The sequence below is a fragment of the Myotis nattereri genome (genome assembly GCF_964212035.1).
Source record: "Myotis nattereri genome assembly, chromosome: 2".
NCBI classification, from domain to species: domain Eukaryota; kingdom Metazoa; phylum Chordata; class Mammalia; order Chiroptera; family Vespertilionidae; genus Myotis; species Myotis nattereri.
In genome coordinates this window covers 192,784,233-192,896,508 of record NC_138076.1, presented here as the reverse complement: position 1 = coordinate 192,896,508, position 112,276 = coordinate 192,784,233, and the positions used below count along the sequence as shown (strand labels likewise).

Sequence of the window (112,276 nt, the reverse complement as noted above, 5' to 3'; positions counted from 1 at the left end):
TTTATGGGATCATGAGGAAAGAATTCCAAGGATCTACATATGGGAGATCTACACATGGCAAGATTTATTTGGGGCACCCCTATGTTCATAGCAGTGAAATTTACAATAACTAAGACATGGAAGTAGCCTAAGTGCCCATCAGATTAGTGGATAAAAAAACTATGGCACATTTACACAATGGAATACTATGTGGCAATAAAAAAGAAAGAACTCTTACCATTTGCAACAGCGTGGATGGACCTGGAGAGCATCATTGCTGAGCAAAATAAGCCAGTCAGAGAAAGATAAATATCATGTGATTTCACTTATACGTGGAATCTAATGAACCAAATAAACTGATAATCAAAAATAGACCCAGAGTTATAGAAGCATGAACAGATTGTTGAAACTCAGAGGGAAGGCAGGGGAGGTGGGTGGGATGAGATCAACCAATGAACTTGTATGCATATATGCAGAACCTGTGGACACAGACAATGGGGTGGTGAGGGCCTGCGCGGGGAGGACAAGACCTGCCTGGAAGAGGTTAGTGGGGGAAAAAGAAGGACCTATGTAATACTTTCAACAATAAAGATTTTTTTAAAAATAAAAAAGAAAAGAAAAGGGAAAAAAATTATTTGGGGAGTCTGCCCATGCCCCTGGGTTTCCAATGTCCCATCTCCCTCTGTCCCACCTTGGAAAAATTCCAACTGTGTCTGCAGCAGAGCCAAACAAGAGCCAGTGTCCAGACTTCCTGCTTCATATTAAAACTTAGCCTTTTGCCATCTTCCATGGGCCCCAGGTGGCCGCTAGACAAGCATGGTCACATGCTCCCAGGGAAAGCGAAAGCAATTGAACAGTGAGAGCAGGTCTGAGAGAGAAAGAGAGAGAGAGAGAGAGAGAGAGAGAGAGAGAGAGAGAGAGAGAGAGAGAGAGACTTTTTCAAAACAACCAATCAATTCTTAAACTTTCATGGGCTTCCAGTGGGGTCCCTGACGAATGATCCCTTTTCCAGGTTAGACTGCCTAGCCCTAGTCTCTATGGTCAGCACCACTCCCCGCTTCTCCTGCCCCCTTCCCCTGCCCCCACCCCTGAACCATTTTGACTTTATTGTGCATGTGCTTATTTCCCCCTGCTCCCCCTTCAACAATCCAGGATGGGAATGGAGGGGTATTAATCCCTGGCAGGGCAATGCTCTGATCCCCTGGAGTATGTGTGAAGTTGTAGCTTCCTGGTGTAGCAAACAGGCCTCTGTCTCCCAGCTGAATATGCTCAACGATGTCTACTCCCCTGCTCTTTTCCCATTAATATCTAGCTATCTATAGTACAAGAGCATATAGATCCATCTTTTATCTCTTTTTTTAAAAATATATTTTATTGATTTTTTACAGAGAGGAAAGGAGAGAGATAGAGAGTTAAAAACATCGATGAGAGAGGAACATTGATCAGTTTCCTGCCACACATCTCCCACTGAGGATGTGCCTTCAACCAAGGTACATGCCCTTGACCGGAATCAAACCTGGAACCTTTCAGTCCGCAGGCTGACGCTCTATCCACTGAGCCAAACCAGTTTCCACTCCATCTTTTATTTCATCAGCAGCTTTATCTGTCCATATTTAAAGTAATCATTATAACCAGGGCTACGGTAGAGTCTGGTTGACAATCTCCCAAGACCATAGTAAGTGAGCAGATGATTTTTCCAAAGAAATAGGAAGACAGATACAGATGCTGGGAAGACACAATTTGTAATTATGATTATCATGGCTGATTATATAAATATACTAGAGGGCCGGTGCACAAAAATTTGGAGGGTCCCTCAGCCCGGCCTGTGCCCTCTCGCAGTCTGGGACCCCTCGGGGAATGACCACCTGCTGGTTTAGGCCGGCTCCCCGGGAGATTGGGCCTAAGCTGGCAGTCAGACATCCTTCTGGCAGCCCGGCTGCCCTCAGGGGATGTCCACTTGCCAGCGGGGAGCAGGCCTAGCTGCAGTCAGACATCCGAAGCACTGCTGAGGAGGCGGGAGAGACTCTCACCACCAGCGCTGTACTGGCAGTCATCAGCCTGGCTTGTGGCTGAGCAGAGGTGCCCTTGTGGGAGCACACTGACCACCAGGGGGCAGCTCCTGCATTGAGCGGCTGAACCCTGGTGGTCAGTGTGTGTCATAGTGACCAGTGATTCCCAGTCGCTCTGCTATTAGGGTCAATTTGCATATTACCCTTTTATTATATAGGATAGAGACCTGGTGCATGGGTGGGGGCCAGCTGGTTTTCCCTGAAGGGTGTCCCAGATCAGGGTGGAGATGTCCGCTGGGGTGCCTGGACAGCCTGGGTGAGGGACTAAGGGTCGTTTTCAGGCTGGCCACACCCCCTTCAGGATGGGGGAACCTGCTGGGGGGCCTGGCCAGTCTGGGTGAAGAGCTGATGGCTTTTTGCAGCCTGGCCACAGCCCCTTCAGGGTGGGGGTCCCTGCTGGGGTGCCTGGCCAGCCTGGGTGAGGGGCTGATGGCTGTTTTCAGGCTGGCCACAGACCCTTACCCTATGATGGTGTGGTCAGCCTGGGTGAGGGGCTGATGGCCGCTTGCAGGCTGGCCACAGACCCTTCAGCGTGGGGGTCCCCACTGGGGTGCCTGGCCAGCCTGGGTGAGGGTCTGAGGGCCATTTTCAGGCTGGCCACACCTCCTTCAGGCTGTGGTGTCCTGCTGGGGTGCCTGGCCAGTCTGGTTGAGGGGCTGATGGCTGTTTTCAGGCTGGCCAAGGCCCCCAGTGGGACCCTCACCCCATGAGGGTGTGGCAATCCTAGGTGAGGGGCTGATGGCTGTTTGCAAGCTGGCCACAGCCTCTTCAGGGTGGAGGTCCCTGCTGGGGTGCCTGGCCAGGCTGGGTAAGGGGCTGAGGGCCTTTTTCAGGATGGCCACACCCCCTTCAGGGAGGAGGGTCCTGCTGGGGTCCCTGGCAAGTCTGGGTTTGGGGCTGATGGCTATTTGAAGGCTGGCCAAGCCCCCCAGCAGGGACCCTCACCCTATGAGGGTGTGGCCATCCTGGGTGAGGGGCTGATGGCTGTTTGCAGGCTGGTCACAGCCCCTTCTGTGTAGGGGTCCCCACTGGGGTGCCTGGCCAGCCTCGGTGAGGGGCTGATGGCTGTTTGTAGGCTGGCCACAACCCCCAGCCACCCAAGCTCCCAGTAGAGGCTGGCTGGAAGCAGGTATCTGGGATTTATTTAGCTTCTATAATTGAAACTTTGTTGCCTTTTGTGGAGGCCACAGCCGGCCAGAACAGGCAGGAAGCTTGGCTTCCTCCATCACCGGGGCAACCAAGCCTCCTGCTTGCTCCAGCTCGTGGCTGCTCGCCGCCATCTTGGTTGGGTTAATTTGCATATAGCCGCTCTGATTGGCTGGTGGGCGTGGCTTGGGTGTAGCAAAGGTATGGTCAATTAGCACCTTTGTCTTTTATTAGTGTAGATTGCCGGGAGCGGTCCATCCTTGCTGTTTCAAGGGACCTAGCATATATGGCATACTGTTCTTAATATGTTTGCTCACCTTCTTGGCACTATGTGTTTTAACCAAGGTCACCTCTATGAGAAAGGTTGTTTCCCCAGGTAGGGATTTTCCCCTGAAGTTAGGGAGGGAATAAAACCCCTTAACTAGTGCCAGGCGGGTAATTAATCACTTTAACTACGAACAATCATGCTTAAGCTGCATAATCTTTACTCCCTGGAATGGAGATAAGAAACGCCCTAACCTTTGTAATAGAGATTGATAGGATTGAATCAACTGGTACAAATACAGATGTAACAAGACAGCAAGACACAGAACTTAGAAGACAGAACCAAGAGGCACAGAACCTAGACACAGAACCTAGAGAAGAACCTAGAGAGAGAACATGGCAAAAGATCCTGGACTGAACCTGACTACAGAAATTGGCAAGAGAACCTGACTAGAACCTGGTGACTGAACCTGGCTGGAGAACCTGGACAGAACCTGGCTGGAGAACCTAGCGAGGGAACATGGCTACAGAACCTGGCTGGAGAACCTGGAGAACCTAGCAAGAGAACATGGACACAGAACCTGGCCGGAGGTCTGAACCAGAACCTCTCTGGAGATCCAGACCAGAACTTGGCTGGAGATCCTGGCTGGAGATCCTGGCTAGGCTGCTGATCAACTGAACACTGTCTCCGTGTCCTTCCTTCTTTGCCGACTCCTTCCACACCTTTGGGGACCCCTGGACCTGCTGGGGTTGGACCCCGGCAGTAGATATGTATATAATTTTTTTTCATTGACTAAATAATGGGCTCAAATGGTAGGTGTACTGAATTGAATAGGATGAAAAGATAAAATCAATGAACATTTAGTATCCAGAAGTATAACAGCATATCCAGTATTAAATTGATGAATAAAATAAAAATGCCTTTATACAGACTTTCAACTTGCAAAACACTAGTGTCCCATGCTTCTCAATGAATATCAGAAAAGTAAGAACCATGAGAGGTGAAAAGATCAATGCAATGATCTCTGCTCTGGAGTTCTACAGTCTAAGTTTATATGTAAGAATTACAAATAAATCATTTTACCTGCAAAAATGTAACTGCAAAATTACATAAGTACATAATTATACATAGTAATAAGGAGAGATTTAGTCATAAGCCTTAACTGTATGATAAACCAGTTGAAGAGAATATACTGCAAAATCTTGCTTTTTTCTTTAATATGTTTTTATTAATATTTTTTAGAGATAGAGGAAGGGAGAGGGATAGAGAGATAGAAAAATCAATGAGAGAGAAACATTGATCAGTTGCCTCCTGCATGGGGAACTGAGCCTGCAACCCAGGCATATGCCCTGACCATGAATTGAACCAGCAGCCTCTTAGTTCATGGGTCAACACTCAACCACTGAGCCATACTGGCCTGGCTTGCTTTCTATTTTGAAACAATTTTTCAAGTGGCCAGGTTTCGGGAAAATTGACTTTTAATTTTTCATGAAAGTCTCAGAATTCATTTGCAACCAAATAAGCATGGAACTCCTATACATCTATTTCCTTTTCACGTTTCTCTTGATTTGACCACAAAAGCTACGTAATTTATAGGAAGTCAGTTTAACCTCTTTACTTAGAAACAAGAAGTTACAAATTTCAAAGGTATTTTTAGGGGTACTGAAAGTTCACAATTTCATTTAAGTTTTAAGAAAAAGAATTACTTAATTGGGTCATGGTTTGTAACTTTGATTACTATTTTTAAAAACCTAATACAAAATATAGTCTAAACTAGGAAATAACAGAAATACTTTCTAAAAAGATAAAATTAGAATGATTATGAGTATAAATGTAGAAGGCAATGTATCTTAAAATCCAGTGAAGCCAAAAAGTTATTTTCCTTAAAATATATGTGTCTATATAAGCAACAAGTGGGCTAAAATTATAAAATTCTTTTAGTAACAGCAGAATCACTTTTGCTTTATAATGATAGTGTCTCTTGTCACAGCTATGTGACTTGACTAATATAATATGGTTATTTCTCTGCAAATAAATCTACTTTTCTGCCTATATGATACCTGCACCTTAATAGATTTATGTAGTTGGGGAATAACACAGAACCATTTGAAATGTTGGAAACATTTCGGACTGTGAGAGTTTATTTAAGACTAAAGGACAGTAGTCTGTCTCCATTCTTGTTCTTTGGGATTTTTTTCATCATCGGATAAAAGGATATGTACATTGGGGCAATCCTCTTGAGATATAATATTCCAGTTGCACCCATGTGATGACGACAGCGCCCCTCAGAGGGAGGGAGCCGACAGATGGGGAGCAGGGAATTCTGAAAACTACAGCAATGATAGAGATGCTAAGCCTTTCCTTCACGTGTCTGACACCCCTCTTCAGGCGGCCTGCAGGCCAGGCGTCGGCTGGACCTTTACTACTTGATGTCCTGGCAGGATGACCTGGGCCCTGCTAGGCAGTGTGCAAAGCCACCTGGACCCGGGGTGGGAGTAGCCCCCCCCCCCCCCAGCCACTCCTGGTACAGCTCCTGCACATGGGCGCTGGTCTCCGGGGGCCACACCAGGAGGGCAGCATACATGCCTTCCGTCTGCCACACACCTGTCCTCTGCCTGGGCCTGGCCCCTGCCGCTTAGGCATGCCCGGCACAGGCCGAGACTCCATGAAGTGGCAGAGCCCCTCTACAGCTTCAGGACCACTTCTGGATGTTCCGAAAGCCGTAGCAGCCTCAAACCGTAGCAGAACCTCTCCGTCCCTTTCAAGGGTGACCTCCTGGAAGTCTTTGTTCCTCAGAGTGCAGTAGGTGAGCACCCCCACATCCTCATTGAGCAGCTCCTTGGCCATGTGCCCAAAGATGTGCTCCAGGTACCCGTCGGAGCTGGCACCCCCGTGGAGCCTCACCTCCTCCTTCATGTCTCTAAACAGTGTCCACAGCGGCGTCATTCGAGGTGAGGTCACTTTGCTCCATTATCTGGACAATTTCACCCGAGGTTAACACGCAGTCAGCACCCTGGGAACTATGTAAAGCTATGGGAACATCCTGTTTCTTGTCATAACACTGGGCCATAATGACGTGGAAACCTTGTCTGGGGACAGGTTCTGCCATCTGGTGAAGTAATCCATCACCAGAGAGCCCATGATCTGCCGGAGAGACTTGGCCGTGCAGAGGTGGGGGGTGATGAGGTGACCCAGCACGTGCTCTGCATATCGGACCCAGCCAGGGCAGGCGGAGGTCAGCATGGGTGGCCGGGGCTCTTCCTCACGGTGCTGGCAGTACTGACACACAAATTCCTCCTGACTCTCCAGGATGCTGAAGTCAGCAGCTATCTTCATGTCAAAGACAGGGCGCCCCAAGGCTTTTGAGGAAGCCACAGAGCCTTCTGGATGCATCAGTGACACTGAGGCTGAATTTAGCAGCAAAATAAGGCAGAGACTGAGGACACACGGACACTGCCAGCACCTTGTGCTGTGAGGTATCACATTTCTTATTAAGGTTTAGAACACGGAAGAAGTCCTTGGCGTTCTGCTGAGAAACTTGGACTCCTTCCTCTGCGGTCACACAACTGTCACACGCGAGGCAGTCACCCAGAAATATCTTGGCATCGGCCAACTTATGGAATTCTCCCTTCTCTCCGTTCTCCTGAGCTGGACTCCAGATGTTGACTGCGGCATTCTCTTGGTCGTCGGTTTTTTTTTTTTTTTTTTTTTTTTACTACATTCCTTCCGTGTGCAGTGATCACACTGCATCTGGAGCGGGGCAGGCGGGCCGGCTCGAGTGACTGGAGGAAGCACAGGGAGAGCAGTCAGTCACCGCTGGTCGCCCCTGGCGCTGCTGGCGGTATCCTTTCTTCCTTGTGGAGCATCTAGGGAGGGGAAATGGCCGCAGTGCCCGAGGTCAAGTTCCAGGAGGCCGGCAGCGCTGTGAGGATCATGCCAGTGGCACTGGTCCATTGGTGCCTGGCCTGTCCTCTGGAGATTGAACCTACAGGACTGCTAAGGAAGCCAGTCCCCAGTTCTGCTCCTCCTCCAGCACCAATTGATACCAAGAGGCCTGCCTTCCAGCTGCCTGCCAGTTCCCTGTTAACCATCCCCTGATCAATGGGAGCCTGCAGGCTGCGGGAGGGACCAAGTGGTCTGGCTTCTGCCCACGCAATCAAAATGTCACTGCTGCATGGATTCATTGGAGCCTGAGGGACCCTGGTTCCCCCATTAGTCATCCCCTGATCAATGGAGCCTGAGAGCCGGGGGATGGATCCGTGGTCCCTGGGTTTTTATATATTAGGATTTTTTACTCTGACCTCTTTCCTACATTCCATACCTGTCTATCAACTCCTTACCCACACTCTCTACTTCAATATCAAATAGGCATCATAACCTTAAAATGCTCAAAACTAATCTAACCTCAACTCTTGCCTTCTATTGCAGCAGCGTTTTGTGGTCTTTCTGCTTCTGTCCTTGCAGAAATTGCAAAGCAACCCCCATTTTCATGCTTTGACTTTACTTATCTTCAAGCCACTTCCTTACCAACTGAATTGTTATAGTTTTGTTTGTTTGTTTTGTTTTTGCATATCTTCCTCTATTTCAATCCGCATGAAAGATCAGTTTTGTTGTATTCACTGCTATATCCCCAGTGCCCAGAACATTGCCAGGCAGATAATAACTTTTTTTGTTGAATTAATGAATCAATTAATGTGTGTATATGACAGTGAGTGACAAAGGGAGTAGGTCCAAGTGTTAGAAAAGGTAGTCAGAAAGGACTTTTCTGGATAATTCAGATTTCTCCTAGGCTTTGCATTAGTAGCTACAATAGTGCCCAGGAAAGAATCAGGCATTGCAGAAATGACGTGCAAATATCAATTCCAAAAAATAAGACAAGAGGCCTTATTACTTTGGGATACCATGCACCTTTCTTAGCCGTACTCCTGCTCTGAAAGATGCTATGACTCTGTAGCTCTCAAAAAACTTTACTACCAGTGGTCCATTAGATACCCAGCTTGACTTTGCTGAAAAAATGTTGTGTGTATTTTTCTGGGCAGATGATATTAGTGGTATTGTGGTCGGGAGTCTAGTGTAAACAATAAAAACAATTTTCTATAGTTTGTACTGCATTGACTCCTTTTCTTGGTCCAGTTAACCACTAAATATTTAAGTCTATATCCTCAAGACTCTTCCTATCTTTGCCATGGGAGAATGATGGGAGCTCAAAGAGCAGTGGTATGTGGACTGCTGCCACCTGTGAGGGTGAGCATGTTGGCTTTTGCTTGGGTTTTAGGTAGATCCACTTGATCCATAATGTTAGTCTTCACCCCCAGAGGAACTATTCAAGAATTTGTAATTGAGCTGAGACCTAGATGGCGATTGATTTTTAGTTTGGGAAGACAATATTATTATTGTTGTTATTTCATATCAGATAGTTGAAGATACCACAATATTTTTTTTCTTTAGGGGGAAAGGAACCTTGGTTTTTCTGCTGTATTTTTTCTGGATAAACCTTAAAATCATTTTTCCCAATATTCTCAAGGTCATTATTAACGTATTGCTCTATTCTCTATTCAGTACTCAATTTTCTTTTTAATGGACTTTTAAAAAGAATTTGACACAATTGATATCTCCCTTTCCATTATAAACATTCTTTTTTTGGCTGTTAGAGAAATAGTACTAGTAATATCATTAATATTGGAATTACCATCTTCACTACTTCTAGCACTTCCACTGACTCCACCACTATCAGTCTTCTCCAGTGAAATCTACACAAAGATGTTCTTTGTCTCAAATTAACTCTCTTGGGTGTTTTCTTTAAATTAGCCATATTTGTAACTATAACATGTAGCTTCCTATGTGACCTGATTTGACAGTGGAGAATTTATGTAGAATGTTATTTCATGAGCCCGTATTAAAATTTCATGCTCACTGGTGAAATTTCTGTTGTTAATTTCATCCCATCTATAATAATAAAAGTGTGATATGCAAATCAACCAAACGGCCGAACAGCAGAACGACTATCTGGACGACCACGCTATGACACACACTGATGCCAGGCCAGCCAAGGCGGGTGCGATGCGATTGGTTGAGGGCCCTGCCATCATCCAACGATCGCCCTGCCAAGGGAGGGCCAGGCCAGCCAAGTGATCACACCCCACACTTGTTGCCTGCAGAGGGAGGCGACTGGTGGCAGGGGGTGTGGGGGCAGTGCCACACAGATGGCAAGCAGTGGCAGTGGTGGGGGTGGGGCCAGCTGCCAGCAGCAGAGGATGGAAAGCCCCGATAGGCCCTGATCACCAGCCAGGCCTAGGGACCCTACCTGATGGGTCTCGGATTGTGAGCGGGTGCAGGCTGGGCTGGGGGACCCCCCCCCCCCAGTGCATGAAATTCATGCACTGAGCCTCTAGTAAGTAAATATATTTAGTCTGTTGTCAGAATTATGTATTTGTTCACTGGGATAGTCCTAACTGTTTATTTCTTTTTAAACAAAGATGAAAATGTCAAATTCTAGGATACTGAATAAATTAGAACTAGACATAAATTCTATTTTTTCACTGTTTCTTTTATCTCAATTTACAGCAATATAAAATGTTCAGATATTATCTGGGCTGGCTAACATTACACTTTGTTTTCTCAGTGGAGTATGAAATAAGAAGTCAACATAATTTAGGACAATTCTCAGAAAAAAAAAAGAAAATATCACTTTTTTATTTTTTGCAATTTTGAAATGTAACTTTTAACAAAGCTCTACACAGATCTTAGTGTGTCTTCGACATAATACCTAACAACATAACTCATTAATTCCATTTTTACACCTTAAAAAATTAATTAATTTTACAGTAATATTACAGTTTTCAGGCTATTAAGAGCTATTTGACATAGGGTTTTCCAGATTGGCACTAAATATTTCAACTTAAACTTTTGTAAGTTATTTTTACTTAGCATTCTTAATAGGAAATCTTATATAATAAAGAGGTAATATGCAAATTGACTGTCACTCCTTTAGAAAATGGCTGCCTATGACCAGGCTGGCAGGGGGGTTAGTGAGGGATGACCAAACAATTGAACAGCAGGCATGGGGTGACCAGGCCAGTGGGGGAGCCATGAAGGATTACCAGGCCAGCGGGGGGGGAGGGTGGGGGGGGCAATTGGTGGTGACCAGGCTGGCAGAGGGGGGCAATTAGGGGCAACCAGGAAGGCAGGGGGGCGATTAGGCTGGCAGAGGGGGAAGTGAAGGGTGACTAGGCCAGCAGGGGGTGCAGTTGGGGGCAACTAGACTGGCAGAAGGGAGCAGTAGGGGGTGACCAGGCTGGCAAAAAGGGCAGTAAGGGGTGACCAGCCCAGTGTGAGGGAGGTTCAGTTCGGAGAGACCTGGCTGGCACAGAGGCCAGTTAGGGGTGACCAGGCAGGTAGGCAGGTGAGCAATTAGTAGCCAGCGTTCTAGGATTGTGAGAGGGATGTCTGATTGCTGGTTTAGGCCTGATTCCCAGGATCAGGCCTATACTGGCAGTCGGACATCCCCTGAGGGGTCCCAGATTGGAGATGGTGCAGGCTGGGCTGAGGGGATCCCCTCATGTGCACGAATTTCATGCACTGGGCCTCTAATCTTCACTAATAAAAGAGAAGCATGGTAATTGGCGTACGACCGCTACCCTTCCCATTGGCTAATCAGGGCAATATGCAAATTAACTGTCAGCCAAGATGGCAGCCGGCAGCCAGGCAGCTTGAAACTAACATGAGGCTTGCTTGCCTCAGTGACGGAGGACTCCAACGTTCCCCGCAGGCTGCTGCAGGCCTCTGAGCCTGCAGTTTCAAACATTGTAACAAATATAGACGCTAAACAAAACCTCAGCCACCTGGGATCTCAGAGCTGAGTTGATACAGAATTTTGAGAACTGAAATAAACCAGATACCTGCTTTAAGGAGTGGAGGCCTAAGAGCTGGAGCCTCAGAGCTAAAGCTGGCCCAGAATAAAAAAGAAAAAAAAAGAAAAAAAGGAGCAGTTGGGAGCTTCAGACCCAGCCTGAAAACAGCCCTCAGCCCCTCACCCAGACTGGCCAGGCACCCCAGTGGGGACCCCCACCCTAAGGGTGTGTGACCAGCTGCAAACAGCCATCATCCCCTCATCCAGGCTGGCCAGGCAACCCAGTGGGGACCCCAACCCTGAAGGGTGTGTGACCAGCTGCAAACAGCCATCATCCCCTCATCCAGGCTGGCCAGGCACCCCAGTGGGGACACCCACCCTGATCCGGGACACCCTTCAGGGCAAACCAGCAGGCCCCCACCCATGCACCAGGGCTCTATTCTATATAGTAAAAGGGTAATATGCCTCCCAGCACCAGGATCAGTGTGACAGGGGGCAGAGCCCAAACCCCCTTATTGCCCTGCGGCTCTGTGTGTGACAGGGGGCAGGGCCACAACCTCCCTATTGGCCTTGCTCTGTTCGTGACAGGTGAAGGCGCCCCAACCCTCTGATCCGCCCTGCTCTGTGCATGACAGGGCGCGGTGCCCCAACTCCCCAATCGGCCCTGCTCTGAGCCCAACCAGGGGCTGCACCTAGGGATTGGGCCTGCCCTCTGCCACCCGGGAGCAGGCCTAAGCCAGCAGGTCGTTATCTCCCAAGGGGTCCCAGACTGCGAGAGGGCACAGGCCGGGCTGAGGGACCCCCTTCCCCTCCTGAGTGCACAAATTTTTGTGCACCGGGCCTCTAGTGTGTTTATAAAGCAGTAAAGTTTGTCATATCACTTTGTCATATGTATGTTTCATATTATAAAATTGAAAAACATAACTAGATTGATTGCTTTTGCATGCTTCACAAAAATAATTAGTTTAATAAAAGCCAAAGAGTCTGTGAGTTAAAGCACATTACTTGATGATTTTTGTGTTCCGAATACAGCCTAGTGTAAATGAAATTCGCTGGTTGATTTCTAACACAAGGCTGCTTTTCAGCCTTCTTTTTCTGTATTCCAGCAACTCCCATGGGCAAACCTTCAGTTCCTCTTGTGAAATGGCTCTCTCTATGGTTCTGTGAGGTCTTAAAAAAAGAACTAGCTACTATATGACTGAGTTGGACAAATCTCTGTGAAGAATGAAATCAGAGACTCTCATGCTGCTCTCCCTGCAAACATCTTCATTTCCCAACTGAATACCTTCACCAGATGCTACCCTCTTACTCAGTTGTTAGGCCAAACACCAGTGAAGTCTCATGGCCATAGCCTTTGGCTTTCCATTCTGGATTTGCCACAATTGCCGAAGATTTGAGATCTAGATACCTAAATTTTAAACTACTTCATCTCAATGAATAAAGCAGGCGTGGGCAAACTACGGCCCGCAGGCCGGATCCGGCCCGTTTGAAATGAATAAAACTCTTGAAAAAAAGACCGTACCCTTTTATGTAATGATGTTTACTTTGAATTTATATTAGTTCACACAAACACTCCATCCATGCTTTTGTTCCGGCCCTCCGGTCCAGTTTAAGAACCCATTGTGGCCCTCGAGTCAAAAAGTTTGCCCACTCCTGGAATAAAGTTATCATTTCTTTTTAAAAAAATATGTTTTTACTGATTTCAGAGAAGAAAGGGAGGGAGAAAGAGATAGAAACATCAATGATGAAAGAGAACCATTGATCAGCTGCCTCTGGACCCCTGCCCCCCACTGGAGACTGAGTTCGCAACCTGGGCATGTGCCCTGACCAGAATCAAACCCGGGACCCTTCAGTCCACAGGCCAATGCCCTACCCACTGAGCCAAACTGACTAGGGCAAAGTTATCATTTCTAGAACTGTGTTACTCTTTTTGGTTTGGGCCTAAGGAAACTTTTTATAGTGAGAAAAAGTTCTAAACTAGATTTAGTGATGATTACAAACATCTATATATTTACAAAAATCCATCCATTCATATGCATGGATGGGAACAACATGGTTTGTAAATTAGACTTAAAGCTAAGAGAAAAAATGCACACATTTCTGCTCTGCATCATGAATATTGGGCATTATCTTCAAATATCAGAAAAGATCATTGGAAAATACGGTTTCTTCTCTGAATTTACCCTGATTTTTCAAATATTATGTTTAGGGTATCGTTAGCACGCCAAAAATTGTCAGTATGTTTTTATTCTAATTATATAATTATATCATTAGTATAATTTGAAAAGTTTTAGGATCAAAAAATTATTTAACTGTTAGGTAATTGCAAGCTAAGTATTAGGGCGTGTAACTGAAAATTTACATATTAAGGCTAAACAAGGCAGCTATAGATATCATTTAACTGAACTCTTAAAAGGATATAATTTCTATTCCCCTGACTTTATGGAGTTATGAGAAGAAAGTTTTTAAAGAACCGTTATGATATTAAACATGTGGTAGAAAGTTGAGAAATCTTGGTATCTAGGTCATGAGTAAAAGAAAAGAAAACATTTCCTCTGAGGTTATCACCAACAATGAAGCTGTGAAGCCTTGGATGTGCCCTGAGTGGACACTCTGAAAACAAATTAGTAGTTTGAGGACAACCCCCTGGTTAGCATCAGGTTTATTACTTTCTTAGTACATATCATACTTAAAACAAAACAAAACACACACATATACACACACATATTTACTCACTTTAAAGATGCAAGATGAAGAAAGATATATGACATTGAATGTGCAGTTGAAAAAACGGCGTCCTAGCCAAACATCCCAACTTAAATTTAAAGGTATGGAATTAAGTTTTTTTTTTCAAGTGGTGTGGATTAATATGGGCATGGATTTGATATGGGTTAATATTAACTTGAATATTAATGTAGATAGTAATTTCTAATATTCTGTTCTTGAACTATTTTGCTTTTTGGTGCTTCTGTCTTCCGTCTCTCTCTCCAGCTCGTCTCTCTACCCGTTTCTCTCATTTACCAATGTGAGACTAACAGTTATCTATTTTTCAAATAATATTTTTTCTCATATAATTTATTAGGATACTCTCGACAAATATATACGTTAAATTAAAATTAATAGTTAAAAATGAATATGAGTTGTCAGTCATGCACCTCACTATTCATAAAATATGGCATTTTAAATACCAAGTTTTAATTTAGCTTGTCAATAACTTTAAAATATGGTTTCCTCCAGGTGAAAATTTTTGTTTTGGAAAATATAGATATTAGCCTGAAAGATCACAAAATGTGGTGGTTCCTATGTGCAAACCTTTTTCACACTCACTTTGTAGATTTTGCATGAAAACCAAAATGGGTTTTGGTTTCGAAAAAAGGAGCTCAGGGCGCTACAAATAAGAAATTTGCAACTTTTAGTTAATTAAATAGTACATTCTAATATTAATACTTTACTATAGTGTATCCTTTGCTAAAATTTAGTAAAGTTTGGGGTAAAACATTACATTTGCGTCTAGTTGACAATTCAAGCCTTGCAATTGTATGTTTGTATAACTTTACTCAGATCTTGGCACTAATAATAAGAAGAAATTATATTTTTGCCATATGTATAAAATTGTAGAATTACTATAGATAACATTTCTAATATTACTTACAACAGATTAAAATGTTTTAGTGGTTTTTGTTCTTACTATATACTCTATTGGACTTGCACAGTCCAAGTATGTTTTCAAATTACTTGAAATAAGTTTGTAAACCTCTTCAACTATCTCTCCATAGCATTGTACCATTTCACATTTCTATATTTTTAATTGTTTACTTGGTTAGCTCACTTGTTTGTTCTTCCAAATAATTTTATAATGAAGTTTTCAGAAATTCATCACAAACAACCCAAACCATAGCAAACTGATGTAGTTCAGTATACTAAATCACTTCTTAATTCATCGATTAACTTAGGGAAAGTTTATCTCTTTGACACAGCCTCCAGACCAAAAGTGGTTGAATTTCTATTTGTTCAAGTCTACATTTATGCTTTTCGGTTCTTTATGTGCTTGTTTAATTCTCCTTATGTTGGCTGTGGCACTGTTTGTTTGGGGTACTTTTTAAGTTTATTTCCAATTTTCTTCTTGTTTGTTTTATGTTTTGTTAGCTAGCCGTGATAATTTCTCTTTATTATATTTTTAAATGATATTTGACATATAAAGGCCAATTGATTTCAATGTGTAAATTTTATTTCTAATTGTTTCATGTATCAATAGTTTATTTCTTTATATTGCTGAGTTATATTACAGGTATGGGTCTAAAGTTTTCTTAACCATTCACTGAAGGACTTTTGAGTTATTTCCAGTTTATGGTTATTATAACAAAATTGCTATGAACATTATAAAAAAGCAAATGATTAATTAGAAAGGTTTAATTTGTGTGAATATATGTGTCTGCAAGTGCCATGCATACACACCTGAGAGTGTATGTGTATGGGGGGAGATTATTAATGTGTAGATTAACATTCTTTTTTCCAATGGTAAATTATGCTGAGTAGTAGCAATATTTTAAGATTTAATATAATACATATCACAGTTTCCGACCATCCAGAGTGTTATAACTATACAATAGAGTAAAAATTTTCCCATGTACTTAGGTTTGATGCTTTTGATTTCCTATTAGCTTTTGAAATTCAAAACCAATATTATATATAATTCTATTGTTATAATTGCTATTACTCCTTAGAAATGTGATTAATGTGATTACTCCTAACTTATGTGATTAATCTCTCAGATTTTTCTGTGATGTTACACTGGTACAAAATCTTATTGGGAATATCTGGAATAGTAAATGGTCTTCTGGTTTTGACTTTTATCTCCCTGATTCTTTTGGGTAAGTTAAAATATCTTTAATTAAATAAATATATGAAAATGTGTACTTTTTATGTTTCTTTTTATATTATATCTCATTTCATATTTATAGTTCCTTACATTAAGATTTAATAAAGAGCTCCTATGTATCAAGCAATATATTATACTTCATTGTAATGTACTTAGTAGGTAGTCAAATCAGTTAAGTATTTGTTCTCAAGTGGCATACAGTTTGATAGAAGGAAAGTGTGTGTGTGTGTGTGTGTGTGTATGCATGTATCCGTATTTTTGAGGTGAATATTTAAAAGCAATATTTCTTTATTAGTCAGCTTCTTGTAAATAGATAGAATTCTATAATTTTTAATACAATTTATGTAAGATTGTATTTAATTTACTCTTATTTTTTTCCCAACAAATATTTTACTGAGCAACAAGTATACTACAAACATTACTACAAACTCCCAAACTGAAGAAAGGAATAATCATGTGGAGGAAGCTCATATTCTACTGGAAGAAATAGATTTTCGGTTAACAATTTTTGTGGGATGGGCTAAACACAGTATTGTAAGTCTCGGTAAAACATTAAGAAAGCATGACAGGAGCATGTGTACTTCCTAGAGCAAGAACTTTGTTTTATTTACTGTACCACCAATTCTTAGGACTATGCCAGGCACAGAATAGATCCTCAACAAATATATGTTATTCAAATGAATGAATTGTATGATATTTGAAATAATTTCTCATTAGACATGAAAATGAAAAAGAAACTTTCTAGTTATCCCTTCAGTGATTTCTGGTTCCAATCATCAGAATCATGTTAAGAATTTGTCTCTGAGGCATTGAGCAGGGAAGGTATTTACCCAAACTTACAATAATCCTGTTTTCAAGTTTCTCAAGGAGTGTTGCTCAAATGCCCAGAAGGAAATAATTCAAATATCACCCAGCATGATGATATTAGAAACCTGAAAATGAAGAGTGACACAAGAGGAAATATAAGTACTAAAGATGCGGACCACTGTGCTTCAAGTGCTACAGACCATGGAGGTATTTTTCAAGGCTTTGGCCTATTTTCGTTTTAATCTTTTAGACCTTCCAAATTTGAAAAATCTCATTGAACATATATGTAACAAATTAAGTAAACACATACCTTTTATAAATCTACTTGACACTCAAAACTTGATTCACATACTAGTATATATTTACAGCTGGGGGGGGGGGTGGAGCTGTAAAACATAATGTAAAGATTTAAAATAAAGTTGAGACATATAATTATGAAAACTTAATTGTGATGATAAGGCAATATGTAATTAACTATTTTTGTTTCTTAATTATATTTTTTTTGAAATACAAATAGGTAAAAGCAGTTATAACTCGTAAATTGTTATTGTAATAATAAGCTTTGGACTTCCAATCATGTAGAATTTTCGAAAACTCTTCTACTTTCAAATTTTTTAATTAAACATTTTAACAACTCTTTGAACCTTGGACATTTATTTTATAATATATGTGATGAAGCTGCAGATTAACTTATTTTATAACTATTTATCAAAGTATTTTCTCTATTCCCCTAATTTATATAGTCCTCTTTATTATATATGAATTATTATTATATCACATATCACACATAAAATATTATGGTCACCCTAGCCATTTTGGCTCAGTGGATAGAGCGTTGGCCCTTGGACTGAAGAAGGGCCCTGGGTTCAATGCCAGCCAAGGCTATGTATCTCGGTTGCAGGCTTGATCTCCAGCTCTGGTCGGAGCCTGTGCAGGATGTGTCTCTTTCACATCGATGTTTCTCTCTGTCTGTCTCTCTCCCTCCTTTCCATTCTCTCTAAAAATCAATGGAAAAATATCCTCTGGTGAGGATTAACCAAAAAAGGGGGGAAAAAAGAGATTATAATGGCCACACTTGGGTAGTTATTTTGGCCTACACTTATATTTTATATATAGTTCACTTTCCCTCATTATTATTTCAAAAGCCTCAGATCTTTTTACTTGGAGACTTCAATTTAATTTAAGAAAAATTAAAGGACTTAATGAAGTTGAAATTACAAAGAGATTGAAAAAAATGAATCTCAGTGTTACTTAATATCAAAAGGAAGACATTAAGAGGAATTACACAGATAAAACAAAGATAGAGATTCTAAAACTTTATATGGATAAATTCTAAGCAAGTGGTATAAATAATCTTTTATTTACTCTCTCAAATAGCTTTAATGCAATATATGTATTAATCGGTTTACGTTTATGATATTGGATCATAGCATGAAAAAAGAAAACCCTTTATGTCTAGGGTTTGCTTTGTCTCACTAAATTAATTTTCTTAAGTCCCCAGAATTATATTCGTATTTTGGACACTGTGAGTCTGAACACCTTGTGATGAGTGCTTTTATTATAGTTCCACTCTTACTTATATAACAGAAGTACTCTCACTGTCAATTTTCAGAGATACACATGTAATTTAATTTTTCTTTGTTTTTCCTATTTTTCTACAGTATTGTGCCCATCAGAATGGCTCAAATATCAAGAAAAGTGTTATTGGTTCTCTAATGATTTAAAAAGTTGGAGTGACAGTTATGGGTATTGTTTGGGGAGAAACTCTCATCTAGTAATAATTCAGGACCAATTTGAAATGGTATGTGGTTTAGTGTCATCGCATTAGCCTCTTTACAGTTCAAAATGGCTTTCCTCAAATTTCTTCTGACCCTTCATTTATCTTGCTTACTGAGTTTTGGGGACCTTCTTAAATTGTGTGCTTGAAGGCAATGCCTCACTTTGATTCATGCTAGTCCTGATCTGAATACTTGTATTCAGTTTGCAAGTAGACTGTGTGTATACATATAATATATCAAATAACATGGATAAATAAGATATGAATTAATTAGTATAAGAATCCTCATGTGGAGTGCGAGAAGCCTAATAAAATTCTAAAATTGTAGTTAGTATGTCTAAATTATTAAAATACTAGAGGCCTAGTGCACAAAATTTGTGCATGGGGGGGGGGTGTCCCTCAGCCCAGCCTGCACCCTCTCCAATCTGCGACCCCTGGGAGGATGTCTGACTGCCCTGTGGGATCAGGCCTAAATCAGTTGGACATTCCTCTCACAATCTGAGACTGCTGGCTCCCAACCATTTGCCTGCCTACCTGCCTGATTGCCCCTAACCGTTTCTGCCTGCCAGCCTGTTCACCTCCTAACCACTCCCCTGCCAGCCTGATCGACTTCTAACTGCTCCCCTAACAGCCCGATCACCCCCAATTGCCCTCCCCTGCCGGCCTGGTCACCCCTAACTGCCTCCCTTGCTGGTCTGGTTGCCCCCAACTGCCCTTTCTCCCCTGCAGACCTGGTTGCCCCCAACTGACCTCCCCTGCAGGCCTGGTTGCCCCTAACTGCCCTCCCCTGCTGGCCTGGTCCCCCCTAACTGCTGTCCCCTGTTGGCTTGGTCGCCCCTAACTGCCCTCCACTGCTGGCCTGATCGCCCCTAACTGCCCTCCCCTACAGGCCTGATCTCCCCCAACTGCCCTCCCCTGCTGGCCTGGTTCCCCCTAACTGCCCTCCCCTGTTGGCCTGATCACCCACAACTGTCCTCCCCTGCCAGCCATCTTGTGCCCACATGGGGGTGGCCATCTTGTGTAAGTGCATAACAATCAATTTGCATATTACCTCTTTATTATATAGGATTCTGTTCATCTAGTTACCCATTACTCACTTTTTAGGCTTTTATACAGAAAAACCTAAAACAATCAAATTATGTGTGGATTGGGCTTAACGTTACCTCCCAGAAGAGGACATGGAACTGGGTAGATGGTTCTCCATTAGCTTCAAAAATGTGAGTCTTTACTAAAAGGCAATCTGATTTATTGTTTATTGTAAGACTTACTAGTATCTTCATAAAACATCTCTGTGTCCACCAAAACCAACTTATTGGTAACTAAAGAATTTTAAAGGATGACAAATAATTTAATGTTCACTGGAGTAAATAACAAATATTGTGGTTTGGTTTACAAACTAAAAAAACTCAAAAACAATAATGGTGGCACATTTATTGTTTAAAGACTACTCATGATTTGTATGAAAAGGTGACTGAACCAACATGCTCTTGTATTTTCAAAATTCTCAATGTTTACCTCAATGTTTACGATCTTTAGTAACTGAAAAACAACTTTTGTATAATTTTTGTATTTTATGATTGATTATCATAACATTAAAAGACAAATGAGAAATATAAGATGGAACAAAAGAATATAAAAATTTTTGCAGCAATTGCATGAGGTTATTGAAGATTTTAAAATTTTCATCAATATTTTTGTGTGCTTATGTTTATTGTGTAATAAAATATTTAGAGCTATAAATAGTTAAACCAGTAAATTCAAATTTTATCCTGATGTTGGTAGACAAAATAATGGTCCCAAAGATGCCCATATCCAAGTACCAAGATCCTTAGACTGTATTACTTTGAAATGGTATGTGGTTTAGCATCACAGCTATGGCATTAGCCTCTTTACAGTTCAAAATGGCTTTCCTCAAATTTCCTCTGACACTTCATTAAATTATCATTTATCTTGCTTACTGAGTTTTGGGGACCCTCTTAAATTGTGTGCTCAAAGCCAGTGCCTCACTTTGACTCATGCTAGTCCTGATCTGAATACTTGTATTCAACTTGCAAGTAGACTATGTGTATGCACATAACATTAAAAGATAAATGATAGATATAAGATCGATCAAAGGAATACAAAATTTTCTCAGCAATTGCATGAGATTATTGAGGATTTTAAAATTTTGGCAAAAAAGATTTCAAGGCTGTGGTTAAATTAATCATCTTGAGATAAGAACATTATGTTGGATTATCCAGGCGGTCACAATGTAAACACGGGCCCTTACAAGAAAGAAATAAGGGCATGTGGTCCAAGTGATACAGCCATGGCCCACGCAGGGCATCAGCCTCTAAAAGCTGCAAAGGGCAATGAACAAAATTCCCCCTAGTGCCTGTGGAAGGCAGCACTGTACACACTTGACTTACTCCCGTAAAACTAGATTTAGAATTCTGACAGCTAGAACTGCAAGATAACAAATTTGTGTTTTTTTTAAGCCACTAAATTAGTGGCAATTCATTAGAGCAGTGATAAGAAATTAATACACTATGTAACCAACTAATTAATGATATTGTTGTGTTATTTCCACTCCATTACTTTGTCATTAAATATTACTTATTTTCCATCTAACTGGACTAAATGAATCAATCTAAGCAAGTCAATCAAAGACACTGGAATGGAGAATAAAATTATGAGATGGTATCATTTGAGGGTAGGGTTGTAATACTGAACATTCTCTGATTGATCACCAATGAAGGTCCTTAGTTTACCTCTGCTAAACCCACTCAACACTACCTATAAGATTTATTTTTATTTTTTTTATTTTTTTTAAAATATATTTTATTGATTTTTTACAGAGAGGAAGGGAGAGAGATAGAGAGTTAGAAACAACGATGAGAGAGAAACATCGATCAGCTGCCTCCTGCACATCTCCCACTGGGGATGTGCCCGCAACCCCAGGTACATGCCCTTGACCGGAATCGAACCTGTGACCTTTCAGTCCGCAGGCCGACGCTCTATCCACTGAGCCAAACCGGTTTCGGCAAGATTTAGTTTTAACTTTAGACCATGCCTGGAGATTTTTGTTCAAAATACATTCAATGTAAAATTCAAACATAAACTTGGGAACAGTGTATTTTCCAATATGGAAATCCAGCACTTATTTGCTCCTTATTAATTTGGAAGTTTTCTTGACCCTGTACATCTTGTCCATGATTCTTAAAACTTTTTCCTAAGTTTAAATAAATTCCTAACAGAATAAAATCCCTAACATTATAGTATTTTATAGATAATTTTATAATTGTATTTATCATACTTCTTTATGGATAAACTAGAGGCCTGGTGCACAGATTCATGTAGTGGTGAGGTCCCTCAGCCTGGCCTGTGGGGATTGGGCTGAAATCAGCAGTCCAACATCTCCTAAGGCGTCCTGGATTGTGAGAGGGCACAGGCCAGGCCGAGGGACCCCACCGGTGCACGAATTCATATCCTGGGCCTCTAGTATGCACATAAGATCTTTGTTTAAGCTCTTCCTGCCCTCCCCATTACCCCCTTCCCTCTGAGATTCACCAGTCTGTTCCATGTTTCCATGCCTGTGGTTTCTGCTCCTGCGTTGAGCGTCTGCCCCCTGGTGGTCAGTGCATGTCATAGATAATACAATAAATGTATAATTTAGTTAGAGCTTAGATAGGTCAGTTTGTGTAGAAAGTTCTATGAGCATTGGTTAATTTAACCTCATAATAGTATCATGAGGCAAATATTATTAATACATTGTACAATTTGATATGAGAAGCCAGCCACAAAAGTTAAGTGAGTTGTTCATGTGACTTAACCTTTTTTTTTTTTTTTTTAACCTAAAGACCACATGTAAAAAAATACTCAAATGGGAATATGGGCACACATTTATTCTTAGCTCTATCATTTGCAAACAAACCCTCTGAGAACTTTCTGCCAATCAGATAGTAATACTAAGTTACAGATATACTGTAATGTTTAGTCAGTCAAAGTATTTGCAAATGTCTTGATATTTTGAATTACCTTTTAATTAAGGGAGGACATTAGCTGCAAATACAAATGGATCTCTTCATCAACAATGATTAACCATATATTTATCATCTCTTCTGCAGATTCTTCATAAAAGGACCAGCTACTGAAAACAGCTGTGCTGCCATCAAGGGAAACAAAATTTACTCTGAAACCTGCAGCAGTGTTTTCAAGTGGATTTGTCAATGTTCATATTTTAAAATATAAGTTATAGTGGAATAATCAGTTATCAAAGATTTTTGACTATTAGGTTCTAATATTAATCTTCAAGAGCAAGAATTTAAAACCGAAATTAAACACCAAAATCTTTTCTCCATTTTCCCTTCATCACCCATATTGATGCTAGTCTCAAAATAACTGCTGCTTATAATCTACAATATAACCTTTCTAGTTTTTAATGTGATAATATAATCTAGTGTAAATCCATGCATTTATATTCAGGATTTTTATTCATTTTTTTTCATTTACAGCAAATGTTATTATGTCTGCTTTCCTGTATTTTGCCTTTTTATTATTAATAATATTCTATGCAAATTTCATGTAGTCCTGAGTTGTATTATGGTGTGGATTTATAGATTCTATACTCCTTTATTGATGAACATTAACTTTGTTTCTAGGATTTTGCTACTATAAACTGTGTTTCAATAAATATTCTAAATATTTTCTTAAATAATAGCACCTTTTTTCGATGATATAAACTTTAAAATTGGAAATTCTGGGTAAAAGTGTTAAACATGTTGTCTGTTTACTTTAGATTTTATAAAAGTTTTATCTAAGCTTGGAAACTATTAAAAACTTTCAAGAAGATTGTGGGTACAGAATAAAGATCTAAATCTTTTTCTTGAACCTCTTTAGAATTAGTTGTCAAACTGATGTATTTAATTATGAAATTTCAGGTATCATTGAATAATACTGTGTATATTTCCTACAAAAATATTCTACCTAATCACAATACAATGACCCAAATCCACATTAACATTGCCACAGTGCTACCAACTAATTCTCTGGCTACCTTCAGTGTTTGCCAATTATCAAAAATAATGTTCTTTAGAGTAAACAGCCAGTTCAGATGTTTATTTAAATTTCCTGCCATCTAGAAGAGTTCCTTAGCCTTCTTTGCTATTCATGACCTTGACCTCTTGAATACCAGAAGCTGGTGATTCTGTAAAATGTACTTCAATTTGAATCTGTCTGATTATTTCTCATGGTTATATTCAAGTTATGCCTCCTTGGCAGGAATAGCAGAGAAGTGATGTAGTGAAATTGCCTTCTTCTCAATGGTTCATAATTTTCTATTCTGATGTTCAAATTGTTCCAAACTGAATCACAAGAGCTGCCCTTCAAGGTGACATCTGTCCCTGATCTCCACAATTCTTTGCTTGTTTGTAGTTTTTTCTGTTTGTTTTTAATGGTAATAGCCTCAGTAGAATACCAATGATCATCTTTGCCAATATCTGAACTGGCCTTTATGTTCTAGCCCAGAGGTTTTCAATTGGTGTGCTACAGACATTTTAAAACATGCAACACCTGACTATTTAGTCAGCACTGACCCCTTTCTTTTTTTTTTTTCTCTTCAATTACTTTGCATGTTGTCAGCTGTTCCTCCCATCTGAGACTGAAATGCCATATTCAACTTTGAGTTTATGCCTGACACCTCCAGAGTGGTAGAAATCCACAGCTTTTCTCCTGTCTTGCAACTCCCTTTAAAGAGGCAGCCGGGTTCTCTTTTCTCCCTTGAGACTTTCTTCTCCTCTCTGAAGGTGCCATCCCCAAGCCTCCAGGGCCAGGGGCACTGACCTTCCCCCCCCCCCCCCCCACCGAGTGTCAAATAAAAAATGACAACAGCCAACACAACAATAGATTTCCTGTGTGAATGAATCAAAATTATACCTATTTTTTTTCAGATTGTCAGAATAATGTTGGAGTACTTACTCCTTGACCCTGCTCACCGTGCCAACTGTGGGAGCCCAGGTCTTTCTCTGCCAGAGGCTAAACCCTTGTAGATGCCGGTTATGAGATGGAAAAGATATGGGAAGTCGTGGGCATATAAGAGAGCCTTTATTGTAGCCGAAGTTGCCATTGCTAACAAGGAGCCATTAGGCAAAAGAGTTCTTCAAAGTAGCCTCACAAAGTAGCTGCAGAAAGCAGCCTTTGCAAATACAGTAGAAACACAGGAACCCTTGTAAACATGGCAGCCATTGCTAACAAAACGGCTTGACCGGTAGCCAGCCTTACATAAAAGCAGCCTCCTACTGGCTGCTCAGTAACACACTTTATACCAATTTAGACAAAAGAGACTTCTTGCCAAATAGTGGCATCAGTATTTGGGTTATAGTGCTGGGGTCCAACCCCAGCGGGTCCAGGGGTCCCCAAAGGCGTAGACGGAGTCAGCGAAGAAGGAATGACACGGAGACAGCACTCAGTTGATCAGCAGCCTAGCCAAGATCTCCAGCCAGGATCTCCAGCCAGGTTCTGTGTCCATGTTCTCTTGCTAGGTTCTCCAGGTTCTCCAGTCAGGTTCTGTAGCCATGTTCCCTCGCTAGGTTCTCCAGCCAGGTTCTGTCCAGGTTCTCCAGCCAGGTTCAGTCACCAGGTTCTAGTCAGGTTCTCTTGCCAATTTCTGTAGTCAGGTTCAGTCCAGGATCTTTTGCCATGTTCTCTCCAGGGAAGTTCTTCTATCTGTAGGTTCTGTGTAGGTTCTGTCTTCTTAGTTCTGTCTTGTTAGTTCTGTTTTTATACCAGTTGATTCAATCCTATCAGTCTCTATTACAAAGGTTAGGGCGTTTCTTATCTCCATTCCAGGGAGTAAAGATTATGTAGCTTAAGCATGATTGTTCATAGTTAAAGTGATTAATTACCCGCCTGGCACTTAGTTAAGAGGTTTTATTCCCTCCCTAACTTCAGGGGAAAATCCCTACCTGGGGATTGAACCTTTCTCATAGAGGTGACCTTGGTTAAAACACAGTGCCAAGAAGGTGAGCAAACATATTAAGAACAGTATGCCATATATGCCAGGTCCCTTGAAACAGCAAGGATGGACCGGCTCCCGGCATTATAGAAAAGACACCTGTGTAGTGTATACAATACAATCGCTGTGCCCTTGCTCTGATTGGCCTTGAACATCCAGCATACTTTGATTAGGGTGCCCACACTCTACCCCTTACACCGGATGATCATCTAGGGATACCCTGGCCCATTTGCCAGCTCCTTGAACATGGAGCCTATAACAACAATACAAACTATAGTATGCTATGGCCAGTACTCTGGCCCCAGTAGTAAACTTACAAATGCCTAACTTCATGTCTCTGGCAGTCTATCCCACCAATCTTGGGGGTGGTCATGGGAGAGGGCTTGTATGGCTTGTACTAAACTATCTCTTGCAGGGTACTGGTTACATTGCCAGGACTGGATCAAGGAATGCGACTGTAACTTATAGTTGTACCTGCTTCCCAAAGGGATAGGAGGGCCACCCATGGCCCCTCCCTAGTAACAGACTATGGCCAGGTCCACACTCCCTGAGCCCCCTCTGTCAAGGGGGAAGGCCTTGGGTCACACAGTTCATCTGTTGCTTTTACCTGTACATGCAGTGTCTGAGGATACCTCCGGGTATATTTGTCTAGCCCCGTGGTCAGCAAACTGTGGCTCGCCAGCCACATGCGGCTCTTTGGCCCCTTGAGTGTGGCTCTTCCACAAAATACCACAAGAGGGCATGCACATACAGAGCGATTGAAACTTCGTGGCCCATGCGCAGAAGTCGGTATTTTGTGGAAGAGCCATACTCAAGGGGCCAAAGAGCCGCATGTGGCTCGCGAGCCGCAGTTTGCCAAGCTGCAGTTTGCCGACCACTGGTCTAGCCTAATCTTTAAGGCTAGGTGGGTCCACCCCGAGGTGGAGCTCACATTTCCTGTCCCTATGTGGGGTGATGGCCTACTAGCCACTATTGCTTGTGTCATCATGGCAACTATAAAGTTAAGCCTGTGAAGATAGTCCGGCTTCTGTTCTAATGGCCAAAGGGCTACTTTGCTCAGTATCTGAATCAAACTACATAGTTCATTAGTATCCAAACGGACAGTCACAGCTGTCCATGTAATAGGATTCTTCCCTACGAGACCCATCTTTACATCACATGTTCTTCGGGAAGGGTGGCATACCCTTTCGGAATGGACTAGGGAGTAGCTCATCCATAGAAATTTTATCCCTCGACAGGGTCTCATGTCACAGGACCCAACAGGGTTTAAAATTCCTGTGACAGAGGGCTGGAACTCACCGCTTTCTTTTGTTCTAAATAGGCCCCCCACTTTGCTAAAGTTGGGATTTGTGCCACTCCCAACATAGGCATGGTCACACAGGCGTGCAAGGCAGCACACACGGCTGCCGACTGTCTCTCAACAAGAGAACATTGGCTCCCAGTTTTCTTCCATAACTGGGACTAAAACCTGATGGGTACCCTTCTCTGCCCTCTTGGGCAACTGCCCTCTTGGCAGCTAGGTGCCCTTTATTTCTGGGGTTCAACCCCACATCGCCCCCTTCTGGGACAACTGACACATGGCCGTAACAGTGGAGCCAGGTGGGGACTGGACACTTGCTAACACCCCAAAAGACCAACATAGGACTGTAACAACTGCTGGCAGCTGCATTCAAATCTGCAAGAGATTCAGAGGTTAACACATTATTAACACAGTGAAATGTTGTCCCTATGGGAGGCTTGCCCCACGTAGCTAAATCTCATGCTATCAAACTATGACAAATGGAAGGGCTATGCAAACATTCCTGAGGGAAGGCAACCGAAGTCCACTGTCAACCCTCCTATGCAAAGGCCACTGTCCTTGACTCTCTGCAGCCATGTCCATGGAGAAGAAGGCACCAACGAAGGCCATCACAAAGAGCATTGCTCCAACGCCAGGGCAAGCCGATCGCTGCAATCCTCTGCAGCCAGCACCGTGAAGTGTAGCAGCGGAGTCAATCTGGTACCAGAGAGAGTTGCCTACATTACAGGGACAGCTCTACTCTGCACCCTTCTATATGAGCAACTGGGCCACACGTCTATCCAGGCAACTACAGAGCAAACTGTAGTCCACATCAGCGAGTTCAACATGCGGCCTCCTGGCCCCCCAACCGGGTGCCTCAACCATCCCTTATAGTGGTTCTCAATCTTCCTAATGCCGTGGTCCTTTAATACAGTTCCTCATGTTGTAGTGACCCCCAATTTCATTGTTACAAATTGAACATAATTAAAGCATAGTGATTAATCACAAAAACAATATGTAATTATATATGTGTTTTCCGATGGTCTTAGGTGACCCCCGTGAAAGAGTCGTTAGACGCCCAAAGGGGTCGCGACCCACAGGTTGAGAACCACTGGTCTAGGAGATCAGACTCCTCGCTCTGGTCCAGGGGTAGTGCCTTCTTACCAGATTGGCCTTGAACATCTGGTGTACGCTGGATGCTTTTGTTTTCATCTTTCAAAATATTATATTTTAATTTTCTCCTCTAGAATTTAAGCTCTATGTGAGCAAGGTTTTTTGCCTTGTTTGGATATCTGTTGTATCCTTATTTTCAAAGCAATGCTTGACACATAATAGATGCTCAATAAATATTAATTGAATCAATTTTGATAGGTACTATAAATTAAAAATTGCATGATACTTATGAAAATATAAAGCAGGGTATCGGATATATCCAACAGAAATATCTCTCAATAATGAAAGGGGAGAATACTTTTTCAGACTAACAAAAGCTGAGATAATTTATTACCAGCAGGTCTGCATTTTTAACAATATTAAATGGAGTTCATATGTGGACTCTAATGAACAAAATAAACTGATGAACCAAAAATAGATCCAGAGACATATTAGCAAGGAACAGATTGCTAACAACAGAGGGAAGGCAGGAGAGGGCGGGTGGGTGGGTGGGCAGAGATCCACCAATGAACATGTATGCATACATGCATAACTCATGGATACATTATGTAGTGAAGGCCTGGGGTGAGGGGCGAGAGTGGGCTAGAAGAGGTCAATGGGGGACAAAAGGGGACATATATAATATTTTCAACAATAAATATTAAAAAAATATAAATAATAAAGGAGTCTTGCCCATGGGTGTTCTCAGTGGTTGAGCGTCGACCTACGAACAGGAGGTCACAGTTTAATTCTCAGTCAGGGCACATGCCCAGGTCATGGGCTTGATCCTCAGTATGGGGCATGCAGAAGGCAGCCAATCAGTGATTCTCTCTCTTTATTGATGTTTCTATCTCTCCCTGCCCCTTCCTCTCTGAAATCAATAAAAAATACTATATTTTTTTAAAAAAACACCTCCAAAACAAAAACCAATAAATATTAAAAAAAAAATAATAATAAAGGGAGTTCTTGCCCCACCAGTGTGGCTCTGTGGTTGAGCATCGACCCATGAACCAGGGGGTCAGTGTTCAATTCCTGGTCAGGGCACACGCCCAGGTTGTGGGCTTGACCCCTAATAGGGGGCGTGCAGGAGGCAGCTGATCAGTGATTCTCTCTCATTATTGATGTTTCTATCTTTCCCTTTTCCTTCCTTTCTCTGCAATCAGTAAAAACATAATAAATAAAAATAAAAATAATGCTTCAATAAATATAGGGATGCATGCATTCTTTCAAACTGTTATCTCTGGTTTCTTCAGATATATTCCCAGAAGTGGGATCATTATGTCAAAGGAAACTCCATATTGTTTTCCAAAGTGGTGGGAATACAGACCTTCGAAGCTTCTCTTTCCTCCACATCTTGTTTGTTGATTCATTGATGGTAGTAATAGCGTCAATGATAAAAAGAAAGACAAAAGGAAAAGAAAAAAAAATTCACTTTAAAATTATATTTTTAAAAACTAGATAAAACACCACTAATGTTGAAATATTTGAAACATTTCCCTTAAAATGTCAAACAAGTCAACACTATTTACCATCAGTAACTCTCTGGCAGTCTTTCCCTTTTTCATTAGACAAGAAATAAGTAATAGCTATAACACAGAAAAAAATAAAGCTTATTATTAAATGCTATATTTTGTAGCATTTAAAATAACCCACAGATTATTTGAAATTGTGAGAGCTTTCAGCATGGATGTTGAACAGAAAAATAACCAAAAGCAGTTGTATTTTATTACAGAGACAACTATTTTAAAAGACAATAAATTATGTAACTCCAATAGGAGAAACATTTTACATATAAAATAAGGATGCACGTAATAAATAATTTTCAGTAACTGTTTAGAAAAATTGTAAGTTATATAAGAAGACAAAAATCAATAGAAGATACATATTGGCCAGTGTGTTCAGTAGTTAGACTGTTAGCCCGTGCACCAAAAAGTCGAGGGTTCAATTCCCAGTTAAGGGCTCATGCCTGGGTTTCAGGTTCATTCCCTGGCCCCAATAGAGGCACATGTGGGAGGCAAGGTGTGTTTCTCACATTGATGTCTCTCTCTCTCTCTCTCTCTCTCTCTCTCTCTCTCTCTCTCTCTGTCTCTCTCTGACGCCCTTCATCCCTCCCTTCCACTCTCTAAAAATCAATGGAAAAATGCCCTTGGGTGAGGATTAACAAAAAAAGATACATATTATAAATTAATAAGAAGATAATTTTATAAATATAATACTGCCAACACTGACCTATAGATTCTGTAAAATTACAAGGTTCTTCTAAAATTGATATAGAAAAGCAAAGATCCAGGACATATGAAAAGTTAAAACGTAAGTTGAAGAAATTTAACAAAAGTGAAGTTATACAGAGGGAAAGAAAAAAAGATATTAAAACTTTATTACCTATGGTTATAAATCATAATCAGAAATGTTTATGTAGTACTTTTTTTTCTCCTGCAAATCCATTTTCTTTCTGTGTAGCATCTGGCTGTTGCTACACCATCATCACTGAGGTAAGCACATTTTTCATTTCCTCTCACATCAAACCTATAATAGAGAGAGTACATTAAACACTATGTACTAGGGAGTCCTATAATTTCTCCCTTGTCCAATAACACTTTTAAAAAAAATATCTGCCCTGAATCCTAAAAATGTGTACTGTGATATACCAGTAGTACTCTCTTGCTAAGGTTAAGATATCTGCACCAAACTGGACCATAAGAGTCTGCCTTCCAAGCATTTATATTTATTAAACTACATTAAGTGAGTTATATGTAATCAGGGGAACTACCAGTTCATATAAATCAATGGTTCTAAATGGGGCAATTTTGCCTTCCCCCCAACCTCCACAGGGACACTTGGCAGTAACTGGAGACATTTTTGGTTGTCACAAATGGAGTGGGGAAAAATCAGAGATGCTGCTAACTCCCTACAATGCACAGGAAAGTGCCCCCCTACCCACAACAAAGAATTATTCAGTCCAATGTGTCCGTTGCGTTGCTACTGAGAACCTCGACTAAAAACTAAAGTGGTAAAGTGGCTGGCTGTCATCATTTGGGTTGGTTACACCGAGATCATGTGTGCAGTGAGTTCAGGTCTTCCAATCCAATTTTTCTTATTGTAAAATGAAAGATACAAAGCTCAGGGAAAATTATGTTATCAATGCAAATAAAATCAGCTTAAAATAAACAACAAATTGATCATGAACTGTAAAATATGTCAGCAAACAGGTAGCACAAAGCTTGAAAAATAGATGTAGAATTGGAAAAGATAATTTAGAATCAGGCACAAGTTTAAATTCTTTTGGACTGTGTTTGTGAATTTTAGGTCTTTATTTTCAAAATAACCAAGTACACGATCTTCCCCTTATATATATATTTTAAAGCAAATTAACAACAGTGAATATTTATTAATTGCTAGGATCCAGGTTCTCTTTTTTAAATTTATCTTTGTTGTTGAAAGTATGTCCCCTTTCCTCCCCTTGCCTCATGTCTTCCCCACTCCCATGTCCTCCCCCTGCCACAGGCTGAGGATTCCCCTTATGTCTCGATTCCCAGCCTCTCTGGTTGACTCCTGGAGTTAATCTCAATACATGATACAATCTTCCCATTTCATCTTTTTAATATGTGCTCAAATCTTGGGCTCTAGAGAAATGTAGCTAACCCATGTCTGAATTTAAATAATCTGAGAAAGAAAGAAACTCACCATTTGTTAAATATTCCTCCATTTACCCAAGTTCCTGTTTGATTTTCTGTCATCTCCAACCCAATCCAGAGATCAAACATACATCTGTGTTGTCTTAAAAAATCCTTTAGAGACAAAATCAATTTCATAATTTTACTTCTCAGTTTTTAATACAGCCTATTGTGAGGAGCAAGGTGACAAATGTCAAACACCAAGCTGTACCAGAAAATAAAAAATATTTTACTCTCTGCCCCTCACTTTTCTTATTTATGAAACAAAGATGTGAGACACATTTTCTTTCAGATACTTTCTGATTCCAAATTAATAATTTTCAATATGAAAATCTATTCCTTCAGTATTTTTAAACAAAAAAATCTATGGAAATCCAGTTTGTTATGAAGCTCATTTTAATCATCACATATTTACTATAATGGTTTTCCTGTTCCTAGCAATTACTAGTATATTGAGTTCCATGTTGTATTTTACTTCAACTTCTCTCCCAAAATTATTCTCTCTCTCTCTCTCTCTCTCTCTCTCTCTCTCTCTCTCTCTCTCTCATGCCCCTCAGATAACTAGTTCTTTTATAATCTAGTTATCAGATTGTATTTTTTGCAGATATTCTAATTTTTAAAGGTATCATTCAGGGAAATTATAATTTTTCCTGATATTTCTTCTTTTCTCCTTATTCCTTCAGTGTTACAATTGAGCTCATTTTCAAGTCATGGAGTCTTCTCTGCTACTGAGTAAGTACCTGGGAAACCTTCAGCCTTACGCTATATAACTCCATGTTTCCAGTTGTTGATAAATATAAAGGAATCATGAAAACTCACAATACTCATGGTATTTCTATCTAATACTAGTAGCAGTGACACAGTAGCTTTTGTCACTTTAATATGCCATCCTCTGCAGCATTTTATAAATTTGTTTTTTAAAAGTTCATTTCATTGAGCTAAACTTTGGGATTACAAAGAAACAGATTAATAAAGTATTCCCCCTGGATTGAAAGGTTTAATTTAGTGAGAAAAATTATGTAAATATAGAGTTGGAAAATATCCTACTAGTTAAGGGGAAGATAATGAATATAATAAACACAAATTAAAATTAAAGTTTACACCAAAGAAGTATCTGGTTTTTATGGGAGGCTTTCACATAGAATGTGCTTTAAGAGGTAAAGCTGGAAGAGAAGATTTCATGATACATATAGAGGGTGAGGGAGAAATAGACATTCATAGTCTAGACTTAGCAAAGAGCTTGTCTGAAGGCAGAAAAAATATGTAAGGATAAACATATTGGAAACCAGCAGGGGAGATCTATGCCTATGCCTATGCGTATATATTCATATGAAAAATAATACAATGATTAATAAACAGTAATGCAAAAATAAACTGTTTTGTGTACTTGCAACTGTAAATCTATTTTTGCCCATCCTGTATGTGTATATATAAATTATTGAATGATGGGAAAATTGGGTGATGTTCAAGTAGCTGTGGTCTTGGTGACAGGCAACTGGGAGGTGCATTTTCTAGAACCCGTCCAATGAAAAAATATTAATCGTTAATTGTTTAACACAGGGGTGCCCATATAGTTTATTGTTAAAAATGCAAGATAATTTTAAGTAGATGAAAATAAACAAAACAATATTTCATGAAACAAGTTTTATCTCATTTTAACTTATACATATTTTGTATATATATATGTATGAATATATATATATGTGTGTGTGTATATATATATATATATATATATATAATATTTTAAATTATTTTACATAAAGTCTTAAAATTCTTGTATACATTGCCCTGGCTGATGTGGTTCAGTTGGTTGAGGGTCATCCCATGCACCCAAGGTTACAGGCTAGATTTTCAGTCAGGGTGCATGCTGGGGTTGCAGGCTCTAGCCCTAGCAGGAGACGTGCAAGAGACAGCTGATCAATGTGATGTTTTATCTGCTGGAAGCAAATTCCAGCAGGTCATAATTATGCAAGAAGTTCATCAGAAGGATGATCTTGGGACTTCAGCAGGGCTGAAAATATACATATATTATTACCTACTGCTGAACAGCTGCAGGCATTTCCCCTAAACTGATAATCTTTTCCTGTTTACCTGCTGCTGGAGGAATGGCTGAAGGAATTTCCCTTAACCTGATAATCAATTATTGCTTACTAGACCTTACCTTTGATATGTATATCTGCTTTGCTAAAGGGCAAAATCTATATTAATAAAAGGGTAATATGCTAATTAGACTGGGAGACCTTCCAGATGTCCTTTCAAAGCCATGGTGATGGGGCTGAGGCAGAGGTGGTTAGGGGCAATCAGGCCAGGAGGGGAGGGCAGTTGGGGCGATCAGGCTGGTGGGGGTGGGGCAGGAGAGGGCAAGAAGGTCAGCAGGGGAGGCAGTTGAGGGCAAGCAGGCTGGCAAGGGGAGCAATTGGGGGCAAGCAGGCTGGAGGGGGGGGCAGTTGGAAGCAAGCAGGCTGACAGAGGGGCAGTTGGGGACAATGAAGCTGGCTGGGGCAGTTGGGGGTGAGCAGGCTGGCAGGCAGAGTGGTCAGAGGTGATCAGGCTGGCAGACAGGTGAGCAGTTAGGAACCAGTGATCCCAGATTGCAAGAAGAATGTTTGACTGACGGTTTGGGCCTGATCCCTGTGGATATCTGGCAGTCAGACATCCTCCAAGGGGTCCCAGATTGGAGAGGGTGCAGGCCGGGCTGAGGGACACCTCCCCACCCTTGTGCACGAATTTCGTGCACCAGGCCAGTAGTGTGTTAATAAAAAGCATGGGTCCAGAGATTTGGAGATCTTAGTCACTAGAGCTAAGACTCCCCTGGCTCCCCCAAAATGCCTTCCAAATTTAAATGTCTTGTCTATTTATCCATTTATTCCCAGCCCCTTCTCCAGATTCCTGAACCCGTGCTGTGAAAAGACTGCGGCATTTATCAATGTTTCTCTCTCTCCCCCTCCCTTCCTCTCTCTCTAAAATCAATAAAAATATCAAAATTATTGTATATGTTACTTTTTTTCACTCCTTCACAGACAGGTTTACCTCATTCTGTCGGTCACTTACATTTTGCTCAGAAAATGTAGTATATAACAGGCATCAACAATCTTCAAACTATATCAGGATATTTTATGATCAGGCTTTTTTTAATCCAAATAGTACAATCATTCTTATTTGCTATGTTTAATGATTTCCCTTAAGCTCAAAACTATTGTTGTGTAGTTCTGTTCTTGGTGTTCCATCATATTCACTATTTTTCAGTCTTTGCCAACATGATTCCTGTAAGTGAAGAGTTTAAACAGTATGCCTTGTTCTTTCTTTATCCCTCAAGAATTTTATTAACATTCATTATTTTTCCATTTTGCTGGTAATTTAGTCTCTTTTTCCTTAAGAAGAACCGTAAAAGGCAGTACAAATAGTTCTCAGAATGTTCATTATAAAAGTCTTGCAAAATTCATGAGTGAGATTATTTATAGAAGCTCTTTCATTTAAGCATATTTTATTTTCTGTGTCTGCCCTTAACATATCTAGTTTTTCACATTTTATTCAGATTTCCATATCTGTTCTTGCTTCCAAAATAGTTTAGTTTCCTTGCACTGATCTGTAAATTGTTCCAGTCTGGTTCACCTTCATTTAAATTTGTACCAATCATTAGGCAGATTATATAAATAGACTGTTCACCACGTAAATAACATACAATTCTAACAATGTTGACTGCTGTGCTGTACTCTTTACATTTTAAACGCTTCTTAATTGTACATTATTCACAAAAATATTTAAACCAAATTACATTATCTCTTATATTGACCCTTTTAAAGAGATTAGACAAAAGCAAAACCATATGTTTACTATAAACTTGATTTAGGAAAATAACAGATTTCACAAGTGCAGAGTTACAGAGTTTCTCAATCTCTTATTCTTGGAGATTCTCTTTACTAAAAAAAAAAAAATAAATAAATAAAAATAAAAAATTGTCAGAGGGAAGGCAGGGAGGGGAATGGGAGGGGAGTGATTAACTGGGGAATTTATATGCATAAATTCATAACCCATGGACACAGAATATAGAGTGGTGAAGGCCTGGGAGGGGCAGGTTCATGGTGGAGGGGGTCAATGTGGAGGAGAAACAGAAACAAAGAGGATATTTGTAATACTTTCAACAGTAAAGATAATTTTTTAAAAAATTTGTCATGGAAAATAATATTTATTCAACAAATATTCATTAAACTTTTATTTGTATCTGTCTTTATGCTACAGCAAAAGATATAATTTCAAATAAAGCATAATATTTATTTACTGGAAGCTCATCCTCTGGTCTAGGGGGAAACTTTCAATTACACACCTATTGCATTACCAGTAATGAGTGCTATGATGGAGGCTGCCATGGGACCTCAGAGGCAGACAGCAAAGCAATAGTGAGTAGTCAGAGGAAGGTGGAATGAAGAATCCCATCCACCATGAAGCAGTTCTCTGTTTGTGGACTAAAAGTTTTCCAAATATTATCAAACTCTTCTATTTATACTCCTTAAAATATAAAGATAACTACCAAGTCTACTAACTTGATGTGTTACACTATCCAAACAAAATATAATCAGGTATCTTCCATGGCCTGCTATGAACATCTTTAATATTCCATATACAAAAATAGGCATGTGTAAGAAGTTTTAAAAATCATAATGGAATTTGAATATTTCCAATGCCCTTACACACAAAAAATTCATAAGTTATATGTATTAGATTACTTACCATTTCTTCTCTAGAGTCAATCACAGTTAGGTCAGCATGTTGAGTAGAACAGTTGTGTCTACTTGAATTCCAATCCCCTTCTTGTTTAGAGAAATAATAGCAATTCTTTTGAAAACCAATCCAACCATCTGGGCAAAAATACTGAGTAGAAGGACTGGATTTACCTAGAAATGAGACAAATGCATAGTCTAAGAACCAGATGAAATAATATACCTCTGTATTTGAGATTATTGGGGAAAGACAGGATTGTGATGTAAAAGTTTATAATCATGATTAGAATTGCATATCTACCACATAACATGTTTTTTTAAAAATTCCTGTTACATTAAATGACAGCAGCTCAGAATTTGACAGGACACTCATATTCCTTTTGAAGCATAATAGTAATCCCTCCTTTGGAAAAACTGCTGTTTGAAACTAATGTTTTGGAATTCTCTATTGTTTTGAAATTCTCTGCTATATTTTTGCTAGTCCCTCTGTTATTTTTAGACTGTAAAATAACATTGTTTTTTAGCTTGAATAATAGAAAAGATAAACTTAATTGTCTGACCTTGCAAGCTTGCCATCTAACATAAGGAACTGATATGCTGATACTGATGCCAGGTGTCTATATAGATATGTACTCAAGGTTACAGGTGTCTGTATAGATATGATATGTACTCAAGGTTTCAAGTTGTCTGTATATATGTGACAGGTGTTTGCTAGATATGATATATACAGATATGATATATACTCAAGGTTACAAGCTGATGCAAAAATAACTTATACAAAGACCTAGAAGGATATAAAAAGGGAATACTCTTTCCTATGTCAGTTCAGAATTTGACAGAGGTATTCTGCTCTGAACCAGCACACAATAAAGATGGCTTCTAACTAACTGGTTCATTAAGGCATCTTATCTAGCTCACTGATTTGCGATACACTTTTACCTCTAACCTCAATGATACATAGGCATTTCAGAGTAACCATTGTTATTTGTGTCAATTTCACTTGTGTTAAGTCACCTTTGTCATTTATGGGTAAATGAAATATAAGAAAATCCTAGCATTATCAGCACGTAATAAAAATACTAATTTAAACTAGACTGTAAAAATGCAGGAAGCATGTTAAATGCTAAGGAAGTAATGGAAAGAATAAAACAGAATATGTAGCTAACAAGGCATGTGTTAGATTGCCTATTGTCAAGAAGGTAACCCATTAGTTCTGGGTTAACCAATGAAAAGAACCCACACGGGAAGTGAAGCAGAAGTCATTATTCTTAAAGATGTGGGCATTGGCAGTTCATAGGTTTCTTCATGAGTAGCTTTGGCAGCTAGACTTGTTAGCTTCTTAGACTTTCTTCTAATCTCTGGATTCTCCTAAAACATTAGTGGTTTAAGCCAAAGTTATGAGTGACTATTTCTCCTCCAGCAATAGAGCTTTCCAGACCATAACTCCACAGCTCCTCTCATAATAATGTTATTCCTAATTCTTGTGTTAAAGTCCTAGTCTTGAAACATTTGTAGTGTCTATTTTTCTGAACACAGGGAGACTTGAGTCTATTTTTGGTTCCAAAAATAGTTCTAAAGCAACAGAACCTTAAGGATGAGATATCATCATATTGATTTTTCAATGTCATTTGCTTTAAATGCATTAATCTAATCACCAGTTATAAGTGGGATGCTAGTGATTAAGGGTGTACAGAGAGAAAACAATTGGTTGAATTATTATCTACACTCATTTCCACAATGAGTCAATGAAATTTTGCTTCATGTTATGAGATGGAAGAATAACACCGCATAATGTGGAACAACAGAAATAAGATGCAAAGGATACATGCAAATTGCATGATTTTATTTATGTAGAAATGTTTTAAATGGGGAAAACTAACCTATGCAACAGAAATCAAAATAGTGATTATCATTATCAGGGTGAACAATTTTGTCTTAATTTTTGCATCTCCCAATGCCTTACATAGGTCGCATATTTCATAATAACTCATTCATTGATACCATTAAATATATCGTGACTAAAGGGAAGGGAATGAAAATAATAAGAAAAGATCATGATGAAACAAAAAGAAAAAGAATCATTTAATAATGAAGTGGAATTTTTGGAGTGGAACCCAGATTCTTTCTCCGCCAGAATCGAAGAATGAATCCACGGACAGAAAGTGGTATAGCAAAGGTGGAAATTTATTGAAGGGCAAGTACAGACTCCCAGGTGAGGAGAGGAAAAGAGTCCCACAGAATGGACTCCCACGTGGGGAGGGGGAAAAGGGTCCCGCTGAGTTTTTTTCCCCTATGGCTTATAAAGGCTGCATATCCTGGTGCCTTGATATCCCCTTTGATTGGCCACTATTCCCTTAGTCTGGTTACTAGGGTAACTCCTAGGCTCGAAGGTGGCACCTCATATGGGACATGTGATGCCCCAGTCCTTCACTGTTCTTTTCTTTCTGGGTTTTCTTCCTTTCTCTTTATTTTGTAAATATAGACCTTTTTGGCTACTTCCAGCTCCCTTGTCTTATGTAAATGCAACTGTTGCTGCTCCCTGCACCTGGTTTCCTGGTGTTATGGAGATATACCTGTTGCTGCTTCCTTGTCTTATGGAAATGTGACTGCACCTGGCTTCCTTGTGCTATGAAGATGTACCTTCTCCCAAACTGTAGCCCTGTGTTTTCCCATGGACCCCAATTCTAAAAACTCCCTAAGCCTGCATCTATTCCCCTAAAATTCCTGTTTCAATAGGAAGACCTGAACAGGGGGAAAGAAAAAAAAGATGAAGAAATAAAGTATGAAATTTACTCACCATATATAATTAAGGCAACAAGAATGGAAACAATTACAAGTAATCCAATAATTGACACCTTATATTTGTTAACACCTGAAAAACAGCAAAAAAATATTTTTAGATTAAGAAACAGCTACAAGAAAAACTAAAGTTTGTACTCATAACTGTTTCTAAAAACCTCTTTAGGCAATTTTATTCTGCTACTTCACAAGGAAATGACACAAAACATTTTTTTTCCTGTTTGTCACATGAGAAAAAAATTCTGATTTTTATTTTTTTTTGCTTGAAATTTCTCAGGACATCCTTATATCTAATTCAAGTTTTACCATGGATTTTACTGTAATAGTCCAAGGAATCAAAGATGTATGTGTCTTTAGGCCAGAATTTCCTCAGGCCTGGAGCCACTCCCAGACCTTCACTACATTTCCTCTATGGCAGTGATTTTTCAACCTTTTTCATCTCATGGCACATATAAACTAACTACTAAAATTCTGCGGCACACTAGAAAATATATTTTTTGCTGATCTGACAAAAATAGGTATAATTTTGATTCATTTATAGCAGATGGATATTGTTGATTGTTGTCATTTTTTTTTATATGACAATTTAAGGAAAAAGAGGTCAGTGACCCTGGCTAAATAGTCAGGTATTACATATTTTAGAGATACTTGTAGCACACCAGTGTGCCATGGCACACTATTTGAAAATCACTGCTTTAAAGTATCAGGACATCCTAACATTTTTTTAATGTTTCTAAGAAAATCTACTTTCCAAATAATGAAAAGTTTATTTTAAACTGTAGACTGGAATAGCATATTTGAAAAGTCATAGAATAATCAATCAAAAGATTTGGAATTATAATTTTTACCACAAGCAAGCAATGGGAACTTGGATAAGTCATTATTTTTTTCTGGCTGTATATATTTCCTCATTGGCAAAATCAGTAGAACACAACTCATCTCTGACCAGAAATTGTTTTTCTTTTTTATTAGTGCCCATTTTGGGAGAAAAATGGTACATAACTTTTAAAAAATGAAATATTTTTATTTTACATGATTATAAACTATTTATCCTTATTACAAATTTTAAAAATTTATAAATGTTACCTTAAGATAGACTATAAACACTGAGAGTATTTATCATTCCTCTTATTCACCTAGTAAAGAACTATTCTTTTGTTGAATACTTTTTTCCATAGTATATGTGTTAAAAATAGTATTTACTAGTAAAATGCATCCATAGGTACACTACTTAGACAAAATTAGCATTCTCATTTGAGTTAACATCCTTCCATCTATGTATCTCTCTAATTCTATTTTCACACATATAACCTCTCTCCAAAATACACATAATCTTAAATGAGTACAATTATCATGTGCCCATTGTCGTGTAATTTAATATTTTCAGTTAATGTGTTCTTACTACTGTGGCACACTGTTTAAAATGGCGCCCAATGAATCATTCCTCTTGTGTCTACCATCCCTTGCACACATGATCTTGCTACTTCTCCCATCAAGAAGTACACTGTATTTCCTGACACTTGAGTATGAATTGGCTTTGTGCCTTGCTTTGCCCAATAAGTTATGGAAGAAATGACAGTCTAGCACAGTGGTTCTCAACCTGTGTGTCGTGATCTTTTTGGCAGTCGAACAACCCTTTCACAGGGGTCGCCTAAGACCATCCTGCATATCAGATATTTACATTATGATTCATAACAGTAGCAACATTAAAGTTATGAAGTAGCAACGAAAATAATTTTATGGTTGGGTCACAACATGAGTAACTGTATTTAAAGAGCCAGAAGGTTGAGAACCACTGGTCTAGCACATTAGAGCCCGTGCCTGAAAAGATATTGCAATTTCTATTTTCAGTAGTCTAGAGCCCAGTCACTGTCTTAAAAAATGAGACAGAGAGAAAGAGAGAGAGAGAAAGAGGATATAGTGGATAAACAGCTGAATCCAATCACTAAGGCTTAAATTTGTGAGTGATGACTTAAATCTGTGAATGAAGACATTTGGATCCTCCGTCCCTTCCCAAATATAGCAGTTGGGATAACATGGAGATGAGCCATTTCACAGAATCTTGTCCACATTCCTAACCCATAGAGCCACCAGCACTAATGAGAAGGCTAAAAGGCTAATTCCAATGTAACCCTGATATTTGGGGGGCTAGCAATCTGAATCTGTGCCAGCAGTCTAATGTGCATCACTGATAACCTGTAATTAAGTCATTACCCCTTTCTCCACAAACTGGTCTTGCAAGACCTGCTACCTAAACGCTCACATTTTACAGAGACCATAAGCCATGAACAGCACACAGCCCCCAGAGGGGGTTATCAGCACCGGTGACAGGCCAGGCTCTCAGGTATGGTCTCAAGACCCCCAACACCTGGGGCTTTTGCACAGCCTGTGAAAGGCCTGGAAGTATAATCCATATTTGGAGGACAAAGACACCAAAAGGAGATAAAAGCAGGGCTCCCACCATATTGGTTGGCTCAGAATTTGAGAGGCAACCTCCTCTGAGTCCGCCAGCATAATAAAGCTGTATAACTCTATTTCTCTAAAGGTTGCTTGGTTTTTCTCTGGTCTTCTACAACACTATCATGATTATTGTTTTCAGCCACGAAAACTTTGGGGTGGTTGTTCATTCAGAGAAACAGATTAATGTATCCACCATGCAAAAGTGTAATTTTACATCACAATTTTAATGTCTGATAAAACTCTTTTATATGGCTATGCCATTAGAATAAACATTAACCCTCTTCTTATGGATCTTAAAGTTGGGTCATTCCTTTTTTTTTTCAACCAGAACTAAATAAATATAGGTTAAATGTATTTTTGCATACTTATCTAATTATCTTTTTAAGATAAAAATTTAAAAATAAATAAGTTGATATATATTGGTTAAATATTCTTCCAAAAGTATGGTACTAATCTAAATTATCATGAGCAATACATGAAAATACTAGTACTGATAAAAATTCAAAATAAAATAATTTTTAAAGAGTACCATAAGGAGGGGGAAAAAAATGCAGCAAAAGAATATCAGCATTGTTTCTGAGCCACCCAACTTTTATTTAACTATTTGAGAAATATAATTATGGAGTAGGGGCTAATCTTATAGGTTTCTTCCAAATTTCTGAAATGCCTGTCATTAGCTGTGCATTTCTTCTTCCTACCCAGAATTTCAAAGTTACACAATAAGCATGAACTATAGTATCTGCAATGCTTCACCTTTGAACCAGCATTGTTTATTTATTCTTTCATCCTTTAACAAATGTTAAGTCACTTACTATGTGCTAGTTTCCATTAATGCAATAGTAATCAAGAAAGATCTAATGCATGCTCTCCTGGAAGATACATTTGGAAAAGACTGACAAATTGATAAAAACGAATTTAAAAATTACAATTTGCAACAAGAGTGAGAAAGGCAATAAACAGGGTCCTCTGAATTGATAACGGGGGAGAGCCTAAAAAGCATAGGTAGGAGGTCACTCTGGGGAAATGATGTTAACACCAAGACCTAAAATATGAGCAGTGGCCAGGTACACCAAATCTTGCAAGGCATTTGGCCCTGTCTAAATCTCCACAATGCCCTGGCCAGTGTGCCTCAGTGTTTAGAGCATGGGCCCATGCACCGAAGGGTGGCAGGTTTGATTCCTGGTCAAGAACATGGACCATACCTGGTTTTCAGGTTCTATCCTCAGCTCCAGCCGGGTCCTGGGTGAGGCAACCAACCGATGTCCCTCACATTATCGATATTTCTCTCTCTCTCTCTCTCTCTCTCTCTCTCTCTCTCTCCCGCCCTCTTTCTAAAATTCAATGGGAAAAATATCATTCTGTGAGGATTAACATAAATAAATAAATACATATATACATTCATGCTGGAAGCCACCCTTGCTGCTTGACACAGTCGCCGCAGGGAAGAAACACCTGCACAGCTTACGTTTCAAAGGACCTGGCATATATGACATATGTTTGCTCCCCCTCTTAGTGCTATGTGTTTTAACCAGGACCTCCTCCCCGAGAAAGGTTGTTTCCCCAGGTTAGGGGTTAACAGGACTAAGGAAGAGAATAAATCAGTAAATCCCCCTAGAGTTACAGAAATACCATGTACTACTTATGAAGAACTTGGACTAAGACTGTTGGCAATAAATCTGGGACTTGTTGGGCCCGCATCCCCAGGGGTCTGCCCACCAGGGAAAGCACCAAAGCCTATACCCCTGGAGACCCACCGACACAGGGCAGTCCCAGGGAAGGCAAGCAGCGAGGCTGGGAGGACATAACCTTTACTGGGTAAGATAAATTCCTTCAGTCACTTCCTTGTAGCCTATCAGTAGAGCAATAGAACAGTGACCTTGGAATAGCCCTTGTAATGGAAACACAGAGATTAACCTAGACAAGATTAGAATCAACAGAACTAGATAGAGACAGGATTATGGAAATGAAACTAGGAACTGTAGGAGGTTTCCCGAAACATACCATGCTGTAATTATAGAGGCATGCTTATGGGACCAAATAGTATAAACATAGATGTAACAGGACAATAAAGAGAGAACCCAACCATGCTGATCAACTGAACGCTGCCTCCGTGTCATTCCTTCTTCGCTGACTCCGTCCACACCTTTGGGAACCCCTGGACCCGCTGGGGCTGGATCCCAACACATCCATCTATCCACGCATACATAAATACATAAAAATAAAACATCCACAAAGACATTTTAGTCTATACCCAAATGTCCTTGATACTTGACCCTGTCCAAAATGTCCAGAGCATATTTGGCCTTCACCAAATCCACAAGTGGTCCTTGATACTTGTCTAAAATGCCCATGCTTAAGAAAACATCCCTGGGTTCAAATAGCCCATAATATTTATTTCTACTTTGGGTTTACAGAATTAATACTTTCAAATATGATCATGTTTTGTTGGTCCAACAATTGTGTTGTGGCTGTGCTGCCAATAATAAGCCTCCCTGTCCTGGTAGCTTTAGATAGATGGGTCCGGGTTCAAATCTTTCAGACGAGCAGGATTTATATTAACTATGGACCACATGTTTGCCATGAATGTTTTGGACATTAATCAAATGAAAGAAACAAGAGAAAACATTTCAAGCAACAAGAACAGCAAGTGCAGGTGTCTGGAGACCCCTACCGCCCCACACCCGCTGCTGCGCGCGCAACCTCCTCCTGTCAGGTAGACCCATTACGGCATCCCAGTTAATTAGCATATTTCTCTATTACACATATAGATATGACTTAATGTAATTTCAAATTCACTTTATGGTTTAAGTGAAGTTGCCTTAATTCATTCGTTTATGACAAAGACAAAAAAAATAAGTTCTTTTTAGAAGCAAAGTTGATATGAGAATGAAGTTGTTTCAGCATGTTATCATCTCGTCTATTGTCATGATAAGTACCTCAGCTGTCACTGAGATATTGAGGCTATAAATACTGAGAGTTTGTGAGAACTATTTGAGAGTTTTGGTTTGGGTGAGCACACTCTTTCCTAAACTTTTAATTTATACATTTTTCATTTTTGTTATTTTTATTTAAATATAGTTAGTAACCAATATTTTATTAGTTTCAGGTGTGCAATATAGTGACTCAATACTTAAACACCTTACAATGTGATCACTCACTAACACTAGTAATCAGTCATCATGCAAATTTATCACAATATTATTGACTATACTTCCTTTCACCAAAACTCTCCCAAAACCCTTGGGGTATTAGCTCCCACGATAAGGAGTACTATCTCGTTGGCAACACAGAAAGTGAGGCAGCTGCCCGATCCATGTGGCTCAGTGGTTGAGTGTCGATCTATGAACCAGGAGGTCATGGTTCGATTCCAGGTTAGGGCATATGCCCAGGTTGCGAACTTGATCCTTGGTGGGGGCGGTACAGGAGGCAGCCCATCAATGATTCTCTCTCATCACTGATGTTTCTATCTTCCTCTCCCTCCCCCTTCTTTGAATTCAATAAAACTATATTAAAAAGAAAAAAAAAGGAGGCATCCAACACCTGCTTTTTTGTTTCCTAGCAACAGGGTACTTTAACTTTCATGTGGCAGTTGGAAATCAGCTCTCCTTTGATAGCTGTCCTTCCTAAATAACTCTAAGTGTAAAAAGCTACACCTCGCATTAAATTTAGACTTTATTCTTTTATCCCCCTTGCCTGGAATAGATTAATAATCTATCATTGGTTGGGTGTATGTTATTTCTTTATTCGCTTATTAAGAGATATTATCCTGTATGTTACTGGCTTATGAAATTATTAACATTACCACAGGGAATCTGAATTATGTAAATTCCTGTGACAAAGACAAAATCAGTTTCTGGAGCATAACTTTTGCTGCTTCCCCCAAAACAAAGCAATACAATCTTAATAACTTATAGAATATATTTGTGTGGTACATAGAACTTATTTACATATACAACATATAAATCCAAACTGTTGATTGATACATAAAGTTGAACTTAACACTGATTTTATGCATGGCTAGAAAGTATTCTTAAAACTTTTTGTTCAGATATTTTCATGTTACCATATAATATTTGATTCCATTTTTTTCCCCAACCCTCTTTGATTTAACCTTAGAAAGAATTATTAAATTGTCAAAAACAAAAAAGAGAGGATTCTAGTTTGCATTCTGATATGAACGGCAACAATAATTTTTGATTTACATGTACTGGTAGGTTTAAATAAAATTCAGTGGAAAATGTCAATTCACAACAATCTCCAAATCATGGATTGCTAGATATTATGCATTTTAGTTTCATTTCCTCTCTTCACCATAGTATGACTATAAAGAGCTCTATTTAAATAACTTGAAAAGATTTCCTGTCAGATTTAGAATTAGTATCTGAGTTTGTTATTTAATACATCCAAGTAATACCTAGTTGTTTTCTAAGGGTATTTTTTTTTTTAGTACATTTTCTTCCCTCATCCTCAAAAATAACAGGATATGAGCAATTACTTAGATAAGAGTAAGATAGGCAGATAATCTTTCTGCTATTAAAAATCTGAAATGTAGTATATCTTGAGTTCCTCAAAGCCTATAAACAGTCTTTTAAAATATCACAAATATTGGCCAATTTTAATATCTTCTGTGTATTCTAGTCATTGAATGAGTACATAGAATATATTTAACATCTTTTTCCCAGTAATACCATTATTAAATACTAAATTAAAGTGAATCTAAGTCTTGAACAGTTTTAAGCTACTCTTAATCCCTTTCCATTCTTAATTAAGATAAAGTGAATCTGAATTAAAAGAACAAAATAGTTACAAATCTGAATTTTGTTGTTCTATTTTTCAATAGGATTTTTTGGCCGTGATGGGAGAAACTACAAAACTCATTTCATGTTTTCTAGGTTTTTCTAAGTTTTTAACATTAAGCTTCATAATTTCACTAAGTCACCTTGATTCGGCACAATTGAAAGTGGACTTACCTTGTTTTTTTGAATCAGTTTCTGGCACCCCTTCCTGCAGGGCAGATGAGGCGAAGTTATTCACTATATTTTTCATAATTGCTCTTCAAAGTTTTCACTTTAAAGCAAAAATGTCGTCTTTACAACACAGCTTCAAGGTATGGTCTTCCTACTTTTATAAGGTAAACAGACGTTTAAATAATATTTCTCAAAATGAAACTAACCGTATGACTAAGAACCAGTCGGTCGACTCTCGCCGTGTGAAAGGAAATTAGAAAGAATCAGAAAGGAAGTTAAAAAAAGAGAAGATGAAGGCCTGGGATTGGCCAGAAACTGGATGGAGGTGGGCAATGGGGAGGAAATAGAGGGACATCTCAACAATAAAGATTTAAAAAGAAAAGAAAAAAAAGTCGTGTGTGTGTGTGCGTGTGTGTCTGTGTGTGTGTCTGTCTGTGTGTGTGTGTGTGTGTGTGTGTGTTCTGGTCAGGAAGCATTTTATTTCTCTCCAAGTTTAAGAGTTTTCACTGACAGAAAATCAACACTTTCATAAAACCTCTTCAGCTTCTGAATCTTGTTTTTGGCAAAGGTACCAACATATTTCTCTCTGATATGGACACCCTATCTGTGACAGTAGTTAGTTAGGTTATTAGCAAAGGAAGAGGGCAAACGGAATCAGACATTAAGCCTGATTAACTGGGAGGAGGCAGCTTCACCGACACCCTAGGGAGCAGCTGCATCCTCTGCCCTAGGCCAGCAGGTAGGAAAGGTTGGCTTTCCAATCTCCCCAGGGAGAGGGGTAAACAATGAGGGGGAAATTCCTCTGCTGAGGCAGATGCAGTAGGAGCCAAAATGGCAACTATAAAGGGGAAGAGTTTAGCCTGGGAATATCTGGGGGGGGGGGGAGAAGGGAGGAGCAGATAAAACAACGGCACCGAACCCCAGAAGATCCAGGAAAGGGGTTGGATAGTTTGAAAGAAAGCCTGCTCTCTCCCAAACCCAAGGAAATATAATCAAAGCTTAACAAAGGCCCGAGGTTCAGGGTCTCTCTCTCTCTCTCTCTCTCTCTCTCTCTCTCTCTCTCTAGCAGCCACATGGGCAGGATGGGAACAGAGACTGTTCTGGACTCTGGATGCCTCGGATGCTGGGTTAATGGCATAGCTGCTCTGGGCCCGGGCCCTCTTCCTGGGCTTGGTGGGGCGGCTTTGGCCCTGTGGCCCCAGAGGCTGGACTTTTTCTCAGATGGAACTAAGCCACCTGGTATTAGATAGGACATTGGGCACGGAGTCCTTTCTTTTCATTCCAATGAATCTTGCCACTATATCTCTCATCTTCCTATGTGTGAGTCCCTGAAATGCTTTCCCTCACATACCATGGAAATAATCCTATTTCCTTCGGCAACAGTTCCACCCACAGTTGATGGATCAATCTTAACTTCCAATTTCAATATTTGGCTTTTCCTTAGGAAGCTCTTCAGGGCCATGTTTTGATTCAGAACGAGTGGCTTCATCTAAAGGAGACTCAGAGGTCACTGTACGAGGTGCTGCTCCATGGTAGACACCCATCATGGAAGAAAGGCAGAAATGACTCCTGGGGCATTGTCCTAGCAACCATTTTCAGCAGGCAAACTGACCCAGGTTGGATGTGAGGGGAGAGAAAGCTCTCTTTGGAGGTCATGTCATTTAGGTTTTGCACTTGAATAGAACACTTTACATTAGGGAGTCATAACTGAAGCAGCCGTTTTGTGTTTCTATGTGCTACTCTCAACAATTCCTTTCCTACCGGTTCCAGTGTATTCTGTTAGATGCAGCGGAATAAAGAGCAGTGGCAGAGTGTCCTGCAGGACCATATTTCTGGGCAGGTGCCTCCCAAACTTGGCAAAAGGCCTGACCACAGATGTTACTGATGCCTTCCACCTGCTGGGGGCGCCTGGCACTGCTGGGGAGGCCCTCCTCTCCTGGGCAGCATAGGAACTCACGTATTCTTACTGCTCCATACAGAATCCACATCTGAACTACACTGTAAAGTTTTTCAATTCTCCCAAGAGTGGTAAGTAACTAGTGTCCTTCCAGAACCATGGGTGACAAAAATACTGAAGCATGCTTTAAGGCAGCGGTTCTCAACCTGTGGGTCACGACCCCTTTGGGGGTCGAACGACCCTTTCACAGGGGTTGCCTAAGACCGTCGGAAAACACATATATAATTATATATTGTTTGTGTGATTAATCACTATGCTTTAATTATGTTCAATTTGTAACAATGAAAATACATCCTGCATATCAGGTATTTACATTATGATTCATAACAGTAGCAAAATTACAGTTATGAAGTAGCAACGAAAATAATTTTATGGTTGGGGGTCACCACAACATGAGGAACTGTATTAAAGGGTCATGGCATTAGGAAGGTTGAGAACCACTGCTTTAAGACATTACCACTGAATTACCACGTGTTAAGAAAGTCCATCTTAAAAGTGTTGAAAGCAAAAAAAAAAACAAAAACCCAGAAAGCTATGCTTTCAACTGACTCCTGAAACAAAAACAAAAACCACTTTCTCTTTCGAACTCAAATATCATGTGCATATCTGCGTGCACAAACACACACACACACACAAACACACACACACACACACACACAAAGGGAAAAAAACAAAGGGAAAACACAAAGGGAGAAAAAGAAAAAGGTAGTTAAAAAGTACTCAGGCCCTAACCGGTTTGGCTCAGTGGATAGAGCATCGGCCTGCGGACTCAAGGGTCCCAGGTTCGATTCTGGTCAGGGTCATGTACCTTGGTTGCGGGCAACCAATTGGGGAGTGTGCAGGAGGCAGCTGATCGATGTTTCTCTCTCATTGATGTTTCTAACTCTCTATCTCTCTCCTTTCCTCTATGTAAAAAAAAAAAAATCAATAAAATATATATTTTTTAAAAAAGTACTCAGAATGGAGTCATGAATATTCAAGATGATAGTTATGCTACTGTTAGGTTATCAGGTCACAATTTTATTTTTAAACCTGTCCCCATCAGAGTTATCAAATTATTTTATATCCCCCCTCAACCGTATAGATGCTGTATTATACATAAAAGGCAGAAAACTAAAGGGAAATAGCTGATGTCCCATAAGCTGCTTCAAGAGTAGAATAGTGTTTGTTCTGACTGGGACACTCTGAGGGGAAAATAAAATGAGAACAGAGGAAGGAGTACAAAAGAATAGAAAGAAAAAGTGATGAGAATAAGAAATGCAGCATTAAACTCTTTTGGGTTCTTCCAAATGAATAGGACTGGTCAATTCTGTCATCACCCAAAACAAAATTATGCAAGGTAAAATACAGAAGAAAAGAACAAATTACAGAATTGTTGCTTCCATCTGAGGACAGAAAGAAGACTAAAAGTTTGTTGGGAAACTATATTCTACCTGTGTCATCACCAAAATATTCTAGTCATAAAACTAAGAGTGCATAATTATGAGCATATAGAGAAATTGCACTATCATGGTTGAGTGAAATTTAGTTTTGTTGCTAAAGGAAAAATAGTCAAACAAAAATTTGAGTGGAAATATAAAACATTTGCATCACCAGAATATAACCCCTGATGTACCTTTGCAGTTCCTCTCCTATCTTTGGAATCAGCCAGCCATTAATCTGCTATCAATGGAGATGAATTTTGCTGCTTTTAGAATTTTACATCAATGGAACCACATAGTACGCACTCTTGAAAGCCTGTTTTTTGCTCAGTATAATGCCTTCGAGTTTCATCCACCTTGTTACATAGAGCAACAGTTCATTCCTTTTATTGTTGAGTAATATTTCATTATGTGGATATATAATAATTTGTTTATCCGTTACCCCATTGGGTTGTTTCCAATTTTTGGCTAACATTAATAAAACCAGCGTAAATATTTATGTTAAAGTCTTTCTGTAGACATTTATTTTCAAATCTTTTGAGGAAATAGCTTGGAGTAGAATTGTTAGGTTATACAGAGGAATTTTTTTTTTTTGCTTCCCCTCTATTTTTGTGATTAACATGCAATCTGTGAGGTGATAGGTATGTCTATTACCTTGACTGTGGTGCTGCTATCATGGGTGTTTGCATATGTCCAAACTCATCAAATTGCACACATTAAACATGTGCAGTTTTCTGTATATAAATTATATTCAAATGAAGCTGTGTTTAAAAAGGAAATATGTGTTTAATTTCATAAACATATAACATTGTCCAGAGGTTGTACCATTCCCATCATTAATGTAGAATAGTCCCAGTTTCTCCACATCAATAGCAATATTTGATATGGTAAGTCTTACATTTTAACTATTCAAGTAGTTATATGATGATATCTACATGTAGTTTAACTTGCACATTTTTAATGATCTGTTGAGCATTCTTATGGGCTTATGCCAATTAATATATATATATATATATATATATATATATATATATATATATAGTTGTGAAGTCTCTATTTAAATATTTTGCCAATTATTAGTATTATTTGTCTTGAGTTATAATATATATATATATATATATATATATATATATATATATAGAGAGAGAGAGAGAGAGAGAGAGAGAGAGAGAGAGAGATAATGAGTTGTAATCTATAATAATAACAGGGTAATATGCTAATTAGACCTGACATCTTCCGGACGTCATTCCAGACGTCCTTCCTGATGAAACCGGGACAGGAAGGAAGCCAGCCAGGGTCCCGGGTGCCAGAGGGAAGCTGGTGCTGGCAGCTGGAGGAAGGAAGGCCTACTCTTGCACAAATTTTCATGCATTGGGCCTCTAGTGTATAAATAATATAGAAACAATCATTTTGTCAGATACATGTATTACAGATATTTTCCACCATTTATTATCTTTTATGGAATTTCATTAGAATACTTCTTTACTGTTTTGCCCAGGCATATGTCAGTTCTCCTGATTTCTGCCATAAGATATCTTAGTGAGAACTAGATCATTTTGACATATCTCAGAACATGATATCGCTATTATAAAGAATAGACTCATTACATTAATGACATTATGCTAATTGTACCTGGTGAAGAATAAGCAGTAAAGAGTCTGTAACTTTAGTATGATATTTGTTCACCAACAAGAATATGACCTCATGGGACCAATTTGGCCTACTAGATCCTAAAATTTAAAATGTACAGCAGCATTCTATCATAAACTCAAAAGGAGCATATTGGAGGCTAGGCCTGAGCAATTCCAAAAAGGTACAGTAAACTGCATGAGCAGATGGCTCAAACTCCCATGGTATATTTCTGTATTAATTTTCTCTCTTCACCTGAACCATGTACATAAACATGGTGCAGGAGAGGGAAAGGGTTCCATATGATCACATAGTGGAGAAAAGAAAAGTTTTATCACTGAATGTGAAATGTATGACTGCTAAAAATAGATTCCACATTATAGACCCATTCAGGGGGTTCCCTTGAACGACAAGTGGAGTTAAATTAAATCTTTGAGTTAAACAGACATTTGGGTGATATATCTGGCTGTTCATCTAGCAGGAAAGATGAGTATCTAGCAATATAAATCTAAAATGACTCACATTCAGAGATTAACGGGTTCATTGACTGGTCAAGAACTCAAAAAGAACAAAACTAGAACATGAGTGACAAAGAGATTTGGGGGAGAAGTATGCATAGGGATTATTCAGAATGAACACAGATTATTAAATTAATTCCTTTGTAAATACCCCTAATTTTTGATAACCAGAGTTGAGGAGGAGACTTTCAGTAATCAGGTAGACAGAATGGTATGTGGTGTGGGCATCAGGAAGCCTCTCTCTCCAGACACCCTGATGTTTGATCAACGGACTAATACAGAATGGCCATGCAACTGAAATGAGTCCTATGCATGGGATCAACAAAGTTGTCTTCTACTACCCAAGGATGCCCTGGAACTGAGTGCCCGATGTGTCAAATGCAATGGCCAAATCTGTGTCCCAGATAAGATACCAATTCTGAGAGGGACAGAAGGCTAGCTTGGTGGCAGATTACATTGTGACTATCATATTGAAGAGGGCAACAGTGGGTTTTAATAAGATATACTCTTAACCCAATAATGAATTTGACTTCCTTCCCACAGATCTACTGTAGTAGCACAAGGACCTCATAGTATGTTGGATTCATCTCCCTTGTATTCAATTTACCATTGCCTTTACACTGATCATATTTTGGAGAGTCACTTCAGACCATCATAGCTATACCTCTCTTAGGGATTTTGGATAATTATTTAAAATAACTGTTATGACAACTGACTGAATGTAGGCCTGGTATTACCTTTCCTCATGCCCTCATTGTATGCTCCTCACCGTTGGCCTGTGATTTACCAATCGCCACTAAAAAGTGCTAATTTTCTCTGTGTATGAATGCGCAACACTGACGTGTGGTAAAGATAGTAACCTTTAAAAGTTTTATTCTTATCTAGCCAAGCACTAGTTTTGTTTGTTTTGTATTTATATATTTATTTCTCATTAGGATATAAAGATAGAAAGTATGTTTGTCTTCTTCATTTTTTTCCTAATATACTGCACACAAATGACTGGTACATAGTAAGGGTCCAATAAATATTTATTGAAAAGAACGAAGCAAAATATCCACTTTTACTTTGCAGCATACAGAATTTTACTCAGAAATTAACATGTCTATCCATTTTCATTCACCAACACATCCTGTGTGGTCAGACTATTTTTGGACTTCCTTTTAGTCTTTGGTACATTGTGCTAGCAGGAATATCCATCCAAGGCTGAAACTATTCTCTATTTTCTTTTACTATTTTCTGGGTAATATCACATGAAAATATTTGAGGAGATGGAGACTGAAGATGGTTACATGAAGCTGAATTTCAAGGATCGCTTCAAATCCCGGCAGAGATCTAAAGGTAGGAATATTGTTATTTCTCACTCAGACTCCAGTTTAAAATTGCATTATTCTCTTAGGAAGACACTTATCTTTGAATAATTTTAAAGTATTAAAATTAACTATATTCTGGGATTTTACAAAATGGTCATATGTTGCTTTAGATAGGTTATTTAGACTCATTTGAGCATCAACAATAAAAAAATAAACAAAAAACTCCCACAGTACTTTTGTAGCCATGGGGCCATCGAAATGCTAATAGGATAATGCATAATCTTCTCAGTGTGGTATAATAAGAATGCAAAGGTAACTTTCAAGTAAAAGGTCAAAGTTAGCATTTTCATAAAAATTATTCTTCCTACAAAACATAAGATTCTTGAAGGCAAATACTTGGGTATGATATCTGTATGAAGATGCTTATTATACTCAGAGGTAAAAATCTAGTGCTGAGGGTGGGAGTAACAGAGGTCCTATAGCGTTATACAGCTTTAAAAGACATTTTTGTATATACATGTTGTATTTTATTAATCTTCTAAAAAGAGCCATGGGACTGGCAGAATAATCCATTGGGAAGGAGAGAGGGCAAAATAAATGAAAATATTAATCTTTGCTGTTTAGGATTGCTGTATCTGGTCAAGGTTGTTTTGTTTTCAGATCTGTTACAGGTTTTATAGAGGAGTTTAATATGCAACAAGTTAATTTGGCAATGAGTTTAACATTTTTCTTCCTGGTAAGCATGGAACCAGCTAACTGCAGATAAATATGCCTAGGATAGGTATTCCGTCATAATGTGCAGAAATATATTTTGAGGGTTTTTAGCTAAGTAGAGGTCTTTCTACCTTTGCCTGAGTGAAGAAATATTCACAGGCCAGAAAAAAAAGAAAAAGAAAGAAAGAAACTTATTTGGGATTTATTTTGAAGTACAGACAATTGAGTAGTAAATTTCAAAAGTTTTACAACATACAGCACATCTTATACCTATGTACTATAGATATAAAGGGATACACTAAGTCCATTGAAATCAATTGAGATGAAGCATCCAGAAACATCCAGATTTGAGAAAGAGCACTCTTTTATTATGACTTTTATTATAACCTAGAACAGTGATTCTCAACCTTTTTTACCGTACACTTTTATTACAACCTAGAACAGTGATTCTCAACCTTTTTCACCACACTCTTTTATTAGAACCTAGAATAGTGATTCTCAACTTTTTCATCTTATGGCACGCATAAACCAATTACTAAAATTCTGCGGCACAACAAAAAATGTTTTTTGTCATTTTTTAATTTGACAATCTAAGGGAAAAGAGGTAAGTCCCCTGACTAGTAAATAGTCAGATATTGCATATTTTAAAAATTCCTGTGGCACATCAGTTGAAAATCACTGACTTAGAACTATTTGTGAAATGTATGACTATGGTGATGAAATTAAGCACATGTTTATTTATAAGCCAATACATATTGGGGAATAATTACCTGAGTATCAAATTACTTGACTTTCTCTTTGGCCACTAGCAAGGGAAATTGGCTAGAATGCTTCTAGATTGAAATAATACTCCTATAATTATGTTAAATAATATTCTAAATTCTCTGGAGGTTCCTCATTTATTCCTCTTTAAAGAGATAATTCCTGCCAACTCTGATCCAAAGTAGTACTACGCCAACGTTCCGTATACGCAGCATTGATTAGAGATCTACATTGCTTAGGCTGACACTGATTCCTGTCTGAAAATTCAAAACCAGGGATATATAATATATCATATGTAAAGGTGAGATAACATGTGACTATTTGACTATTCCCACTACAGTGACTGGACCCTAATAGGACTTCAATAATGTTCCTTTCTTTCTTCTCTTTCCTACAGTGAGCCATTAAAATAAATAATACCCATAACATATATACACTTGGCACTGAACAATCCAAAAATGAAATTAAGAAAGAGTTCCATTTATAATAGCAATATACATACAGTACAAAATCACATATTATATATAATTTCTATTTTTCTATATGTAATATATGAAATATAGAATATGTATTATATATTATTTATACAGTATATACTACATAGTATCCGGTGTAATATAAAGAATATAAAAGATAGAGTTATATTATTTATAATGTTATGTTATATATACAATACAAATTTTATATAGTTATATTATATTTATATAGTAATATGTAATACACATAATACTATACATTATAAATTGTATATATTTATATAACATATAATTTAATAAATAATGCTAAGTTATAAAAAATATCACCAAACAATTAACAAAGACAGGAAAATGTGTTTAAAGTGAGTTACCACAAGAGTTCTAAAATTAATGAAAAAACAAATCAATATTGCAGATTTTGCCCTGCATGTACATTATTATGGCATTTTGGTAGTATTTGGATGCATCGGGATCCTTATTTACCTGATGACAGTGATTGGCCTGAACTTTTCAAGTGAGTATGGAGTTTTTATTTATTTCTGCTACTTTAGTAGATAAACTGATCTTTAATTTTATTAATATCAAGACCAGCTCCACATTACAGTCCAAAATTGGTAAATTAAACTTTCTAGCCATATGTCATGTTACAAAATTATTTTAACTTTAATAAAAATTGAGAAACACTCAAATATAATATAAGCATTTATTCTGCATCTTTAAAAAAAAAAACTTCCAGTGAAAAGTTGACTTATTATGTGCTTATTCGTATTACTTTGAAAAACGATAATTTAAGTGTATTAATGTGCTAGTTAAAACAAGGGGGGGGGGTATTTGAAAACCCTTTTAGGTGGACTTCTGCATCTCCCGCCACCCTAAAGTGGTATTCAATGTGTGTATTACGTGTTCAATCTTTTAAAAACCAACCAGACCAATGCATAGATGCATGGCTTCTACAGTTTTCTAAATAATGCAACTGAGAAGCTGAAGACACTTGGTATAATAAAATGGGAGTTTCTGGAATAAGAAGAAATAACAAAAAATAATATACAAAAAAGTAGGTATGAGGTTTAAGAATAGCCTCATCAATCTTGAGAAGGAAAAACACACGTTGGAGGTATCACAATATGCAATATCGAGCTATACTACAAGGCAAATGTAATTAAAACAGCCTGATACTGGCATAAGAACAGGCATGTAGATCAATGGAACAGAACGGAGAGCCCAGAAATAAACCCACGCCTTATGGCCAATTAGTTTTTAACAAAGGAGGCAAGAGCATACATAGGAGTCAAGAAAGTCTCTTCAATAAATGGTGTTTGGAAAATTGGGCAGAAAGGTGCAAAAAATGAAACTAGACCATCAAATTACACCATACACAATAATAAATAAAAATGGACAAAAGACGTAAATGTAAGCTGTGAAACCATAAAAAATTCTAGAAAATACATAGGCAGTAAATCTCAGACATCTCTCAGCAATATTGTTACCAATACATCTCCTAGGGCAAAGGAAACAAAGGGAAAAATAAACAAATTTGACTAAAAAGCTTCACCACTGCAAAAGAAACCATCAACAAAATGAAAAGGACCCCACTGCATGGGAGGACATATTTGCCAGTGATATATCTGATAAGGGATTAATTTCCAAAGTACACAAAGAATTTATGCAACTTAACACTAGGAACTTTTCAAGTGAGTATGGATTGTATTTTCAAATAATCCAATTAAAAAATGGGCAAAGGTCCTGAATAAACACTTCTTCAAAGGGGACACACAGATGGCCAACAGACATGAAAAATTGCTCAATGTCACTAATCAGTAGAAAGATGTAAATTAAATCCACAATGAGATACAACCTCAAACCTGCCAGAATAGCTATCATTAATATATCAACAAACAACAAGTACTGGCCAGGATGTGGAGAAAAGGAAACCCGGGTGGAGGTGGGTGAAGGGGGGTGGGCATCTATAATAGTGTCAACAATTAAAAAAAGGAATGAACGCAATATTTATTTATTTATTTATTTATTTATTTATTTATTTATTTTTTAAAATATATTTTATTGATTTTTTACAGAGAGGAAAGGAGAGAGATAGAGAGTTAGAAACATCGATGAGAGAGAAACATCGATCAGCTGCCTCCTGCACATCTCCTACTGGGGATGTGCCCGCAACCCTGGTACATGCCCTTGACCGGAATTGAACCTGGGACCTTTCAGTCCGCAGGCCGACGCTCTATCCACTGAGCCAAACTGGTTTCGGCAGAACACAATATTTAGAATTTTGATTAGCACTCAAAGGAATAAAAAAAAAATATGATTAAAAAATGGCTAATTCTGGGGAAGGAGAGGAATAGAAGCCCAGTATAAGATAAGGACTTTGAGTTTTTATTTGCATGTCTTTTATCTTATGTTAGCATTTTTATTCTCATATACCTAAATTGCTATTTATTAAGTGTTACTCATTATATTTTTTCTTTGCACTGAGTACAGATAAAAAAATGGATTTCTCACAGAATGTAAACATCAGCAGCCTAGCAGGTAACGTTTGTTTGTTGTTTGGTTGGTTTCGTCTGTAATGTGCTTCTCTATGTTTGAATCAAGAAATTTCAACCAACTGGTCATATAAATTTAGGCAAATTAAATATCAAGTTTTTTTAAAACTTTCAAATGGTGATATGATAACTATGTCATAGAATATTTAGTATAGTTTAAATCAGCTGTAATGGTTAATTTTGGGTGTCAACCTGACCTGGCCATGCATGATATCCAATATTTGGTCTAACACTAGTCCAGATGTTGCTGTAAAAGTACATTTTAGAAACACTAGCATTTAAATCAGTAGATTTTAGTAAAACAGATTATCCATCCTTTGCTAAATGATACCTAAATGTTATGTCTTCAAGGTGGCCGAAAATATGGCTGGTTAAGTCAACATTTTTATGCCTTACAATGTGGTCACCCTGCTAATTCTAGTAATCATCTGTCACCTTAAAAACCTATCACAATATTTTTTATTAAATTTCCTTTCCCCTTTTCACCCATCTACCCACCCCCTTCCTTTTGGTAACCATCCCTTTGGTCTGTTTCTATGAATTTAGTTTTGTTTTATTTTGATTTTAGATTCTACGTATAAGTGAAACCATACAATATTGGTCTTTCTCTGCCTGACTTATTTAACTTAGCATAATATCCTCCATATTCATTCATGCTGTCACAAATGGCAAGATTACATTCTCTATAATTACTGCATAATATTCCTTTGTGTATATACACCACATATAAAGGCTTTGTTTTTGAAGTGGAAGTATAATTGAACATTAAGAGATAAGTTAATTTAGAGCAGTGGTTGCCAATGTGGGGCGTGTGCAATTTAATTGCACAGGGGGGCAATTTAATTTTTAAGGGGGGCAATTCGAGAATGAGTTATAAACAGAGAAATTTTTGCATTTCTTATGGTTCTAGGATCCTCATATACAGTATATAAACATATATTGTGACATATTTATGCATTTCAGTTCTCTATTGTATGTTTGAAACTTTATTTGCTATTTTTTCATATCACTTCATATTTTTTAAATAATTTCTTAGTGATTTCTTCTTCAGTACTTCAACTGTCCTTTTGTTCTTTTATTTTTCTCTTTCATGGATGCCATGTTCTTTTGAAGCTTGTTTAGACAAGTTAAAGGCCTTTTAGGCTTCCTCCATGTGAATCGGAGTTCACTTTTGAATAATAAGAATGATATGTCACGGGGAGGGGGGGTGAGCATCAGGATTTTAGAGATGCTTAGGTGGGGCATGGCCAAAAATAGGTTGGGAACCACTGATTTAGATTATGCAAATGAAGGGAAAACTATTGAAGGCTAAGGGAACAGTATAAAGGGAAAACACAGGGGGATATACTAGTATGCATCCAATGCAATGGAGTAAGAAATGGTGGTGGTGAATAACCTCAGAGAAATGAAGTGCCAGTTGTAAAGAAAACCTTGAGAGAAAGGAATTAGAATCAAATAATGGATGGGCTTAAACAACAGGCATTTACTTTTTCAGCTAATAATAAACAATCAAAATATTATACATTTTTCTCTTCTAACTATAGAGGTCAGAATTCACAAGCTTTGCTCTTTCCAATCCTGTTACCCAAAACCCTGCCCCCAGTACTGGAAATACACAAATGAATCTCATTTTTATTCTACTCTTAGAGCTGCTTTTTAATCACAAAAAGTGAATTGGTAAAGGTCTGTTTTCCAAGTCGATCACATTAGATACTATTCATACTTTCTCTATTAACTGTAGACTTTACTTAACTTTTTCTTCATACATTTTCTTTCAGGAAATAATCATATATGCCCAAATGACTGGCTGCTGAATGAAGGGAAGTGTTACAAGTTTTCAAATTTTTCTAAAACTTGGAATGAGAGTCAGCGTGATTGTTCAAAGCTCCAGGCACATTTGCCCATGATTCAGAATTTGAAAGAGCTGGTGAGGAGTCAAAAACAGGGTCTAAGTGCCCAAGGAAAAATTCTAGGTGCAATTCTAAAAAGTGTGGGTGGAATAAAAATAAAAAATAAATAAATAAAAATAAAATAAATAAAATAAAAAAGTGTGGGTGGTTTATAGTCATTGATTTGGACATCCATGAGCCCTAATACAATTACTATTGTTTATGATTTAAAAACCACTATTATTTATGAAAGAAATGATTATTTTCTTTATCAAGTACCTTACTCTGGCACATTACCGTACTCTATAGAAGGCATTGACATGTTTTTGAATAAATGAATGAGTGAATATACTGTTTTGTCTCTAGGAATTCATACAGAAGAGTTTAAAACCTGGATTTCCTAGTTGGATTGGATTATACATTATGTCCCCAGGAAAGCAATGGATGTGGATAAATGAACACCCATTTGTGGAACTAAAAAAGTAAGTAGTGATTTGAGCAAAGGGATGGTGTAATGATGCTGTTTTCCTTGAGTTTCAAGATTTTTCTTTCTTCCTTCTTACCTACCTTTTTTAAAAATTATTTTTCTCTCCTTTCTTCTTTCTGTCTCCCCCTTTTTGGGGGGAGGGAGAGGTAGGAATTAAATAATGTTGAGAAGTATGGTAGAGTTAGAAATGCTTCTTGAATTGATATCTGAAAGTATAAATTTAAAATTCTGCCCTTAGAAAATTCTTCCAAACTTATTAATATCAATTTGTTCATCTGTATGAAAAGAGGAACAAAGCTTTCCTCACAATGTTCTTGGGTGAACAACATAAGGTAACACATGGAAGAGTGCTTTAACATTCTTAAGTGTCATATACATTCACCGGTTCTGCTCTGCGCACTCATTTTCTTTGCACGTTACACTATTAGAGCACCTGAGACCTGGCAAGGTGCAGCAAAGCCATGGAGTCAGAGTTATTTCAGTCTGGATATTTATTTTCTATTCTCCATCATCTTTCATGAATATAAAACTAAGGCATCCAGTACTATTCACTTTTTTGGGACTTATTTTGATTGTAATCTTTGAAAATATTAGTAAAAGATATGTAGGCTCATTTTACTTGAAAACTGACATATTGTCAGGGTAACACATCTTCTTGTAAAGGTTTAATTTAATTATTTAACAAAGATGATGTGCAGATGGTTATAATAGTGTTTGGTTTTTATATTTTAAACAAGAATCAGTAACTAAAAACATTGTTAAGAAAGTAGCTTTCTCCAAAAATATTCTAACTGCACATTTTCCTAGTCCTGTTACTACTATGGAAGTTAAACAAGGAAGTTAACATTATCTAAACAGTTTTACTTAACTTTAAAAAGTCATTCTTTTTTTCTCTGTTACTGCTTTGTAACTCCCATTAATATGTTACATCTTTACCAAAACTTCCATTGTAACATCCAATTACCTTTTAAAGAACAGTATTTATGCTGCCATGTGGAAAATTAATATATATAAACAAAATTGAAACTGAAGTTCATTTAGAAGCCATGACCAGAGATATGGAAGAGGTACCAGTAGCCTGGATTAGAAGTGAATAAATATGAGGATTTATCTTGGGATAGAACATCCAGGACTTGCTGATATACTTAAGGCAAGAATAGAGAGGGAAGGAAGAGACAGGGATGCTTCTAGTCTTCGAATTTGAGCTTCAGTGCTGATACTATTCCAATAAGAGAGACATTTGGTTGGAGGTTCAAGGGGGTAGGAGAGAGCTTGACCGGCAAGCAAATCAAGAGTGCCCAAATACAATCATTGGCAACATTTTGTCTGCTGAGGAGTTACCTGTACAAGTTTGGCTGGAGAAGACTTTAATAAATACAATCATCATTATAAATAATATAAATTGTCTAAAGTCTGCCCTTTGTCTCCTAGTTTTTCAGTGATTGGACCAACTGATAGCATGAGCTGTGCTGTCACAACAAGAAATCAAGTGTATTCTGAAGACTGTGGCTCCAAATTTAATGGCATTTGTCAGAGAGATGTTGTCTGAACAATAAAAGCAAATCTGTGCATTTAAATAAGAAAGTGGAAGAAATGTGTATGGATGTTAACAGTGACTATCCATTTCTTTAGATAAATTTACTTCGTTTTCACTCAAATATAAATTTTTAAAATATTTTGTACAGAAATAAAACTTCAAAATAAAAAGTATATTAATTTATTTTTAGAGAAGAAAACAGAATTCCTTATTGTTTTAATGTCTAAAAAATAATTAAATTTAATCTTTTTCTAATCCTGCCTAATCCCCATGTGTGTTCTATTCCTTGATCTCTAACTCTTTCTAAGCATTTGGTAAGATAATAGACCAGGCACATAGGCTACAGATATGACATTTTTTTCTTCATGGTGGGCCTTTACCCCAAGTTGACTATTTTCAATTTTATCTAAAAGAAATAAAGCTTTCAGCTGGTAATAAAGTATTGAGATGTTGTAAGCATAAGCTGTCTATTTGTAGTAACATAATTTTTGTTTTTAGTGTGATTTTAGAATTTATTCTCCTTTAATTAAATTTATTTTAACTATATTGAGAACTGTCATATTCCCTTAGTTTTCTAACTAAAATTCTATAAAAATTAAAGTTTCTAATTTTTTCTCTCATTTATTCAAAACACATTCATATTACAAAATAAATACCAAAGTTTGTGTCCACCTTATAAGTGAGGTAGTTATTTAAGTTCAAGAAGTTGTGTATAGTTAATTCTAAATCATCAGGAATTTATACCCTATTAACTGTGACTCAAAGAAAAAAAGATGGATGAGTTACTCTAAATTGCTAAGCAATTAACAAATTAACTTGTAACTATGAACCAACAATAAAAATAAAACCTATATTATGAACCAAATTTAACACATCTATCTGCAATGCCCAATATTGTCTAAAAATTACTATTTTCAAATTTTCTTGGTTGCAACATGATGCATAGATGCAATATGCCCATACTTGATTATATGATGACATTTGCCAGGATTACTTAAAGTCATTTGCTTTTACATAAAAGGAATGATGGGTGGGGTTCATAAAAACCTCCTTTTATCATTTATCAGAAAATTTCAACTGCAATGAAGGAATTAAGCTCCATTAAAGATATTAAGAAAGGACTTGTTTGTATGTGTTTACCCTATCACCTAAATACTCCCTTTTTCTCCAGAATCTCTATCACTCTGTCTCTTTACTTACACTCACATTCCTTCTTGTGAGTGCACACAGATGATACTTACCTAGGCAGGAAAGTAAACTCAAGCCAATATAACAAACACAGACTTGCTATAATTATTCAAATGTTCTGCAGGATTTGAATTTTATGACATACCCAGACAGGTGTTATAAGGCCATCCTATTTCCTTGCTCTTACTTGGAAAATTAAATTTTTATAAAAATCTATTGTTTGGTCACTTTTAATGTCATTATTCCAGTTTATGTTCTATAGTTTAAGCTTTGTAATTATAATCTGTAATTCTATTAGTGATTATTATTTATAGAGTTAAGATCCTTCTTGGTGGATTTTCCCTTGTTTTTAGTATAAAATCAAAGTTACTATGGTTAGTATCTATAATAATAAAAGCATAATATGCTAATTAGACTGAGCAGCTGAATGATCTTCTGCACATTATTTCAGACGTCCTTCCAGATGAAGCTGCAGTGGTGCAGGCCGAGGCAGAGGTGATTAGGGGCAATCAGGCAGGCAGGCGAGCAGTTAAGGGCAATTAGGCAGGCAGGCAGAGGTGGCTAGGGGTGATCAGTTGGACATCCCCGAGGGGTCCCGGATTGCAAGAGGGTGCAGGCCAGACTGAGGGAACCACCCCCCTCCCCGGCACAAATTTCATGCATCGGGCCTCTAGTTTTATAATATTTACATATATAGAACACTTATATGTCTCTAACTTTTAAACTGTTAAGTCTTGGCTGATCTATTAATATAGATCCATTGCTTTTCATAACCATCATTGCATGTAATTGTTTATTGTTATTTTGTTTGTACCTAATAGAAGTTTCCTGACTTGTGCACTTAATGGGAAATTTTGTGTCTTGAATTGATGAGGTTTTGACTGTAATCATTCACTCAATTTTTTAAAAAAATATATTTTTATTGATTTCAGAGAGGAAGAGAGAGGGAGAGATTGAAACATTAATGATGAGAGAGGATCACTGGTTGGCTGCCTCCTACTGGGGATCGAGCCTGCAACCCAGGCATGTGCCCTGACAGGGAATTGAACTGTGACCTCCTGGTTCATAAATCGATGCTCAACCACTGAGCTACACAGGCTGGGCTCATTCAAGAGTTTTTAGTTCCTTTTGTCACTTGACCAGTTCCTATGCCCTACCCTGGTATAGTCTGGCACCTCCAGGCCCTTGACTCATGCAGAAAAGAATTTAAAAAAACGAGTCTGAATGAGAAGAAAAACAAGTTTTATTTAGGTAGAGAATAAGAATCTAGAACTTGGGTTCCTGGAGACAGGTCCAGGGTTGAGCCATGGTCTGGGTCCCCAGAGTGGAAGTAAGCGAATTCACAAGTGAATTGCACACTGTGTCAGTCAGTTCTTGGGACTTTATGTGTTTCCAAGGGTGGGTTGTTTCTGGACTCTGTTGCACCAAATTCTGACTCGGCCTTCTGGTTGAGAGGGGTTCCTATTCCCAATATGGTCCATTTTGGAAGTGTCATGGTGCTCATCCACCCTACCTCTTCTACTTACAGTGTCAGCTTTTAAGATTAATTTTGGGGTGATATTTATTGATGTTCTTTGTGAACGGTGACGCGGAGATGAGTCGGACAACAGGATACGGAGAAGCAGGGGGCTACTGCTCGCTCAGGCGAGTAGCAATGCCCCTAAAAGCTCTCAAGGCTTTTATTCAGGGAATACAGCAAATGGCAATGGAGTATAGCAAGTGACAATGATTGACAGGCATGCTTATGAGATCATCAGAGCTAAGTTATACATTACGCTATTAATTTCCTATGTTATATCAAGACCCTTTCCACCTGCAGCAGTGCACCCTCCCTGGCTTTCCATGCCCTCATGGACTATTTATCACCTCAAGGAAAGTTCTGCCTCTGAACAATAAGTCTTGCTTGCAGGCTCCTGCCTTTTCCTGGCAGAACATCCTCTTCTAGTTAACTTCATTCCGCTTGTCCAGCTACAACTTGTCCAGCTACAGGTATTGCTTAATAAAATTATACAGGATTCAGGAATACAATTCTACAGTACATCATCTGTATTATATTGTGACTACCATCCCAAGGCAAACTTTCTTCCATTACCATTTATCCCCCCTTTATCTTCTTCTCTGGTCAACGTTTCCTTCATCTTGGACTGATCAGGTTGTAGCTTTGATTTCTGTGACCACCTCAGGAGTTTTTGCTGACATGAACTGTTTCCCTTTGATCATGCCTGCAGGTGGGGGCTTTGATGAGATGACTGAGAGGCTTATCCTCCTATGATGCCCCTCCAGCTTCCTCATTCTACTTGTTGGGAGTTTTCCCTAACTTCTTCCTATCCGGCCACACTTTCACAGCCTCAGAAGTGAAAACTAACTTTAGTCTTTCACTTTATTTTTTTGTATGCTCACCTGAGGATCTGCTTATTGATTTGAGAGAGAGGAGAGAGGAGAGTGAAACATCATTCTGTCCTGAGCAGGAACCCACAACCTTTTGGTGTACAGGAAAATGCTCCAATCAACTGAGCTATCCAGCCAGGGCTAGTCTATTCTCAAACGGTGGTAGTCATTTCCCAGTTTTTTTCTCTATTAAAATCTAGGTTTGCTGCAAATCCATTTGATATCAACAAATCCCCTTGAACTGTAAACTCCATCACCATTCAGAAAAGCAAATAATCCATTCCCATCAATTTCAAACCTAAAAAAGGAACAACAAAAATCAGTTTGGAAACCACTTACAATTGTAACAAAAAATAAAATTAAGAATACAGTGATTTTTCCCAGCAGGTGTTGCTCAGTGATTGAGCATTGACCTATGAACCAGGAGGTCACAGTTTGATTCCTGGTCAGGACACATGCCCGGGTTGCAGGCTCGATCCCCGTAGGGGGCATGCAGGAGGCAGGAGATCAATGATTCTCTCTGGTCATTGATGTTTCTCTCTCTTCCTCTCTGAAATCAATAAAAATATATGTTTTTAAAAATACAGTGACTTGAAACACTTTATACCAGACACTGAGATCCATACTCACCCTTCACTGTATGCTATACAAAAATATGTGTTACATTAAAGAAATGGAAGATTTAATGTATTATTAGTGTAATCTGTAACATTATTTAGAACAATAGGAAGACAGATATAGGAAGGCATGGAAAATTCAATGATATAAATATATCTCTATTTCTATTACATTTACCTATATCTACCTCTATCTATTTTCTATCTATCTATCTATCTATCTATCTATCTATCTATCCATCCATCCATTTTCTATTTATCAATCATCTATCTATCAGGAGTCACTAAATCTAGAGGTCTCTGGAATTTTTTTTAAAAGCAGTTTTCTCAGACTTATAGATACAGAAAACAGACTGACAATTGAGAGTGGAATGGCATTATGGGGCTGGGTGAAAAAGGTGAAGGAATTAAGAAATATAAATCACTAGTTACAGAACAGTCTTGGAGATATAAATTATAGCATAGGGAATTCAGTCAATAATATTGTAATAACTATATATGGGATGAGGTGGGTACTAGATATGTCAGGGGGCCACTCAGTAAAGTGCATGATTGTCTAACCACTATGCTATACATCGAAAACTAATACAAGTCAATATTGAATATACACTATAATTGAAAAATAATAAATAAATAAATAAATAAATAGCAGCTTCCTGGCATATTTTTAGCTAATGTCCCTTTTTGAAAGTAATAAGATTTATATATATATTTGGTACTTTTGAAACATACTGAAACAATCACCAAAGATACTAATTATAATGTTGTTCTTATTAATTTTCTCTGCTGTTGACAAAAATTATCCATTTTTTGTAATAGATATAATTTATCTTATCATACACATATCAATATTTAATTTTAAATAGCACTTAATGAAATATTAAGGGAGGAATACATGTATACAAAAGAAAATTAGTACAGTTCTTGTAGGTAAAATAGAATATAAGTGAGGAAACAAGATTCACTCAAGAAATGCTTTCATAAATAAATAATGTTGCTTATGATGGACATTTGGAAAGTTAAAGACAACTACATGTTCTCTACTTAAATAAGAAAGATCTTGTAAAAATTTAAGTGGTTGGTTGGAATTTGCAAAGTAGTTGAATTTGAATTATCAATAGGAGGGCTGATTAGCAAGAGTTTACAGTGAAAAAATAAAATAGGAAACAAATAAAATGAAAAACTTCACTGTCATTTACAAGGTAGAAAGAAGATGGGTTGCTATAGGGTATGTTTCAGTGTGAAAGGACACATATCACAACTCAAACCATGTAAGTTTTTTGTGCAACCAGAATAAAACCTTCCCTACTAAATTTGAAACTCACCAAGCATTGAATATGGTGCCATTTGTCCATTTCCAAGGCTCTCCTTGTTTTCTGCTCAACCCAATCCAGTGCATAGATGTTCCCGTGTGCTTCTTCAAAAAGTCCTTTCACAAAAATCAGGGCATAATCTATTTAATATTTTAGAGCACATTGCTAAACATGCTTCTCGCCTCAGCCAGGTTTTATGATTTACATCTTAATTTGCATGCCCTAATGTGTCAACAGCAACTAACAGCACAGATATTTAGTTTAGTTTTACCAAAAAGATTTTCGCTTTGCTCTTGTTTCTTAAATGTCTCTAGTAGTAGAGTGACTTTATCAAGTCATTGAAACTCTCTGATCTATCCTGTCTCGAATTGTCTTTAAAGGTAACTTCTGTTTCAACTTCTAATTCTAATGCATAAACCATTAATATCTTTTAGTCACAGAGTGAATGACAAAGGTGATAAACTGATATGATATGATATGATATGATATGATATGATATCTTTCTGGATGACAAAATCAGAAGCTAAGCAGTTTTTATAGGAACTAATTCAGCATGTTCTTTAAAGGTGACAGAGAACTAATGCTTATATTTTGTTTTCTGCACAGCTTTGCTCTCAAAAATCATCGAAGAAAGATTTCAGGGGGGAAGGGGTTTAATTGAAAGTATAAGTACTGTTAAAATAGCAAAAACTCAGTAATGAAGTACTTTGACTAAATATCAGAATAAAAATGCCATTGCTGTTGTGTTTTCTCATAGAATCAGAAATCAAACTAACTTCTGAATACCATGTATTGCAATAAAATATATTGAGTGATGAGTTTAGTCCCTCTTCTCTGGGTTCCTAACTATTGGGCCACAGACTGATTAGTCAGCTTTTCTTTACAAACAACTTCCGCTGTTACACTGAGGCCTGAATTCCAAGTCCCTTTTTCTCTGCCCCTTCATTTATTCCATTAATTGTCTCACTTTCTTCAAACTGTATGGATTTTCTTCACATCCTCATCTCTAAATTTTCATATCCTCTGTTTTTTTCAAGTTTTCTCTACTCTGGAGAGAATGCCATTGTGAAGGTATTAAAAACAATCTAATAATATAAGAATGTTGGACAAAAATATTAGCTATCTGAGCAATATATATTGTGACTAAAGACATACCATCATTAGATAATTTGCTTTTGTTCAAATGCAAGTTCAACAAATTATGATATGACAATGACTGATACTTAATATCTCTGTGCTTCATTATCCTCACCTTTAAATGGGGATATGTAAATATTTACTTCAGAGGTATTAGTTGAAGATTGAATGAAGTTTTGTTTTGTTTTGTTTTATCTTTATTGTTGAAAAGTATTAGAGATTTCCTACTTTCTCCCCCTACTAACCCTTTGGCCTCCATCTGCTCCCTACCCCAGGCCTTCACCACCCTATTGTCTGTGTCCCTGGGTTGTGCATATATGCATATAAATTCTTTGGTTAATCTCTTTGCACCCATCCTCCCCTGCCTTCCCTCTGAGATTCTACAGTCTGTCCCATGCTTTTATGTCTCTGGATCTATTTTGTTCATTACTTTATTTTGTTCATTAGATTCCACATATGAGTGAGATCATGTGATACTCGTCTTTCTCTGACTGGCTTATTTTGCTCAGCATAACACTTCATAGTTTCAGTGCTTAAAGCATCATCTGACTTACATTATTGAGTATTAATTTTTGCCACTTTTATTCTCTTTTTGCACAAGCTTAAACTCTGAAATGATTGAAAACTTTCCCCTTTTCTTACCATATCTCCAGGTGTATCAATTTGAGCAAGTTCTGATCCCTGTGAACTGCAAAATATTTTACTGGCTGTCCAATTCTTAGTATCTTCTGAAAAATAGAAACACTTATCTCCTACTCCAATCCATTTTCTGGAACATTTTGTAGTTTGGGGATGTTCTGATGGTTTTTCTTGAATGAATCCTGAAAAAAAAGAAAGAAATCATCAAAATTTTTAAAAAGTGTTTCTACTCATTCTGGTGAATCAATTTTACTTTTAACTCCCATGGTCTGAGGTTTGTAAAACTAGCTTAATTTATGGTATATTGAATGAATTCAATTCTGTCTGCAAGGAAGACCATTTAGTGGCCAAGTAGTCTATTTTATTTTCCTGGCTTCTGTTTTGAGAAATGGAACCCATAACTTCTCATGGTCTATATTGACATTCTCTCAAAAACAATGCATACAATTTAGCAATAAAGGAAGAGACCTAGAGACCCAAATATAATTTAAGCCTCAAAGACTAAGGTAAGAAATGAAGGATTCATTTTACCTCGAAGAAATGAGAAGATCATAGACAAGAGAAGATATCCAAGTTACAGAATGAAACTCACCATAAATGATAACAAATGATTGAAACATAAGAGTTAGTGGAACATTTGTTCTACTTCAACAATATTCAGTGCGAAAGGAACCAGAATAATAATTAATATATTTCTCTGAAAATTATTTTGAAAATTTACTGTCTCAGTATTTTAGTTAGGTGCTGAGTAATGAGACTAAAATAAAAGTCTTTGCCCTCCAAATGTCTGAATAAGTTAATGGAACTGAAAAAGAACCAAGTAAATGTCCAAGTGGAAGGCCAACTCCAAAGCCTTCTCTCCTCATTCTGCAATGATAATTTACTTGCAATGATAATTTTATTTTTTCTAATACTCAGAAGTGGATCCAGGTACCAAAGATGGGTAATAAAATATATTGTATTTGATATTGTACATAGAAAACCCTAAAGACTCCATCAAAAAACTATTGGACTTAATAAATGAATTGGCAATGTAGCAGGATACAAAATTAACACTCAGAAATCTATGGATTTTTTTAATACACTAATAATGAGCTCACAGAAAGAAGAACTAAAAAAATAATCCAATTTACCATTGGAACAAAACAAAAAAATCAAGATACCTAGGAATAAACTTACTGAGGAGGTAAAAGACCTCTACTCGGAAAACTACAGGTCATTGACAAAAGAAATAGAGGAAGACATAAACAAATGGAAGAATATACCGTGTTCATGGATTAGTAGAATCAACATTATTTATATGTCTTTACTACTCAAAGTAATTTATAGATTCAACACAATCCTCATTAAAATACCAATGGCATATTTCACAGACCTAGAACAAACTCCAAAAATTCATATGGAATAAAAAAAGACCCCAAATAGCTGCAGCAATCCTGAGAAAGAAGAGCAAAGTTGGAGGGATCACAATACCAGATATCAAGCTGTATTACAAAGCCACTGTTCTCAAAACTGCCTGGTACTGACACAAGAACAGACATATAGATCAATAGAAAAGAACAGAGAATCCAGAAATTGACGCAAGCTATTATGCTCAATTAAAATTTGACAAAGGAGGCAAGAGCATACAATAGAGTCAAGACAGTCTCTTCAATACATAGTGTTGGGAAAATTGGACAGATACATGCAAAAAAAAATAAAACTAGATCACCAACTTACACCATACACAAAAAATAAACTCAAAATGGATAAAGGACTTAAATGTAGAACGGGAAACCATAAAAACCCTAGAAGAATCCATTGGCAGCAAAATACCAGACATATGTTATAGCAATATCTTTATCAATACAGCTCGTAGGGCAATGCAAACTAAGGAGAAAATAAACAAATGTGACTACACCAAAATAAAAAGCTTTTGCACAGTAAAGGAGACCATCAACAAAACAATAAGAAAGCCCATTGCATGGGAGACCATATTTGCAATGTTATCCCTGGTAAGGGCTTAATCTCCAACATTTATAGGGAACTCATACAACTTAACAAAAGGAAGATAAACAATCCAATTTTAAAAAAAATGGCAAAGGACCTAAATAAACACTGTTCAAAAGAAGACATACAGAAGGGCCAAGAGACACATGAAAATATTCTCAAAGTCACTAATCACCCGAGAGATGCAAATCAAAATGACAATGAAGTACCATCTCACGCTTGTCAGAATGGCTATCATCAACAAATCAACAAACAAGTGCTGGCAAGGATCAGGAGAAAAAAGAACCCTGGTAAACTACTGGTAGTAATGCAGAATGCTGCAGCCATAGTGGAAAACAGTATGGAGTATTCTTAAAAAGTTAAAAATGGAACTCCCATTTGACCCAGCAATCCCACTCCCAAGAAATCAGAAACACCAATTAGAAAGGATATATGCACCCCTATGTTCATTGCAACAAAATTTACAATAGCTAAGAGTTGGAAATAGCCTTAGTGCCCATCAGCAGATGAGTGGATAAAAAAGCCTGTGGTACATCTACACAATGGAATACTATGCTGCTGTAAAAAATAAAGAACTCTTACCATTTGCAACAGCGTGGATGGACCTGGAGAGCATTATGTTTAGAAAAATAAGCCAGTTGGAGAAAGATAAATATCACGTGATCTCACTCATTTGTGGAATATAATGAACAACATAAACTGATGAACAAAAATAGACCCAGAGACAGGAGCATCAAACAGACCATCAAACCTTAGAGGGAAGGCAGGGGAGGGTAAGAGAAGGGGGTAGAGATCAACCAAAGGACTTATATGCATGCATATAAGCATAACTAGTAGATATGGACATGGGGTTGGGGGGGCATGTGCTGAAGGGTGGGAGTGGGAGTGGCTGGGGAAGGGTCAATGAGGGGAAAAGGAGACATATGTAATACTTTCAACAATAAAGAATTTTTTTAAGGCCATCTACAGGGGTGGGGGCAGACTAATAAGGGTCAATGGGGGACAAAGGGTACATATGTAATACTTTCAACAGTAAAGATTTAATTAAAATATATATTGTGTTTCAACACTTTTAAAAATTAAATTAATCAAATAATCAATGATATAAAGACATCTCCATAGAAACCCTTTTCTCCAAATATTTGAATTGCAGATGTTTAAATCGATGACAATGAACTCCTAGGACTCTATAGTAACAGAGGAGACTGTGAGCAAGAAGCATGTTCAGTACTCTTGGAAATGACAAAGGAAACAAGAACCAAGAGTATAAACTATTGCACTTTAAGTGCTAAATTAAGCAAAACATGCATAGAGACAATCAAGTACTGAAAACGACTAGGTCCTATCTCAGGAATAAAAATCTACCTTGTATTCTTTTCACAAAATAGACCCATAATACCCAGAAGAAAATGAATGCCTTCCTTTTTAAAAATCTACTCAAACAGAGAAAATTTTGCAACATTACTTATGTGATTATTTTGTAGTTTTCCTTTCAACATAATAGGATAAAAATAAACAAATAATTCATAGAACTATTAGTAATATTACTTACTCTTGATCCAAAATAAATTAGAGTAAAGATATATTGCAATTATGGAGGAGTGTTGCATGGTGGTCACAATATTAGGAATTGTACCAGAATCACAATTTTGACCCTGGAATTTATTTCTAAGAGGATATTTATTCACTTTGGCCTCTATTTCTTTGTATATAAATGGATTTCATAATTATACCTATTTGATAGTCTTGTCAGAATTAAATATATTAAAATGTATTTAACCTTAGTTCTTTAACTCACACAAAGTACTCTCAATTCAAAAAAAAAAGTTATTGCCTGCCCAGTGTGACTCAGTTGGTTAAGCATCCCATGCACCAACAGGTCACCAGTTTAATTCCTGGTCAGGGCACATGCCTGGGATGTGGGCTTAATCCGCAGTAGGGGGTGTGCAGGAGGCAGCTGATTAATGTTTTTTTCTCATTAATGTTTCTATCTCTCCCTTTTCCTCTCCCTTCCTTTTTCTCTAAAATCAATAACAACATATTAATTAAAAAATAGTTATTGCTGTGCCTATCTGACAGTCATCTGAGAATTTATGATTATTTTACTCCAAGATCAAGGACTACAGTACAGTTGAGAAGATGACTGTAAAACTTGCTGAATTGGTAGGAACCTGAGGACAAATCTCTACAAACCAATTTATTACTCCCAAACTAAGAGATTCTGAATTAAGCTTGAAATATTCTATCTAATAATAGAGAAACATGGTAATTAACCATAACTTTGCTACCCTTCCCATTGGCCAATCCGCGAGATATGCAAATTAACTTCCAACCAAGATGGCAGCCGACAGCCATGCATCTTAAACGAACAGGAGGCTTGTTGGCCCCAGCGATGGAGGAAGCCAAGGTTCCCCGCCCGCGGCTGCCCAGCTCTGAGCTCCTGAAGCAACAGCTCCAAAAGATACAATGTTTCAATTACAGAAGCTACAAGATGGAGGTTAATTTGCATACTCAGGCTCCAAGCAGTGGAGTGAAGCCAAACAGCCCTGAAGCCTCAGAGCCAGAGGCCTCACTGCGCTGGGATCTGCAGGGCTGGGAGGCCTCAGGGCGTCGGGCCCTGGCATCAGCGGAGCTGAGAGACATCCGGGGCCGGGATCAGCGGAGCTTGATGGAAGCCCTGTATTATGCACCCTGGGGGTGCAGAGGTCCTCTCCTAGGCAGAGGCCAATGGTGAAACTTACAACTCCGAGAAGCGGCCTGGGGGCTGGAAGGCGGCTCCTCTGACCTCAGTGCTGGAGTCCCACCGCTCCACCAGGAGAGGGGCAGAGAAAAGCCGGAGCCTCCCTCAAGGTGACCCGAACCCCCACCCACACCAGGCAGGCTGCTGGGACTGTTCGTGGAAGACTCACTTCCAAGCCCAGCGGGTAGCCCTGCCGCAGCCATGGCACTCCTGGGTGCAGGCCCCAGCGAGATGCGGGGTGGCGCCTTGAGTCCTGGGCTCCTTGCCTGCCTTCCAAGGCTTCCTCCTGCTTTAGGGCCTCGCCCTCTGCCAGCCTCCTCCTCCCCAGCGTCCAGAGCAGCGGACCCACCTAGGGCGCTCCCCGCTGGCCGAGGGGGTGAATGGAGCGGCAGGGACTCCCGGGTAAAGGGTCGCCCTGGGGAGGAGTCCCGACACCTCCAAGACCCGCTCCTGTTCAGCAACATCCCCAAGATCGCGCGTCTGCACCGCGGGCTGTGGGGCAGCGTGATGGCGCCGATGGTGGAGAAGGCGCTGCGCACGCGGGGGCTGCTGCAGCCCGGGACCTCCTCAAAGGCTTCAAGATGTTCGGCTCCCTCGTCAAACCCTACATCCGGTACTGCATGGAGGTGGAGGGCTGCATGGAGGACAACAACCTCTTCCCAGCCTAGGTGATGTGGGCCGAGAAGCACCGGCAGTGCCAGCGACTGAAGCTGAGCGACATGCTCGCCAAGCCCCACCAGCTGCTCACCAAGTACCCGCTGCTGCTCTAGTCGGTGCTGAGGAAGAGGGACGAGCCACGTGCCAAGGAGGCCGTCATCACCATGATCAGCTCCGTGGAGCGCTTCATCCGCCACGTGAACGCGTGCATGTGACAGCGACAGGAGCGGCAGCAGCTGGCCGCCGTGGTGAGCAGCATGGACGCCTACGAGGTGGTGGAGGGTAGCAACGACGAGGTGGACAAGCTCCTGAAGGAATTTCTGCACCTAGACCTGACCGTGCCCATCCCAGGTGCCTCCCCAGAGGAGACGCGTCAGCTGCTGTTGGAGGGCAGCCTGAGGATGAAGGAGGGAAAGGACAGCAAGATGGATGTGTACTGCTTCCTCTTCACGGACCTGCTCTTAGTGACCAAGGCAGTGAAGAAGGCTGAGGGGACCAGGGTCATCAGGCCACCACTGCTGGTGGACAAGATCGTGTGCCGGGAGCTGCGGGACCCTGGCTCCTTCCTCCTCATCTACCTGAACAAGTTCCACAGCACGTGGGGGCCTACACGTTCCAGGCCAGCGGACAGGCTCTGTGCCAGGGCTGGGTGGACTCCATTTACAATGCCCAGAACCAGTTGCAGCAGCTGCATGCGTAGGAGCACGCGGGCAGCCAGCAGCACCTGCAGAGCCTGGAGGAGGAGGAGGAGCAGGAGGACCAGGAGGAAGATGAGGAGGAAGAGGAGGGTGGGGAGAGTAGCACTTCTGCCACCAGCTCCCCCACCATCCTGCGCAAAAGCAGCAACAGCCTGGACTCCCAGCACTGCGCCTCGGTTGGCTCCACAGAGACCCTGGCCATGGTAATGCTGGATCCCGGGGAGACGCTCTCCTCTACGGAGTTCGAGGGCGGCCCCTTCAGCTCCCAATCGGACGAGATGTCCCTCAGTACCACCGCCTCATCTGTCACACTGACCAGCGAGCTGCTGGCCCTGGGCCCCGGGGAGGGCAGCTCCTGCTCCATGGACTCTGCCTACGGCACCCTCTCTACCTCCTTGCAAGACTTTGCGACCCCAGCCCCTGTGGGGGAGCCAGAGCCCCGGCACCTAGATTTACCACAGGCCCCTTCACCCCCGCCCTTGCCCCGCCTCCGCCGCCGCCCCCCTGTCCAGCTGCTGCCCCGCCTGCCCCACCTGCTCAAGTCCAAATCTGAGGCCAGCCTCTTGCAGCTGCTGTCAGGGGCCGCCACCCAGGGGGCGCCCCCAGCCCCCAGCCGCAGCCTGTCGGAACTCTGCTTGGCTGCCACAGCCACCGGCGCATCAGGACCACCCTGCTGCTTAACTCCCAGGCCCTGAGCACAGTGTGGAGCCGCCATGCCTGGAGGGAGCGGTTTGGGACGGGCGCACCTGTGCCTGGTGCAGCAGGACTTGCTGGGGAGCCGCCTGCCTTCCCGGCCGGGCCTCAGGCCCGGCGCCCAACGTGGAAGGGCCGCAGTGCGGCCACCAGGCCCTGAAGGCTGCCCTGAAAGCCACACAAAGACAACCTGCTGCTGGAGGGCAGGCATGCGGTGCTCCGGGAAGATTCCGGAGGTAGGGAAGGAAGGTCATGGAAGGGAACAATTGCAAGAGGAGATCCCGAAGGTTCTGAAAGCAGAGGACCAGCTCCTTGCAGACCTGAACTCTGTGTGGGCCTCTTTATCGGCCCTGTGGAAGGGGTGGGAGACACAGGAGGAGGTGATGGACCGGGGCTGTGCCCAAGGAAGACTCGGAGGAAGCAACGTGTGGCAGGGCCAGGCGGAGCAGGCAGGCCCGTGCGGATCCGCTGGAGCGCAGCCAGACCCCTAGGCGACCACCAAGTCAGGCCCCAGGGAGAAGGGAGCAGATGCCACTCCACTCTCTGGAGAGGACCATTAAGCAGAAAACTAAAGAAACCGATTTTACATCATTTCCCAGGTGGAGAACAGTTGGCATGTAAGCCCCTGACCAGTGCCCAGCCTCTCCTCTGTCTATCTCACTCTTAGGTACCATGTTCTTTGTTCTCTCTTAACTGCAACTCATTTTTAAACTAGATTGCTTTTAAAAGAAGACTAAATAAAGTTTCCCTTAAGTTATTTAGGCGGTGCTGGGGCTGCTGGGTCCCTGATCAAAGACACAGATCTGCAGCCCCAGCACCCAGCAGCCCCAAGCCCCGCCAACAAGGTGCTGGGACTGCTGGGGGTATCAGAGACACAAACCCGCGGGCCCGGCACCCAGCAGACCCAAGGCCTTCGTGGCAGCGCTAAGGAGCAGCAAGCCGAGCGGTAGGAAGCAGCAAGCAGGTGGGCAGTAAGGAAGGAGGGGTCCTGGACTGCGAGAGGGCACATGCTGGGCTAAGGGACACCCCACCCATCCCCAGTGCACGAATTTCATGTACCGGGCCTCTAGTGAAATATATAAAAGCTTGAGCTGGCTGAGCATAAATAGCCATATAAAGTTTATGAATTAAGCAACTCACCTCTAATGACCAAATCAATAATAGCAACAGCAGCAATAACAGCTATGAATGCAAAAATCCACTTGAGAACTGCAAAAAAATAAAAATTAAATTAACATTTATAATAAAATTTCCAGAGAAACCCATACTGGATATTTATTATTCATTTATCCTATATAATAAAACACTCATATGCAAATTGACTAAACGGCAGAACGACCAGTTGCTATGATATGCACTGACCACTAGACATTCAACGCAGGAGCTGTTCCCTGGTGGTCAGTGTGCTCCCACAGGGGGAGCACCACTCAGCCAGAAGGTGGGCACATGGCTGGCAAGCAGTGGCAGTAGTGGGAGTTTCTCCTGTCTCTGAGGCAGCACTAAGGACCCCTCGGGGGATGTCCAAGTGGGCCTAAGCTGGCAGTCGGACATCCCCCAAGGGGTCCCAGACTGTGAGAGGGCACAGGCCAGGCTGAGGGACCCCCCACCCCCACCCCCCAGTGCATGGTTGTCATGCACTGGGCCTCTAGTTCTTCCATAATATTCGGTCCAGAAGTTCTCATTAAAAGTATCTACCTCTTGTTGTTTTTTCTTGAAGGGTTTCTATTCTGAAAGAGCTTCATTTAAAACCAGTCTTTGCAGGTGACACTCATCATGATCTCTTGCCAATCAAATTGATAATCATTGGGCTTGGTGGCAAAAAATAATGCAGAGAAGATATTCACGTAGAATCTATGGATGTTTCATGATTATTTCTGGTATTACATTTTTCATTGTTTGTAAACGGATGGCCATTTATGAAAGATATTGGGAGTCACAGAAAATCACCATGATCCAACTAGAATTATCGAGTCATTTCATTAATAAGAATCAAATTGATGCATCAGTAAGGAAGAAACCGATGGACACCACCTCAGGATGATCTTAAACCTGTATGCCTTTGGGCCTTTTAAAAGTCTCTCGAGCATTTTTAAATAGAAATAAATTTGGGCTTCACAAACTTAACACAAAAAGTATCTAATTCTTAAAGTAGTAAAAGATAAAATGGCCTTACAGAGTGCAAAGAAGTTAAGTGGCAATGATTGCTAGAGCAGTTCAGATGGGATGAGGGGTGAGGAGATCACTTAGATTTGGAAGGCGGGAGGAAAGGCAAGGTTATTTCCAAAGCCGGAAATAGTGTGAATGGGGATCGTAATCAAGAAAGTATAAGGGTCATCAATAGGACTATGATCAGACAAATGTCTATAACATATGTACAAATTTATAAACATCAAACATTGGAAAGAGAGGGCAGTTATAAGGTCACATGACAGAAGAACTTAAGTATAGGATACTTTTTTTTTTATATATACTGTAAGCAATAAGGGGAAGAAGTTGAATGTGTTATGGCCGTACGAGTACATTAAAACACTAAAACATTTATAAACTAAAATATAAAAGATGATAAGATTTTTCAAAATGCAAAATGCCAAATATCTGATGTGAAAAAAAGAAATAACTGACATACATATTACAGATACTGAAATAGTAATGTCAGCGTAGCCGTAGACAGTTACAAGCAAAAGAGAAGAAAGCAAACTAAGCCTAAACCAGGAAACAGTTTCCCACTCACCTGAGGGAAAACCCTGCATCCTGCAGGCAGGAGAACAGCGTTGCCGCCCAACGAGGTGTGAGCTGGGTGGCAAGGACGCAGGCAGACAAAACAGCGAGGAAGGAAGAGCCAGCTCTTTCACTGGGAGGAAGAAGCCAATGAGGCCACAGTAGGAGCCAAAATAGTGAGCGTACTAGCCTGGGAAAGTCTAGGAAAGAGATTGGATCGTTTGAAAGAAAGCCTATTCTTCCCACCCCGCTTCGCCCCGCCCTGCCCCAAAGAAGGAAATATACGGCATATGGAAGCTTAGCCGGGACCTTGAGGTAGCCACTACCCTATAGCCTGCCTGCTCTCTGCCTCTCCGAGTGTGTACTGTCACTCTGAGTGGTCACCTTTTGCTCTAATAAATCCTGCCACTATCACTAAACTCCTTTGTGAGTGTCCCTGGAATTCTTTTCCTGAAACACCACTGATGAACCACAGCCTCCAGTAACAGTAATTAAAATAGAGTAAATCTACGGCTAAGGCTCCATAGCTCAGGGGTTAGAGCACTGGTCTTGTAAAATAGAGTAAATCTAGGAAACTTTCAAGTAATAGCTAAAGCTTGTACTATACATTATGCTCCAGAAAATAGCAAAAAACAAACAAAACATGACATCTGCAAGAGAGGGCATGTGCTCAATCACGTAGGCATACCTTTATTCACGTTAGCCAGATGTGAGCTGTTTCTTCCTATCCTTCGGCTCTGCAGGTTGAGACAGGGAAAGCAATCTTGGTTATAGAATGGGACACATCTGTGGTCACCAACTTCTTATCTGTAAAGGAACTTTTAAAAAACATTTATATTGGGATGTAATACACATACCATGAAATTCACTCCAACGGTCTTCATCCACCAGCTTGTGCCCTCTCTGGCAGGTATAATACTCTACATGTTCTCCTAAATCTCGTATTACTTTACAGAAATGCTGCCCCCACCTCACTTACTTTAGTAGTTTTCCTCTATACGTAGATTGTCAGCATTCTTAAGCCGTCCTGTGTTTTGAATTCTTGTTTTTCACTCACCCAGTGAAACTCATTTATCCAGGGTTCTAGCCTGTTGTTACTAGTTCTGAAATGTTGGCAGCACGAAAAAAGTACATTACTAACATATGACTAACTGAATGTTAATGGACAAACAAAATAGATTCAAACTCATACTTGTTTTGATCAGGGATGAAAGTAGACTAGTTAGTTTCAGGAAGGGAAGAAAAATAGGCTCATTCATAAAGAGTATCATGAAATCAGCAAAGTATTTTTATCCTCAGGCAAGAAAAACATGCTAAGTGGCATTCTGAGTGCTACACATGGAGAGTAGGATTCATGTTATTATAGGACTCCATGCTATTTCTTGGAATTATTTCTCATTTTTATAGACAACCTATACACAATCATAATAATTATACACTCACCATATTCAGTCGATGAAGGTTCAGCATTTATTACTTGTGAGACCTTTGGAAAGCTGCCTCAATTCTGCTGCTCAGTTTTCTTTTCTGTAAAATCAGAGCAAGTCTGTCCTTCCCTTGTATAAATATTGCAATGATCCAATGAGATAGTGCATGGAGAGTGCCTAAAATGATGATGCCTGGCATTTATGTGAAATTATCTATCTATCTATCTATCTATCTATCTATCTATCTATCTATCATCTATCTATCTATCTATCTATCTATCTATCATCTATCTATCTATCCAATCTATCTTCATCTATCTATTCTATCTACACATAGAATTAGGGACATTTTTATCGCTTTAAAATCTGCTTATGTACATGTGAGTTGAAATAGAACTATATGCCTTGCAGATCATTTTGTGTATGAAACTATATTGTTTTTTAAAATGTACATGTTTTTTTAAAATTTAAGTTCTTTATTGTTGAAAGTATTACCTATGTCTCCTTTTTCCTCCATTGACCTCTCCCGCCCCTTAGCACATGCCTTTGCCCCCCTACTGTCTGTGCCCATTGGTTATGCTTATATGCATGCATGCAAGTCCTTTGGTTGATTTCTTACTCCTCCTCCTCTCCCTCCCCCCTGAAGTTTGACAATCTATTAGATGCTTCTATGTCTCTGGATCTATTTTTATTCATCAGTTTATGTTGTCCATTATATCCCACAAATGAGTGAGATCATGTGATATTTATCTTTCTCCGACTGGCTTATTTCGCTTAGCATAATGGTTTCCAGGTCCATCCATGCTGTTGCAAATGGTAAGAATTCCTTCTTTTTACAGCAGCATAGTATTCCACTGTGTAGATGTACCACAGTTTTTTAATCCACTCATCTGCTGATGGGCACTTAGGCTGTTTCCAAATCTTAGCTATTGTAAATTGTGCTGCAATGAACATAGGGGTGCATATATCCTTTCTGATTGGTGTTTCTAAAATTTGCATATTTAATTCATGAATTAGTTATATCACTGACACACTTTCATAGTGAATGAGAGTCAGCATTTCTCTCTGGATACGAATATATATAAATAGGCCCAAATCTGTGCATACCTCTTGCTTTCTGTGCAGAGCCATCCCTCTATTCATTTCTGTAAAATTATATGTGGGAATAGTGGACATCACCATAAAATACTTATATTGTATTCCTCGGTCCTGGTGGCTTGTCAGAATGCTATGAATTCTTTGGTTACACTTCAAAAATATGGATTATTTGGTTCATTTCAATTTCTAGGGTAACATCAAAGCAGTGACTCCCCCCTCTATTTCCTGGGAAGAATAGTCATGGAATGACCAGAAACAAAGATGTTCAGGCTATTTTCTACATTTTAGATTCTCAATTAGCATTGATGTAATACACATATCGAAACTGCTTTATACATACATTATTTTTCTATAATCCACACATGTAACTTTGCTTTTACCCTGCCTGATCTGTTCAATTTAAATATGTCAATGTATTTATGGCTCTTTTGGCTGACTGTGGGTACTTTGCTCTGTGCTTTATTATTGGTTAATACATAATCTGACCCATTGCTATCTGGGTTGGGCTCATATTGGGATAGAAGTATACTGACCTTTTACAACACAAAATGTACCAAAAGAAATAGTGCATTAACAATAGAATATCTAAAAGACTGGCAACTTGTTGTGCTTTTTGCTTTTGAAAATTTTGTTTCAAAAAAATTGTCAATGAAATAGACTGTGTTTAAAATAAAATAAATAAAAACAAAATGAAGACTGAAGTCCTGTTATTCTTTTTAATTTTTCTGGTGGTTAATAAAGTAACATGTTTATATTATTTTTTATATGTTATATGTTAAATTTCTTATTGATAACTGAGGGTGAGTGGAAACACCAGCCCTACTTCTCCTTATCCAATTCCATATATATTATGGTTACCTCTATAATTAAACAGCATACTTAAAGTCTAATTCTTGTTCTATACAGGACACATATCTTGATTTCCTGTTTTATATAAAGAAAACAAAATAACACATTCTCCTCTATCACTCTTTTTTTTTTAAATTTCTTTATTGGTTAAGGTATTACAAATGTGTCCTCATCCCCCTATTAACTTCCAACCTCCCCGCCCCCCCGCCCACACTCATGTTTTCATCCCCCTGTTGTCCATGTCCATTGGTTTGGCTTATATGCATGCATACAAATCCTTAGGTTGATCTCTCCCTCTTACCCCCACCCTCCCCTACCATCCCTCTGAGGTTTGACGGTCTAATCGATACTTCTCTGTCTCTGGGTCTGTTTTGTTCATCAGTCTATGTTGTTCTCTATATTCCACAAATGAGTGAGATCATGTGGTATTTATCTCCTCTATCACTCTTATGCTCTTTTTTATATATTTTTAAATTTCATGGTTATGAAGTTATATTTATCCAAGTAGGATAGAATATAAAATTATGTTGGCTTGAATTATAAAAGTGAATATTTAAATACAGGAGAGAGCTTCAATTTGCTTTCTGGCCTCAGGCTCTGTAAATGTTAGAGGCAAATATATATATATATATATATATATATATATATATATATATATATTCAAATGTATTTGGGCATATCCTATCTCATAAAGAGGATATGCTAATTGACCCTCACACTGTCACAAAAGATGGCAGTGCCCACAGCCAATAAGGAGGGAATATGCTAATTGACTTCCCGTCCTTGAAGATGGTGGCACCCATAGCCACAAGATGGTGGCGCTTAGTCCCCTCAACTTCCCCAGCCGCCCAGGGCTGCCTGAGGCTCAGATAACCAGGGCTTGCTGGCAGTGGCAACAACAGAGGTGTGATGGGGCATCATCTTCCCCTGATCACAGGGTCATCTCCTGCCCCTGAGGGCTCCCCGTGAGAGGGTGCAGGCAGGGCTGAGGGACTCCCCCTCCAGTGCATGAATTTTCATGCACTGGGCCTTTAGTATATATATATATATATATATATATATATATATATATATATATTCAGATATGGGTATATATATATTTTATTATACAAATGTTAACATATAATGCACATTATTATGTAGCTTCTTGTCTTTTAACAATACATCCTAAAGTTTTCTCATATAACATAACTAAGAGCTGCAAGCTGTTCTGTATGAATAACATATCATACCTGGCCCTTAGCAAGCATTCATTTATATTACATCATATAGTTTTGTCTTTCCTAGAATTTCATATAAATGGAATAATATAGTATATTGTGTTTGTGTCTGGCTTATTTCACTTTTAATAATGCTTTTAATATTTTTCAAAGTTATGCATATAAGTAGTTCATTCTTTTTTCTTTCTGAGTAGTATTCTCATTCTGTGTTTTCATCATATATTACCTACCAATCATCACATGATATACTTTTATTTTTCTGTGCTTGACTATTAGGAATCTGCTTTGCACATTTCATAACAAGTCTTTTCATGAACATATGTTTGATTTCTTTTGGATAAATTCCCAGAAGTGGGATGGTGGCATCATAAAGTAAGTATATATTTAGCTTTATAATAAAACTAGAGGCTTGGTGCAAGAATTTGTGCATGGGTGGTGTCCGGTTGACCCGCCCTGATTGGGGTGTTGGGGGTCTATCAGGGGCTGGGCCGGCTGGGGGCAGGGTGGGGGACCAATTGGGGCCCGGATCAGGCTGGTTGGCTGCCACAGTGCATATCATAGCCACCAGTCATGCTGGTCATTCTGGTTGTTCTGCCATCTGGTCTCTGATATATGTAGATAAAAACTGCCAAAATGGTTTTCAAAATGGGAAAATTTTCAGTTCCCACCAGCAATGTATGGAAGTTTCATATGCTCCACAACTCAACAACACTTTTGTTAAGCCCTTTTTAATTTTAGCTATTCTAATGAAGGTATGTTGCTCTCTCATATGGTGTTAGTTTACATTCCTCTAATAACTAATTGTGTTTTGCATCTTTTATGTCCTTATTTGTCATGTAGGTATCTTCTTTGATGACATGTTTAATACTCTATCACTTTTTAATTGGGTTATCTCTTACTGAGTTGTTAAGAGTTCTTTATGTATTTAGATACAAATACCTCATCCTATATATGTTTTTCAAATGCTGGGTCCCAGCCTGTGAATTAACTTTTCATTTTTCTTAAAATGATAAAAGTTTATTTAGAATGATAAAAAGTATTTTATTTTAATAAAGTCAAATGTATCACTTTTCCACATTTTATGAATTATGTGCTTTTTATATGAAATTTTAGCCTAACTTAACTTATCAAAGCTTTCCCTCTGTTCTTTTCTAGGTATTTTGTAGTTTTAGCTCTTATATTTAAGTGTTTCATTCACTTAGAAAAGTTTTGTCTGTGGTCTGAGGTAAATATTAGAGTTAAAATTCTAACATATGGATATCCAATTGTTCTAGGACCATTTGCTACAAGACTATATTTTGTAGCCTGTCAATTTTGTTGAAAATCCCATTATGTTTGAGTCTATTTCTTGATTCTATTTGGTTTTATTGATACATTTTTTGTACTTATGCCAATACCACATGACCTTGATTGTTGTAGCTTTGTGTTAAATCTTGAAATCAGGTACTATAAGTCCTAGAACTCTACCATCCTTTATTAATAAAATGTTTTTATTATTATAAGTCCTTTTCCTATTCTTACAAATTTTAAAATCTGCTTGTCTATTAGACAAAAAAATAACACCAGGATTTTTTTTTTTTTTCAGTTTGCATCAAATCTATAGAAAAATTTGGGGAAAATTGACATTTAAATGACATTCAGTCTTCATCTATGAGCATTGTTTTTCCTTCACTTATTTAGACCTTTAATATTTACTCAGCAATATTTTATAGTTTCTAGTGTTATTTCCCTCAGTATTTCATGTTTTTATATCTGGAAATTGATTCTGTATTTAACTTCCATTCATCTGTTGTTATAAAATAGAAACACAATTGATATTTGTATATTGATCATGCATCATGAAACTTTGTCAAACTATTCATTCAGCAATTTTATTATCTACTAGAGGCCCAGTGCACAAAATTCGTGCAAGGGCCTTGGCCCCAGCCCCTGAACACCGCTGCAGCAGCCGGGGGCCTCTGCCATCTCTGCCACCTCTGCCACAGCCCCTGCCCACTGTGGCTTTGTCCAAAAGGAAGAATGTCTGAAAGAACATTGGTCTAATTAGCATATTAGCCTTTTATTATTATAGATTTTGTAAATTGCTTCAGATTTTTTCTATAGATGTTTACATCATATGAGGGTAAAAGTCTTTTTATTTCTCTTCTAATTAGTATTTCTTTTGTTGCTCTTTCTTGCATTATTGCACTGGCCAGCATCTGCCATGAGGTTTAATAGAGGAAAGAGGTTGTTTATTCTTGTAATCTTCCCAATCTTATGAAGCAAATGTTTTCTGCTATAAAATATGTTAGCTGTAGTATTTTGTAGATACTGTTTATTAGCTGGGAAGGTTGCATTCTATTCCTAGTTTGCTGATCAATCTGTCTAGATGTTCATCCATTTTATTAATCTTTCCAAAGCATCTGGTAATATTTACATACTATTTCCTTTTGTTTTTCTCTCTTCTCTTTCATTGATTATTTTTACATTTTTTTACTCTTCTTTTTTAATTAGGTGCATTTTTCTCTTATTTCTTTCACTTTTTAAATGTAAATGCCTATATTAATTTGTGGCTTTTTTTCTTACATAGCAGTTCATTGCTTTCTGTTCCCTCCTGTGCTTTGCTTTCACTACAACTCACAATACAACATATTGTTTTCATTTTTATTCAATTCAAAATGCACTAACATTCCTTATGATTTCTTTTTTTTTCCCCTTGTGGGTTCATTTGAAGGTTTTTACATTCTTGACATATACCAATTTTCCAGATACCATGTGCTTGGTTCCTATTTCATTCTGTTGTGGTCAGAGAAGTACTTTTAAAAAATTGAAGTTCACTTAGTCTTTCATTATCCAGATATATTTTGTCTTGTTTTTGTATAAACTTGAAAAAAAAATAACTCTGCTACTGCTAGGTGAAGTGTTCTATAAATATTAAATTTGGTTGATAGTGTTGTTCAATATTCTTATTTTATAAATTACTATTATTATATCAATTTCTGAGAAAGGGGAATTAAAGTGACAAGATATAATTGTGTTTTTCTTCCTCTTCTTTTAAGTTTTTGTTTCATGTATATTACATTTATCTTATAAAATGCACACACAACTAGGATTGTTTATCCTCTTTTTTTTAATATATTTTATTGATTTTTTACAGAGAGGAAGGGAGAGAGATAGAGAGTTAGAAACATTGATGAGAGAGAAACATCGATCAGCTGCCTCCTGCACACCCCCCGCTGGGGATGTGCCCGCAACCCAGGTACATGCCCTTGACCGGAATCGAACCAGGGACCTTTCAGTCTGCAGGCCGACGCTCTATCCACTGAGCCAAACCGGTTTCGGCTGTTTATCCTCTTAATAAACTGACCCACTTATTATAAAATGCAGCTCTTTATTCACAGTAATATACCTTCTTCAGAAATATGGGAGAAAGAATTGTAAAGAGAATTTTTTTGGAAAGAGCTCTTGTCATGTTGATATTTTGCAAGGCCCAACAAAGTATATTCTTTTTCCTATCAGTGATCAGAGCAAGAAGAACAAGTCATGGAAAAGTCAGCTTTATTACTAAAAACATTTATTTTGAAGAGTATGATATAAATGTACATAAACATGGGCTTCCCAATTCTGCCCTTCAGAATGAGGCATATTTCCCAGCCAGTCATTGGCATCAATTGACAATAGAGTCTCTGATGGTGATACAAAGTAAAAAAATCCTAATTAATTTCTGAATATTTCTCCCATGGACCTCCTTTCCAAATCCTAAATGAGTTACATATTCATTCAATGCTAAGTGGAACATCAAAGTTCACCTCACATTTCATCTTTTTTTTTTTAATCTCTTAGGCAATTTAATTCAACTTTGGATAAGTAGAGGTATCTTTCCCTCCCTTCTCTCTACTCTACAATCTGGTTCACTGAAGCATGCTCATTCACCAGTTATGACCAAGACCATCTCTATACTCATAAGATTAGCTGCACCAACATATGCGGTCCAGTATAAGTTGTGAAAACATATTGCACACATTTATCTCTTGGTTCTTTTACATCTATACAGTGTCTAGCATGTGCTGGGTACTGTTCTGGGTATGTGAGAGAGATTCATGAACAAAGCAGACAGAAATCCCTGTTCTCATTCTAGAAAGATTAACATCTCAGGTTAGTTTCTTGGCTTATTAGAGATGTTTTTAAATAAAGATAAAAATCAATTAAATTTTTATCAGTAAACTTAAAATATATGTTTGATGGGAAGGAAAATGTATGTGAATTCAGAATACATAAAAAGCTAGATTTTCTTTAATTGCTTTAATTCATGAATGGGGAAACTAAGGACAAACACCTTTTCTACTGCATATATATTTTTTTGTATTTTCACAATTGGCACTACTTATGCCCTTCTTAAAAATGAAGGCACAGTTTCCACTTCCTTTGATAGTGAACCTGGAACAAAACAGAGAGATTATTTACTAAACCTCATTAAACACACACACACACACACACACACACACACACAAAATCCAACAACAACAACAACAAAAACAAACCAATAAAACTAGGCACAGCCTAAAATATATAATGTAAACTTTGGTGACCATGTTTCAAAATGTGCAATGTGAAACTAATAGAGGGAATAAAATGAGCTGCTTCTCTTCTCTTATTCCAACTTTACTCAGCACCTTTGTTAGGGGAAGAAATGAACACTATGGAAGTTTACTGCCTCAATAACAAAGACAGTCCTGGATCTTTATGCTGTTTTATAATGTAGCAAACCTTGTAAATCATTTTGTCGATTAATTCTTCTCTTTATACTTTCAGATAAGAATTAATAAATCCATTTACTGAGCTATTTAAAGATTATGTATAGGGAGAATGCAATTAATATTTCAATGACCACCCTTCACACATTTAAAACATTGGTCTATGTTAAGGCCAAAACATATATTTCCTTGTCCACTCTTTGCAACCATCACCATAGTGAAATAAGTATTTTGTATTTTACTATAATAAACATGAATAATTATAAATAAAATATCTAGAAAGAGTTTATGAATTCTATTTTAACTCATATAAAAACATAGGGAATTATTCAAAAGAAAAATAGAATGGTAAATCATGAATTTACGGTTATATCATAATGAAAATGCTTTCAGCACTTCCTTTTTGGAGGAACTTTGTAACACTTGGTGTGCACTTTCTTAATTTCTAGGATATCTTCAAAATTTTATCCTGCCTGTTTTAAAAATTTATGTCTATTTCTGTCCTATGCATTCCTTAGTGTCAACTGAGAACTCACCAACTCTGATGGACTGAATTATGACCCCCCCCGCCAAATTTATGTTATAGACCTAACCCCTAGTAGCTCAGAATGTATTTGTATTAGAGCATAAAGTGTTTTCCAAGGTGATTATGTTAAAATGATGTCTTTAGGGCAAACCTTAATCCAATATTACTGGTGTCTTTATAAGAAGAAAAAAATTAGATACAGATAGGTGTTGGCAGAGGGAAGGCCATGTGAAGAGAGAGAGGGAGAAGATGGCCATCTACAAACCAAGGAGGGAGGCTTTAGAAGAAATCAACCCAACTGACACTTCGATCTGGGACTTCTAATCTCCAGAACTGCTGTTTAAGGCATCTAGTCTGATATTACAGTAGCCTAAGCAAACTAATTTACCAACTTTAAGCAACATATAGCTCTTTTACTTCTCCCTCCTTTTTAAAATGAACTACATATAATATATAGTATGTTAAGCAGCCAATATTTTCTCTCAAGAAAATACCACGTTAGGTTTCATAGTCAGAAAGTTTATCGTACTCTTTCTTACATTTTTTAAAGTTGAAAACATAATTACTGACTATATTATTTTCCTCAAATCATTGTGTGTGTATTTTTGCCCCAAATTGGATATTAACACAACGGTAACAGAAGTTTCTCTAAATGTATGCTGTTTTTCAATCTAGGAAATATCATAAGCCATATTGCTACTCTTTTTATATAGCTAGTAAAAGGTAGCTAGTGGTCCCCTCTATGGGAAACTCAACATCCTTCCTATTTCTTTCTCTTCCTTGAAGTTGGAGAAACTCTTTAGTGTTTCAAGAACAAAAATGGAGTCTAAAGGTGCAATCAGTTCCTCAGGCTAAGGAACATAGAGAAGTTCTAAAATTTTAAATAAAAGCCAAGAGGAACAAATATTTCATATTTCTCACTTATTCTCTTCCATTTCAGGTCACCAAGGGATGGAGTGTCAGCTTGAGTGTATTTTCAAAGACTCCCCTGTTAATGAGCGTCTATAGCAACAGCAAATGAACAAAAGGCAAAGTACAAATGAACAAGGTGGGAAGAGGCAAGGATCAAACTACTTAGACTTTCGTTTAGTAAGTAATATAGAAAATAATATAGTCAGTAATTATGGCTCACATGTGCTATAGTTCAAGTCACCATGTAGAAGGAAATATTGGCATCTGATGCCAAACCCTCACTAAAGGCCAAATGTTTGTCTGAAGGTTCTCTCTAGCATCTCCTTGTTGAGGCCCTTTTTGGGACATGATGTGAAGGACCTATGGGGCTAGAATCCTTATCACGCTTAATACATTTAATAACAAATGCATGTTTTTCAGACTTACCTATTGCCGAATGCATTACCATTTGCCCACATCCAGCGCTCACTTGCATTTTGCTTTTTCAGTCCAATCCAGTAAGAAGAGGTCCCCAGATAGTAGGTCAAAAAGTCCTTTTACAAGATACAGACTGTTGTAATGAATGTCTCTGCACTTTTTCATTCTCACTATCTTCAATGCTAATGTCCTTCTTTGAGCCCATTATTCTCTTGTTAGGGTTTCTGCAACAGCTTTGTAGGATGACACTGTGCTTTTATTTTTGCCATTCACTAGTCCATCAGAGCAAAGACAATGATTCTTCAAAAACTTAAGTCAGATCATGTCATATTTTTGTTCATAATTCTGCAATATCTCCCTATTTTACTTTACAATAGTCTACAAGCCCTTAATAATCCATGTCCTCTACTCAGCCCCTCATTCTAGGCACACTGACTGGCTGCCCCTTTTCTGTTCCTTGAATATTCCAGGCAAATATCTATTATAATGTTTGTGCTCCAGTTGTTTCCTCTTCCAGGAAAGTTTATCCCTCAGATTCCCTTGACTAACTCCCTCATATACTTTATATTTTTGTTCAAATGTCATCATCTCAATGAGAGAAGACCATCTTACTTGCAGCCTACCCACTTGGAACATTCACAATAACCACTTAATTTAAAAATATATATTTTTGCATAAAATTTACTAACTTCTATTATCCTACATAATTTACATATTTGTTATAACTATTTTTTATTCCCTGTCTCCCTTCCTTGGTGTGTAAGCTCCATAAAGGTAAATATATTTGATTTGTTGAATGATGTATCATAACTATGAAGTATACTTGTCATATAGTAGCTCAAAAAATTAAATGAGATTTATATTGCAAAGGAAAAATCTAACCACTTCATTCTGGGAGCTGAATATGATCAGAGTTCCATAATAGGCCATACAGTTTGCCTGGCTGTCTCTCCAAGTTTTTTCTTGTTCAGATCGAAAGAAGCATTTATTATGGATTCGATTCCAGCCTTGTGGACATGTAATTGCATCCCATGTGCATGTCTTTTCTTTAAAGATCCTTGGATTTTTAACTAAAATTAACACAGTGATAGAGAAAAAAAAATGAATGAAGTGTAAGAAATGGAAAGAATTTAACCTTCAGGGTAAATGGTTATCATTTATTTAACATTGAAAAAGATGTATTTTTCCATATTCAATTTAAATGGTTTAACTTTAAACATCAACTCAAAAAAATTAAAGATAAAAAACAAAGTATAAAGAAATCATGATTGAAGAATTCAGATCTACGCTTAATTTAAGGTAGTAATAATAAACAAATAAACAAACTTCCAGAAACTCAAACATTTTAAGCCATTTTCCCTCCCGGTTTCTTCATACTATTGCCGTTTTCTCTATTCATCTATTTCTTTTCTGTAGCCTACTATGGGACATGTGGGACATGTAAATAAACCCATTCTTTGTATTCATAACCTGAGAGGGCCGACTCCCTTTTGCTAACTTAACTGACAATAGATGTATTTCAAGAACTACATTTCCCCAGCAGTTGGCATTGGAGGGAAAAATGTTGAAATTTTACTAGTTTTTTACTCTCCAACTTACTATAATTAGATAAATGAAGTTATTTGTTAATGTATAGCCTTGAGAAAAACAAGGTTTACCAAAAGGACACCTCCTACCCACAGCAGAAATAAGTTACTGATTCATAGTCAAGCCTATGAATGGGAAGATCTTCGAATGGAGCAATAAACTAGCAGTGTGAGACTAGTATAAAAGCTAAGTTAAATAATCAGGTTACCAAAACTGTTTAAAAGTATCAAGTCCAAAAAAACAGCTAGCACAAAAGTCAAGAATTTGGTTCAGAACTTGAGTCACCAGAAAGCCAAGCTTTCTCATTCATTCATTCATTCATTCATTCATTCAACTAACTACCAGTTGAGCTTTTATTATGTGCAAAGCACCTTTGTAGCTCTGGAAATACAACAGCGTACATAACACAAAAAATAATGCTTGCTCTATAGGATTTACATGTGTAGGTAATTATTGGTTAGTCATAAAATATATTAGAGTGAGGAAGATTGGGATTATTGGTGGAAAGAGTTGCAATTTTAATGCAATTGTCAGGATAGGGTTCAATGAGAAGCTGCTATGTACTGAAGGTTTGAAGTAAGTGAGCTAGTGAGGCATACCCATGCACAGGGGAAGATCTTCCCAAGCAAAGACAAGAGATAAAATACAAAGTGTTTGGCTTGTTTACACAAGGGTTGGAGTGAATATGTCTGTATGACTGGGGAAAAGGCAAGATGTAAGAGATGAGATCACAAAGGAAATTGGGTAACCGGATTTGATAGAACCTTATAGGCCATTGACAGGCTTTTGGCATTATTCCAAGTGAATAAAAAAATTGCAGTACTTTAAACAGGTCTGATTTCTTTAAAAGTTTTGTAAAAAAAATACTCTCTAAAACTTTACTGTCCAGTATAGTAGCCATTAGCCAGATGTATCTGTTGAACCTTGAAATATGACTAGTTCAAATCTAGATGTCCTGTAAGTATAAAATATACACTAAATGTCAAAAACTTAGTACCAAAATGAATGTAAAAATCTTATTAATAATTTTATATTGTTGCATGGTATAATGACACTATATTGACTATACTGGGTTAAATAAAAATACAATCAAAACAATTTTTATTAATTTCCTTTTTACTTTTTATTTTTTAATTTTTTTCCTTTTTTTTTTCCTTTTTACTTTTTAAAATGTGGCTTCTAAAATATAAATGACGCTTTTGGCTAACATATTTTCACTGGAAACTTTTTCCCTGGAAGGTTAAGGGTGGAAAGGGGAAAAATATTTAGTAGGGAAAAGATGTTAACTAGGAACAGGGTGGTAATAGTAGAGGTGGTGAAAAGTACTCAGATTCTGGTTATATTTTGAAAGACCAAGCAAATTTGTTAATTATATTTGGGTTTGAGAGGAGGAAAAAAGAGTCAAAACATGACTATAAGGATTTGTATTTCAAAATTGGAAGATAGAGGTGCTATTTCCTGAGATGAGGCAGACTTCAAAGAGAAGAGGTTATAGGGAAGAGGTAGATAAACATTTCAGTTTAGACAGCATTAAGTTTGAGGTATTGGACAGTCAAGTAGGTAGATTTAAAAATTTTGAACTCAGGGAAGAGACCCAGATTGGAGATGTACATTTGGAGGTGATCAGTGCTTATGTGACATTTAAAGTTGAAAGTCTGGTCCATGTGGCCAAAGATGCAAGGGTAGATAAAGAGGGGACCTTTTCAGGGATTGACCTTTGGGGCACACCAAAATTAAGAGGTCAGGGAGAAAAGAAGGAAGCAAAGGAAATATGGAAAGATGGATAAACTAGATAAGAAGCAAGCCATGAGAGAATGGTGTCTTGGAAGCCATATGAACAAATTATTACCAAGAAGAGGGAGTGTTGATTCCTGTAAATAGGTCAAGTAAGAAGAAAATTGAGAATTGACCACTGTATTTAGCAATATGGAAGTTACTAATGAAACTGAAAGACAAATTGCGTAGAAAAAGAGGAAGTGGGAACCTGATTCGAATAGATATAACAAAAAATGGGAAGATAGAAGTTAGAAAAAAACGAGCAGAATTTTTTTCAAGGTGATTGCTGTAGAGTAGATAATAAATATATTGGCAGCTAATGGAAGTCTACGTTTTTAAAGGTAGGTTATATACCACCATATTGTATTGCTGATGAGATGTTTCCATTGAACATAAAAATAAACAAACCAAAACAAAACACTTGATGATGTAGGAGAGAGAGAGAGGAGAATTACTAAAGTATTATTACTGATCAGGCTATAGGATTTAGTGTGGAACATGACTACTTCATCAATAGTACCAGGTGTCTGAACAGATAGAAATTAAGGTAAGTAAGTAGATGTGATCATGAAAGTTTTCTACTAATTGTTATAAGTTCTGAAGTAAAATTGGAAGCAAAGAAATAGATTTGAGAGTAAAGATGGGGAAAGAAGACTTAAAGGTTTGGAGAGAAAGGAGATCTATGGGAGTGAGAGAGTTAATGCACTAGGGAAATGTAATACAATTACTAGTCCCCACCCCACTTCTTTTTAACCCTATCAAAATTACACCTGTGTGATTCTGCAACACTCATGCTCTTTCTCTCAGTTAAAGAGCTCTGATAAATGCCTATTGGACCTTAAGATTCAGCACAGATGCTTCTCCCTTCATAAAGCCTTAATTGAACACCAAAAGCAAATTTATAATCTTCTGTTCTGCTTCAAATTGGGCATACTTCTATTTGCAATTATTTGTGTTGTTACTGTTTGTTAATATGTTTGTTTTTTAGGCATAGATGGATTCCTTTGAGAACAGAAATCCCATTTTTTCATTTGGTTATCATCACCACCTAGTACTTGCCTGAAGTTCAATAGATATTTATTGAAAGAATGATCATTCTAGAAGGCAAAGCAAGTGACTAAATTTGAAGATAAATTAGATGCTCTTTTGGGGAGAACACTTTCTGTTTCAATTGTTCAATGAAGTATAAGGAAATTATCATTAATATTTTTTAGCAAAAATTGTTCACTTACATTTTCTAGGAAATCCTAACATTGCCCAAAGAAGAATGGCGATGCCTCCACACATCATACTTCCTACGATTAGCATTTTCTTTGTTTCTATACCTAGAGAAAAGACATGTATGTCATTGTTTATCTTCTATGGAAAAACAAGCAAACAAACATCTTTTTCTCCATTTTCTCTATGTTCTGTTCACAACCAGATAAATAATATATTAGGAAGGTGAGATAGGGCATGAAGGTCTGAATTTTCAGCAGCAACAGCCTCAGAGTGCATTGGCTCCACTTTTTGGTACCATTTCTGAGAACTAGGTTACTCAGCCTTCTGCCCCTTTTCCAGCACAGATAACCAAATATCCTCCTGGGACATTTGAATAAAAGTCTGTCTTTTCAAAGAAAAAAAAAAAGGACTGTCTTTTCCAAATGCTGTGATGATGGGAGTGTGGGAGTTGTATTTTCTTTTGGGTGCAAACTGGGATCAAGAAAGGATGATAGGAAGATAAGACAAGGCTTAGTTCCTGTCTCCAAGGCCCACCTCTGTCTCTCCCTTACCTGGCCTCTTGACCTCCTGCTCCACAGCTTCCTTCCCATCCAGACCCTCAGTCCCTGTTTTCTCCATCTCCTTTGCACTCCCGGATAAATTCATCTGCGGTCACAGCTGCTGGGATAAACCTGGGGTAAAACTGCAAATTGCTAATTATATGTGGTGACTACTACAGGGAACTGAGACACCAGTATGTTAGGAGGGTGGTGTCGCAAAACTGAAGTGGAAATAGCGCATCAATCTAGTCTCCCCCACTCAGTCCCACGGCAGGACTTGAGCTAGATGTGCCCGTGGGCAGCACCTGTCAACTGCCATTGCCTCTGAGGCTGGGACAGTAACTGCTACCAAGCAAACAACAACCCGCCCCCTTACCCTGGTGGCTAAGGCTCCACGCCCAGGATTGGCTGGAGGACTCTGAGAATTCAGTCTCTGATTGGCTCCTGCTAGTCGCCCACCTGCTAACCGCTCAAGGCTGGGAATGGAGAGACCCGTACTTTCCATTTCTGATGCTGTTATGCAGTCTCCCTAATATCTCAAACCGGAGACAATTTTACAGCACACAGGTTATTGGTTTGTGCGCTGTGCATACTCTCTAGCACTACAAAGTGGCTCTGCCCTTCTCCCCACGTTTGTAAAAATAAAATTTTCTGTTCTTAACTTCTGAGTTCTAAGTTTATCTGTTGATTGCTTAGGGATATTTGGGGAGACAAACCCAGTGTTCTTAAATGTGTCCATAGTACTTGAATGAAGGTTTGTTTCATATACAGGGAGTCCTTATTTTGAGCAGTAAAGCAGGATAATAAAAATGTGCCAGCTATGACCATGTCATGTTATTTTAATAATCAAAGGGGGGAAACTATGATGGTTCCTTGCTTTACCTATAATTTTTTAAATTTTATTTTTTCTTTATTGATTAAGGTATTACATATGTATCCTTATTGCCCCATTGCTCATCCCCCCCCCCCCACACACACACACTCATGCCCTCACCCCCCTGGTGTCTGTGTCCATTGGTTAGGCTTATATGTATGTATACAAGCTCTTTCATTGCTTTTTTTTTAAATCCTCACCATAGGATATTTTTCCATTGATTTTTAGAGAGAGTGGAAGAGAGAGGGAAAGACAGAGAGAAACATTGATGTGAGAGAAACACATGGATTGGTTGCCTCATGCAGGAGCCCTCCAGACAGGGAAGGAGCCTGCAACTTAGGTACATGCCCCTGACCAGAGTCAACCAGGGACTCACTGGTCCACAGGCCAACGCTTTATCAATTGAGCCAAACCGGCTAGGGCTGACATTTAAATTTTTTGATTGAAACATTAAAAGCTCTCTTATTCTCCCTCAAAAATGTATAGGGAATAGAAAGCCAGTACAACTAATATATATTTTTAGAACATTGTATGTACTTTGAAACATTAGAAGCATTGAGCATTCAAATGCTTCATTTTATTTTGAAAAAACAAAAACAAAACAGCAACTTATCAAGAGTGCTTTGAATAGGTTGACTTCTTATATAAGTTGCAATATTGACAAGAATATTTTCTATGCTCTCTCAAACTTTGTATTTCAAAGTTTGAGTGGGCTTGCAGCATTGGATCTTTTGCATTTAAAATGTCAAGAAATATCTTTGAAAATTCTTTTGATGTAAATTTGTGTGTGTGTGTGTGTGTGTGTGTGTGTGTGTCTGTAACTTCTTTGGGACATCTCCATCCTTCTCAACACATGCACTTTCCTTATTTTGTGTTGATGTTTGCCTTCACTAAATTCCCCCAGCTGCATAGGTAGAGTCTCTCCAAAGTGGAAGTGTCAGTATCCACATGATCAGCTATTTTTTCTGTAAGTCCATTTACCTCCTATTTGATTGTCACTTTTAGCATTATCACTTTTTGTTTCTTTGCTGCATTTTAATAATTGTTGACCAACCCTTTCTTCTGATTATCTATTTTTTGTAAAGTTTTGTATGAATTTATCACTGTGAGACAAAGAGGTAACAGACTACACTTAACTATCTATGAATTAACTGATGAGAGATACACATTAAATAATCATTGAAAGACTTAGAAAGAAGTGATGTGCTGGGTCATTGATCATGATGTATAATGATTTGTAGGCTGAAAAACTAACAGTGAAGTTTTTACTTTATATAATTACTTCTAGTCAATGTAATGTCAATATGTTGTAACTATACATAAGCATACTGTAAAGCTGAAATTTAAATGTATATGTAAAACATATATTTGGAGGGGGGTGTTATTTAACTAAACCATGGTAAATAAATTTGTTCATAATTAGAATCATACTAAACAATTCACAATCACCCTTCACACATTCTCTTGCAAATTTGCCTATAAATATATACACATATAAACATATATTAAATATACATATACCTTATTTTACACCTAAATTATGAACTGTTTGTATACCCCAAAATTCATGTGTTGAGCCCCTTCCCCCTAATGTGATGTTATTAGGAAATGAGTACTTGCCTAAGTAATTAGGTTTAGATGAAGTAATGAAGGCAGAGCCCCCATAATGTGTGTGTGTGTGTGTGTGTGTGTGTATTCTATCTACATCTTTTTTCTACTCAACCTGGTAATTAGGACAAATGAAAGGCTCGTTACTATACTGTATGCACTATGCTGAGTATTCAGAGATCTGAGTTGGTTTGTTTCCAAAAACACCTATAGAACCTCACTACTAGGATCATCTATTTTGATAAAAGGAAAGGGAAAAATAGGACTCAAACACAGATAAATGTCCCAGTATGATGCCAGGCTATTGCTGGAGTATTGTCTTTCTTTAAGGAAATACTAAAGTTATTTGCTAAAATAAGAATGAATGTGTAGATTAAAGTAGACTAGAAAACATTTGAAGTCAGTCCGACAGATAATTGAGGGGAAAAGGGACTTGCCTAGCATAGATATTTTCCCAGCTTATTTGAAATACAATTGACAAATAAAAATTGTATCTATTTAAAATATACAACTTGATGTTTTGATATATGTATACCCTGTGGAATAATCACTACAACCAAGTAATAATATAACTATCACTTTATATAGTTCCCATTTTATTTCTGTGTGCGTGGTAGTAACACTTAAGATTTACCCTTTTAGCAAATTTCCAGTAAATAATATGGTTTTGTCAAATATAGTCACATTTCTGCACATTAGATCTGATCTCCAGAACTTATTTATCTTGAATAAGGAAACTTTGTCCCCTTTGACATTGCCCCATTTCCTCCTCCCTCCAGCTCCTGGGAAGTGCCATTGTACTCTCTGCTTCTATAAGTTTGATAATTTTTGATTCCATATATAAAGGAGATCATGCAGTACCTGTCTTTATGTAAATGTATACACAATATAAAAAGCAGCAACTTTGAATACAAGAACACAAAGTGGTATGAGAGGAGTAGAATTGTAGAGCTTCTGTATGTAATTCATGTTAAATTGATATCATTCTTGAATCCAGTCAACCATTACATATAAAATCAGCCTCTAATTCATAGAATGGAGTGTATATAACACATACACCTCACTCGTAAAACAGGACTGTAGTTAAAATGTAGAAGAGAAGAATGTATTAGGATATATAACCAATAGTGTCTGATACAGTGTTATTGCCAAAAGCTTTTAAAAATGTGTGTGGCCCTGAATGGTGTAGCTAAGTTGGTTAGAGAATTGTCTCATGCACCAAAGGGCCGTGGGTTCAATTCCAGTCAGGGCACATACCAACATTTTGGGTTTGAACCCTGATTGGGTTCACAGATGAGAGGCAACCAATCAATATTTTAATGTTTCTCTATATTTTTGTTGCCCTTCCTCTTGCTCTAAAACAGTGTTTCTCAAACTTACTAAAGCCGTGACCCGTTAATACTGTTCCTCATGTTGTGGTGACTCCCAACCATAAAATTATTTTCGTTGCTACTTCATAACTGTAATTTTGCTACTGTTATGAATCGTAATGTAAATATCTGATATGCAGGATGTATTTTCATTGTTACAAATTGAACATAATTAAAGCATAGTGATTAATCACAAAAACAATATGTGATTATATATGTGTTTTCCGATGGTCTTAGGCAACCCTTTGAAAGAGTCGTTCTACTCCCAAAGGGGTCGCGACCCACAGGTTGAGAACCGCTGCTCTAAAATCAATGGAAACATATCCTCAGGTGAAGATTTTTAAAAACTGTGTGTGGGGCGGAGGGGGGGGGGCGGCGAGCAGGGGGAGGGGGTTGTTATTTACTGATTGCAGGACACAAAGGAAGTGGTAGCACTAATACTCCTCACACACACTATAACAAAGTCACAAAGACAAATACATTCTGCTCAGTTTCATCTGAGACATCAAAGGTCAAGAATAATTCACAAGTACTGATCACCTTATAGCCAGTCAGTGCTTTATCACCTACGCAGGAGTTACTAAGAGAGTGTAAAATCAAGTTGACTTCCATGAAACCATGATTCTCCTTATGAGTACAAAGCTATTTTAGTGAAAATGTACAAAAAGGAAATGCATTTGAAAAGAGTTGCCATTGTGCTGCACATCACCTCAGTGATCCATGGTGAGGGAGGGAAGCCGTTTTCCACTCATCTCCACACAAGTGAGAAGAGCTCTGAAGGGACCACTCAATGGACACACATTTGAATGGAGCAATGGCCATTATCTGACCTTACATAAAGAAGTATAAAAACTACTTCTGGAGTAACCTGAAGCTGACAGAGAAAAGAGATAAAGGATTGATTGCAAGGTAGTTAACCTACTTCCACCAATCACAAAGTGAAACCAGATGCACATCCCACCTTGGGAAACCAGGTTGGGGTGATTATAAAAGTATCCAATACAGATTTAATGTAGTCTTTATCAAACTGCCACCAGTGTTTTGGGCAGAAATATAAAAATCCATCCTAAAACGCATATGGAAACTTGAGATCCCAACTAGCCCAAACAATTTTGAATAAGAATAAAAAAGTTGGATAGTTTACACTACTTGATTTCAAAACACATTGCAAGGCTACAGAATCAAAACAGTGCCATACTGGCATCAAGACAGACATATGGAATAAGATAGCCGGCCCAGAAATCAATCCTCAGCTGTATACATGCTCATCTTTTCTACAAGAGGGCCAAGACCAGTCACCAGGGAAAAGACATTCTTTTCAACTAATGGTGTTGGGAAAACTTCATGTGTATATGTTAAAAATAAAGTTGAACTCTTACCTTATACTGTATGAAAATTAATTTAAAATAGATCAAAGACTTAAATGTAAGAGCTAAAACTATAAAACACTAAGGGGGAAAGTTATAGGAAGCTGGATTTGGTAATTATTTCTTGGATATGACATCAAAAACACAGTCAACTAAAGTAAAAATATTTAAGATTACCTACATCAAAATTTTTTTAAAAATACTATGCATCAAACAACATAATCAATAGAGTAAAAAAGGCATCCTAAAAGAATGGAAGGGAATATTTGCAAATCATATATCTGATAAAGGATTAAAATTCAGGATATACAAAGAACTACATCTCAACAGCAAAAAATAAAAAATAAAAATAAATTAAAATTTTTTTCAAACAACCTGATCTTTAAAAAATGGCAAAGAACTTGAACAGATGTTTCTCCAAAGAAGACATATAAGTGACAAAAACTATATGAAAATATTTTCAACATAAGTAATCATTAGGAAAGTACACTCAAACCCACAATGAAGTAAGGTACCATTAGGGTAGCCATTAGTATGGCTATTTTCAAAATATCTATACTAATAAAAGGTAATATGCTAATTAGACCAGGTAAATTGGCCATCTTCCAGATGTCTGACTTCCTTCTGGACAAAGCCATGGTGGTGGGGGCCAAGGTAGAGGAAGTTATGGGCAAGATCAGGCTGGCAGGGACTTAGGGGTAATCAGGCTGGTAGGGGAGGGTAGTTGGGGGTGACCAGGATGGCAGGAGAGGGCCACTGAGGGCAACCAGGCCAGCAGGGGAGGACAGTAGGGGGCATCAAGCAGGCAGGCAGGTGAGTGGTTAGGAGCCAGTGGTCCTAAATTGTGAGAGGGATGTCTGACTGCAGTTGGACCTCCTCCAAGGGATCCCAAATTGGAGAGGGTGAAGGCTGGCCTGAGGGACAATCCCGCTCCCATGCATGAATTTCGTGCACTAGGTCTCTAGTAGAAAATAAGTGTCATGAAGATGTGAATAAATTTGAAATCTTGTGCACTGTTGGTGGGAATGTAAAATGGCACAGCTGTATGGTGTTTCCTCAAACAATTAAACATTGAATTACTATATGATCAAGCAAATCTACTTCTAAGGATATACCCTCAAAGAATTAAAAGCAGGGTTTTGAAGAAATACTTGTAAACCTATGTTCATAACATTTCTGTTCACAATAGCTAAGCAGCAAAAGCAACCCAAGTATCCATTGATTGAAAGATGGATAAACAAAATACGGTATATACATACAATGGAACATTATTCAGACTTTAAAAGGAAGAAAATTCTGACATGAGTGAACCTTGAGGGCATATGCTAAGTAAAATAAGCCAGTCACAAGAGAACAGATACTGTATGATTGATTTCACTTACATGAGGTATATAGACTAGTCAAATTCCTAGAGGCGGAAAGTAGAATGGTGGATGGAAGGGGTTGGTGATAATGGGGAAGTTGTTATTTAATGGGTATAGAGTTTCAGTTTTATAACATGAATAGAGTTCAGGAGATTGGGTGCACAACAACGTGAAAGTACTTAACACCACTGAATTGTGCACTTAACGATGACTAAGGTAGGGAATTTTATCTTGTGTATATTTACCACAGTTTAAAAAACAAAACAAAACCACAACATATCATAGGGGATTCCAGGCAATGAAACCCTAATAGTGAATGTCAATAAAATCCCAAAAACTGAGAAAGAATCAAATCAAGAGAAGTGTCTCTAACAGGAAGTAGCAGTCAGATAAGGGGATTTCTACAAAACCCACAAAAAAAACACTGAGTTAGGAAGCCATCAACAACATACATCTGTGCTTCTCTGCCTACAGCTTTCTCCCCTCCTGTGTGGGCCAAAAAGAGTAGCTATTAAATAGAGGGTTGATTGAAGCAAAGGGGAAAAGGGGAAGCAAGCAGAACATCCTGTCCTCTGAATGCTTCCAGGTCTGAAATAGTTCATGTCAGAAGAAGGAAGAGGTTTTAAACTGAAGATTCAGTTTGAATAGATGAGCTTAGAGTTTTGATATCATGCTGGAGATAAAATTTCTGAAATGATACTGTTCTTATTACTGATAGGGACCCCAAACTACTAACTGTTGAGATGAGTTACTACAGAATGAGTTTTGAATGTATTGGGCCCAAAGTGGAAAATAAAAAATATATATTATTGGATATCTAGATTTTGTGAAATTTGGAATCCAACTGCTTTGAAGTGCAATAAAGAAGAATGTGGAATAGAATAGCCATAAGAGCCTTCAGTGTCTAGTGTGCAATGATTTAAAGGTGGTTTGGGGTTGAGTTGGTTGCCTGGCAGCATTCTTTTGATTCATCTCACCTCCAGTGCCTGCTGTACTGAGCTTTTGGGGTACTGTTCCCCACCAGATCTCCAGTGGCCTTTAGAAATAAGCGAAGGCAGAGATGGTCACTACTGGACCAAGCATTCTGTGTACCTAGGCCTCAGTTTTATACTATTTCATTCCACTTGTTGTTGCAGCCTGGATTTATAACTTTGTGCTATGCAGTTGCATTTACTGGCTAACTGATTTGCAGAAACCTCAGTAGCTATGTTCTTGTTTCATTTAATAAGCTTTCTGTGGCTTGTGAAGGGCAGAGCCTGACAGAGTGGGCATCCAGTCCATAAAAAACACAATGGCCCATCCAAGGTGGCTCAGTGGTTGGGCACTGATCTATGAACCAGGAGGTCACGGTTGGATTCCTGGTCAGGACACACGGGTTTTGGGCTCAATCCCCAGTGAGGAATGTGCAGGAGGCAGCCAATCAATGATTCTCATAATTGATCTTTCTATTTCTCTCTCCCTCTCCTTTCCTCTCTGAAATCAATAAAAATATGTATTTAAAAAAACACACAATGAATTTTCTGATGCCTTTCAGTCACTTGGAAAACAGTAATTGGGTCCTAATACTTGATAAATTCTATGAAAAAAGCATCAAATTGGGTAATGGATAGATTGGTTGATATATACATGTATGAAGAGGAAGGGAAAGAATACTTTTTGGTGAGTTGTCAGAACAAAAGTGTTTTTTTTCTTTCTCATTAAAAGATTATTTTTACTGTCTATACAAATTTGTATTTATTTTTCCAGCCAATTCACTCTGTATGTATGTGTAGCGTAGACAGATTTGGAAAATTAAAATACAGATTTCCCAGTTAAATTTGAATTTCAGATCAACCAAAAATATTGCAAATATAAGAAGCACAAACATTGCATGAGAAACAAACTAAAAAGAAAACCATGTTTTTAAATCTGAGATTTAAATTTAACTGGATAGTTTTTATTTCACCCGAAGGCCCTGCATAGGTCACAACAATTTTTCTTATCTTTTAAGTTGTTAAGTGTTTGGGGTTTTCCTCAATTTCCTGCTTACACCTCTCAGTGAACCCTTAGGTAGGGACGCAGCGCAGGGACTGTGGGCAGGAGGGGAATGCGCAGCAGAGGAAACAGAGATTGCTGCCCTGTAAGGGCGGAAAGGACCTGTAGGAAGGGGAAGCAGCAAAGGATGACAAGAACCCCTTGGAAGCAGGACCAGAGGAATCCAGGTAAGCAGTGTATTTGGAAGGTGAAAACCCCTGCAGGAACAAACATGAAGACAGGTGCACTGTCACTGAGAGAAACTAGAGGTGAATTTAGCAGAGGACTCCTAGAAGCAGTGTCAGGACCATCACCATGTTTTTCTGTCTTTCCCAGGAGTGTAAAGTTTCTATTTCACTTCCCGCTGTAAGAAGCCTTCCCCTGTGGTCTGAGAGGCAGAGCCTGCTGCTCTGCCTCCAGTGCCTTCAGGCTTTTGTTTCATAGAGGAGACACTTCCAGGCCGGGCTCTGTGTCTTTTGTACAACAGCTACTGTTCATCTCCTCCAGGCTTGCCGCATACAGGGGAAACTTTCTAAAGTCTCTCTTTTTTTTTTTTAAGTTTTATTGTATTGTTTAAAGTATTACATATAGTATTACATATGTCTCCTTTTTCCCCCTTTGACCTCCACTCAGCCAGCCCCCCCCCCCGCTACCCTCCCCCCACACACACATGCCCTCACCCTCCTAGTGTCTGTGCCCATTGGTTGTGCTTATATGCATGCATACAAGTCCTTTGGTTGATCTCTTACCTCCACCCCCACCCCTCCCCTGCCTTCCCACTGAAGTTTGACAGTCTGTTCTATGCTTCTTTGTCTCTGTATCTATTTTTGTTCATCAGTTTATAGTGTTCATTATATTCCATAAATGGGTGAGATCATGTGATATTTATTTTTCTCTGACTGGCTTATTTTGAACTGGCTATCAAATTTTCACATCCGGTGAGGTCTGTAAAGTGCCTTCAGCTAGGTCTGATTTACTGCTAAGTTCTACACTTTCATCCAAACCCACACTCTGCCTTTAGCAACTTGTTAAAACCTTTAGCAGAATGTTTATAACAGCTTGTATGAGTTATTTATTGCCCCAGGTAAGTACGTGTTCATGACCTGTCTCCCCTTGAAGGTGCCTTTCATTCTGACTTCGTTTTCAGTTGAGTTGACTGCCCTGTGACCTCAGATTTCTGATGAGTTTAAGAAAAGTTGTGAATTTGCAAATTATCCAGCTTTACTTAGTTGTTGTAAAAGCAGGAATGATGCCCTTTCCAGTTTTCTGCATGAACCTGAGTTCCCCTCCAGTGGCTGTGTGACCAGAGATCCAGCCATGAAGCCTTCACACATTGAAGTTTTGGCTCAACTGCAGAGGGATAAATTTCAGCCACACTTGGGAATCAAGACTAGAATGAGAGGCAAGAACTACCTCATCCCAAACTGATTTGCATCAGGGTGAGCTCCTGTATATTTCCAAAGTAGCTGGCTACCGTTGAGGGCTTAAGACCCTCAGTGTGAAGAGTGTGCTTCAGGGAGGTCTCAGCTGATAGGTTCTGACATGTCCACAGTTACAGATATAAGAAGTAGGACTGGTGGCTCCTGTGGTGAAAATGCCAAGGCAGCAGAATAGGGGAGATGCAAGATTTTCCCATGCTACAGTGTCGTCACCAAAATGCTTAGAATGCAACCCTTAAGCCTGTGAGCAGAAGACTTCCCAGCCACGCATCGAAAACACCCACCTGCACCATCAGAATCCCTCCCTGGCCTCTGACATCCTACCTGCCAGATTGCTGGGCATTGCCTCAGTGGGATAGTGAGAGGACAGCTAAGCAGCTACTATTGCCTCTGCATCTGTGGTATTGTCTCCTAGTAAATGTCCCAGAAAAACTGATGTGAATGTATGGGTTGACTATTGGCTCTTATACAGTACTAGTGGCGCAGTGCACAAAATTCTTGCCCGGGAGGGGTGGGGTGTCCCTCAGCTAAACCTGCGCCCTCTCCAATCTCAGACCTTTTGGGGGATGTTGACTGCCGGTTTAGGCCTGATCCCAGGATGTCTGGCAGGCCTGATCCCAGGATGTCTGACAGGCCTGATCCCAGGTTGTCCCTGGATATCTGGCCGGCCTGATCCCAGGATGTCCGACTGCTGGGATTGGGCCTAAACCGGCAGTTGGACATCTCTCTCACAATCCCGGACACTGGCTCCTAATTGCGAGCCTGCGTGCCTGCCTGATTGCCCCTAACCGCTTCTGCCTGCCAGCCTGATTGCCCCCCAACCGCTCCCTTGCTGGCCTGATTGATGCCTAACTAAGCCCCTGATGGCCAGATCACCCCCAAGGCTTTTATTAATATAGATATGACCCTTTGCAATAAATTTCACTAACCCTGCTTTACAATAAGGGCTTGACTATTGAATCATTGGGGCCAGACACCAAGATTTCCTTTCTTTGAATAGTGGAGGGAATAATTATCTTGTCTTTAAGTTGCCCTGAACATAAAATGAGATAATGACTTAGAAAAGTATAACAGCACCATATAAAGGCAACTGTCTTTTTCATGTACTGAAAAGACAATAAAGTGGTAAAATGAAAAACACTATTTCTATTCTCCTCTTCCTTCCTTTACAGCCTTTATTTAAACTTCGAAATTTAGAAAAATTTCACTCCTATTTTCATTTCTTTACATTCAATGTTATTTTGTATTAGTTTCAGGTTTTATATTAGTTACAGAATAGTGGTTAGACAATCATATACTTTACAACGTGTTCCCCGATATTTCCAGTACCCACCTGGCATCATACCGTCATTACAACACTGTTGAGTATATTCCCTATTTAAGTGACAATAAGTTTACAGGTTCCTTCCAATCTTTCTTTTGTGTTGCTCACCCTTCCTTTTCTTTCTCATGTCTTCACTAATTTTCTTTATATAGTATCTCAATTGGCCCTCAAAGCTCAGTGAAGGCACTGGGACAGGCTTACTCCATTTTATAGATCAGGAAACTGAGGCCAGTTCCAGTTGGCTGTGGAACTGGACTCAGCACACAGGGAGCCCTCACAACTGCGCTCTCCACTTTTCCTAAGGGACAGCCGCAGGGCAAACAGAGCAAACCTCCCCGTGAGGCTTCCAAGCCTTGTTCTCAAGCACCTCTGCATCATGGATCCTCCACATTCTTTCCTCTCCCCCGCCCCCACCCCCATTCTTTACTGGCCCCCCTTCTGGGGAGCAGGTGGTAGGCTTCGCACTCACCATGCAGGCACGCACCCCCATGGGGCAGGGTGGGAACTGGGCGCAGGGTGGGCACAGGCTTGCTTTTGGGCCAAGGCGGGAGAAGGAGTCCTGGCCTCTCAAATACACAGGCCATGGCAAGGCTGGTTAGCGCGGGAGCTTCACCAAACCGCCACAGTGGGGTACCCAGCAGTGTGGCGCTCTTCCACCAAGGTGACGCTGCCCCTCAACCCCTGCCTCAGGGCTGCGAGTCTGCACCCCTGCGCGTGGGCATCCTTCCATGCCAGCAGTCATTGCCTCTTGTTTCCCGCATCTTGGGGCCACTGCAGAACCTCACTCTCCACGGGGAAGGCAGATCCCTGCCCGCCAGCACCCTGCCCTAGCCTGAGCCCCCTCCAGTGCATCCCACCTTAGTGCCACTTTGCGCCCCTTGGGCAGCCTGCCTCCTGGCCAGCCACTTTGCCGAAGCCCTGGCGCTTGCCCAGGAGCTGCCCCTCAGGCAGAGGCCTGTCTGCGCACCTGCAGACCCCATGGGCACAGCTCCTGGCTGGCCACTTTGCTGAAGCTTCCTCTTCCTTCAGGAGCTCTCCTCAGACCCCTGGGACCTTGGCTCCGGGGGCCCCGCCCTTCTGTGGCTCCCTGCAGCCCCCACTCTACTCAGCTCTCCCTGGCTGCCCACCTGTCAGGACGCTGCCGGGGCTCCTTGCTGAGGGTAGCGTGGTTCTGGGGTAAGAGGTGGGGGTGTGGGGAGCAGCTCCAGTAAAGTTTAGTAAACCCCAGGCCCCCAGGCCCTCCTTGAGAGGAGTCCAGGGCCAGCGGGAAGCTTGACTTCCTCCATCACTGGGAGCAACCCAAGCCTCCTGCTTGCTCCAGTTCCATGGCTGCCACCATCTTCAGTAGTCTTCAGTCTTCACTCTGGACCTGTGTATGCAAATCAACCAGTATCTTTGTTGGGTTAATTTGCATAGTTGCTCTGATTGGCTGGTGGGTGTAGCGGAGTGGCGGAGTGGCAGAGTGATGGTTAATTTGCATGTTTCTCTTTTATTAGTGTAGATATGCTCAGTATACAATGAGCAATAGGGAGATCTCCAGTTCTGAACATTGACCTGTGGCTTATATGGCATGGAAACTCCTACAAAAAGATCATTATAAAAGTTGGACATTTGTGGTGAGTACATGGTGCAATATACAGATCTTGTAGCATAGAAACCCATATCTGAAGCCTATATGATCATGTTGACCAATGTCACCCCAATAAATTTAATAATAATTTTAAAAGTTGGACAAAATTCTAAAACAATTAAGAAGACAAAAGTCGAGGGACTCCAATTGGTTATGACTTACTGTTTATATTTTACCTGCCTGCAAGGAAAAAAATAAATATCTCTTTGTAGGATGATATTATTCATAATCTCCATTGTTGTTATATACTACTAGAGGCCCAGTGCATAAAAAATGTGCACTGGAGGGGGTTCCCTCAGCACAACCTGTGCCCTCTTTCAGTCTGGGAGCCCTCGGGGGATGTCTGCCTGCCGGCAGTAGGACATCCCTCTCACAGTCCGGGACCCCTTGCTCCTTACTGCCCATCTGCTCGCTGCTCCTTAGCGCTGCCACAAAGGCGGGAGAGGCTCCCACCACTGCCACTGTGCTCCCCAGCCATCAGCCCGGCTTCTGGCTGAGCGATACTCCCCTTGTGGGAGCGCACTGACCACCAGGGGGCAGCTCCTGCATTGAGCATCTGCCCCCTGGTGGTCCGTGCACATCATAGCGACTGGTCGTTCTGCTGTCCAGTCTATTTGCATATTACCTTTTTATTATATAGGAGGCCCAGCATTTAATAAAATATTATTAGGCACCCTTAAAAGAGAAAAGAAAGAAAAGGACTAAATGGCAAAGCATCAATTGACAAACCAAAAGTCTCAGACACTGATAATATCAAACAGGAAATTTAAAATAAAAATGATTTGTGTGTTCAAATTAAGAGATAAAAGTATAAAGAGGTTCAACAACATGGAAATAATTCGAGTCAAATAAGAGTTCTAGAACTGAGATAAATAATAATTCTAATTTAACATCATTTCATTAAGGATTAAGTGACAGCAAGATAGAATCCAAGAGATTACTGCAACCTTCACAGTGACTTCAGGATGACTTGCAGGAGGGCTGATGAAACAATGAATACACTACACAAGAAATATGAATTTGGAAGTCATGGGGGGCCAGGTGGAAACCTCTTTCATGAAGAGGCACTTGGTGTCCGGGTCCTGCCCACTTTTTTATTCACTTTGAATACACATTTGCCCTTTAGCAATGCATACTGGCAGGTCAAAGGTAAAGTTTGGTAGACAATGTAAAGATGATCAGGTCAGGAAATTGCCTTCAGCCATCACAATCACAGCAGGGCAAACTACTGAGTATCAAAGTCCGTTGGCTTTCCAAAGTCTCTTTTGCACTTTCATGCAAATGCTTGTTATGCGTTGACCTCCGGCAAGAGATAAAAGTGTTTAGGAAGAAAGGAATGGCCATTGGCATCAAAAATTTCTGAGAAAGAACAGCTAAGCAAATGTTATTGCTTCTGCATCTGTGATATTTTCCCCAACTAAATGTCCCAGAAAAACTACTTACTTGTAAGTTTAGATAATATATACAAGAAATATTCAATGGATGTAGTGAAATATAGCCTTTGTTGGATTTTGTTAGGCCCATTTTGTTAAATTAGAGAAAATAATTTAGATTGGACTGGATTAATCCTACCTAGCTATGTATGTGAGTGTGTGTGTGTGTGTGTGTGTGTGTGTGTGTGTTTGTGTGTGTGTGTTATTTGCAAAAGAGGAGAAAATTGAGCTTGAAACAATAATTGGGACTCTGATCCAGACATGGATTTGTCTTCCTTACTTTCAATGCATCTGATAGCACCATTAGTCTTGGATTTACAGGGCAATTCATTAATCTCCATGGTATTCCTTACAACATGCCTTCTGGCAAAGTAATTCATTTCAAGGCAAAGGAAGTGGGGCAATAAATAACAATTCACTGGACATGCCCCACCACCCAAAATACAGTGCGATTGAAACTTCGTGGCCCATGCGCAGAAGTCAGTATTTTGTGGAAGAGCCACACTCAAGGGGCCAAAGAGCCGCATGTGGCTGGTGAGCCGCAGTTTGCCGACCACTGAACTAGGGAATAACCTCTTTTTTAAAAAAAAAAATTTTATTTTATTGATTTGAGAGAGAGAGGAAGGAGAGGGATAGAGAGATAGAAACATCAATGATGAGAGAGAATCACTTATTGGATGCCTCCTGCATGCCCCTCGATGGGAACAGAGCCCACAACCAGGGCCAGGAATCAAACTCATGACCTCTTTCTTGATGGGTTTACACTCAACCACTGAGTCATACCAGCCTGGGCAGGACATAACCTCTTAATAGCTCACTTCCAGTTTGTAAAATAAGGGTGATGATAATAGTATTAGAGCTGTAATGATAAAACTAGCATTAGTAAAGTGCCTAGGATGAGATAATCACATGTTTTGCATATTCTTTCTTTAAAATGTTGCTGGCAAGATGTTCACTCTTATATTTTTAGATAAATTTTTATAGCTATTTTCAAGCATCAGAAGGAAAATCTAGTAGTACTTCAATTAAGTTGACATTGATTGTTTAGATATGTGAGGTCGGAGGGAGCCCAGGATCAGGTGCATGCAGATATGTGATGAGATAATGGACCCTCCCTGGAATTTCTAACAGGTCAGTGTGCCAGACAGAGGGCCACACAGATACCGGCTCCTCCCTGGAACCCACAATGACCGCCACACAGATACTGACTCCTTCCTGAATTCCCTGCCGACCCCCACGGTGGGAACTTCCTCAGCTCATGCCCCCCCCCCCCCCCCCTACCGCCCCTCACTAAACACCTGTATAAAAGAAGTGCCGCCCCTCCCTGTTGGCAGGAACTCACTGGCCCTGTCTTTGGGGTTCCTGGGTGTCACCCGAGAACGTGGATTAAACCTCTTTTCCCTCTTCTGACCGGCTTGATTCTCTTTTCCTGCGTCACAAACCTAACAAGATACATTTAGGAGAAGTGACGTTTTTCTTACAGTATTGATGCTTGCAATCCAAAAGCATGTTTTCTTATTTTTAATTTTTTTTTTGTTCAAGAGTTTTAAAGTTTTTTTCTCCTTTTGGTTGTGCATATTTCTAATTATTTTGTATCTATGATTTTTATTATTTAGTATCTCTTGTGAAAGGGAGCTATTATTTTACTTAATCTTACTGTCTATTCCAACATATAATAAAGCAGTTAATATTTTTATTAAGTACTTTAAAAAATCTTTACATATTCTCTTTAGTAAAAAACAAACAAAATGTCAATCCATTTTATGATATTTATGGTATCAGCTGCCTCCTGCACACTCCCTATTGGGGATCCAGGCCGTAACCCGGGCATGTGCCCTTGACCAGAATTGAACCTGGGAGCACCCTTCAGCCTGCAGGCCAACGCTCTGTCCACTGAGCCAAACCAGCTAGGGCATAACCTCTTTTTTTAAAAAAAATATTTTATTTTATTGATTTGAGAGAGAGGAAGGAGAGAGAGAAACATCAATGATGAGAATCACTTATTGGATGAATAAGTGATAAATCACTTATTTGTGGGGGGGAATATCAATACAATATTTAAGGTCAGATTTACTAATGAAATCAGAAAGAACTTACTCAAAAACAGTGGTTCCACAACCCCACCTCCGCCTTGCATACTTGATCAAGAAACGAATGAGCCTGCCTCCTGAGAATGCTGCGTCACACAGACCAGAAGCCTGCCTGCACAACCCTGGAGACGCATTTCCTTCCCCCTTTTGGTAGCTCAGCTAAAAGCTGGCTCAAATTGATTGAGCCAATCTGCAGAAAGATAGCAAGGCTGAGCTCAGCTTTTCTGGTCTGCAAAACCATTTTTAGGGCTTTTGGCATACCAACATTGGCCATCAGTATGCAGACTCCCTCACACGGTCCCTGAGCCCCAGAATTCAACCTGGAGCTCAGGGACCATATTTTCATATTCTAGGGAAACTAGGTATTCTATCTCATTTTAGGCTAATCTATACCTGTGTCACAAAGTGGCAAGGTGGAGCCTACTCCCTCCCTTTCTCTGGGAGGGGAGAGCCCTTCGTGTCTTTGCTGTCTCCTGGCTACGACAAACCCCCTCTGCCAGCACCTTTGCCGTGACATGTGCAGGACATCTGTGTCAAGCCATTTTTGTGGAGCAGTGAGTGTTTGAGAAGTGTGCCTGCATTATTATTTCTCTGCTTGAAAGTTTGTGTCCAATAAATT

General features: G+C 38.9%; 4 protein-coding genes and 3 pseudogenes across 9 annotated transcripts; 3 read left to right on the top strand and 4 right to left on the bottom strand.

The window, feature by feature from the left end:
* Positions 1–4,538: 4,538 nt before the first annotated feature.
* LOC308513987 (nuclear prelamin A recognition factor-like) lies at positions 4,539–7,209 on the bottom strand (annotated as a pseudogene). Its single transcript has 2 exons — positions 6,064–7,209; positions 4,539–4,542 (listed from the first exon to the last, which is right to left on the bottom strand). The product of its transcript is annotated as a nuclear prelamin A recognition factor-like (transcript).
* A 6,705-nt stretch (positions 7,210–13,914) lies between these two features.
* Positions 13,915–23,649, top strand: LOC308514275 (killer cell lectin-like receptor subfamily F member 1; the record flags this gene model as incomplete). Of its 3 annotated transcripts, XM_081084363.1 has the most annotated exons (6): positions 14,052–14,136; positions 16,081–16,179; positions 17,046–17,201; positions 18,656–18,795; positions 19,876–19,988; positions 22,878–23,647. In XM_081084363.1, the coding sequence occupies 6 exons, from the start codon at positions 14,052–14,054 to the stop codon at positions 22,999–23,001; spliced, it is 717 nt and encodes a 238-aa protein (XP_080940489.1). In that variant the 3' UTR covers positions 23,002–23,647. The 3 variants fall into 3 exon arrangements, 2 of the variants coding, with proteins under 2 accessions (XP_080940490.1, XP_080940489.1); XR_013995580.1 differs by lacking the exon at positions 18,656–18,795 and having other exon boundaries at positions 13,997–14,136; positions 22,878–23,649; XM_081084364.1 differs by lacking the exons at positions 18,656–18,795; positions 19,876–19,988 and having other exon boundaries at positions 13,915–14,136; positions 22,878–23,512.
* A 5,697-nt stretch (positions 23,650–29,346) lies between these two features.
* CLEC2B (C-type lectin domain family 2 member B) lies at positions 29,347–47,055 on the bottom strand. The gene is made up of 6 exons (XM_081084997.1): positions 46,815–47,055; positions 39,383–39,457; positions 36,596–36,759; positions 31,878–31,981; positions 30,576–30,719; positions 29,347–29,546 (listed from the first exon to the last, which is right to left on the bottom strand). Exons 1-5 carry the CDS (start codon positions 46,888–46,890, stop codon positions 30,605–30,607), a joined length of 534 nt encoding a protein of 177 aa, XP_080941123.1. The 5' UTR covers positions 46,891–47,055; the 3' UTR covers positions 29,347–29,546; positions 30,576–30,604.
* A 233-nt stretch (positions 47,056–47,288) lies between these two features.
* On the bottom strand, positions 47,289–50,210 carry LOC308513986 (ATP synthase subunit O, mitochondrial-like; annotated as a pseudogene). Its single transcript has 3 exons — positions 50,202–50,210; positions 48,163–48,747; positions 47,289–47,411 (listed from the first exon to the last, which is right to left on the bottom strand). The product of its transcript is annotated as an ATP synthase subunit O, mitochondrial-like (transcript).
* A 3,295-nt stretch (positions 50,211–53,505) lies between these two features.
* Positions 53,506–62,100, top strand: KLRF2 (killer cell lectin like receptor F2). The gene is made up of 6 exons (XM_081084947.1): positions 53,506–53,674; positions 56,014–56,112; positions 58,089–58,136; positions 59,929–60,077; positions 60,406–60,521; positions 61,958–62,100. Exons 1-6 carry the CDS (start codon positions 53,587–53,589, stop codon positions 62,073–62,075), a joined length of 618 nt encoding a protein of 205 aa, XP_080941073.1. The 5' UTR covers positions 53,506–53,586; the 3' UTR covers positions 62,076–62,100.
* Positions 62,101–65,828: 3,728 nt separating this feature from the next.
* Positions 65,829–74,277, bottom strand: CLEC2A (C-type lectin domain family 2 member A; the record flags this gene model as incomplete). Its single annotated transcript, XM_081084024.1, has 4 exons — positions 65,829–65,937; positions 67,582–67,685; positions 69,349–69,527; positions 74,244–74,277. The coding sequence occupies 4 exons, from the start codon at positions 74,275–74,277 to the stop codon at positions 65,829–65,831; spliced, it is 426 nt and encodes a 141-aa protein (XP_080940150.1).
* Positions 74,278–74,530: 253 nt separating this feature from the next.
* Positions 74,531–76,282, top strand: LOC308513983 (pleckstrin homology domain-containing family G member 5-like; annotated as a pseudogene). Its single transcript has one exon. The product of its transcript is annotated as a pleckstrin homology domain-containing family G member 5-like (transcript).
* The last annotated feature ends 35,994 nt before the right edge of the window (positions 76,283–112,276 follow it).

Excerpts from the sequence above, each read along its gene's own strand:
- KLRF2 (XM_081084947.1), top strand. The coding sequence starts at position 53,587 with ATGAAAATATTTGAGGAGATGGAGACTGAAGATGGTTACATGAAGCTG. Across the intron at positions 53,675-56,013 it reads ATCCCGGCAGAGATCTAAAG|ATTTTGCCCTGCATGTACAT; the intron begins GTAGGAATATTG and ends TCAATATTGCAG. Across the intron at positions 60,522-61,957 it reads CCATTTGTGGAACTAAAAAA|TTTTTCAGTGATTGGACCAA; the intron begins GTAAGTAGTGAT and ends TTTGTCTCCTAG.
- CLEC2B (XM_081084997.1), bottom strand. The coding sequence starts at position 46,890 with ATGAAAAATATAGTGAATAACTTCGCCTCATCTGCCCTGCAGGAAGGG. Across the intron at positions 39,458-46,814 it reads AACTGATTCAAAAAAACAAG|GTGTTAACAAATATAAGGTG; the intron begins GTAAGTCCACTT and ends GCTGTTTTTCAG. Across the intron at positions 31,982-36,595 it reads TTGACTCTAGAGAAGAAATG|GATTTTTTAAGACAACACAG; the intron begins GTAAGTAATCTA and ends TTGTCTCTAAAG.